This window comes from Haemorhous mexicanus, chromosome 19 (genome assembly GCF_027477595.1).
Source record: "Haemorhous mexicanus isolate bHaeMex1 chromosome 19, bHaeMex1.pri, whole genome shotgun sequence".
NCBI lineage: Eukaryota > Metazoa > Chordata > Aves > Passeriformes > Fringillidae > Haemorhous > Haemorhous mexicanus.
In genome coordinates, this window is record NC_082359.1 from 3972774 (window position 1) to 4084703 (window position 111930).

Below are 111930 nucleotides of genomic sequence, written 5' to 3' on the forward strand. Positions count from 1 at the left end.
TATTGTGCCTACTATGATGTATATGATGAAATGCTGACTGTTCAATGTTCCTTTATTTCTTTTACTGTGCACAAACAATACTTATTTAAAGCTCATTGTTGCAGTCCTATGATGCATGATCCGAATTGTAACAAAACTAAATTAATCCAGAAACTGGTGGAGTAAAAAAAAAATTAATTATTTATTGAGGTTCTGATTCCCAAGAACCCTACACAAATCCATGTCAGCTTGACCCCCACATGCTGTGCTGAAATTCAGGGGGTTGGGGAGGGCAGGGAGCTCTTGTTATTCCTGTACTGGTTTACTCCAGGGTCCCCAAAAGTGACTGTAACAAAAGTGTCTGCATCTACCTTTAAAAAAATGTGCTCTCCTAGCAACAGCCAAGAATAAACATAACAGCACAGACTGTGAGCTGTGGGTGGGGAATGTAAATGAGCTAATAAATCCAACTCTTGATCCAGCTTTTGCCTTTGGAGGGATTTGATTCATCCCATTGGAACACAGTGATTAATTCATTCACCTGTCAAGCAGAAAATGACCTAGCAAAAAAACCCACAGTAACACCCCAAAACCCACCCCCCAGCAAAAACCAAAACACCCAGCTTGCCTCTTCTTCATCCTGATGGAGAGAAAGGGCTTTGGGGGGCTGAGGGTGGCAGTGGCTTACCTGAGGAAGTTTGTGGCTCCTGGGACTGTCACTGAGGCCCCAGGTGCCAGGCACCAGCTCCCCTCCATCACTGCTGCTCGAGGCTGGGGAGGCCTGGGGGCAGCTGGGCTTGGTCACCCGTGGGCAGGGAAGGGTGGAGCAGAGGGAAGGTCCCTCCTGCAGGCCCTCACACAACCTGGGGCCTCACCCTGGGCTCCTCCCCAGCCCTCAAAACGTTTTGGGGCTGCAAAAGCTGATGGTGCAGTGGCAGCTGCAGTCCCTGTACTGATCTGACACAGGGCCAGGGGCTACAAACCAAAAATAAAAATCCTCAAGCTTTCTACACAACAATTGTTCTTGGCCTGGGGTTCCAGCACCCCTGATGCACTGCTGAAGAACGTGGAGTGCTCTGCAGCACTGACCACACACCCCACAGCCTTGGCATTCCCTGGACACTGCAGGGACACAGACTGTCACAGACTGTCCCCTCACACAGCTGGCCCTGCGTGAGCCTTGGACCCCAGAGTCATCCTGGTGAGGACAAAGACTTGGGGAAAAAGGTCTGCTTGAAGTGGCTGCTGGAACAAAGAGAAGCTGACAGGAGGCTTAAGGCCCGTCCCAAGCTTTCCAGCTCTGTTGCTGGAGCTTTTAAATAACTGGACTCTTGTTCTTCCTCTAAACTTTACATCACAAATAAGCATGAACACCTCGGTCTTGTTCACTGAGTGCAAGAGGAGAAAGTGTTTCAATCTGCACCATTTAATGAAAAGCTTGTACAACCCACCAAGGCATAAAACTGCAATCAGGAAATCACATGTAATAACAAAATAACTCACTGAGGCGAAATTACCACAGGTGGGAACAGCAGTAACAAGACAAATCACCCACATCTCTTGAAAATGTTTTATTTGTTTCTAAAGAGGTTGAAAACAAGCAATTCTGTAGTTCAGAATACTAAATACTATCCATAGCACAGAATGAAGAAAGAGTTTTCAGAGAAAACCATTGCACTAGACCCAGATCTACTCAGCTACTGAAGATACTGCAACAAGGCCGGTGAACAGACCCCAGGATGGCAAGGCACCTCCCACTGTGGCTCACCCCATGCTGGCTGCTGCAGCTCTGTCCCCACCCAGAGTCCTCACAGACTTGTGCAAAGTGCTTTCCCCCACAGTGGGAGGGGCTGCTTATCATTGGCACGGTCACGGTGCCCCAGGCACCAAAACAAGCACACTGGCAGCAGGTTTGCATTAATGTTGCATTTGTTTTGGGATAAAACAGGCTGTCAGCACCAAGGACAGGCAGCCTGGCATTACTAGAATCACTGAGAAAACAGAAACAGAATAAAAAGTTGCCCAGCTCCAGCCCTGGGCACAGAGGGTGCTGTATCCAGCACTCTGCTGACACTGAGGGGTGAGTTTGGCCACTTGTCACAGGAGACTGACAGTCACCCTAAGGCTGTTACTGAGGAACTCATCCCTAAACTGAATCCATCCATCTCCTTCCTCTCCCAGCTTAAGGAAGTCCTCATCAGTGACAGCAAGAGAAAACAGTTTTCCAAAAGCAGATTGCTGAAAGACACAATTATGATTTACAGAAAAATCCAGCCATTAAAAACGGTTGTCTTTACCAGAAATTCCACAGGGGAAAAGATGTATTTCAGTTCTCATGAAGAGAAAAAACTACAGAGCTATTCACAGTAGAAACAGTGCACCCCACTCTACCGTAAAATAATAATGAGTTTGTAGTGATTATTATGTTGCTGATTTTGCCCAGGAAAGGCTGCTACAAAATAATCATCAACATTCACACTTACTTCAGCCAGGCAAGTTTGGAACTTGCTACTGAAAGAGTGTTTGACGAGCAATGGAAGCAGTAATGAGCTTGCTTTTGCTGAGTGTTATGCTCAAATCAAATTCCCCACAAATCCTGAACTTTCCAGACTTTGGGCTGGCAGACTCCCAGTCTGCCTTGCTGCTAAAGCTCTTGGATCTGTTGCTGCCCTGACATTATTCAGCCTAATTAAACTGGTGGTTTTTTAACTCAGCTGACAAGGGGCACTGACACCTTTGCCACCTGTCTGGTTGCTGGGAAGCTGCCATTTCCAAGAACTTCCACGGCGGGGCTAACAAAATAAGGCAAATACAGGAGAACCTGGAAGTCTCAGGAAAAATATGAAATCAGAGTTTGTTTGCTACAGCACAGAGCAGAAGTACATTTGGTTAAGTGAAGCATTTTTTTCTGAGACTGCACTGGCCCAGAACAATTGGTCACAAATGACTGCGACGCTCATATTGGCTTGTACAGCAAAGTGGTCACGTATTTCTTCTTGTAACGGTGTGTAGCACTGAGCACCATCACTCCATCCTACAGGGGAGGGAAAACAAGTGAGCACGTGCCATGGCCAGACACCCCGGCTGCCCCTGGGCACGACATGCCCTGGCCTCTCACCTTGATGGAAAGTGCATACAGGTGGTTCAGCATGACGTGGTTGGGCTCAGGGAGCAGAGCGGGGTCGCACTGCAGAGAAAAGGGACAGTGTGACAGCAACAGAAGCCACAGTTCACTCCTCACAGCTGAGGGGTGACAAACAGCATCTGTGACCAGCCACACCCCCATACATCACTGCTGCTCCTGCTGAGTCCATCACAAACAGAGTCACCACTTCAGAACAAGCCCAGGTCCCTCCGGCTAAAACCCTCTGCATCCTCCCCAGGACCATGAATCAGGCTGTGATTATCCCTTATGTGCTTCTGGGGTCTTAACAGTTAACAAGATTAAGCTTTTGGGAGGAAAACAACATTCTAGTTTTCCATTTTAAACACAGTCAACTAGAAAAATAGATTTACTTCAGATGAATCCATCTAGACATACATAATAAGGAACTCACCAGCACAACAACTCATCCTAAGGTTTTCCCTAAGCTGTCCCTTGCCCACATTCAGATTTTTCCCCATCTGTTCCCACCCTCAAGGGCATTATTTAGCAAACCAAAGTGATGCACTCACAGAAATGCCTGTGTCCTTGTTCAGGATGACCTGCAACAGGTGTGGGGGGAGAATGGGTGGGGATTTAAAGCGCTCCTCTGCCTTGCAGACATAGGGCTCCTGGTGGTACGGTCCTGGGGGCGAACTGGACAGCTCTGCCAGAGAGATGGTAAATATTTCATCCTGAATACTTTGTAAGAACATCTGCTCTTTATAGGTACATGCAGCCTAAAGGAATCAATGGCACTAAAGTACAACTGCAGCAGCTGGTGCAATGCCAGAGGATCAGTCACTGCCCAAGAGGGGATTTAAGGTGCCCAAAGTCTGACTTGGAGGAGCTGTGAGGTTCTGGGCAGCAGAGTTCTGAGGGCACAACTGCACTTCAGAACTTCTCTGTCACCTCTGCCCAGCACTTCTCCTGCTAACACTCCACAGTGCAGGCTGCCCTACAAGGGCAAGAACATGGGATGCACCTGTGAAAGGCAACTGCTCCCCCCTGCAGACTGGGCTGTGGGAAGAGCCCTTCCAAGTCTGATCAAGAAAAGGAAACACTGCTACAGCCTGTGGGGGAAGGCATCTGCTAGCATCTCCTCCTGGCCTGCCCCACAATCACATAACACTTTCTCCAAAAAGGCTTTGTCCAGGGCAAAGTCACACAGAGCAAAACACACCCAAACACACCTCCTGCCTCAGGCTCAGAGGTCTGCTGAAGGAGGGTGGAAGGTGCTGCTTCAGTCATGGCTCCATCCCTACAGAGCTCAGCAACCAACAGGGCAAGGCTGACCTAAGACACTGCTCAAGCTAACCCCACCTCTCTCCTCTTACACTGGAACATGAAACTTAAGGCAAGAATTCCTTTTTTGCATTATTCTTTGGCAGATAATTTACACTACACTGTGAGGATGGTCCTGAGCATGTGTTATGACTGAGATGCAAATAATTTCTCCCTGCTAAAGTGCAACTCCTGGCTCCTCAGCCACCTCCTTAGCAGAGGAAGACTGAATGAGGAGCAGTGCAGGCTGTCAACGATGGTTTGATGTGGTAAAGCAGAGACTGATCCACCAGTGACTGCACTAAACCCAGCCACTGCACACAGCAGGGGCAAACAAAGTTATTGAGCACCCAGGACTTCCTCCTCATCAGAGCTGCGTTGCTTTGTCACAGGCTTCCTCCTCTGTGCATTCCCCTTTCTTCCTCTGGGCATCTGTGATTCCTGCACACATCACAGGGCCTGACACAAGTGGGGATTAATCTCTGCTGGAGCTTTAACTCAGATAAAAAGGGAAAATGAAGTTTTGAACAGCTCTAAAAAGTGTGACATAAAGTTACCAGTGAGCTCATACCAGACATGTCTGAACATTTTTGGGAGTCCACCATCAAAGCATCGAACACTTCAAAGTCAGTTTTCTTCACCTGGATGATGTTGTTGACAGTACCCAGCTGGCTGGTTACTACTGGCTGGTAAAAGACAAGACAGAAAAACCAGAATAAAAAAAGCCTGTGGGACTAACAGGTTCTCAGAACTGCACAATCAGCATTACCAAGAATGAGGTACAATTACATTTGAAATGACAAAACCAGAAGTGAGAAGAGCTCAGTGAGTGTTAGGTTAAGAGAAAGTGCAGGACTTTAAGGGCTGGGAGGGGAAAATGTCAGCTGAACCTGCCAAGCCCACAGGGCTCCAGACAAGGCAGGGGTCATTCTGGGCTGGAGTTACCTGTGACACCAGCTCTGGACACTGCGTCCTTGAGCACGTGGGGAACTGCTGGGCAGGCTGGGGTTAAAGCTCATTTTATAGCAGAGGAGGAAAAACAGGCCTGGAAGGTTTTGGGACAATTACCGGACTGTGAAAAGATCTAGAGCAGCAATAGCAACATGCTGGCACAGAGAGCCAGGAAGGCACAGGCAGCTCTGGGTTGCCAGCAGTGCTGCAATGCTCTAAAAGGCAGTTTGGCACTGGACAAGAAAAGCTTGGCATCATTTATAAACCAATGGCCAAGAGATCCTGTCCCTCACTGCATCTCCTGCCCTCTGAGCTCAGGCTGATGCTGCCACCCAGGCCAGCAGGCATCAGAAACTCTCTCTCTCCAGCCTGAACAGCCCCCTTCTCCTCTTCAGATGCCTCAATCAATAAAGAGTGACTCAAAGCAAACATTACCTCTGCAGGATCGTGTGTCCACTGCCCATCCACGAGGAACTTGTACTGGTGCTCTCCTTCTGGCAGGTCCAGGATTGCCACAAAGTTATTGTGACTGGAATTAAAGACAAACAATCAGCCCTGCAGAACTCTGAAAAGTGCCTTGGTTTCTAAGCTGTGACACACACACACTGTGACACAGAGCACAAGCCTCCTCAACGTGCGAAACCTTAAACAGGCAGGGAATCTCTGATGCAATCCAAAGGTAAGGAATCAAATTGTGATTAATGCTCAGGATAATTTCCTCGGTGACAGTGAGTGCCCCCACACTCCTGACATCTCATAACTGGCACTAAGCTTTTGTAAAGTCACTCTGACATCTTCATGTTACTTGTTAGCACAGGAGACCTCATTTATCTGCTGATGGAACAAGATCAGCTTTCTCATATTTCCTTGCCTTTCAGAATTTGCCATCATAAATTGCATTTCCCAAATGCCCATGAAATAAATGAACAATGAGCAGATAAAAGCAGCAACTCGATACTTCTGGGTTACTTTGGGTCTGAAGAGCTGCTGCTTGGCAATTTCCAAACTCCTTGGGCTGTGAACTCCCTGATTCCTCAGAAGGCTTTAGCAGCATCTCAAAAAAGCTGAGAAACAGTTGATGCTGCTCCAACGGGCCTCTGGGCCCTGCGAGCTGGGCAAAAGCCACTGACATGGCAAGGATGTGTCAGAGAGACCCTGTGCTGGAACCAGCTCCCCTTTCCACTGCCCAGGCCTGCTGCAGGCACAGACTCAGAGCAGGGACTGTTTGGGGTTATCTGTGTGCTGTGCCCAGTGAACTGACACACAGCTCACCTTCCACCCTGTGCCATCCAAGAATGGAGAAGCCACACTGTCATCAAGGCCGTGAGGAGAGAGGCAGGACAGTGGTAAATCAAGCCCAATCCCATCTCTGAGCTGACCACCTCCCTCATGGCACTGAGCACTGCCAGTCCATGGGGACACACTGCAGCAGCACTTCCTTACCTCCTTGTCAGAGGAATTTTACCCCAGTTGTTGAAGGACCCTGACAAATAAACCTCTTTCCCTCCTCCAGTCCAGCGGAAGACTGTTGGCCGAGCTTGAGTGGGAGTTTTGTCATTCACCTCCAGGTCCTGCTGCCAAGCTAGAAATTCTTCTTTCTCCAATGGAGCCTACAAGCACAATGTCTCAATCAAAAAAGGTTCTTTCCTGGCAGACTCAGACTAGCTGTACTGAACACTTTTTTTGCCCTCAGGCACCATTCTCTAAGTCTCCTACAAGCAGGTTTTGTCAGATGCAGAACACAAAATGCATTTCTAGATACTGTTCACAAGTTCATTTGCACAAATTCTGCAAAGGTGTTAAAGCCTTCCAAATCTGCAGGAAGAGTGGAAGGCAAAACAATGCTCCTCCCTCCAGCCCCAATTATACCTGCTTAAACACCAATTCACTCTCTCCTTGGCATGGGAAGGAAGGGGGATGGACAGCTTTGTGTAAACTCAATGACAAAATCCTTGCAGGTTGCAAACAGCCTCAGAGCATTCCAAGCAAGCAATGCTGGGAGAACAAACCAGCAATACCTTCATTTCCTCTGGATGGAACAGGTCTGCATCTTCAGGACTGTCCATGAGGATTTTGGGTCTGTCCCCCTCCTTGGTACTGATGGCTCCCCCTGAGCAGTCCCCTCGGGTGGCTTTGTGCCCATGGCGCTCCAGCCCCGCTCGCTCGCTGCTCGTGTTCCCCATTTCTGTGGGTCTAAAAGAGCAGGGAAAGCCAGATTGGCTCATGTACTCCTACAGCTGGAACATCAGCAGGCAGGAAAGGACACTCATCAGTAGCCTTGGGCTGTGCTTTTGAGTTGAAGAGCCTCAGCAACGTGATTAACCCGTTGTAAAGCGACACCACACTCTGAAGAAAGGCACTGAGTGACAGTTTTTAGCCACTTGTGATGATGTGCTACAGTTCTATACACGAGCACCTCTACCAGAGCCAGCCAGGCAGGGAGCTGACCAAGCAGGTCCCTGGCACACAGCACAGAGCTGTTGTGTGCCCCCCAGGCCAAGGGCTCGATCTTTGCCTCCTGCCCGCCGTGCACACAGCGCTGCACCTCGCCAGCTGCAACACCAGGGGAACCTTCTGTCGGAAGGCTCCAAAAGCAGCCTGCCTGAAATGTGCCCGCACTAGAATAAGTTCTCTCACCCTGCTGAGGATGCTGAGAGCAGCTGAAGGGGCTCTAAACAAAGAACCACAGAATGTCCCGTGCTGGAGGGCCCCACAGGGACCACCCGGGCCAGCTCCTGGCCCTGCGCAGACACCCAACGCTCCCACCCAGTGCCTGAGAGCGGTGTCCCAACGCTCCTGGAACTCTGGCAGCCTCGGGGCTGTGACCGCTCCCTGGGAACAGCTCAGTCCCGCTGGCGCTCCCTCTGTCCCCGCTGTCCTCCGGGGGCGGCAGCGCCTGCAGAGACCCAGCCCCGGGCACGCACCGGGACCTCCGCGGGGCACGGGGGGCACAGCCCGGCCTGGCAGCCCCGGGACCGCGACCCCGGGAGCCGCCCCTGCCCTGCCCTGCCCCGCCGGGCCCGCACCCACCGCCCGCCGCGCTCCCGCCGCCGCCGCCGCGCTTCCGCTTCCGCCGGGCCGGGCCCGCGCCCGCCGGGGGGAACCGAGCCCGGCTCGGCCGTTCCGGGCTGCCCCGCGCTCCATGGCGAGCTCCACGGCGGGTTCCATGGCGGGCTCCACGGCGGGCTCCCCCCGCGCCTCCTCAGCACCCACTGCTGCCGGACACGGCTCCGTGCCCGCCCCGGGAGCCGCCGTGCCCCGGGCAGCGCCTGAGGGCGGTGTTGGAGCCACGGGCAATGGCGCGTCCCTGAGCGCGGTCAGAGCGTGCTGGAGCCGTCAGCTCTGGCCTCTGGAGGGGCACAGATGGAAGGCCAAGTCCTTAAATGATAAATGTTTCCCAGCTGAAATTACACTGATACATTTCTCAAAGCATTCCCACTCACACTATCTTGTTTACCCTTGGCTCTCCCCCACCTGTTGCTGGTTTTTTACTCCTCTTTCCTCACAGCCCCGGAGCTGAGGCCTGCAGGTGTGTCACCGTTCTCTTTACAAAGAGAACGGTGCACTCTTTTTTGTCATTACTAATAGAAGCAACCTGCACAGAGACAGAAGGATTCCTACCAAATGGAAGCATCCACACACTGTAACACTGTGGGAAGAGCCGTGCCGGGATGGCTGTGCCGTGCAGCGCTGCCTGCCGCTGTCTGTGGGGAAGAGCCGCTCCCTGTTTGCCCCTGGGGGCCGAACCCCCTGCCCGGGACAGCTGCCAAGGCTGCCAGGGCAGAGTGTGCCGGCAGCTCCTCCCAGCCCTGCACACAGACCCTGCTAGAAAATGCAGCTGCTGTTCTTTTGGCATTTCACACATCTTAGTGCTCCTAAAAGCCCTGTCTCCAACCCTGCTTGTTTTGTTCTCCCCACTTTTCTTGGCCAGCACTCTTTGCAGTACAGGGTACCGTGTCTTGCCCATCACTTGCCCATCCAGGACCACTGTGATGATCTGCACAACAGCCACATGGACCCACTACAGGCTATGGTACCTTCATCTGGGGCCTGGCTTTTGCAATGTTTTTTGTTCTAGGAACCACAGAGTGGTAACAAACTGCAGGGTAAGGACTGCTAGCAGATCACGAGGCTAAGGACTGTTAGCAGATCACGAGGCTGTGGTAAGCAGTCCATGGTGGGTAAAAGCATTCATTTTAAAGTCTGGTGTTAAAAGGTGATGGTTCCTCCTTCTATGGTGATGAACCATCCTTGGTGTGCTCCATGCCAAACCTCTGGGAGCTGCTGGTCTGTGGACAGGACAGAGGCCATGGAGAAGGCATCTCAGCCTCACTGTTGCTGCCCTCTCCTCCCTGTTTTCCCTGTGTCTGCTCCCCTTTCAGGCCTGGTTCTTGTCTCCCCTGGCCCTGACAGGTGGGTGTAGCACACTCCTGGAGCAATCAGCTGTAACTCGCTTTGTCAGGTGCTGCTCCCTGAGAGGGCTGGATGACATCACACCACGAACACCTAAATCATCCCCCACCTCCTCACACACGTCTGTGTGCACGGTCCTTGCGTTCACTGGAGTGTTGTTTTCTCCCCTCAGCCTGAGTGGGAGCCCCATTCCCTCACAGCTGTTGGTGCAGGAGATGTGGGAAGTGAGGGATTAGCTAAAGACAAGCCACAGGGCCTGGCAGAGCTCAGCCTCCCACTGATTCTCTGGAACTCTGGAGTTTTGCTCCTCCCTTTAACAGCATCTGTGACTTTTTGCCTTCTTTTATGCTCTGCAGCCTGAAGGGCATAAAAACTCCCCCTCTTCCACCCCATCTGAACCAGCCTCCACATTCCAAAGGAAGACTACAAAATACCTTTTCTACCTCTGCCCCTGTTGGGGAAAAAGGACCAGGGGAAAACACAAGTAACTAATTCTGAATAAGAAATTCCCTTAAAAAAAAAAAATCACTTTCAGACTGTTCACAGCCCATAAAACAAGATAAAAGTAATTGATGAAATGCTTCATCTGGTGTCATGGCTGTGCCACACCACCTCCTAGGACAATGTGAGGTTTTAAAAGCAGAGGCTTGTAAAAGACCTGCAGGACATGAAGAACTGTGTGGTCTCTGTTAGTTGCCATGTCAGTAGCCAAAAGCAAAGCTCAGCTCCTTTTTCCTTCCCTCACACCTACCTTTTTTAGTAAACATGAGCTAGACCTGGCCTGACTATTAAATCTTCTTAGTCAGAAGTTAATTTTAAGGCAGTTCGGTTCTTGGCTCTTAAAATGATGAGACTCAGCAGAGTTAGTCAAAGTTCTGGGAATCATTACAGAGCACTTTGGGTGCTGTACAGGCTGAGGGGTCAAGTGAAGTGACATCTTTGCTACTGAGTCACTCTAACCCCTTGGAGATATCACTTACAGTCCCTCTCTATCAGCTGACTCACTTGAAGAGAGAGTAAGGGCCAAACAGAACAGGTCTGAGGTCAGGATAGTCCTGTGTTAGGGGAATGCATGTCTTGGATTAGATGGGTTGAAGAGGAACCTTACAAGCTTTTCAGGCACAAAAGTCAGGGATGACACTCACCAAACACCATGCTCTAGGCCAGAATCTCTCATTTTCACTATTTGGATTATATCTCTTGTTATTTGATTAAAATCAAAAGGCAATTAAGCCCCCACTGAATACTGGCTGAAGAGTGAACATGAGGCTGCCACGGCTCACCATGACCACGCAGCCTGCTTTGGGCTGGATACTTCCCTTCCAGTGGAGTTTCCCCTTCTCTTACCTCAGAGTAGGTGTCAAAAAGAAATGCCTTCAGCCTCAGGCTGTGCAGTTCAGAGTCCTGAAGAATCCATTGAGATCTGGCAAAATTCTTTTCCCTTGACATGATGCAAGCTTATTTAGCCAAAGAGAAGTCATTGCAAGTGGTGTGGAAGCTGACTCAGCCCTACAGCGAGAGATGACAAACCCAGAGGAGCCATCCTCAGTCGTGAGCTGGGAGATCAGATTCACACATGCCATAAATCACATTATAAAGGACACATGAGCAAGTGCTTCTTGCAGCTTGAGTGCTGTCGAGAGTGAGCTGTGTGGGAGCAGAACAGAACTTACCCCAGACTTCAAGACAGAGTTAATTTCTTACCATGCCTTGGGATCCCAAATTTGTTGCTCCATCTTTGCAGTGGCTGATGGATGTTTCCAGGCCCCCTTGTGGGTTTAGCCCCCTTTGCCAGGCTGGCAGGGAGTGCAGCAGAGGAGGTTGGGCAGCCTCCTCAGAGGCTCAGTCCCATCTCTGGGACACGTGTCCTGCTGTGTGTGCAGAACGTGCCATTGTGCTTGGGAAACGGAAAGTTGGGAGTGCACTGAAGAAATCCCTCACACACCACTGCATCCCTTCTCTGCTCCAACACTGCACACCTGCTAATTCAAAATGAGGTTGGAGGATTTTAAGAGGAAACCAACATTTAGGTAGTTTTTGAGCATGAAGGTGCTGCCTGTGGAGGCTGAGGGCTGTCTCAGAAAGGTGGAGGTCAGGCAGAAGCCCTGCAGAGCCCTGGGGGCTCCAGCCTTGCCTGGAGCTATCTCCTACAAAGCCAGGGTAGGTTCTACAGCTGGTCAAGGTTTGGTGCACTCCACCTTCCACAAAGGCTCCTGAACAGCTTACCAGGATGTTTCTAGCCAGCTTGGCCCCCATCAGTCCAGTGACTTTCCTTGTATTTAGATCTTACTTGCCTCTGGGAATTCAGCCCTTCAACTCTTCTTGCATGTGTGCACACACAAACACACAAAGTAAAAACGAATGGGGGAGATGACTCCATCTTCCCCCTTCTGAGGCAATCAGAAATAAATAACTGGCAGACCAAGTTAGGGTGCAGGGGAGGAAATGAGCCTAGAGAGAGGTGTTTGCCCACTGTTTCAGCAGAGGCACCTGAACAGATGCTGAGAGTGAGGGACACTGTGGCAGCAACCAGATACAACCTATTTCCAGGTTGAGAGGCAGAACACACTGTGAGCACATATCCAAAGACAGAGGTCCAAAAGTTACAACTTCTGGAGTCTCACCACTCATGGATCCTGGCTGCAACCATATAAATTGAAGAGCCAGTTCTGGTCTTCAGGGGAAAGCTGTAAACCCCTGGGTGTGCCTGCAGGGAGGCACCCCAAGAATTTAATTTCATATTATCCCCGAGATTTGTTTTTTTTTTTTTGGTGCAATCTGATGAAACTTACACCACGTTTTGAGTGTCTGGCTGACCCCCTTCAAACAGCAGCAAAGAACCCCCACTTATATTTAGAAGCCTCTTCTAGGATTACATATCAAGATACATGCACTGGGCTGTTTTGCAGAATGCAGCTGCCTTGTAAGAAGCCAAAGGTGCCAACATGATCCAGGAGCTGAGGCCAGCAATTTCAAGTTGCCATCTGTCTCTGCCTGTAATATGTGCAGGAAAGAAAAGGGAGCTGGACTTGAGGCATAAGTTGGTGCCTTCAGTGTGTGAGGACACTGTGTCCAAAAAAATGGAAGCCTGAAGCAGCTTTGCAGAACAAAGACTCTGTTCCTGAACCCAGGACACAGATGTTGAGTTGAAATACATCTTACTGCTTCCCACCTCCCTCTGTATCATCAAATAACATCATTCAGCACATATATCATATAACAGGGGTGTTTTCCTACCAAAAAAGGTAGCTCCAATGCAGAATAATGGACCACATCCAAATCTAGATGTGTGACAATGAAGAACAGGTAATTTCCAGAGCTGTCAGAGATAATGGAATTTGTATACATGCCCCTCTAAATAGGGAGCAGGCACAAATTCCCCAGTCAGACACCTGCATTCTGCTTTCCACACCCACTGCTGGCACTAGGGCCTTGCTGATTTGGGCACTAAAATGTCATTTATGCTCCCTGTGTTTGCTGCCTGCTCTGGGATGTCTCTCTCACACATCAGAACAATGTGGTTGTACAAGGACCATACCTCTTTCCAGCACAAGCTGCACTTCCCAAACATGGTTGAAAATTTATGTAAACATAAATAAATGAAGAGAACCAATACCAATACATTAGTAAAGCAAAAATAAGATTACCTATGACACAGAAGCACTAAGGACATTAGAGGAATTGCTGCATTCTCTCCTGTCTGTCACATTAAGTGGTTTAATATAAAGCCTTTATTTTTATACCAATCAATAGCACTGTAAGGTACCAACATTTATCTTCAGAAGCACTGAAGGTACAATGGCTCAATTCTCAATTATATTAAGAGTGAGACTTCAAAGATATTTATGAGGAACAAGATGCAAGTTAGATTTCCAGTATGGTTTTCAAAAGCTTCTGAACAAGTCGGGTGTCTAGCTCCTATTGATCTCAACCTTTGTCAGGCAGTTAAAAAAATACTTCAAGTTGCCTCTCCCTATTCTCTGGTGCCCACATAACTTTGGAAACCTCCTTTTGCTGTGATTCACTTCATTCTGAAACTGTCCAAGGGGTTAGAAAAAGGGATATTACTCTTTCCAGTAGAAGAGGTAACAAAACTTAGGAAAGACACTTCCCACATACCAGAATAGACATGAATTAAAAGTAATTTTATTCCACTTGTCAATGACATTTCTATCATATCTGATAATAAGGCAAGCTACTAAAAGTCCCACAAGACATATCAGACCATTAAAATAGTATTCAAAAACCAAAGAGGAGTTCACAGAACAGCCAATTCTTGGGATCATCAAAATCAGTGGCAAGATTCCCATGTGGACAAATCTGATCAGTGTAAATGGTTAATAAATCAGCTGACTTCACCAGCGTTTGTGAAGTTTAATACTGCAGTAATTAAGAAGAGAGGTAATGCTTCACTGACTTCAATGAAAAACAGAATTTGGCAGGAAGGAAAGCGAAAAAGCACATTGAAAATATAATATCAAGGCACAAAAAAATACATGCTACTTCCAGGCATATGCTTTAACAAGTAAAGGTTTCTGGGAGGATTTTTTTGTTGTTTTTAATGGGCTGTTGAACTCCTGACAGATGATTCTGCTCTCACCTGCACCTGCAGAACTCCCTGGATTTCTGGGCAGTCGCTCCAGGTTGATGTTGGTGCAGGGAGAGGGAGTGGAAGTTGGCACAGCTCGCTTGAAGGTGTGGTAATAGAGCAGAGCAGCAACTGCTGAGGGTGCAGCCACCTCTGAATGCTCACCAGAGCTCACTCCTTTTAATATGGAACATTTGTATGACAAAACAATTGTATTCTGTGAATCAGCTAATAAAAACAGCTGTCCCATGCTAGATTTTCACAAGGTATCAAGAAAGTGCAGTAATTTAGAGGCCATCAGTTCTGGAACCTGAGGCTGCTCGCTGAGTAGTGTCTAAGGATCAGGAAGTGTGTCTGTAACTAGGCAGAGGTGCAGAAGTCTGTCCATCTCTAACTGCAGTGACACACAGACCAGTCATTGAGATGAGAGGATGAGCTAAACAAAACCCACATGAACAAAGCAGAATACAATGAAACTATGTGCCTTGCTAGAAGCACAACAACAAAGGGATGAAGGACATCTGTTTAAAAAGAAGATCTTTCGTCAGATAAAAAAAATAGGAACTTTTTACATATGTGAGGTTTAAAGAGGAAAATATGATCAGTGCAAATTTAATGCAGGACAGGAGCTAAGTCAAAGGAGTGCAACAATGAAAGACAACAAAACAAAAATAAATCATTAAGAAAAACATGGATGTTATGGAAGAAGAGTCTCTCTTAATAATCAAGTGATTGAAATCGGTCCCAGGTGTTTAAAAATCCAAGGTAAAGTTCTAAAAGCTGAGGATGACAAAAGAAAGCAGCTGCTGAGTCAGAGTGCGCCCACGGCATTATAAAATCACAGAGCAGGATAAAATCACAAACCCTTGGGTACAGTTGTGTCATGTTGAGACTATTTTAAAGTAATGAGAAAATCCTTAATGGCCTGATCCAAAATCTGCCAGAAGTAACAGGAGTTTTCCTACTAGCTTCAGTGGGCTGTGTGCATCAGATCTTACACTGTGCACCATAAACAGTCTGGATATGTTGGCTTTGTCTGGCTGGGGAACATCACAGATCCAGCATACATTCCATGGAAAACAGAAAGAAAAGGGATTTTTTTTAGGGCAAGATCTCATTATACATTCGGGTAAAAGAGAAAATGCTGCTTTATACTGAGATGTCTTATAAATAAATAATTTTGAAAACCTGGTCACGCCATGCTGATTAACTAACTGGGCTATCAGTTCATTCACCAGCAACATGCCTCTGCTGTAGACTTGTAGGGTCAGAGCTAACAGCCTGGAATGGTTTCCACCTCTTCTTTTTCCCTCTCCAGAGGTTTACATGTTGATATCATCCAAGGGCAGTCCTGGTCTTCAGATAGCATGCTGCAAGGACAGAAATATGTGTGTTTAAAGGAGGAGAAGACAGAGTTTGCCCTGTGAGTTTAAATTATTAATTCTACAGATCTAATGGATACATTATGCCACATTAGTGGTACTTGTTCTCTTAACAAACATCCCTCTAGACTAGCAGCTCAATACAGTTCTGAGTCAAAGAGCTGAGTTTCTAATGGCATTGGTCATCTGTCAATCCGAACTGAATTTTTAAACTGGGTTACCTGAATCAATGCAAATCAGGGCCTTTCATTCCAGGAAATGGGCTCTTACTTGACAAAGATTCATGAGGTCAACAGCATCTCTGCTTCCTTGGAGAGGTACATAAAGCAGTCAGACAAGAACAACCCTCCAGCAGTGGAGAACTTGGTAAATCCCACAGTAACACACAGCGTGCTTTAAAAGTACTGGGAAACCTGTCCTGTGCATCTGCATTAGGAGAGGAAGGTTCTGAGGAGTTCCCTCAAATTATTGTGTAGGGGAAAGCTCTCAGATAATACCCATTATTCCCTGACACATCCCTGGATTCCGGGTTCTGCTGCAGCCTGAGGGATCTCCTCCATGAGGCAGATACATTCTAGCAGCTCCTCAAGGAGGGATTTGGGACCCAAGGCACTGCCCAGTAAATATATCCTGCAGACAGCATTAGTGACTTGCTGACTGGCTCTTGGATGCTACTCATGGGTAGAATCCATTGTGAGAACATCTCCTCTGTGCACAGATGAAACAGCTCTTTCTGCACCAGGATCTTTCATGTGGTTTGCTAAGAACTCAGGCTGATGTAACCACATTGTCTGTGCACCTGCACACTGTGCCACTGCTCAGCCTCCCAGCTGAGGGAATACTTTGAGACAGGTAGAGGACTTTAGGCTCCTATGTTTTCACAAATCCAGTGAAACAAGGTAAGGATCAAGAAAATAATCAGTATGTACCCTTACAATAGAAAAGCAGCAGTATGAGCTCCCTGGCTGGGTGGACACCAAGAATTAAAGAACAGGAAGGCCCTTACTCCAGGCTTGGAGCTCTGTCCCTTACTGGCAGGCCAGTCCCTGCAGCACAAGATCCTGACTTGTTTATTTTTATGGTAATGTGTAGAGGACGGGATGGCCAGTGTAAAGATCTGGAGGCTGGCTGAGTAATCCCTGTCCTCGTGCTGGTCTTCAGCTTGTTCTGTCTCTAAAAGACAGGCAGTCACTGAGTGGAATGTCTGCAAAGGCTTCTGAGAGCTTCAGGAACAGGACAGCAGAGACATTAAAAATAATCTTGCACTCCTTTTCCTCCTGAAGGATTGTTTCTAAGTCGGTGAGAAAACTGTATGTGTAACTGTGTACATCTGTCCCTGGTGCACAGTCTAAACACTTACTCCTTTTCCTTCTACCTGGAATTCCCAATGCTGCATTACTGCACACGTGCTCGATTTAAAACCCTTCTGATTCTGAGCAGTGCACGCTGGTGTTTCCCTCACTGCCTGGCTGGCTTGTGTTACTTGGAAGCCATGCTGACAGGTGGCATTTCTGTGGCTTCCCTGGGGCGAAGTTCTAAATCAAGTGAGATTAAGGAAGGGGTCAGAAGTTCAGGCTCCTCTACGAAAGCATTAAAATATCATAATGGTTTGCATAGAATTCCAAAATCACAGCATTTTGGCTTCCTTCCTCAGAGCAAAACTGTTGCTGTCTCAGTCTACTGAAGTTTTTACTTCTCTCTAACACCTCTCACTCATCCTCCACATTTCTGCTTGGCTCACTCCTACTTGTCCAGACTGCAGAAGTCCACAAGAGAGGAGCATAGAAGACGTGGGCTGTATGTGAAATGCCTTGTGGCTCAGCTGGGTGGCCAAACTCATGTGAGCTCTAGTTCAGCCCTGAGCAGCACTGCAAAGTGTCACTCAGACACTAGAGGTGGTCTACAAGTGTGTGCTCTGAGGAGCTGACTATTGTTCTGAACTACTCACATGACAGCATGAAGTAGAATATGACATGTTTAGATCCAGTTAAGAAGAGGGTTTGGGATACCTAGGATTCCTTCACTTAATAAGGAGTATCCAGCTCAGGCTTTTGTTTCCCTAAACCCCGCCAGCAGAACTCAAATGTAATCCAAGGTTGTCTCGTGTCAGCAAAACCCAAAACAAAACAGAACTTGGAATCTGCTTCAAAAATGTTGAGGCTGCTCTGAATTGTCAATGACTTGAGAGCCCTCACTGACTGACAAAATCACCACCTTTGGCTGATCACCAAAATGCCTGGAGGTGGGAAGGCTGACTCCAGGCCCGTGCAAGTCTGGGGAAAGGTTTCTGAGAGGAACATGATGAGAACAGAGGCACTGGGTGGGAGCAAGCTGGGTATGGCACACACAGGCTGTGGCACACAGCCCTGCCCTGCTCCAGGTCACGGTGGTGTCCCCTCAGGGAAGGCAAATACATTTCTCACTGCAGTTCTTGATGGACAACATGCCTGAGGCACACATGCAGGGCAGACTGTGGTGACACAAATACCAGCTAAAGTTACATCTGAGCAAGGCCTGGAAATGTAGCTCAGCACTTGGGACTGGCAAGGCAGGGGCACAGGGGAAGCTGACAGGGGAGGCTAAAAGCAAATGGGGAAGAGTAAGAATAAATCTGGCCCAGTGTGGAATGAGGCACAGCCCTGATCTCACACACACCACAGCTCTGCACTCAGAGGATGAGGGACACACCACTTCACACTGATCAGGACACACAAGTTTTATTGCTGGGCTGTCAGCTCCAGTGATGCAAGTGATGGCTTCCCCTTGCCTACATTTAGGGGCATGGCTGCAGATCATAGATGGTTCCCAAGTGTTGGGTGGGCCCTGTTCCAGGATATGAATATGTCTCACTACATATCTTAATATATGTTAGCTAAAGATAACATGCCAGTGTTTGAGACAAATGAGGCTCTCCAAGGCAGCAGGAGAAGCCCCAGGCTGACTTAGCTCCGAGTAAATCTTCAAAAGGAGGAGTCAAGGTTGATTCTTCCCTGCAGACATAGGTGTTGGCTGCTGTTATTCCTGTGCTGCTGTTGCTCTGTGACTGAACAAAGCAAGGAAGGCACATGAGGACACTTGGAATTAGGGGTTTGCTGAAAAGTGAAAGGGTCTTCCTCTTCCCAAGTCTGCCACTATTATTGGGGGTACATTTGGGAGTATTATTGGTGGTATAAAATCATTGTTTGCTCAAAGCAGGAATTTCCTGCTCTTCCTCTCTCTGCAACTTCTACCATTTCTACCCTCAACACACCTGACTCGATATTTTTCTCTTGGCTTAGGCATGTGGAGTTTTTTGAAGGAGGCTTCAGAGCCAGCTGGCCCTGACTCAAGTTCCTGTACCTATAAGAAAAGTTGTGTAACAATTGATAGAGATTCCTCCCTGCCAACCTGACTTGGATGTCTCACTTTTGTTGCTTCTCAGAGGCTTCATGTTGTGGAAGAGAACTTCAGTTCTCAGTACACTTTGCATCTTTGATACTGGCAGCAGTATCTCCCCAGTGTAATTTGCAGTGAGATTTGTTATCCCTTGAAGACCAAAAGAAGTCACAAGGAATGTCAGCAGGGAGAACTGGGTACTGTGGTATCTGATTAATTTCAAGTGGATAAAGTACAGGAATCAATCTTGGAAGGTTGAAGCTTTTCATACATACTGCTAAAGTCTAACTTCCAAGAAAAATGCATGTGTAGGTCATGGAAACATTAAATCTATGCTTAATGGGGATCAAATAAATCTGCCATATTATTGTATAAAGGCTATTTTGTGCTACCTTACTAATTCTGAAACATATATTAAAGTTAGCATAGAATTAATTTACAATCACTTCAGCAAAGTGGCTGTCAGTAAATAATCATGAGAAAGGCACAAATGGCTGTGAGGTCACTGAATGGAGTGTGCAAAGCCATTCACAGCAGTGGAACATCAGACCAAGACAATTTAGTATAAAGGAAAAGTATCCAAGAGTGAGGCAACAGAGGTAAGCATGAAGAGTGGAAAGACCAGCTGGTGCTTCTGTTCACTCCTTTCCACATCAAAAGACTGTTGTTGCCATCAAATCCTTTTCTAGAAGCAAAGGCTCTTTGGAGGGTGACAAGTGAGAGGGAGAAGGGGAGCAGTGAAGAGGCTGGAAGGGCACAGAGAAGAGTGAATCCAGTAAACCCTGACTCCTCCCAAAAGTCATGGTACCATTTGGCCAAGAAAGCTCTGTGGAAACTATGTACAGAAATTAATATCCCAGCAGTGTACTGAGGGTTCCCAAGCACCTGGCTGCTTCCACCCAACAGAGTTTTCTCTTAAAAAAAAAAACCCAGAACCAAATTCAAATTAAAAAGTCCTCAAAGGAAAAACAAAGTTGTATTTTCCTGGTTTACTGTTGCCTGGTCACTGTGAGTGCTTCAGGTCAGTGCTGTCTGCCACTCCTCACACTGCCCTTCCCTCCCCTTCTTTGAAAAAATAACTGAGCTGCTCTTCTTGCCTGAGAAATGATGAGTAAGGTGGTGGAATTTACTGCTGCTGTCAATAACAAAACTTGGCACCCCCAGCCTGAAGGTCCCTGGGTTTAAATCTGCCAGCGCTGAATGAGCTGAACACAAGCTGAACCAAGACTCTTGCTTGCAAAATGCACAGAAAATTAATGAATGCACAGAACACTGAAAGTCTGCAGCACCATCTAATAATATCCCACCGAGCTGCACCCCCTGTCCAGTAACTTCCCTGCAGCTCAATATGCTCTACTTCAGTTTTTGTATGAAAATGCTGTACACATTTAACCAGTTACTCCATTCCACTCCCCAGAGGTGTCTTCATTTCAGTGGTAAATGGGGTGTTCTCTGTTTATAGCTTATGCATAAGTTTGTACAGTGCACTGAAATGCCCTCCAACCAAACCAGCCAATAATAAATTCATTTAAATTGGTTATTTTAATGGGAAGTGCACAGTACTGTGGAGAAAAGAACATATTGCTGCACAACCTTAAAAAGATTATCAATACCCTCAATTGCTTTTGTTCTCTTTTCCAGTAATCCAGCTGGGTAACCCCAGAGATTCATTTGTTGAGCTTTGTTTCTATTATTGCAGGTGTGGGAGGGCAATAACATAGCATGGAGAGTGAAGGGCCTTACCCCACAGAGACACAAGTCACAATGACATTTTTGGTCACTTTTGATATAGTTCTGGTCATCTGTTTTACTGTCAAACAGTAGAGGAGTAACTGACTGTTGTCTCCTCCTTGCAGAGTTAAAAGATCTGTTGGCCAGACCTTGAGACTGAAAATAAGCACCTGGGAGACTCTGTTACCTGAAATTTAAAGATCTCAGGTCACTTGGTATGAAAGATGGTGGAGCTGAGGAGAAGAAAAACCAAAAAGCAACTGACCAAAACTGGAAAAACTTATTGGAGCTGCAAGAGTTTCTAGAAAACCACCTGCTGCTGAGGCAGAGTCACTTGTGTTTAACCACAGACAACAGAATTTTCTAACGCGTAAAATATGATAAAATCCTTTTGGAAAGCGTACATGCATCCCTAGATAGATAAAGAGAGGTGGTTGTGGCAGCCCTTAGTGCCTTGCTCTGGAGGCCTGCAGGGAGGGCTGTGAGGGCCCTTGCTCACCGTTGTGAAGTGAACCACGCAGTAGATGCCGATGATGATGAGGCCGATGATGATGGAGGCCACGGCCACCCAGAGCGCGTTGCGACCCAGCCGCTTGGAGCCTTCTATGTCCCCTTGGTTGTAACTGTTCAGAGCCTGCAGAGAGCAAACAGGGAATCACAGCTCTGCCTTTCAAACACAAACCTGTTGGCAAAGCAGCATGGCAGCTCTGAACCAACAGAACAAATCAATGTCCGCTGCCAAGCTAAGCAGGGAGTCCAATTTTCTGTTCCACTCATTTTCTGTTGGAATGTTGGGGGACACAAGACAGATCATGGACTTTGGACCTGCTTAACATAAGAGATTTGATAACAGGATGCCTTGGCAAAAGCAAACGGAACTTTGAAAATTAGACCTGGATTGCAAAAAGATTATATTAAATGGGTTTACCAGAAAAAGAAAATCCCATTAAACTCTGCAAGCAAGAGATGTTGTTAAATGCATAACTTTGTGTCTGTGATTTTAACCTAATCATTGCAGGACCCATTGCCAGTCTCCCTGAAATAGTATAGAAGCGTTTGTATCCCACAATAAAATTGGATTCTGATCACTGAGTCAGTCTCCCCATCTCTCTCCATCACTGACAATTTTCAGTACCTTTCATTGAAGTTACAGCTCTTTTTTTGTTTGTTTGTTTGTTTGTTTTTGTTCAGTGGTGAGGCTTTGTTTATATGATACACACCTGTCACCGTCATATTTTCTGAAAAATCCCTTTGCCCAGGATTCTTCTCCTGGGAAGCTGAGAAGCCTCAGAGAAAAAAGAAAACAATATGATCTCACTTGCTTCTCCTGTGTTTTGCTGCTTTGGAATGCGGTTTGGAGACTGTTTATCCAACATGTGAATTGTTTTAACTTAATGGCCAATCTCAGCCAGCTCTGTCAAGGCTCTGGAGAGAGTCACAAGTTTTTCATTAGTATCTTCTAGCCTCTAAGTATCCTCTATTCTTTAGTATAGTTTAGTAGAGTATTCTATAAAAATAATATAATATAATATAATATAATATAATATAATATAATATAATATAATAATAAATTAGCCTTCTAAGAACATGGAGGCAGATTCATCTTTCCTCCCTAAAAATACCACACACACCAGCATAAAAGCTGTCAAACCACCATCAACCCACTCGCATAAACCAGTGGCTTTTATCTTTGGAAATAGTTTTGTAGTATATGGGAATTATTAATTGGCCACTTCACTAGTAGTGAGATAAATTCTTATGCTTTACAAGACTATAAGCATAAAAAAGAGCATAAATAGGCTGCATTTTAAGAGAAAGTCTCAGCAAGACTTTAAAAAGCTTACTAATTACCTATTTTCCCAATACTTTACTTTTCCAAACAAAGTTTGAAGAATTAATAGGTAGTTTGCTAGTGGTGGGAAAAATACAAACCAAAGAAATATAGGTCACCTGTACAAAACATCTTAGTGCCATCCTCATGGGCTAGAAGTTGTGTTCCTTTGCATTTCTGGAAGACACTTATAATTATTATCTTCTCCATCTTGAGGTGTGCATCAGATATCCCCATGAGTTTCTCCCTACCCACCCATGACTTAGCAGATGCTTTACATTCATTACATGCTCAGATTGCAATGTGTGATAGGACCACTCTGACCCTCAAGGCTTTTGTGAGACAGACTGTAGGATTTTCTGAATTAATTTTTGGTTGAACCAAGCTATTTTAAAGGAAAAGATTCAGTGAACCACACAAAGTACTGTAGTACATGAGTCTAAACACAGTCTGTAGAATTTTTTTCCCAAGGATGAGATGCTATCAAAGCATTAAAAAGGGCATTATTCCTCAGAATTCTTTTGTAAAATCATGAGAGTTTGAGTTCATAAGCCATAACACTGAGTCCAGATTTCTAGATCAGATTTCACTATTGAACTCAGCATACTTCCTCAGGGAATCAGATTGGTCACAACATGGTTTTTAGTATCTTGTATATATTTCAGGAGATATCAGAGAAATGGGAAGAGTAGGGGGAGAGATATGGGGACCTGATCAAATTAACTGCTCTCTGGACTAGAGACTTCAGATTGTCTCTAGAAAATGACTGTGTGAAGTATCACCAAATGCTATAATGAAAGTGCTTCGGCTATAAATCACTTTTTGCATCAAACAGAACAACAGAGTGAAGAGCTGGGACTGTGGAGGGCAGGAAAGGGATGAAGTTCAGAGCACACTGCTGTAGAGCCATTTCTCCAAAGCAGGAAAGCAATGAGGGGCATGATGTGTGTGCCGTGTCAATTAGTGAGCACACACAGCTAATGGGCTGGGTGCACTCATGGTGTCAGCACTGCAGGAGCATCAGCCCAGCCCAGACAGTCCCAAAGCAGCACAGCCTGCATTCCTAGAACTGCATCTCAAGGATAAGTGCAGGTACTTATTCTCTGGAGTCTACGAAAGGCTGAGATGTTGATGCACTCATGTCCTTAAAGAGAGAACTGATACATTTCTTCCCTTCCTGGAAGCCCACATGCCTAAACATTTCTCTGGTTTGTGTCCCCAAAGAATATCACTAAAACCTCTGCTCTGCTGTCAGATTTCATTGAGGTTGGAAAGCACATAATGGGGGAAGAGGGCAGAGATGGAAATGAGAGATGGACACGAGCACACGGTCAAACAGGACAGTGCCAGGCCTGATCCTGCTACAAAGGAGCTGGCACAGTCCTCTCACCTAAGCCACTCCACTGTCCCCAGCAGGCCTGGCTTCAGAAGAGCTTTCTCAAAGTACATTTGGAAAGGTCTTTAAAGGATTATGAGGAGAAACACAGCTCAGCTTGGCCTTGAGCAGACTGACCTCCTCCTGTGTCTGCCAATAAGCACCAATGCCACTGTGGCTGCAGGGAGAAACACAGAGAAGCACCACAGACACCCTGGCCCTGGACTTCCTGCTTCCCTCTTATCAAAGGACTCCCCTTGCATGGCATCTGCAGAGGGGTTCTGCAGACACCATCCACTCAGTTTCCCAGGCTTGTGGTCTCAAAAGTGAGACAGAGTTGTAAGCAAGACCTGACAGCATCAGCTTGCAGTTCTGGGCCATTTTACTAATGTATTTAGGAAGTCTGGAAAATGTCCATGTGATTTCTGCAGGTACTGCATAAATAATTCACCATGCAAACTTAAATAAATAATGGCATTTTAATATAAATCCACGATGAAGAGGAGGAAAACAACATTAATGATAAAGAATAGGATTTGGGAGAGTCCGGAAGGAGACCAAAGTTTCTCTATGAAGAGGTTTAAATTAAATGAAATAACTTAGAAAGCATTCAATAAAAAAATAAGAGGTTTGAGGGAGTGGTTGGGGTCTGATGCAAAGCTTTCTGAAATTCATTACTTCCATCTGCTTCAAAGGGCTCCTGGTCAAGCTTCCAGTTTTCAACATTAGAGATAACATCAACTGTTAAAACTTTAACTGTTACATCTGTTTATTTCCAAGGGCTGGGCAATACATTGAGAACACAGCATCTGTATGAGGCATTTGGTCTGTCCAACTTTTAAAACAAATTTCAGCCCTTTTCAGCCTAACACCATATGATTTCTCAGGTTTCTGCTACCTCACTGGCTATGAAGTCATAATGTAAATTAAAGCCACAGTTCTGCAGCTGTTTATTTACTTGAGTAATCTCAGTGACTTCACCAGGTTCACACACATCTATTTATAAAACATTCTCAGTTCAACAATAAAGTGACTTGACCTCATGTGAACAGAAATGTGAACAGAAATGCACTGAATTAGCTATAAAATATTAATCCCTTTTTAGGTATATTTTCTGTTCCACACTCCCAGAGCACTGATCATGGCAAAACCATGAAGGAACACTGAGTTACTTCAGAAATTTTCCTCTACATTTCTTACAGATCTGGGCAGACCAGACTGAGGTCCTCTGATCAGCATTTTCTAGGCTCTATAAGCCAGGCTGGGTGAACCTCAATTGGCTGTGCCTGGAAAGGAGACACTCTCTAGTTCAGACCTGAGGAAGAAGCAGACCTGCTGACTCAGGGTGACTCCTCACTGTAGGAACAGCTCACAGGGAAGCACAAAGGAGAGGGGGGACTTGGGGAGCAATTCAGAACAGGCAGTTGCTGAGCAGGACCCGTGAAAGGGGAGTTGACTCTGCAGGGTGCTGCTGAGGAAAAACAAAAACCTACCAGTTTGCAAAGGCAAGGGCCTGGCAAAAATGCCTTAACAGCAGCTGCTAAGCCCTGTTGGTAAATATTCCTGAATATTAAATATGCTGTTTAATATTCCTGAAGTGAGTACAGACTGTCCCATATGGTGTTAGATATCCAGGTACCTACAAGCTCCCTAACAAGGGATGTATAAATAATAAACTCTGCAAGTAAACTTTCTAAATACAGAAACATTGGTCACTCTGCTGGTCACTGAGCTGGGCACAGCCAACACACTGCACATGGCTCGTTAGGATCCCAGTTAGAAGAGGTGGCTCCCTGAGAAAGCAAGGTCCATCCTTTCCTGTCCCCAAGGCTTCCACCACCCTCTGATTTGTTGTCTCTGCTTAGGGAAACCCATATAAAGAGAAGGCATCTGAATCCAACAGCAACAAATGCAGACAAAGAACTTGTTACTATCAGAGGCAGATGAGCCAAGATTGTCACAGCTTGACCACATATGTTGTTTGAAGCATGGAAATGATTAAACAAAAATGTGTCAACAGCAAGAGGGAGTTTGGAGCAAAAATCAGTGAGAAATATCTTTGGAGAGACTGTTTGGAGGTTGTTACAAATGTAAGGCCCTATGGAATTACAGAACTAGTCTGACATAGAGATCTTTGAAATGAAGACAGCTGAAGGGGGGTACTGAGAAAGGCCAACAAAACGTGTTCAATTGTCAGACCTCAGAGCTGGCATTGAAAATATCCAATTCATTTCCCAGAGTTATTCTACAGCCTCCCTCTAGCTCTGATCCCATGAGCCAGACATAGCCAGTCCACCCCAGCCAGGTCTCAGGCACAGCTCACTGAGAGCTCTTTGGGTTCACCACTGCAGAGAAGGACCAAAGAGCTCAGTGACACAGTGCCCACCCCCAGCCCCACACCAGAGAAATCTCCTATGCCACAGAAGCCTCCTGCCCCCAAACTCTTGCCTGTGGTTACACCTGCATGGGCAAGAAGAGGGCAGAGCTGAGGGGGTGTCCCTGGGGCTGTCTGAGCCAACTGATGGCACAGCAATGTGACACAGCTGCTCACAGTGACCCAGCTGCTGGAAGCAACAAGGAGCAGAACTGATGGCATCTGTCTGGGGCTGCAGAAGGGTATTGAGAGCAGTGATCCTACAGCCAGGAGTCCTGGGGAAAACAGAACTCCATTTGCCAAAAATGCCAAGCAGTTCTCACCCTGCAAGTGGCCAGTGGCTCGTTGGAGCTCCTGTAATGCCAATATGGCAACACAGTGATGCCAATAATGCCCTTTCTACCAGCTCTCCTCTGACCCCTGCCATGAGAAACAGACAGGTAAGGAACAAGGAAAGTTATTATTGCAATAAGGAGAACTTGCAAAAGGTTTATTCTAAAAATAAAGTAAAGGAGGTAAGATCTGTAACGGTGAGGTTTGAGCCTCCAAAGGTGAGAAAGGAGTGAGGAAACCAGTGCTGGAGTTGTAAATGGGGCAGCAAAAGAGACAGAAGAGACTGAAGACAAATCTGTCACTTATTTTGGGGGTGTGTTAGAGCCCAGACTCTACTTTTAGAGTGAAAACATTGTCTGAATTTAGAACAGTTAAGGAGGACATGACACAGGTACACAGGGCGCTGAACCATGCCCCCTCTAGAAGCCAGCAGGACTTTTCCTTTTAGGTCCATTTTATGAAGTGGAAATTTGTAGATAATCCACTTGTGAGGGTCTTTAAATCTGACCCAAGGTCTCAGGTGAGCTCTGCAGACTGTAAAGTTGTCTTCTGTAAGAAAAGAAAATAATCCACTCTTGTATCTCAGTGTTAACCCTTAGCAACTCCAGCTGAGAAAGGGAGGGAGGGTGCAGATCCCAGCAGAAGTGGAAATAAAACCAGCACAGGCTAAAGTGCAGAACCTGCAGCTGAGGATAATGCAGCAGTTACAGGTTGCAGCTTGGAAAGGCAGGGGGGTTAGGCTGTGGAAAAGAAGTTGGACATGCTATTTTTATAGAAAAGGAGAGCTTTTAGGTAGGATGTGTTGAAACAGAAGCTATTCCCAGACAGGGGAGGTCATTGGTCTGGTTTTTGTTTCCCCCTGTAAGGGAGTGGGCAGCTGAGACCTGCACAGGCTGTTCAGCATTCAGGAAGTGCTCTTCCCACCCTGGTTCCTTCACATCCCCTGGTAACAGTTACTGATGCCTGACTCCAGAAGCCTGCATGAACTTCAACCAGGCTGTGGGTGGAGATTTCTCCATATGGGGTGCAAAAATCTTTAGAGGCCAAATTATGTCCTTGACAGTTAACTTCTGTACAGCCCCAGCACCTTGATGAAAGCAGTGTCACAGGGAACAGACGCTCCCAGCCCCAGATCATCAGCTCTCATTACTTTATATAGCACCCTCAGTGTCCATGGACAGAAAGGATGCTGAGTACCAGCAGAACCAAACCTTCCCAAAATAAGGAATAAAGCATATTGTATAGTTAAGGTAACAACAAAGAAAATAAACACAGAGGGAACAAAATTAAAAAAAAAAAAAAAAAAAAGAAGAAGAAGAAGCAGACAACTAATACCAAGATTTAAACAATGGCTTTGGAATAGTAGTTTTCAAACTTCAGCAATGTGATTTCTCATCAATCTTTACTCATCACACTTTACCAAAGTGTGTTTTGGGATATTTTAGACATAGTTAGATATTCTTATACTTAATTGCAAAAAGAAATAACTACATTTTTACTTACCTTCTCAGCTTGGCTGTCAGAGAAAAGGATGAAAATACACAACATGTTTTAAACCTTTTTCAGCTCCTAAACAACAGAAATACATTGCAGTGTTACTGATAACACTGGTCATGTATATGACTAAAAAACTCTGGATCTGACTCTGCAACTTTTAACTCAGAGAAGGAGATTCTGTTCCAACAATCCTTTGGAAGTTAAGGGGATTGCTGGGTTATTAAGGACAATGTGTATTAATTTCGGGTTGTAGGAGTAAGGCTGTTTCTCTCAGTGTGTTTGATACTCAATTTACATGGGCAATTGCCAACAACCTGCAATCATTATCATCAGCTTTATTATTCTAACAAATAGAATCAAAGAGCCTGTTTACTGGAAAAAAGGCACTCCTATTATATTTGATTAACTAAAGCAGAAACCAAACCTGATTTCTGTTCTCCAGCTGACACTTTCATACAGATACTCTGTCCAGTTCAGCGTGCGCCTTAGTTGATGTAACAAACCCCATTAACTGGAATAAACCTGCCACCTGACAGCAAAAACTTGTTGGAAACTGCCTTTCACTCCACGTTTTCCATCGCTGCTGGGATAGCTCGGTGGTCCCCCTGCCCGCGCCTGCTGATGCTCCCAGGCTCGCTGCCTCACGCGGTGTCCGCAGGCACCCGGGACGAGCGGTTCCAAGGCGGCTGGATGCCCCTTTCCCTGCCGGGGCCGGCGGCGGCCGCTCGGAGCCCAAGCCGGAGGTGCTACTCACCATGACGGCGAACACGAAGGCGACGATGTTGACGGGATAGGCGGGACAGAAGCAGGCGAGGATGCTGAGGAGCAGGTAGCTCTTGGGCCGCGGCTGCGGCGGCCCGTCGGGCAGCTCATCCTCGATGTTGGTCTCGGGGCTGTTCTCCAGAGCCCGCTTGATGTCGGCGCCGGCGGGGAGCGCGGACATGGGGCTGCGGTGCGGCGGGCGGGCGGCGCGGAAAGCCCAGCGCTCCGGGCAGGCGGGACCGAGCGGCGCCGAGCCAAGGGAGCCGCCCCGGGACGGGGCCGGGCGGGGCGGGGGAGCTGCCGCGGGTCTCAGCGCGGGGCTGCGATCACGGGGAGCGATGGGAAGAACAGCGAGCCCGACGCCGCCCGCAGAGGTTCCCAGCGCCCCGTCCCCGCGGGGTCCCCGCGCTGCTCCCGCCCGGCCCCGGGAGCGCCCCCGGCGCTGCCGCAGCGCGGCCGGGGCGCAAAACCTGCGGCTGGTCCGGCCTTTAGGGAACTTCTTCTGTGCCTGCAGTTAAAGGACTTGAGCCGAGTTTGCACAAGCCCCGGGAGAACTGCGCTGCGTTCTGAAACTCGCGTTTCCAAGTGTCCCAGCCGCTTCAGCAAGCGGGGTAAAGCCCGCAATGCCATTTCCTCGCACCTGGACTGAAATTGCCATCTCCTAACCCCAGCCTCTTGCTGAACTTAGCAAAAACATTGAAGAGCAGCAGAAACTAACGAACTTAAAGCATTATGGTGAATTTTTTAGCAAATTATTCAGTTCTTACTGAATATGACATCTGTAAGGTGAAACTCACTGTGGGAGTGAGGGAAAGGTAGCAAGGAAATCAATATTATCTCTAGAACCTAACTGGGGTTTTAGAGATAATATTTTCCCCAAAATCTTATATGGGGGGAAAAAACCTAAACAAACACAAGTAAAGATCTATTTCCATAATGGTTTTCAGGTTGGTGAGGAATGACATGGCAGCCTACACTGAGAAAAGAACAGGCTGTGTCTTCTATGTGGTCCTAGAAAAACCTTCACATCTGTGTCAGCAAAATAGACTTTTGGTCAGATGAAGGCTGAAGTCGAGATTTCGCTCTCACTGGCTCGTCCTGAGAGCATTTCATTAATTAAAGTTTAAAAAAATAGTAAGGTGTGCTTACAGCTTTATGAATGAGAGACTTTTATCCCCGGGAGTTTTGCAATCGACTTGAATGGAGCCACCGTTTCCCTGTTCTGGATGTTATCCTACAAGATGTGACACAGTAAAGACTTTTATAAGGAATAAAGGTGCAGTGTTTTCACTTTCATAGACATTAATCATCTCTCAGCTGCAAGTCTGGATTATAACACAGAGTGAGAATCTGCTGCTCTATCAAAATGTCAAAAGAAAAGATGGTACATCTTTAGGAAAGAGTAAGAAAGACCAGCTCCCATCTGCTTGCCAATGCAGCCATTAATGTTCAGGCACAAGCTCTGTGCAGCTGTAAAATCTCTGATCTGTTTGTTCTCAGGGGACTTTAAACACAATCACCAGACAAGTGCAGGAGAAACAATTCACATCACACTACACAATTACTGTTGGGGCTGATTTCAGTAGGGATGGAGTCCATATCCTCTGCCAGGGGTCTTCAGCATCTTCCAGGGCCCCTTTAATCCACGAGCACACTTTCAGGACCCATTGTAATGGCTTAGAGCGATTTGAGTTTGAGTTTGCTTGCTGGTGGTTGAAACAAAGTTAAATAAGAATTTGTTATCTCATGACTGTGAAAATCCAGCTGCTTAGGGCAGTTTGAGCCATCCAAGATGGACATAAACAAGGACAGCAAAAAGCTGTGGCAAAACAGCTCTGAGGAGAAGGCAAAGTTGTGTGCAGAGATCAGCCAGAGAAACGTGACCCTGGGCTGTGAGGAAAGGATGTAGATTCTTCCTGTTTAACATCAGACATTGAGTTTTAGTGCTTTTCCAGGGAACCTCCAAGAGAGTGATCCAGAAACTGGCAGAGTCACCAGTGACATGAACAACTTCTGTTAAATCTTCCTCTGAGGACAATGAAGTGCAGGTAGAATTTCGGCTCTGTCAAGCTGGACCGTGTGAATCCCTTCCCAGGTCTCTCAAAGACACAGATCTCACAGTAGAACCTGGTGTTTCTGGTGTGTTTCTAGAAACCGTAAAGTTTAATTGTTCAAACGAGGCTGCTAACAGATGCTAATGGATTGCAGAGAAAGCAGGAGATAGGAAGTGGTGAGATGTTCAGGGCCAATTTGTGCTAATGAGAGCTCATTAAGAGGTTCTTGAGATAAAGGTTCTGTCAGGAGGCAGTTAGTGTGGCTGAATTTAGCGGTTTGTGCAGAAGATGGGTTAAAATCCAAGAACTATGTCCTGTTAGGACGAGACTGATTAAATTTTAAACGGCACTGACTTGTAGCCACTTACCGAGGTGAGGAAAAGGGAAAGGAGGTCTTCAGCCAACATTTTGGGTTTGCAGGCTGCAGAGAGGGAGGGCAGTTCCAGCCCCGAGAGCCTCGGAGAGGCTGTAACCTCGAGGGGAGAACCGCTGCGCTGGGACGGCTCGGCAGAAAGCTGTGAAAGTGATTTAAGAACGTGACCTGAGAGTTTTAAGATATAGTTCCATGAACAATCATAAAAATAGCCTTCCAAGGGAATGAGTCAGAGTACCCAATATTGCTGCTTACAGCCTTGCACTTCATGCTGAAACTTGAAAGAGAAACTGATCACTCTGCACAGAGCAGCAATTTTTCCAGGGATATGAGTAAGGCAAGATCATGGATAAATTGCTTATCAAGATGAGCAAAGCAGATGGGCCAGACACATGACAGTTGCAAAATGCTTTTTTTTTGGAATGATCTCCTGATTTCAGATGCTATGGCTTGCCAGCAGGTTTCCTTGCACAGTGGAATATGGTCTCTCCACATTTTGCTGTATTCCTGGCTGGTAGGACCCTTCTCAAAGGCATGTTCACAGCTCAGAGTAGCCCTGCAAAGAAGTTCCACTGTCTGCACACAAGTCCACATAAAGACCAAAAATGGCAGTTTAAAGCCCAGAGGTTCTTTGGGGCTAACATGTATGTCCAGACATGAAACTGTAACAGCCAAAGGGCACATCAGGCTCCAAGCTAAGTTCTACTTACCTGAAAAAAAAGTACTTTCATCTTCCAACATTTAGCCATGCTTTGTCTTTCCTGAGAGGACACAGAACCTCCCTACCTTCAAAGGGAAGAAAGAAAATATAAACTGGAAATGAAGTAATTCTGTGCCTGAATTTCTCATACTTCATCCATTGCACAGTTATTTAAGGTTCTTATATACTTCATCACAATACCTCATGATAATAAAACCCATCCCTGTTCTGGAGGAAAGCCCATGGGGTTTGAATTATGCATACACAGCAGGGCTGTTTCTCCTGTCACATAGCTCAATATAACTTCCCCTTACCCAAAAGGGGGATCACCTGGAGATGGGACACAAGAGGTTGGATGCAGGCCTCCCATATTCCAAAAAGTAGTATTTTGGCTTGGTTTAATAAGTCCTTCTACAGAAATATTCTGCAGGGGAGCAGGGGAAAACCAACCCACCCTTCTCTTTTCAAAGACAATTCTGTATCTGGCCATTCTGGTCTCACCAAGCATGTGGGAACCTCCCTTCTCTGCTGGCTGCCCATCCTCAGGACTGCCAGGCCCCTCAGCAGCACTTCCCAAACTCAGGGGCTGTGGCTATGAAGAGGCACAGCCAGAGCTGCAATATTGGTTCTTGGTGCTGTGAAGCTGGAAGGAAATCTGTGCCACTCCTGCAGCCACTGGAGAGAAATGGCTCCCTGTCTGTTTCCAGTGTCTCCAGCTTTTCCTCTTTGCAGGTCTCCTGCTAAATCAGTTCTTTCCTTGGCACATTTTGGTGTCCAAATCTGCTTTGCACTGATAGGTCTTTGCTTGGAAGCCTCTATTTATAGTGAGCTAAGGTGAACTGTCTTTTTAACTTCTGCCTTCAGAAAACATTCCATCCCACCTTCCTTTTATTCCCCTGAGGTATTAAACACAAATACCTTCACAATTTGGTTTGTTAAAGCTTTGTTTACTGACAGGCTTTGGAAAATAGCCATTTTGCTTTTGGTTTTAGGTGTTTTAGTATCTTTTAGCTGCTCATCAGGTGATGATATTGTTGTAAAGTGAAGCTTGTAGATAGAAGCAATTTGTTCAGACATGTTGAGAGCACTAAGCTGAGGCATGAGGAGAAATGAAAAGGGAAAGGTTTGGGAGGCTGCTTAAACTACTTCTCATTTGGTAATTCCAAATGAATATATGAATCAAATTACTTATCAGTAACAGCTCCTTGTTCCTGCTTTTGAAGTGGACAGAGTTTAATATGTGGCATATTAGACAGTGGAAACTGTAATGACTGGAAGGATGCACATTCCCTTCCTAAAGATTACAGATCAGGACTGGTTTTGCTGTTGTATTTCTGTTACTGACTCAGCAGTGCCTGTGGGGCTCTACTCTGTACACTGATGCTCTAACAGGTATTATGAGAGAAATGCTTTTCTTAGTTTCAACCAAACTTTGCCATTTTACCCTTGCAGCTGCAGATTCCCATTTTTCATTGTGGGCCACAGCTGAGGGCTGTGGCTTTGGAAACACCAAAGATTTGTGATGAGCTGTTAACTATGCTAAATTATTCATGGCAAATAAATATGTGACCAGTGAAATGTTCAGATAAAAATGAAAGTTACCATCACAATCTGAGATTGCTTTTTCATTCAGTGGAATGCTATCACAATTTGAAGTCAATAAAAAGTTGACTGTGAGAACTCAAACACATGTGAAGATGTCTTTGGGTGTTTTCCATGACCTGTCCTTTTCCATGCTGTCTCCTGGCTTCTGATGTGTCTGATGAAGTCAGATATCAACATTAGAGGATCTGTTCCAGCAGCTCAGACAGTGCTGGGCATCTGCTCAGTGCTGTGGGTGACCTGTGCTGTGCTGGGAGGAGCCCTGGTTTCCTCTCAGTGCTCCACTTCCCTGCAAACCAGTTCATGTTCTTGAAAGTTTTTCTCCTTGTGACTGCCAAGACAGTCTGTTGTAGTACTGAAAGGGCAGGAGTTTATCTTACCTCACTTGAATGCTCTGAAAACAGAGCATCAAAGCTCAGCTCAGTCAATTTCCTTCAGAATCCACGTGGAGAGTTACTAAAAGGGAGTTTAATAGCAGATACCTTCTCATTTATATGATTTTTTTAAACTGCACACCTAATTTTTCAGATTTCCTGCTATGATGATTCCTTTCAGATGTGACTGTGCAAATCAGTGCTGTGAATTCAGCCTTTTGGAAATATTACTGACCATTAAATGTCTATGAGTTCATGAAAACCATTTATAACAAACTTACTAGTTTAAGAATTTGAACAATTTTGCCAACTAGAGTGGTATTTCTATCATTAAAGAAACTACAAACTGATTTGTAGAGGCAAATATTGGAACATTCCTCTTTTGAATGTTTTTCACAAATTCAAGTTTTTATGGAAATATTTTGGGATTGTTTAATATTATTTCATATTCCATTAATAAAGGTATTTGACACAGACAATTAATTCAATTAGTTCCCACTCCACAGTCAGCCTGGAATCTTTTCATGGACATCTCTGGGTCAGCTCCAGCTTCACTCAACACAAGCAACAGGAAAACACAGGCAGGGCTGTGCACAGTTATGTTACAAGCAGGATAAGTCTTGAACAAAAGGCTAAATACACCCATTAGGGAATGTTTGGATCTGGACTCACATCTGAACTTGTGGGAGGAGCTGAATACTAATTGTTCTATAAATATTTAATATACCTAGCACTTTCCCATTGTGGAGCATCCCAAAGGAGGCATCTTTCCTTCTCTCACACATAAACACCCCTACTCTTCTTTCATTAAGGGATCCCAAATACAGTAATTAGAGCAGTCATCAAATTTGCATCTGGCTGATCAGTGTCACTCCAGCTCTATTCCAATGTAATTTCAGTGGCCTCGGGTGCACTGGTGAACATGGCCCAGGGCTCAGGTAATTATTGTGTCAGAGATCATTAAATGAGGAAAAAGCAAGTGAGACACTTTGTGGGATAGGAACCCACCAGGAAATAACCTGCTTGTAAACATAACAGGACCTTGTTGTTTTTCCCAATTTATACATTACATTTATCACAATTTTAAAAAGCTCAAATGCATGAATTTAATGTGTGATACCTCTGATTCCAAGACAATGCATGAATTTAAGGTGTGATACCTCTGATACCAAGACAAGCCATGGTACAGACACCAGCACATCAGATTGATAAATAATATCCCAAAATATTCTGGTTTGGGACAGAATTGCCATGCTGTGCTGCATGACTGTCAAAAATCCAGGTGCAGTTGTCACAGGGCAAAAGCTCCTTGGAGGGCTACTTGTAGGATTTCTGTGAGGGTGAGGGGCTTTTGCTCCCCTTTAGATACAGAAACTGCAATTACAGAGGAAGATGAACAGCTCCTTGCCTGTGACTGAGGAGTCTGACTGCCCACTGCTCATCCCCACAGAGCTTCCATGCTAAATGGTTGTCTTGTTTAATAATTTCAGTATTTTCCTTTGACACTTCACTTGTGAGAAAATCTGGTAACTCTCTCGTGCAATTTGTAGAGGGCTTCCAAAAAACCTGCACAACTTTCAGCCCTTGCTCATGCCCTGGATTCTTTTTAGAAGCCTGCAGTAATCAAGTCTGTTTTTTTACAGGAGCAAAAGCTTTGTTTTCTGCCATTTTTCTCTCAGCCACTTAGATTTTGTGTGTCACAGTTCTTCCTCTTTTCCTACAAGAAATGGGAACAGCTGGACATTGTTTTAATGCAAAGTTTTCATTACAAAATATATGTATTTCCCTTAGCTTCAACCTGCCCTCCTCTGTAAGCATGGTTTGAAGGGCCACAAGTAAGGAAGAGCAGCCTTTGAAAAGCAAGGATTGGCTGGAATATTCTGAGAAATGTCCCAATGAATTCTCTGTGTTCAATATTTTGATGACTGTTACAGTAACCTGGTCCTAGAAATAAATTAAATGCTGGAGTGGTCAACCAAGACAAGCTCTTTTAAAAATCTGCTACAATTTATGGCACAATGACAAATCTATCATGCAATGGTTGGGTATAATTTACAATGTAATGTACTAAAATACAGCCACCCTAATAACAAGCCATATAATTTACATGGGAAGGAAACAACCATTTGCCGGGGGGGAAAAAAAAATAAAGATGTCAACAAAGAGAAAAGGATTTCTTTTCAGCCTTCCCCTACTTCAGGTCTAATCTTGCCCCTGTGAAGTGCACTGCAGAAATCTGGATTAACAATGGAAAATCAGAATCTTGAAAATGGGCATTGTTAATCAGGACTGACACCACTAAAAATAATGTTGTAGTGTGGGACTGATGCAGCCATCAGCCCAAAGCCTGCAGGAGGTTTGTGTAGTTGGAGCATTCCAGCTCCCTGGGGAGGCACATTCTGAGGGGAAAGTTTCAAGGTTGCTGTACTTTGTGTAAAAGTGACTTTTCCCCTTCTGGTGGAATACACCCTTTATTTCCCTTTTGGACTACAGAATAATCAAGGATCTGACTACATCAGGTAGATCAAAATGCATCTACAGCCCCTTTTTGATGTTCAGGTGATTAAGAAGAGCACAAAACCAGGGCAATTTCAGAGTATTTCAGACCCTGGTACCTCCTCCCAGCTTCTCATGATCAGTTGTTTTTGATTCAAAATCAAGAAAATTTAGATTGGGGCACCTAAGAATTCTTCCCAGCTGCATTTGGTCCCATCTTTGTCTGTCTTTGATCATTTTCTTGTTGTAGTGGGTCAGTTTTCCTACTGGGAAATGTGTTCTGTGTGTAGGATTGTGCCCACACAGACCCAGTTCCCAGATCAAACTGCTTGTTACAAAATCAGCCATGGCACTGGTGATAATAATCTATTCTGATTTTCTAGTCATCAACTCTCATCAGGGTAAACAAGAATCTTTGCACTGACCTTAACAGGAGCTGGAGCTGATCCCAGATATCCTGGAGTTTGTAAGCCTGAGCTTTCATCTTCTGCAGTGATACAACAGTGATATTTATTGAAACTTAGCAGAAAGAATTGTTGTTATTAGAATGCCAGGCTAAATATAATTCCATCTTTTTAATGTGCTGGTGTGGTACCATTAATTTACGAGACAGCAGAACAGAGGGGTGATATATAAATCTGAAATTCTGATTAGGAAGATGCACCCCAGTTTGTGAATACCCCTCCAGTGACATTTCTTTCCAATAAAACAGCCTGTCTCCAAGACAGAGATGTTTCTTTTATAATCCCTGTTTATAAGATGCTGCTTTTTATGTCCAGTAAAAAACACAGAGGGACTATTGTTGATAAAATTGGATGGCTGGCTTCTTTTCTGCCATGGTGAAATCTTTCCTAGGAAAAGAGAGCAGAGATGACAATTTCAGAACCCTTGTGAAGCAGAAGGGAAAGGTGAGTGGTGAAAGAAGCATTATTTACTCTTTCAGTTGATGAGGTTTCCTGTAGCACTTGCCAGCCCAAACCCCAGGAAATTCTCATGCAACCAGAGCTTTCTGCCCAGTGACACCCAGGCAAATCTTATTTCAGTGTCACAGGTGGAACATGAGGAGGCAGGGGTTTGGGTGACATTGGGAGTGGACAGCAGGAAACAGCTCATTGTCTGAATGTCCTCCAAGCAAGTGACCAATCCAAGTTTTCATGGCTTGTTTTGGCTAGTGGAATTTGTTAGTGACTGCTCCATCAGCTGAAATTGTAGAGGGTCAGAACAGGATGGGATAGAACTCTGATCTGAGCAGCTCCACCACACACTCTGGTGACCTTTAGCAAGCTGCTTGGATTCTTGGTGCATCTCCAGGTGTTAAATGGGTTACTTTGAACCTCCTTTGCAAGGGGCTGCTGAAATTGAGAGTCTAAGACAGTGAGATTGTTCATGGAAGTATTTGGGAGAATCCAAGATATCTGCAGGGAAAAGCCCTCCAAAGTTTAAAAAGCTCAGATCCTCTTTTATCTGGGGATGGCCTTCTCAGTGTTTTGTTTCAGTCCTTTAAATTGGCAGATGAAGACTTCAGTAGAGCTGAGGCTCTTGCCTGAGGAAATTAGGCTTTTCAGGAAGCAGGAAAAGGAAAGCTGTTTTTTCGCTCCAGAGGAGCTCTTTGCCACCTCAGAGTGAAAGAAGCAGAATTTTTTTCATTATGATGATGCTGGAGAAGCAAAAAAGACAATCTGCTTTCTTTTTAGAGAGAAACATGGTGGCAATAGGAGAGAGAAGAGCCATCATCAAACAAAACCATACACAAGAGACAAAACCTTTAGAGACTCCTAACATTGACACTGGCATCCTGCTCTGGGAGCTCACAGAGCTGCTCAGACATTAGCTAATTACATTTGGCACAATCCTCTCATCTTACATGCAGGCAGACACATTAGGTTGCCTCCTTAGCTGGTATAAAGTTTGGATTTTGGCAGTGTGGCTCGTGCCTTCTAGCTGAGGACAAGCCCCTTTGTTTCCATTATTTTTTTATATGTGATATATAAATAAATTTCATTTATTAATGAAATTTCACAAGCACTGCCTGCAGTTCCATACAGTGAGAAGGACTGAGATGAAGGTTCCACCCTCTGTAACCACAGTTTAACCTAGAGCTTCCAAGCTGCTAAATTAAGATTTCTTTTTGTTGGCCACAGGGTAACACAAACAGCCCTGTCAATGAAACTTGACCCAGATCATGGTGAAACAATCCCAGAAGAACAGCAGAACTGGGGGCTCTCAAAACCTCTTGAGGACTGCAAGGAAGTTTAAAGAAATAGAAACAAATGCTGGAATTGAGGTTTCAGGGATCAGGAGACCTGGTCATGCTTATCTGCCAGAATCACTGCAATTGATTTCTCTGAGCACCAGATCAGGCCCACAGAGTTTGTGGAGGGAAGTTTTTCAGTGGATTTTGAGATGGAGGAAAAGAAAAGCATGGACAGGGGAAAATATGATTTCTTTACCTGTACAAGTGCTAATTTATCACTGCCACATATAGAAAGAGAAAAGCAGGAGCTCTACAGAACTTTAAGAACTTACTTATCTTTAATGTCTGTAGGTCAAAGAAATCTGTGCTCTTGGTTCTTTTCCCTGAGAAACAATTACCTCTTGATAATGAGGAGGGACAAAATAAGGCCATTAATCAGTAAAATATTACACATCAGTGGTCACTGTGCTCACCTGGCCTTGTTTCCCCTTATTGTGGCTGAAGGACAAACAGCTTTTCTTCCCAGAGTGCCCTCAGGAAGCTTTGACAGGCAGGGAAGCAGTTCATTAAAATAATCAGCTAAGAAAATCACTAGGTCACCAATTCCATCATCCAGCAACTGTGACCCATTAGGAAATACACACTTGAGCCCAGACAGGTTCATAAATATCACATGTTTATCACTGTCTAGTTCAGGGGTGTCATTCTACTGTCTTTCCTTGCAAAGTGATGGCAAACATATGCTGAGGTAATCAGGGGAAAATGTAAAATGTACCTTCAGCTGGAAACCTGGGAGATGCATCTAATGATGCTTGGTGTTTCAATACTGAGGTTAGTAAAGCAAGAATTAATCCATAATCAGGAAATAACTCCAGAATAAACTCAATGCCAACTGTCCCCCCACCCTACATGAATAACAAACTTAAAATAATTAATGCAGAAAAAAAAGCCTTAAATCTTACAACTACCTCGAGTTTGTATAAAGCAGAGCAGAACTGAAGAGCAGATAGAGTCAATGCTGTTTAGAGATGGAAATCAGGATATCTGTAGTGAGTAGATGCTTCCTATACTGTAGGTATTGTAACAGGAACATTATAAAACATCAAGACAATACAGAGAGTCTGATCTGGACGTGTTGGGTGCTAAAAGTTTGCCTTTGTAAGGCAGGATAACACTTGGTATGTGTAAAATGCAGAATAAACTGCTGCCGGTGAGAGAATTCTCTTGGTCCTGCAGTCAGGGGAACAACTGTGATGTGAGCACCAAACACGAGGTGGCATCGTTGCCATTTTGGTCAGAGTGTCTGGGTACACCGCACAGAGGTAACGCTGTCAGTGTGCTCTCCTCCCTTCCTCCTGTCCTTCCTCGCCGGCCAATAACTTCCAGAACAAGAGTCGAGCCCAACTTAAGATCTTGAGAAGGAGCTGGGGTTTTTTTCAGTGTTGCTGAAGCAAAAGGTGTCTGGAGTATTTCCAGGGTCTGTGAGAATTTACAAAACATGAATAGCTCAAGGACTGGGAGCAACCCCCCTCCTCACAGCTCAAGTTAATGTTTCTCCTCGAGTGTCCTAACAGTTTGTGACAGATGTCACTTACACTGAGGTGGTAAATAAATCAACAATGACATAATAATCAAATGATACTGATTAATAAGCCAATGGTTGTCATAACATCTTTCCCCTGAAGAGTTCAAAATGTACTGTAAAAAATGAAACTTCATTTAATAAGATCCTAAATGATTTAATCTGGAAACTTTTCAGTTACCAAGGATTTCACCCACAGGTGCCTGCTCTCCCCATCCTCATCCCACAGGGAATCAAGAACTGGGCTCCTCTCACCTCCACAGCTGCAGGAGATCTGGAGAACACACCTGCAGAGCAGCCAGAACCTTTAAAAAGGCGTCTGGGTGAAATTTCAAATCAGGATTCTTCCATATTTTTCCCACTTTCCTGTACATATTGGCCACCCTTCACACACTCTGGGAGTCAGGCAAGCAATGCAGGAAACCTTTAGCAGAAAGAGCAGCAATAAAAGAGAAGCTTTGGGGAACAAATGCATGTCTGATTAATAACTCAGAGTTTGCCTGGCATTTCTGCCACTTCACAGCCTGCATAAGTTCCACAGAAAAAATGGCTCTTTGGGGAATGCAGCACTCAGTGTAATTCTGAATGAATCATAGAATGTTTTGGGTTGGAAGGCACCTTTAAAGAGAATAATGCCAAAGAGCTTTACTTTATTGGACTTGAGCACCAATTCCCTTTGCTGAGCATTGAAATCAGGGCTTCTTCATTGTTCATCAAATTCTGGATGACAAACTTGGGTATGAAAGGAAATAATAAAATCCCAACAAATGCTTTCATTTTACTACAGATTTGTCCTCTTCATTTTTCTCTATTTATTTTGTTTGGCCTCTATGGATTTTCCAGGGCAATCAGTGCCTGTTCTGCCACACTTTCTGATTGTCTTTATTATCCCTTTTCCCTGTGCTATCATCATTCTCCTCTCTCCGTGTGCTGAGATAAATCTCACTGATGTAAGGGCTCTGCAACACTCAGCCTTTTCCATTTCCCTCTGAATGCAGAGATACAGGAGGAGAATTACAGCTTACAATAAAAATAAAACTCTTGTGAAAAGACTGCCATTTTTAAATGTTCTGTCTAAATTCTGCAGTGCTGCTTTGACAGTCCTGAAGACTGATCTAAACCTTTCTAGTCTGTGAATGACTGGGCTGTGGCTTCCATTGCACAGGCAGAGGATTTGGCAGTACATCATGAGGAAGAGCTGCCTCCCACCAGTTTAGCATACATGGTACTGGGATAGGAGGAAAGGGGTGAGAAATTTCCTCATTAAAGCAGGAGAAAAGGAAACTCATGGTTCTCAACTTCAGCAGGGCCAGTTCTACACTCAGTAGTGTCCTGCTGGTGTGGACGTACAGTCCAATCCTTATTATCCCTGGCTGGATTATCCAGGTAACTGGAATCATGTCACACACAGCCCTTTTATAGCCCCTCCACGCACTATTTTGAGAAGGGAAGTTCTGCTCTGTGCATTCTTACACTACACTGCTCATATTTGTTTGTTTTTCTCACTTCATGAGAGAGCCAAGACAAGCAGCACGCAGCAGTCAAGTGTTCCTCTGTGATTCAGCTTCCTTGGCAGGCAGAGCATGGAAAAACCAGCCCCATTGTAAACGAGACAAGTGCCTGGGGAAAGCAACGCCTCTGTCATGGCTTTGTGTCTCCACGAGAGGGGTGACCAGCCTTGTCGGAGCAGGAACAGAGATTTCAGTCCTCACAGGCAGCCCTTGGCAGGGCAGGGCTGGCACAGGGAGCTGAACACATCTGTTCTGTGCTGGCAAAGTCAAAGCTACCCAGGGGTTCTGTGCCTCCTTATCAGTTTTGTCCATCTTCATCAGGTTCTCTTTCAGTTCTCATGCCCAGCTGTCTTAAGCTTTCCATCTCACTTCCAAAATACTTCAATTGTTTCAGAGCCTGTTATTCCTGACAATATCACCCTTCCTGCCTGCTGCAAAAAACCAAACCAGCCCAGCCATCCAAAAACAATCTGTGTTTTAAACATGCTCATACTTCTGCAGAGTTAACTGGGAAGACACTAAGGAAGGCAGAAAACAATGGATGTGAAGAATATATTCTATGTTCTGCCTGTGGGCATTACTACCAGCTTTTGCAGTATCCTTATACATCCCTATTTTACAAATATATTCAAAGTGTTTACATTTTATATCAACTTTAAGCTGTAGGTAAGAAAATCTTCAGAGTCAAACTGTAGACTGTGTGTGGGCTGAATTTATTATTCAGTTTTTGTGTGAAAAGGATTACAATGTCCAGAGTAAATATAACCACTGTATATGCCCAGAAGAGTCATTCAAAATAACCCCAAAACACTGCTGTAAATAGTTAACCTGTAATGTATTTTTGCACACAGGCATAGAACTGTCCATTATCATTCCAGTATTTTTATTTTAATGTCAAATCACATAACTTCATCTTTAAAAGGCCTGGAAACAAAATCTGGTCAAAAGGAAGCTGAATTGTATTACAAAAGTTAAAAAAACAATCTCTTCCTACCTCTCAAGGCTCACTGGGGTGTCATGTAAGGATCAGGCTGCTCCTTCATGATTTTCTGCCTCATATTGGCAATGAGATGGATTTGCTTTTAATGGAAGAGCTTCCAGGGCAGCTAAAGCAAGAAACTGACATCCTGTGGTAACCATTTTGTGGCAAGCACCAGTGTTGCTCAGAACATACAGCAAGACCTCTTATTCTCACTAAAAATTGAAATTTAATATAATGTACAGGCAGGGTTTTTAAACTCAAATGTATGAAATAATTCGATGTATTAAAAAAATGGTAAATGACATTAAATTTGGATTGTTATCATCTTTCACTCCAGCCACATCCTGGCAGGGAAGTGCCCTCACATTGCATTAGGATGTACCAAAAGTGCTGCAAGGTTTCTGTGGCCTGTGCTGCTCTCGTGTCAGAAAATGCTCCCTGACATTTGCATGCCAAGTGCTTTGCATGGAGAGGGCTGAGTTTGTAGAGCACATGATGTGCTTCAGAACCAGTTCTGCGTCCTCACCCTGCCTTCTGGGCCTCTGCTCCCTTGGTGCTACACTCTCATAGTCCTTAATGAATGGCAAGTTCACCCTGTAGTTCTTCTGGCAGCAAAGCCTAGGACATAACCACCTTTAAAATAATGCACACTGTGCCTTCTCCAGGATGTGAGACATTCTACAGGTGCTGATAAAACCCTCTTAATACTGCACACTTGATGTGGCTATCCAGGTATAAAACTTATTTCTCCTGACCTCAAAGGGAAAAAAAAATCCTTCAGCAAAGTCTGTTTGTAAGAATGGTTTGTCATGTTGATCTTATAGCTGTGGAAACCACCACAAAGCTGAGTGATGAGGGAACACACCTCATGTTAGCTGGAAATGTTATAGAGAGAATACAGAAAAAAGCACTGGTGGAAATAGAAACAATTCCTCAGGAATAAGATAGAACATTGCTTTTTCTACAGGATTTCTTCCATTTGCAAAGGCAAGATTTATGGAGTATTTTCCAGAAAGTACATACTGCTTGCACAGCAGCAAAATGGTTATTCCACCACTCATGCAAAAAAAAAAAAAAAAAAAAGAGCACCTATTATCTGAATTTACTGAGTGCTGAATTAGGTTGTTTGGGAGGGAAAAAAGAATAAAAAGAAAGAAATAAAAAGGCATAAACTCTGTTCTGATGAGTTACTTTCCTTTGTCACTCAGAAACCCATCAGGTAACATACCTGCAATCCAACCTTCTTAACCACCTTTTTGTTTATGGACACCTTTTGACACCTCTTCATGTTTTACCTGTAAGGATGACAAAAACTATTCTGTAAAATCTTGCCAACTTAGTAGTGATTGCTCTCTCCCTTCCAGAGAGGATGCCACTTATGCTGCCCTGAATGAGACCTCCTAAAGAAACCTGCTACTCAGTATTCCTGAAAATTAAAGTTCCTTCAAAGAAAAGCAGATTTTTAGAGAGGTTTTGAGATAGGTACCCAAATACAAATGTACCCAATTCATTAATCACTATTGAAAAGATAAGCTTTGTTCTTTCAGTTGTGAAAAACCCCAGCCATTAAGTAGAAGACACTAAGTATTTTTTACATTAGATACTTACAAAAATAGTGCATTAGAAAACAAGGTAGATTTGAACAAACTATGAAGAAAGTCTTGTTTTCAGTGCCATGCTGTGCTAGTGGCATAACTGTCAAGCCTGGTGAATTCCTAAACCTCCTGTATCACTTTGCCATTCTTCTTTTAAATGTCATGTGGAATTTAATGCATTTAACACCATCAGGTATCTAATTACATCTCTGTGTCTCCTTATCAGCATCCACCACCACTCCAGACACCCTCAAGCAGCCCTTCACTGGCTGCAGTTTCCAGACTCCCCCTCTTTGAGCAGATCTCTCTCCAAAAATACCCTTCACTGTTTCTGCCTCCCACTGTAAGGTGAATGCTGTTCTTCTCCATCCCTGGAACACTTGCAAAGTCAATTTAACTCACTGGTTTTCTACAAATTAACGTCTTTGTTGTCCTTCCCATTGCTGTTTCATTCCTGCTTTGATGCCAATCCCCTGGAGAGACAGACACACCCATTTTCTCTGTCTTATTCCCTCCAATCACTCATGCAGTAAAACACCTGTCAGGCTCCTTGGCAGAAATCCCAGCGTTAGCTGTCAAATCCTAAATCATCCTCCGAGGTGCTCGGTGTGTCCCACATGGTAATAAGTGACATTTCCCTGAGCACACAACACCTTGAAGTTGTAATCCCCAAACTCAAAAGGTCTTTTTCCTCTCTTTTTGGGAAGCACTGCATACAGAAGAGGAATGGTAGCTGTGTGAAATAGCAGCCCAAGCTATTTCTGACATGGTAAAAGTCAGAACTTTGCTTGGAAGAGCCCGGTCCCTTCATTCATCTCCACCTGGAGAAACTGAAGACAAATATTCAAGCTTGTCTGTATTAATAATAATATTTTTGAAATATTAACTTCCATAGCTGTGAGCTAGTCAGACATTAATTAGAAAAGAGAAAAAAGCAAAGAAGGATTCAGTAATTCCACCTGACTTTGATTTCTATGCCTTAGTTAATCATCTGTGAAATAGGGTACTATATTTACTTGTTCTGCAGAGATCTAACAGTGATAAATCAGTTGAAGAGGCATTGTTCAACCTCAAAGAAAAGCCCCAAATTCAGGAATAAGTTTTATAAGGAAGATCCTTTGCACAAATACTTATATCCTCTTTTAAAAAATACATTTTTTACGGAGAAGTCAAAGCTAAACTGCTGTCTGGAAAGCTTTGGGGAAAAAATATCCAGTTAGTGTTTAATCTCTCATACAAGTCCCAGTTTTCCTCTGCATTGTGAAGCAAATGTGTGTCATCTGAACTAGTCTGCACACACACATTGCTCATTACACAGGAGCCATGAAAAATTAGGCTTGCATTTTGTACATGTGGATCACATACTCCCTGTCTGTGGAAAATGAGATTTTTAATTTTTCTTAAAATGGGGTGAAGAAAGCAAGCTTAGAACTCCAATCTGCTCTGTAAAACCTTTTACTGATTGGGTGGGGGCTGAGTGATAAATGATACTTCCTCAGCAGTGACCTGTTGCTCTACCACAGCTGCCACCACTGCAGCTTCAACATTTACCTCTGTCAGCATGATGTAACATTTTAACCTTTGCACTAATGCAGCTCCTCACTCAGCCACCAAGCACTGAAAAATCCAATTTGTATAAGCAAAGGTACCACAGGACAAAAGGCTTTGTATTGAGTCATGAATTCTTAAAAGAAATCTTTCTGTCAGAGTCACGCTCAGCTGTATCTACAGATTATCTGCCTGCTACAGAATCTCTTTCCCAGCTTTGAAATATAAATATGTGCCCATGTGGGTTAGGGTTGTGTGTGCTCTCAAAATTATGTCTGTATGAGCTACATGAAGATCTGTGAATTTGGGGTGTGAGGCTACAAGGCAGCTGTACTTGTAATCCATTAATTGTTTTGCCTTCTATTCTGTTAAATTGTGTTTGCACTTGAATATACTTCCAGCAATATATTGTAGCAATGAGTTCCTAAATTTAATCATGCTTGAAAACACTTCCCATTGCTTTAAATTTTCTGCCAGATAATTTAATTTGGTGTGCAATAAATCTGGTGTCAGGGGAACTTGTGAATAACCACCTAATCACTTTTTTTCCATGCACTCCATGACATTAGAGAGATCTGTCACAACCTTGTCTCCAGCCATTTCTCTCCTGCCCTGAAGAGTCTCAGTCTGTTTAACTGGTTCTCATGTGGAAGTCATTTCAGATCTGTACCACATCTCACCATTTTTTTTTCAATCAAACTTTTCTGCTTTTTAAACCAGCCTGGGTGAAAGGGAAGGAGATGAACTGATAAAGCACTCAAAAATATTTATATTTTTACCATAAATACTTTCTTTTTAGCCTCCTCTTCATTCTTAGGGTTCTTCTTGCCTTTTTGACAGCTCCTGAACAGTCCCAGAACTCTCCCCAAATGGCTCCAAGAGCTCCTTCCTGAGTGGTAGAGTGTAGCAGAGCACGCTGTCAGCCTAATAATGATAATATAAATATCAATTAAAAAGCAATTAGTAGCACTAAATGGTAAACGTGCCTTTCTGGTCCAGTTTGACTTGGAAGGAAACAAAAAGATTTAAGATTACCTAGTTTTGTACTGAACTGCATTGAGAGCCAACAGATAAAGACTCTGTCAGGTCTCTCAAGTGGTCAGAGGCAAAAGGAAGTTTGCAACCAGGAGCTGCAGAACTGGAAAACCTGGGGAAAATCCAGGGCTCTGTGCATTTATACCCTGCTGCCAGCCTTGACCTGGGAGTCTTGCTGACAAACTCTGCTTTATCCCAGTCTATTGGTTGGTCCCCATATGCAAAGGGCTCAAAAAGCCATTCACCACACACACCAGGAGTGCTTCTGTCCTCCAATTTATCAGGCTAATTCTACATAATTCTACTCTTATGCCTCTGTTATACACAGACACATTTTGTCTTGGCTGAGAACACAGACAGAAAACACAACAGCTTTGGAGAGTTTTACCCTGCAAGTCAGAGCATAAACTGTTCACTGTTCTTACCAACCACTCATGAATAATTTAAATACACGTTATGTCAACATTATTGTATTGACTAAAAAATGTTGAAAATCTAAATTACTATTTACTTTTGGCAGTCTAAAAGTTCAGAAGCAAGAGATCTTTTACAAAATACCCATCACTGTCATACATAATTGATAGAATAAAATCAGCTACTAAATATCACTTAATAGCTGGCTTTGTTCTGTAATGATAATGTATATGGAATTCCTGTTGAGTTCAGTGGGATAACCCTTCAAGGGAAGGCTGTGGGAATATACATACATCTATTACTAAATGCATTTAATTTGCATATTTATTAGCCAAAAGAGAAAAAGGGAAGAAAACACAGATTTGGCTGGGATCTCAGTATTTTCTCCTGGTTGTGCAAGCTGCAATGAGAGAGGAGGATGCTGTGCTGCAGGTCTGACTGTACCACTCCCTGCTGACTGCACAGGGACAAAGCCAACCCAGGATTTGTTTATGGTGCATGGCACCAAATTAATAGCATTCCACTGAACTGGTTATTATTTCTTGAAATAAGAGAAACAACAACATACAAAGGACAAAAGATCCCCAGCACCTCACTCCTTCCCCTTGGATTCCAGCAGGTCAGCATGGAATGGGTTAAACTGTTGGATTTGAGAGCCAAAGCTTCTAAAAGCCAGTGTGTGGCACAGAGCTGTTGGAAAAGGTGTTCAGTGGAAAGAGGAGAAACCAACATGTTACATTCTAGTCAGGGAAAAAGCCCAGCTGGCACCATGTGGGCTCAAACAGACACATCCAATTATTTCTGTAGCAGGAGCTTTTAATTGTCCCAGTGGGTTCTAGGCACCTCTCAAGGTTTTTCTAGTATTGATACATAACTCTGTGTCCTCAAAGAATATTCTGGATGTGAAATTTCCAATGGGCTTATCTTGATGACGTGCCCAGTGCTTTCAAACTTAGGAGAATTCTGACATTTATCCCATTATGTTGTGGATTCTTGGGGGTTTGGATTCTACAGGAGCTTCTAAGTTTTGCATGTAGGAAAAAACTGCGCAAATTTAAAACGTTGAGCTCATCCTTTTCCAAACCAAGATTATCTTTGGCATTCAGCTTGTTCCATGTAAATATATAAAGACACATTTGCTGAGTAATTGGGTTAATGAACTTAGAAAAGACCAGATTGTGTGTTAGTGACTAATCCAAAGTACAGAGAAACAAACATGGTACAAGCACTGCCTTCTCTCTCTCTCTTTCCTAGGCCCACTTTTACCTTGGCTGATTGAATTTTAATTTTCACAGGCTTTCCTTAAAATGAGCCCAATCCTGAGAGCTACACCACATAAAACATCTTATGAGTTTAGAACTTGCTGAGAGAATGGCAGCAAGGCAAATGACATGTGATTGTGCTTCTGCACATGTGCACACACAAAGTGCTCTTCAGGATTCAATCATTTAATGTTAAAATTTGACAGCTGCTGTCAGTAAAGACAGTCTGTATGACCACCAAGTCCTGAAATTCTCAGAATACAATTTCAGCAGCTGAGCAGCAGCTCTGGGTGTACCTGTGATGAGTCTGTGTCACTGTGGATTTCACTCGTGTCCTACCATGGCGAGCAGGACACGAATCTTCCTTTACACTTAACTCCAGGGTGGTTTGGAATCCAGACACTGGCATAAACAGTAATAAACCACTGTAAGGTCATTTTTTTTTCTTCTTTCCTGACTTTCTCATGTGGTTGTCTCCTGTGGGAAAGAAGAAAGACTGAAGTTTAAAAAGCAGTATGTGAAATGAAGGCAGAGCCAATAAAACTGTGTATTGTTTTCCTTCCTCCCCTTAGCTTTTCAAAGAATACTTAGATGCATTTCTAAATTGTTAATGACTGCACTTATTAGCATTTATTAACATTGAGAGTTGGATAGTTCTGTGCTTATCAGGATATATAATTTTCATTCATTTCTAATATGCTTACAGTACTTTATAAATTATAATACAGTATTATTTGTATCCACAAATTTATACTACTGCTTATTATTTGCAATTAAGCATTTATGTGAAATCAGATTTGGAGGCAGAGGAAATAATGTGACTGATTTGTTTGAGAACAGATGCTGACACACTGCTGGCATTCCATTCTTGTTTTCACTTGTTTTCTGTTGGAATCATGCCACTGGAGGTGGTAGGATTATATACCTGAGGCCAGAGTTAAAGATGTGCTTCAAATTCTGTTCAGTTTTTCCTGGGTTACCATATTGTCAGCACAGAAATAGTAAACATTAAGTTGAAAAGATTCACCCCAGCGAGAAGAGTTTTGGCCAACGTAGTGTAACAGAAAGCTGAGCTTTTTACAGGCTGTGGGGGCTGCTCATTCACTGCATGAGTCTCTGACCTGTTTTCTCCTTCCATCACTCTGTCTCTCAGGCATACTTTGTTCCTTTCCCACCTTTTCTAACTGTTCAATTAGGGGCCATTTAGAATGCTGGATACTCAGTGTCACTCTAGTAAATATGATACTTTTCTGCTGAGAATTACTCAGCCTGTCTGTACTACTTGATTGGTTTTTTTGATCTGGTTTTTTTTGTACTCTCAGGAGAGATTTTATTCCTTATTTTTTATTAATGGCTACATATTGTTGTCTCAGTTCATGACTAGAGCATAATGGCATCTCTGATGACTGTGGAGAGTGAGTTTTCCAAGTTGAGGGTCAGTTCATGAGAGGAAGGTGGTACTTGGGAGTGACAAAAGCCACAACAAAGTGATGAGAAAAGACTGCTGGAGATGGATGAGCTTTTGAGGCACCAAAGCTCCAAAGGTCTCTAATCTCCAGAAGAGTCCCCCCGTCCTGCCGAGCAAGGATTTAATCATCACCCAGAGCGGGCTGGCAGGTGGAGGACAACTCCAGTGTTACAATGGGCATTACAGGTGCAGTGGGAGCCAAAAGACTGAAGACAACTCAGTGATCAAATGGAGAGCAAAGCTGAAGAAGGTTGTAAGTAATAGGTATGGAGTCATGAAGAAACACAGCTACTTCTGCTGAGTATAATTCTATTTTATTCTTAGTGCTGTGGGGTCCCACACTGGGGAAACAAAAGCATAGCACAAGCTTACCAGGTTTTTCTTCATTTCTGAGGTAGCTATGAAACCTCTCCAGAGTTCACTCACCTTCCTCCTGCCTTCTAAAGGTCCTCTTTTTAAAACCACTTCAAGCACTTTTCCCCCCACGCTTGCCAAGTTTACAGCTGCTCACTTTAAGCATTATCCCTTTCAAGTCCATCCAGGGGAACTGCCTCAATAGCAAGGAATGACAGAAACTAGAAACTGTTGCTTTTGAAAATCACTGCCCTCAGATCACCCAAAGGCCTTTGAGCTGACTTACATGTTTATTAGTTCCTTTGACTCCCCCACATCAGAGGAATATTTGGGTGGCTGGAACTCAGTTCTTTCTCACGTGCCCCAAGCCTGCTGGGCTGCTTTCTGTGTGCTCTTCTTCCTCAGTGATTCCTGACCAAGTATGTGGAAGTATTCTCCCCCTTGCTTCACAGAACTGAGGTGGTGCCTGCCAAAATTCATCACAACTTGGGCAGTGTTCTGATCTCACACTGTTAAATTGATTGATTTCTCTGTTGCCCACCAACTTAATTTTTAAAGGTGATTTCACATTCTGCTATATTCAAGAGTTCAACATTAGTATCTCCCTCTGCACTACGATAACAAAGGACAACAATGCCCCAGATGAACTGGGAGAACTTTCCCTTATCTCTTTCAGCATCACACAGGAGAACTATTGGATGTCTTGAGCTTGGCATCACTTTGTCCAGTCCTTGGTTCAAATCCACCCTGTCTAATTCTAATTTCTAGCAGTACTGGCCTCACTGTGTGGGCTCAGCTGTCACTGCCCTGCAGCTGCCTGCTCACTGCTGAATTCCACATGCTCTTGGAAGGCTGCACTGTTGAGGAAAAGGGAAGGTGCCAGGGCAGCCTGTCAGTGAGCTGGAGGGAACAGGCAGGGTATTCCTGCTGGAGAAGAAAATAAAGAAATGACCATGCTGTGCTGCCTGTGGGATAGCAACACAGATTAAAAAAATAATAGAAGTAGAACAAGCAAAGATGATGGCAGTGGAAGGGATTTGGCACACAGGTACTCAGCAGCCTCAGAGTAAAATAGTAGTAAGGATGTAGCAGCAGATCCAAGTCCAAGGAGCACCTTACCCCACGCTGCAGGACACATCCCTGCCAGTGAATGTGCTGCTGACTTTTGACTCAGGTGTCATCAAAATGTATTGATTCTTTTAAACACAATCCAGGCTTGAAAGCTGGGCCTCATTGGTTTTACTGACAAGTAATAACTCTCTTTTCTTACCAGAGGAGTTAAAGCACCCATGGCCACAAGGTGCTCATCACTCTTGGGCACAGGAGACGATGATGGTCTGTTGCTGATGGTCCTGTGCAGGGCCAGGAGTTGGACTCTGATCCCTGTGGGTCCCTTCCAACTCAGCACATTCTGTGATTCTGGAATTTCAGGCACTGAACTCCCCAGTTCTCAAAGAAAGCAGTTTACTCCCTCCTTTCTTCTCAACTATAGCAAAAGAAATAAAAAGCAGAACATTTAACAGCAATGGAGCATACAAAAGAGCTGTAATAACCATCTGGATTAAATACACCAAAATACCTACTCATAATTTCATTTTTTGGGGTATTTATGAATGATCCTAAAGGTTCATGTGCTGTTTAAAAAACCCCAGTAAAATAAACTCAAAATTAAAATACAGAGATAACCAATGCACTCTTCTACACTGTAGATTTACCACATATTGCTGGAATATGACATCAAATATTTCTCCATTTAAATTCGGGCATCACAATACCCTGTTTATACAATAACTTAATAAATTTAGCTGGGCTGCCTATTTGACAAGTAGGTGAGAATCCTTCATTAAAATGCAAATGTAATCAAGGTGAGATTTGGAATACATTTATTAAAGTAATTGAGCTCCAGTCAACTGTAGTCACAACACAGATTTTCAAGTGCCGTTCAGACAAAAGGATATGTCTAATTCTTCCACATTAATATCTTTATCAGCATGAACATTAAAAGAGTTTCTGAGCAGTAATAATGTACTGTGGAATAATTCCAGTTTTCTCTGCAGGAATATATTATTACAGATAAGGGTCAAAGACATGCACAAAGGAGTGACCCAGCAGTGTACTGCACCTACAGAAAATTGGTTGCAAGTGTATTTTCAGAGCCTGGTGTAACTATGCACTTCCTAAATTACTCTGTAAATCCTTTAGAGACTCAAGGTCATCAGTTAATTGACCATTAAAGTGTTGGGGAATTGAACTTTTACTGCTAAGATTTGGGATTCTTGGTGCCTTTGATTAAGAAATTACTCATAAAAATAAAAGGAAATATTGATTTGTCTTAGTTGTCATTTAAGTCCTAGTAAAATATTAGGAAGCTGTGATAGCAATGTGATAGCAATGTCAGAAACTTTTTCACCAGGGTAAGGACAAGCTAGATATTTACCTTTTTTTTTTTTTTTAACATAGTTTCTACTTGTTTAAGTACCCTGAGTCATCTTCAGTGCCTTCAAAGGAATTACAGGTTGTATTTTTTGCAGAAGATCAAATTTTATAGTTGATAATGTCAGATCTACAGTGTGCAAAAACAAACTCAGGGGAGAGATGTTTATTAAAGGACTGATGTGATGCCAACCGCTTGGCTCCAGCCTGAACAGATTAGCCTGGAAAATGGGAAGAAAATTGCAAAGCCCTTAGCTGCTCCACTGTTTGATGTAATCCTGATGTCACCAGGTGCTTCAGCCTCTCACTCTTCCTGCTCATCTCCCTCTGCCCCATTCCCTGAGGCTGGAGTTGCAGACAATTTATACCAGCTTGATTCTCTCTCTAAGACTGAAGATTCCTGGTGAACAAATATTTTAAGCAGTAAATAAAGTAATTAGGTAGCTATCAAGCAATATATAGATAGGTATTTCTCTGATCATGGAAATTTTTAGCCACCATTTCATAAAATGGCTTATTCAATTTTCTTTCTTTACTGGAATCAGCCTTTATATCAACAAAGCTAATGACAGAACATCTGCTCCAGACACTGTTAGAAAGAATCCAGCCTTTTCCAGAGGCTCACAGCCAATTGTAAATATAAATGAAACCTGTGTGTCACTGCTCTGAAAGCCACTGGGAGCACAGGCTAAGGCCATTTCCTTTATTTTCATAAAAGCATTTCAGTGTGCATCTGCAGCAATTCCCTGCCTGAGCCATAAAAGCTCCTCTTTGGGCACCAGGCCAGGCCCTGCTGAGGGGGTTGGGAGGTACCTGCTGGGCACTGCCTGACTTGCTGCAGGACTGGCAAACTGGAGAGGAGCTAAGGCTTCCCAGGTGAAAAACAAGCGCAATTTAATTCACACTGCAACTTCAACCATTGCCAGTAAGTATTTTCTGTGGCAGAAAATGTAGTACAACAATCCATTTTGTTATAAACCAGAAAGGGCAGGAGGCAACAACTTTGAAAGTACAGCAAATGCAGCTGAACTGTTTCCTGGGCAGACTAAAACTGTATTAAAACCCACTACAAATCTTCTAAATGAGCACTTTGCATCATTTGCAGCTGTGCCAGCATGAGCTGTGATCCCATCACAAATCTCAAATGAGGACAGTGAGCATCTGGACCCTGAAGATTTCAAAGCAATATCCAGTGAAGGAAGCAGGGAGAGCAGGAAGCTGACTTCATTTGGCTTAAACTTGAAATCTACCCCCTTTTTTGGGGGCACCATGGTACTGGAGGGTCTGGGGTTTTTTTGGAACACATAATAAAACGGAAGTTCTGACAAGCTGAAGGATTCTGGATGTTTTGGCAATTCTCTGCAGGAGCACAAGTGTTAACACTGCATTAATCAGATTTCAATTGGTTACACACCACTGCCCTCACTGCTGTTTCACTTTTAATAGGACACTTCTTTTTTTTAAATCCTTTCAGTCCCCAAAATATATGTTGAATGTATCTGCTTTAGAACACATCAGACTCCAGTGGAGCTGTTGCTGCATTCTAATGGCCAAAACAATTCTTCCATGTCCCTTAACTTTCTGACAAGGTGCTGTAACAGCTAAATAGCAAATAATTATGAAACTGCAGGAATTGCCAAGGTAAAAGAAAATCCATATGTACACAGTGCTTTTCTTATTTACAGAGCACGCACAGAACAATGGGAGAGCAAACCCTGCATTTCTTGTAAACTGTCAACAGTGATAGTGATTTACACCAGTTCCATTCTCTTATCAGCAGATACTGGAGCTGCTGACCATTTCACTCAGTACTGCAGGGCCTTACATTCAGCACTGTAATTTATATCCATGCCAGTATGCCCCAAATTTATTTATATTAGGACTGTTCTATCACCTTTCCTGAGCAGTGTAAGGCAGTCTCATTTGTAAAGGAAAATTAGGGCATTGCTCACTTTAAAATTATTCAGTGAGTTATTACAGGGCACACACATTATCCTGAAATTTATTTCTGAAATTACCAAAAGCTCTGAAGTTGAATTTACGTGGCAGTGAGCCTGAGCCAGCAAGTCCTGCTACTGTGCTCTGCATTTGGGTCATGCTCTAAAGCTCAGCGTGTGGACAGAAAAAGCTTGCAACTACTCACAGTTCAAATGTAGATACTAAGGCAAATTAATTTAAAATTCTGGTTTGGTAGTGTTCACAGCCAAGTAAGAGATGCCCACACAAGGAATCAGGAACACATTGGTGACTGCTCCCATTCAATGCCTGAAGAATTACACACTAAGAACCAAATGGGTAAACATTCATCCACCCACTTTAATTCAGTGAAGACCAGATGATAATGACATTAAAAATCTATTAAATGCAGGTACCAACCCCAAGAAACTCAGACATCTGTGATCATTTACCAGGCTGAACCACTGATGATTCTGCCAAGGAACTCAAGTAGCAGCACATCAACATCTGTGTGGAGCAGTTGAAGACAGACAAACAATCTGGAATACCCACATTGTTTCAGATGTTGATTCCCATTTTACTCTCCTGCACATAAGTACAATATTCTGTACTCAAGTGTCTGTTTAAAAAACAAAACCAGGATTTGCATAATGGGAAAGATGCACATTATCCATGGAAATCTGACTGGGAAATAAGTCAAGAAACAAGTTCAAATAAGACATGAGCAAATTTGTGGTACAGTCACAGAAGGTTGTGTGGCAGGAAATAAAGATCCTTGATAGTCAAAACACCACCCACACTGTGACAGGAGATGTCACAGGTAGATGCATTCACGTAGTGCTGCATATTTAAAGTGTCTCAGAGTGGTTTTCAATTACCCATAAAGATGTTAAAACACAGATGCTGCTTCCATTGTGAAATGAGACAGAACCTCTCACTGGTAAACGAGGAGGTTCTCTAACACTGAGAAGCCCAAACACAGTTGGCTTCTAGGAGTTACAAAAACCCCGTCTCAGGAGGAGTACCTAAACAAAGGTGAGTGGGTGAAGTACTTCCAGAGCAGCACCAAAAAGTCAGTTTTGTATTGATGAAGGGCAGAAAAATAGACCTGTGAGGTTTCAGAGCTTTGCTTTAAATTTTTCTCCAAAAAGCTGTGAGTAAGCTATCACCAAAACTTCAAAAGAAAAAAATCACATGGAGAATTCTGGGTTTCCCCTTTTCTAGATGTAATAATGTGCAATACTGACTTTATGTTCATATTACCAATAAAAACTCACTGCTTGTTAAGTGGAATTTCAGTGAGGACCCTGATCCTCCACCAGGAAATAATGCTGCTTCAAGACTTTCATGTGAAAATAGAAAACAATTCTCATGACTTAATGTCTTGCTTTACTACATTAAGGTATTTACAGAGCAATGACATTTTACTGCTAAATAATGGAAACCTCATTTTACATGTCAGCATTGTTCTAGCATCCAGTGACAATGTGTCATTGGGGTACCAGAAATGTGGAATTACACTGTTGTGTTTAGATAAGTAGTGAAATCTAATAAGGATGAGCTATTTCCACTCAAGAAATCTCAAACATAAACAAGTATTTTTGCCTAAAAGGAAAGGAATTGAGACTCAAAGGAACAGCCTCTGGAAAGGCAGAAATGCTGATAGGAATAGCAGTCTTTCCCAGTGATTGATGATAGAGATAATGGTTCATACATCCATACACTTAAATGGCTGTCTTTCCCCATGACTGCTGTCTAATTAATGTGAGCCATCATTCATGTAAAAGAAAAATTTTGCTTCTGGAGAAAAAAAAAAAAAATGCTGCAAACTGCTAGCAGTGACAGTGCTAGAAACATGCCAATTAGAGTGATTTCTGCCAAGCAGCAAAAGGGCACAAAACACTGGTTTCCAAGCAACTGACATTATAAAGTATTAAATACACTGGAAACTAAAATTGGCAGATAAACACTTCACCTTCTCAGCACTGCCTTGCTCTCCCTTTTGCTTTCCTGCCTGCTCCTATAGACTCCACTGTACCTTCCAGTAAATATATGCACTAAGGGATGCCAGCTTATCACACTCCTAAACATTAAACATCCTCTGTCTGCATATATTAGAGTAGCACTGGGACAGATTCACAGGTAAGGACAGACAAGGTCGTAACTAGAACTCCAAAAATAACACATTAAAGCCTGCCAGTACAGGCTGCCATTTCAATCCCATTGAAATGGTTTTGGACTAAAAGGAGATCCACAGCCACTATCAGGAAAAGAAATAGGAGAAACTGCTCTTCAGGTTACAGTCAGTCTGTTGTTCCAGGCAGAAAGGATGGATTAGGAGAGGCTGGGCTTTCTGCATGCAGAGTGACTTTTAGAGATCTGCCTTCAGGAAACTTAAACCATTGTAAAGAGCAATCCAGTTCCTAAATTAAACCAGAAAAAGCAGCCGGTTGAACACTGTTGAACTTCCAGCAGTTTGACATTTCACTTTATCTAACCAGCACAGCCCAGGGAAACAGGAGCACAGGAGGCATTTCCCTGACTCTGGCTAATTCCATGCAGAGGTTCCTTGTGCCCTTTGCAGGGCTTGACTGGCTCATGGAATAGCACAGACACTTCCCCTTTGGGCTTGCAGCTCAAAGGGGTCAATTCTTAGACACTGAGGATGACCACTTGTCATTTTTACATGGCACCTGTGCTTAGATGACTGTCCTTGCAAAGTTTCCAGTTTCTCTCATTTTTCATACCTCCTTTATACACACACAAAAAAGGTGTTTTCAGCCAGTCTTGTTTGAAGCAATATGCTTCATTTTAAATACTATTTTTTGTGAACAGGAGTATGTCCAATACACTTGCATGGTCTCAGTGGGCTGAGTTGGTCTCAGAAGTGGTTTAGGGCAACCTGCTTTTATTTATGGATTAACCACTACAAGTTTCCAATAGTTTTGCAGTCTCTCTTGCTGTGTAGCAGTTCTTAATGCTTTTGCAATTTGTTAATTACAAAGACTTCTACTTTCTTGGTTCTCATACAGTACATCCTCATGCAAGCAGGGATTACTTAACATTATTTCTGGATCCTTTTACAGGTGTCACTGGAACAAAGCAATAAGACAGTATCTCCCTCAGAGCTCAATGGCATTTTGAAGGGGCTGTGCTGTTTGAGTTTACTCAGTTCTAGTAAAAATAGCAATAGAAATGAAAACATAATTCTTAGCTCAAAGCCACAGATATTTGAATGCTCAAGGACAAAGGTGGTGTCTTTCCTGCCACACTGTATTCAACCCACTGAATCCAACACTGGGAAGTACTAAGTAAATTCCTTCCCATGTTTCCATGCTCTGTGGGGGTAGAAGGATATCCAAGAGGGAACAGGGGTCTCCTGGAGTGACTGTGCCCATCATCAGGGAACACTTCATACCTGGGAATAGTGACTGATAGTTTTGAAAGATGAGTAGTTTGCATCCTGTCTCATCATCCTCTTTTATATCATCATGAGGACTCAAGAAAATGTAAGAGAATATTACTGACAGGAGGTATGAGGTCATAATTATAAGGTTTATCTTTAGTTTAATTATGTTTTTAATGTGCAAGGCAGAATATTAAAGCTGTGTGAATGCAGCTAAGTCTGTTCCGGTAATGACTCCTCAAACATTTCTGAGATAATTTTAAAATTCCTGCTACTCTGCTATGTCACTGTGATCATTAAAAAAACTTCCTCACACTTCGTTCCATTATAGTCTTTTATACAAACAAGCTGCAAGATCACAGACTCTACTTCCTGTGAATATGTATCAATTAACATCCAATTAAGACAACTGCTGGGTGTCCTTTTCAATCAGGAGGAAAAGCAGCAAAACCCAAATCCACAAAGGTCATTTGTATTCACTGACTCTCTGTAGTAAGTATTAGCATGCTGCTCTGCTAGCCTGACTGCTTTAATTGAGATTAAAAGTTGCTGCCCTGGAGAAGAAAACTCCAGTTTTCTTCTTTATTTCTTGCACTTTCCATTCTCCTTTTTTAATGTCTGAAATTATTACAGGAAGCATTGCTGACATGGCCTTTGATCCAAACCAGCAGCATAGTCATTCTTATTTGAAATTATCTTCTCCTGCAACTTCCTATTTCAATATTTGGTTAAAACGTCTGTGGGGTTTGATTTCTTTGCCATTTTTACTGTTTCATTTTCTCTAGATTTAGCCAAAGTAACAAACCCTTAAGATGAATGGCTAACATGATTTCATTGTGAAAATGTTTCCACCCAGGCCTGTGAACTTAGTTTTGAATGCAGCTGAGAGTTCAGTTTGTGGGACTAGAAGAAGATGGCCAAGGGATGTTTAACAGGTAGGAGGTTTCTTACTCGCCAGCCCTTCAAACTCTGCTTGGGATGTTAAAATTAAATTGGGCTCTTTACATCTTCTGCATCAGGAATAAAAGGGATTCTGCAACCCAAATTTTATAGCCAAGAACAGTTTCACAAAAAACATGATCTTCTGTGGGTTGGAGGACAGGTCTGGTCAGGACTGAACAGACAATTCTGCTGATAATGTACATAAAGGACCACAATCCTTTAAATACGTCCTAAAATATAACATCAAAACACATTAAGATCAAATCTATTCACATCATTAAAAAAGATACATTTAACATAATTTTGCAGATTGCATTACCATTAAAAATTCAGTGGAAGGCAAGTCTGCATTTATCATAATGTGGCCCAGGAAACAAATGTCCTCAGTAAAACCAGGCTAAAACAGTCCAGCTGTTAGAGAGAACAACTGCACTCCCCCAGAGTAATGGGCTGCAGCTCACAAAAATTCTTTCCCTGGAGATTCTAATTTAGTAGGTCAACTTTGAAATTAGAAATAAAATCAGAGAAGCAGAGGCAGCACTGAAGTCTAGAAGATTCAGTAAGGTGAGTTGGGTATTTACTTCCCCAAGACGCCCAAAGTTTCAATTGCAGCTGTAAAAGTGACAATTAATCTCACATCCCCAATTTGACTTCCATAATTTAGCCCTGAGAGTAATAATATTTATCTACCTAATACCTATCAGTGCTGCAGAGGTGAACAGGACAATGCCTGCACATACTTGAGTATTAGGCATTATAAGATTTATCAGATTAGCATTCATAAAAGCTTAAGAGAGTAGCAATAAGATTTAAAAAAGAGAAATAGTTCAATTAAAATAGTAAGAACAAATATTACCTATGTGTAAAAATCCTGTAACTTGCATTGAAATGAGTGGCCCATCTTGCTTCATCTAAATGCCTACAAATCAATGAGTTACTACTTAAGCTGAGCAGGTCTTTTTATACCAATTAAATGAGGGGAATTTGCATCCTATAGAACACTTGCAGCTATTTCTATTCCTACTAATTTGAAAATAAAGAATGCAAAGCAACCAAAAGCAAGCGCCAAGCACCTGCAACTCGTAGATCAAGAAGTAAAGTGATCTTTGGCAGGTTATCATCAAAAGAACTTTAACTTGTCCTCAAGGAGACAATCCCTCTGAGACTTAGCAGAGAATAATGACTGAAGGCAAACATAACTAACAGTGCATTTATGGCAAAACCAAGTCATGCTTTACTAAAATGGCTTATCCAGCCTTCAAAATACATAGGATTTATTATTTTGTTTACAGTTTATTACTATTTTCAGTTAGGTTTATCAAGGGAAAATCCACTAAAACTGATTCAGTTGACTAAGTGAATAATAAAAATAATTGGGGGCAGAGAAGGATAAAAAGGGAAGTATGTGAAATCTAATGTTACCACAAGTAAACAATATGAAATTTAGAAATTGCTCTCACACAAAAATTTGAGAACATTTAAACCACTTATATTGCACTTTATTGTGAAATGTTTAGCTCTGGTTTCTCTACAGCAGTGCATGCAAAGAAACTGGTTTAACTTCCTTAACTTCTATGCAGTTAATCTCAAACAATGCAAGAGCTTAATTTTTCTCCAACTTATGCTGCTACAATATCCCACGTTGTCTCGACTGCCACATTTGCTTAGATTTAACCTAATTATTAAGCCTTTATATAGATGTCTGTCTTATTGCTGCTTGCTTTAATTCAACTTTTTTTTCCCCTAGTGAATGCTCTTCAAAGACCTAAAGTCTCAGAAGCTTGTAAACACTCATGTAATTTGTACCCTGCTGGGGCTGGCAGGGGTAATTTGTCAGTTTTATTTGCAGCAGGCTGTAACTAAACCCTGCCAGATGTAAATCATCTTTTTGTACTCTTTGCTGTTCAATTGCAAATGAATCTCTTTCCTTAGACTAACACTCCCATCAACGAAATCAGAAGTTTCCAGAAAATTTTAGAAAACCCTGGAGTCATCTACTCCTAGGCTTATTATGCAGTTTAGCAAGTGTTTAAGGTAATTCTGAGAAAAGAGAGAGAGTGGTCTCTGTAGGCAGGTTTGGAGTGCAAGCAGAACTCGTGAGTGCCACAGAACAGCAGAATGGAGCCTCAGGGCTGTCAGCTTAAGCACCAACTGCAGTGGCAAAGGTGACACCTGGGTGACAACACACTTGTACATATTAAGAGTACCAGTGCCTAAATGGGAGTTTAATCTGCCAAAGCCTCTCTCCACAGACCCCCTGCATGTGGGTGCTTTGTTTTGTTTGCTTGGTTTCTTATGTTTATTTATTTATTGAAATGAGACCATAAGAAATGTCCTGGACCGGAAGTTTCTTGTGTCTAGTGGCAACAGAAGATGGTTTCAAGGGAAAGAATGTACAGCCCTGTACAGCCCTGGCTGACTCAAGTTTCTGTGTGCTTTGGGTTCCTTCCCTTGACTCAGATCCATTCCCAGTTCTCTGAAGGGGAAGAGCATCTTCCCTGGTTCCTGTGGATCAGACTAAAAGTCACTAAACTGAAAATAAACATTACAGCATTAATTAAGGACAGCTCAGCACAGAGAAGGTATGTGCAGGCTCAGGGTTCCAAATATTTTCTGAGCTGGTCATCACCTGTGACAGCATTGTGTCATCTCACCAGCATGGAAACAAGTCTGAGTTCACGTTTGACAGAGACCTTGCAGGAAGTTGAGCAACCATGACCTTCATTAAAATACCAGGCAGGGAGAAGAGCTTGTTCAATGCCCTGGACTTAAGGAATGGCTGCTCTGAGTGCTCAGGGATTAACAATCTACAAAAGTTACACATAATTTTCAAAACCAAGTGGTGCAAACAGATTTTTCAACTGAGATGCAAACTAGAGCAAAACTGTCTCCACCACTCTGGTGTAGAAAAACTTTGTATGCCAGGAAATGCACAAATAGATTCACATAGGAAGTACCTGTGCAAAATGCATGTATGCTTTATAAATTGTTATGCTTAAATGCTTAAGAAATGTAACTTTTCTCTTGGGAGTCTATTATATAGACTACTGTGTCTGACATAAAAAGAATATCCAATTTCCAAACCTGGGAATAGAAAATTACTTACTTGTAGCTGCTTTTCCCTGAAGGTATACTCTGTCATAAACCTCTATTCTGGGTCTGTGCTTTCACCCCCAAGGAAGGCACAGACCCATAAAAAGCCCTCAAGTCAGACAGAAGCACAATTTTGGAACTCCCTCAACCATAATTTTCTTCAAGTGGAAAAAAAAGACACATTCCTGCCTATTAAAAAAAAATTATATAGGTAGATTAATAAAATAAGACTTCAGATCACTCAGCTGTGTCTGGAGTTCAGGCTAAAAAGACCATGACAATAGTAATTCCTTCCTGCACTAGTTTTAGATCAAAGAGCTCATTCACTGATTCCAAGCAATCCAAAGCTCCAGGCCCCCAGAATTTGCATCCAGGTACTCAAGGTAGAGCAAATGCACAAAAAAGGGGCCCAGCAGACTCAGAGCTGTGGCTGGAATGCTTGCTCTGATGTGCAGCTTTTGCACAACAGAGCAAAGCCTGAGAACATTCAGGCACTTAAAAAAAAAAAAAAAAAAAAAAAAAGGAGGAGAACACTTTGCTTTTCAGAATCTTGACTTAAGAAGGCATAAAACTTTAAAAGTTCGTGTTCCTATCTGAGATTTCAGCAGAACAAAAGTTCAAAATGTAAGGAGCAGTGAGCTGGGCACCCAGCCTTCAATTGCTGGAAATGCCAATCAGAGATTACTGCACACATTCAGCATGGAGAGTCTCTTACACCGAATCGTAAGGAAAATAAAAATTAAGTATTTGTCATTACATAATTTTAATAATCACAATTTGACTTTTTTTTTCCCCTCCAGGAATCAAAGTTATTTATTGTAACAATTTGTAATAAAAAGGAGCTTTAGAATATTAAATCTTACTCTGTGGAAATAGGCTTTCCAAAGCAGACTGGATTTTAGAAGTGACTTACTAGACAAAACACTTTAAAAAAATTATTTCCAGCATAAAAACATACATGTTTGTAACTTAATTCCTGTACACTCAAGAATACAACTGATCTACCCATAAATAATGCTAAAAGACAAATAATTATTTCCTCTGATAAGCCCTTCTAACTTTCACAGTACTTTTGAAGGTAGAAAGGTGCCAGATGGATGGAACAGACTTTGCAGGTGGAACATCTTCAGAGAAGTTGCTTCAGAAGCAAATTGGTTTTAAAAACTGAAGTTTTCATATTTTGAGTAATATTCAACTTGTATCAGGGGACACGGCTTTTGAGAGTTCAGTCAAAAATCCAATAAATTCTAAGTATTTGAACACCCTTTGATCTTTTTTCTCCTTTTCAGTTACCGTTTCCTTAAGGCTGTCTTCCCTGGCATGTCCATAATCTGGAACAGCACCTCCTCAGCCCCATCCCACAGCACAAAATGCAACAACAGCCCCAAAATCCATGAACTCGTGACAGCTTTCTCATCACCTCTGCTCCAGGACCAGCATGGAACAGAGTGACATTCACAGGACTGCTTATTTTGTTGTGGGTTTTTTGTGGTTTTTTTAAAACTACACACCTTGTATTTAAAGAAAATATTAGAGGAAACCCGACTCGGATACTCAGGAACAGGGAATTTTCAGTCTGCTCTATTAATGACACCTACTTGATTTTGGTTTTCTCCCCCCATTTTTCTCTTTTGTTTTCCAGAAGCAGCTAAGTGTCGCCAGCAGCCAGGTGCCATTAGTTCTCCCTGATGACACAATTAATACAAATTAAGAGTCTGTCAGGCTCGCTCCCCACTGAGGGGCAGCAGGGCGGGCGGCAACGGAGCCCTCAGGTTTCAATGGCGGGAAAGCAGGGGCGCCGTGACCACAGGCACGGGCTGGAGACGTTTAACCGCAGTTATTTAAAGTGTTTAACGCCACGGAGATCGAAAATTTGTTCTCTCAGAGGCAATATTTCCTTTTCTCCTGCCTCTGGCCAGCGAGATCTGCCAGGCCCTGGGGAAGGGGGAAGAGCTGCGAGCGCCCCGGCCTCCCTCAGGGAGGGTCTCTCGCTCCTTGCCCGCCCCTCAGGCCCTGAGGGGGTGATTCCATCGCCTTCCTCTCGGGAAACAGAAGGGAAAAACTTCTTTTCCTCAATAATGTCTGTCATTACAGCGGTATGAATGGGAAAGGTGCAATCCAAGCTTAAAACGGGACGTAATTATAGAACAGTAGAACTCTCTCTTTTTAATTTGCCGCGCAGTGATAAAGCCAGAGAACACTGCTGGAGCGTCTCGTTTGTTAAACTCAACAATACATTATTGTGACAATCTGAACAGTCTTTGCAGCTTGGGTGTTGGTGGAAGTTTTTTTTTTTTAGCGTTTTCAACTTAAGAAGACTTTCATTATAGCTCATCTAATTTCCTTCAAGCCTGTTGCAGTGATCATTTCCTGACGTTAAAAAAAAAAAAAAAAGCATTGTACAGCTCCATATGTGAGAAGAAATAAATTTTTTAAAAAAAAAATATAAAGTAATACAGGAGACATCATCAAAAAGTGAGATTCTAGATAAGGAGATGACCCGAAAGTTTTCTGTGGGAATGCTGACGGTGATGTCGGAGAGCTGCCGCAGGGGGCGGGAGGCGGCCCGGCTGCGGCGCGGCTGCAGCAGGCGGAGCTCCGCGCCCTCCCACGGCCCGGACTCCGCTCCCGGGGACCTGCGGGCACCAGAGCGCACGGGAACCCCCGGCACTCCTGCTCCCTGCCTCAGACAGCTCCTCCCGTCATCTCCTCACCTCTAGAAAGAAAATTGCAGGCTCCTGAAGCGTTTTTGGATCAAAAAAAAAGAGATTTCTTTCAGTCAAACCCCTATTCTGTAGACTCTAGATTTCATCCTAACAACTCCCAAATGTTTCCACTTTCTCTTTTAGATAATTCTGGGGGTTAAAAATTGCTCAATTCTGACAAATTCATCCTTTTGTTAACATTATCCCCGTGTCACACACCTGTCATCTTTGCAGATGTCATTCTGTAAGGCTTGAGATTTTTCCAGTTTTTTTGTTTGTTTGTTTAAGCTGGTGAAAGAACCTCTTTCCTCTGAATTAATGATGTTTTTTTCATTCTGGGTAACTCATTAAGTTTATATGTCGTGTCAAAACTAGCAGATTGACACACCTATTGCACTCTTCTTCCTGACAATATATCACTCAACCAGGAGTATTATGATAACATTTGCAAACTGAATGTGTTTTGTTGAAAATAAATCAGCACAGCCTCATCAAGAGACAACATTTAGTCACCCAAATGCAAGATTGACCTCAAAAACTGTGTTTTTTGATTTTATGAAAATGTTTAGGCAGCTTTTGTAAAGCACCACATACAGAGATGGCTGCTGCAGTTCTGCAGGCAGGATTCTAAATGTTGAATTTTAAAGACAGTGTTCTAGCCAAGCACTCAGGATTTTTTTTCCCCCTATTTCCTCTCTTATTGCTGCTGCTCAATACTGACCCATCCTGCCCTCTCACTAGAAAGTGGGAACACAGAACAGACATCAGGACCAAAAGAGAATTTTCAATTAAACACAAGAGGCTCCAAGACAAAGGACATGACAAGGAATAGACTGCAGAAAATTTAGATTTTTTTTTCAGAGCAACACTATTTTAGTGCTTAGGAAAAAAGGGAAAAAGCCACAACTAAATCTGCACAAAGACAAGACACCTGATTTGTTAAGGCTGTGCTGTGCCATATCAATAATGCAAAGCACTTTGCAGTTGAGGATCTCAGTTGCCAAGGGGAGCACTTGGTAAGATCTGCTGCAGCAGCTCCCACGCTGCTGTTCTGGTCAGAATGGTGCCAGCACCCACAGAAAGGGGCCCCATCCCCCTGTTTTTCCATGGCAGTTTTAATGAGCAAAGCAGTTCCAGTCCTGTTGGGTGTCCCTCTGCACTCCAATGAACATGTCACTGTCAGTGGAGACACATCAGCCAAATGGAAGGAGACAGCTCAGAAGTCAGACAAAGGTTGCCTACTAGTGAGAGCATGAGGACGAAACTCAGAATAAATAGATTCAATTTCATCTCTGTCAGGAATTTCCTCTGACACCCTAAATAAAACATTTAGCACCTTTTCCCAGCTAGCAGAAGCCTTTTCTTGACTGTGATGAATTCCACAGCTCGTCGTGCCTCCACTTCCTCTGCCTGGAATGGGAATTGAAACACTCTCTTCCATCCACAAAGGATTCAGATATTATGGATATAAAAAAAAAGCATTCAGATATTATGGATATCATGGAAAGCACCTGTACAGAAAAAACTTTGTTTTCTTAATAAAACCATCTTGAATAGCTTGGTATTGTTTATTCCATCCCTTTGCTTCCATTTCTCATACTCCTGTGAGAAATCTTTTTATTTTCTTGTCTCCAAGGATTATTTACTAGTTCTGGCAAGGTTGGTAAGTTTTGTAAAATAACTGCATCAAATTAATCACAGTTGCAATATTATTGCTATCAGTGCATTTACCCTACAGTAGCTTTGAACCCTTTAAGCAACTACATAATTTGTTCTGCCATCTTTATAGTCTTTGTAAACTCTTTTCATTCAGATGATTTAAAAATTTTAAAATGTGTCCTTGGAAGTCAATACAAATGAGGAGAGGAAAAAAAGTGTCCCCTTAGTTATGGCATCTCTCTATACCACCTATCTTTGTCTTCTGTTTCTGTCCTTTTTGTGGTCTTTGGACACTGTGCCTGTAATTAGATAGTTGCAACCCTCCCAAAGCCCTTTATACACGTTTTTGGTTGCTTACTGGCAATGACAACGTTGCTCAGCATTAGCTAATGTTTTCTAGATATTTTGTCCCCAGTTAAGTCAAAATTACAAATGTTCTTGCCAAATCTCCCAGAATACCAAATGTCCCAAAGCCATTTTCAATTGCCAAAAATCCATTCTACTAGAAATTAATGCAATCACTGTTAAACAGAAAAGAAGAAAACCTCATCTGCACCATAATACTGCTCACTTCCCCCTTACTATTAGAGTTCAAAATAGATTACAAAAGTGCTGAAAAGAACCCTTCAGGCACAAAGGACGCTCAGAAAGCAGAAACATCCATAAACATCTTTTTTAAAAATTTGGTTTCTTACTTCTGCTAGTCTAACACAGGATTTCTTATTGCAATGTTATGCTAAAAACATGAGAGTTCATGAACCAAGGCAGGAGTACCTAATAAAATTATCAGATCGATATCTGCTGCAGCACAGACTCTCTATTCAATCCAAAAGCAGCAAACAGAAAAAGAACATGTTATTCTGTTTTATTTCAGAGTGAGAGCAAAGTTAATTTGAAAAAGAATTGGGGGAAGACACAGCTGGAGAGCAGAGTTTCCAGCCTCAGGAAATTCAAGGAAATGTAATTGAGAACAAATTATCTCTTTAATTACTTTTGACCGAATCAATAAGAAGTATGGAATAAAGAGCATGATGGCTGCCACCTGGTAGAGGACTAAGAACACCAAAGTTGAAAAGTAACACAAAACTAAAACACAGCTGTGGTAAGGACAATCAGAGCACTTCTTTTACCAAATTAAAAAGGAAAAAAAAAAAAAAGAAAAAAGGGAAAGAAGAGTGTGAAGGGTATTAGCTCAATAAGCAAACAGTGTGTGCAGAATTTAATGGTTGTTTTTGGCCACTTCTCACTGTTCTCAGCTGTGAAGACTGTTAACACTTCACTATTTTGTCCATTCCCAAAATATCCCATCATGACTCAGGGATCAGAAAGAAGAATCCCCAAGACCTCTCGTTTCCTCCTGAATCTCCACTACTTCTCCCATGCTGGCTTATTTATCAAACACCAATGTAGGAATTCTTTACTGTTTGAGTTCAAGGCAAGCACTTATTCTTGTCAGTGTGTTAATAAACCAGAGCAAGATCTTACCTCTCCCTTGGCTTGGTTCCCAGGTCTGAGCAGGAATACTCACACCTAGAGGTCATGTGTGTGTAGCTAAGCAGGGCTGGATGGGACAGAGCCCTCTGGCAAGGCAGAGATGGAGGGGCTGCAGGGGCTGCACTGGCATCCAGCAGCAGTGAAGACTCCCAGCCTATCTTTAATAATTAATTAATAATACATGGTCCCCATTCCCACAGTAGTTCAGCACCTTTAAGACATTAATCCTCACAGCAGCAGAAGTGTGGCATTTTCCTCTGACTCACTGAACAATGAGGGTGGAACAGGACAAGTGCCTTGTCCTGGCTATTCCAAGCAGGGCAGTGAACCCAAAACCTCCATCTCGGCATGGAAGCCCCAGATCCCCTCACACAGCCTGGCTGAATGTTCCAGCATTTGTCACTGTCACTGAGGAAGGTGTGGGGAGGCAAATTGCTGAACCTCCTCCTCTCTCCTCAACCATGCTTTAGTTTAACATTCCACAACTGTTCTTCATGTGGCTGCTGGGCACTGGGGTTAAAGCAGATTTCAGATGTGCTGTCGACACCTTGCCCTCTGCCTTTTTCTCTTTCTTATCACAACTCCTTGGGGACCTTAAGATCTTCAGTGTTTCAAACAGTTTCTTTAAAAGTCTTGGCACCTATATGTGAGTAGGAAAATGTGTTCATTTTATGGGCTGAGTAAATGAAATTTCACTCTGATGTGACCTTTGCTTGGATTTCTTTTTCTTGAAGGGAAGCAGAGTGGTCATTTTCCATCTCCAGAATCCTACATCTACATTCACAGCACACATGCTGGGATGGCTGGCTCAGCTGATCTGTTCACCAGCTCCTCACGAGGTGTCTGACAGTGATCATCTGCTTTATCCTCTTCACAGTATAGCTGCAGATGAAACTCTAGCAGAAACTAAATCTTACAGCACCATAAGCTGGCCTGTAACTGAGCACCAGCTTTTACAGGTCCTTCACACAAGGATCAAACCTGCAAATGGACCATCTTTGTTGTCCAAAACCATAGTCACAGTAGCCAGAATTTTAAAATAATTGAAAATTTGATATTACAAGACAATTTTTCCCCCTAGGAGTTTTTGCATAGGTCTTACTAAAGTGCAGACATGCCTGAAACATTATTAATTTTTCAGTGAAACAGAGCTGACTTCTACTACAAGTACCATCCTTGGCCCAGAAAAAAAACCCCTCAGAAAGATGAACTACTTCCTATTTCACTGTCAGACATATAATGGGGAAAAAAAAACCCCAAGTGCCAACACAATGCAGACAATGCAGTGAGACTTGCTATGTAGCCTGAGGTGAAAGGAAGGAGCTTTGGAGTCCTTTTTCCTGTAAGCTGCTGTATCCCACTTAGCGAGTAAATGGATTTCTGGCCAAAGCCATTGTCATCACTGAGCCCATTCCCACAGAAAAGCATTCCCTGAGAGGTCTTGGGAGCAACCATGAACACCCCACTGGTTTTGTCCATAAATAGAAAAACTCATTCTGCAAACAGAAATGAACATTTTTCAGAAGAACTAAAAATCATTTTAACCCCCAACAACAAAGAAAAACATATTAAAAAGATACAATGACAGGCTTCCTGGAATAACTGTCTCAAACAACAGCTGGCCAAGTATGACAGATTCACAGAGAAGAAAGAGCTGGCTGTGCTTTGTAACAGACATCATTTCAAACCCAGATCTCAGAACTCCCTTGATCCAAAGAAAAGTTCTTTCAGTTGGCTTAGGGGCAGAAAAGCTATTGGTAGAATGAACAACTAATTATGGTTACATTCACCCCTGGAAGGAAATGGGGGTGCAAAACCAGCCCTGGAAGCAGAACACACATCCCTTTAAAAGGATGCAGTTTTCTCATCACATCTAGAGAGACAATATCCTAATACACAAATTACAGATTCTCTCCTTGAAGAGCACAGGCAGATGAATCAATCTCTCAGCAGATTGGCAAATACAAAATTTGTTTGGTGTTACTCTGCATGCAATGCTATACCTAAGGTCAGACTGCAAGCCTCCATAAGGAGGAGTTAGACAACAGGAATAAACTTCCATAGGATCATTATGGAATTTATCAAATTATGTTTTGTCTATCAAAACTTCAACTTCTACATTTATTTTTCATACTGTCTAATCTTTTTGAGATTCTAAACCTATTTCAAAAACGCAGATGATTGAGTTTGTATAATGAGAAATTTAATGACCTGTAAAGTGAGTGCATCTGCCAGCCCTAAAAAAGTCATCTTTTCACCACGTGCACTTCCCAATATGGGTCTGATGGTTCCACTGTTACTTTTCCAGGCATCCACTCCTGTTGCCTCCTTAAAACAAACGTACATTTTGGGAGGTAAGTTGAAGACTAAGAATATTAAAATGCTTAAATATTTCTTACAATATTTTTCCAATAACACTTTGTAGAGAAATATTCACATTCTCTAAGTAAACTGAAAATAGAGAGTTTGCAAACAAAAAGATAAGCAAATTCTGAGCCACTGTTTAGTTTCACTCCAGCGTATTTTTGTCAAAGGGTCAAGTTCTGTGCTGGAATAAAAATCCTGATTGAATATGTATTTTGACAGGGATGAATATGATCCATATTGCAACAGCAGAATGAGTGTGTATCCAAAGGCTGGCTGGCACCAGCTCCATCCACAGTAAACATGAAACAGATGAACATGTCAAGAAAAAGATCTTAGTGGCTATGTTTTATGCAAGATTACAGAGCATCCTTTAATCCTGATACAAACTCCAAATCACCCTTTACAGCTATGCATACAGAATGTGCTTAAAATGCAACACACAGAACACAATTTAAATGTAACATACAGAACTCTAAAGGACCTCTCTTTATTATGTATTTGTAATTTACATTAAAACTAGCATTCAGGCACACACATCCAGGCTGGACGTTGGTTTATATTTGTTAACATTCTGGCCTAGATTTGTTTGGTTTACTGCAAACAAAGCCCTACCTGTGACTTTAAACAAATATTAGTATTTAGGTTGTACCCTACACTCCTCACAAAGTGACACTCAGTCCAAACTGCTAAAGGTCTGATAGGAAATAAGGGAATAAGCCCCAGTCAAGCTTGCCTTTCTGAAGGACAGCTATTTTGAGCAGCAGTTTGTGATGGCCCTGCCAGCTGCACACACAGGCTGCCTTGCATCTGTGGCCCATTCTCTGTGAGCATTGCCTTTGTTTTGATTTCCTAGTTTGTGTCCCATTAGTTTTAAGGCTGGATGTCACAGCGCCGTTAAATCACTGGTTTTGAGCAGCGGTGTCTCCCAGCTGACCTCAGAGCAAAGGCACAAAGATTTGATTTCTCTTCACTTTCACTGACAAGCCAGAGGTGCTGAGAGCCTCCAGCTCACACAGCAAACATGCTCTGACTCACCACACACCAACCCAGATCTCACACAGATAATCAAAACGAACATTAATTTACGAGAACAGCTCAAAGTGGAAATACCTGAAGGGAAAAAATTACATACACAATATTTCACTGAGAGCAGCTTCTCAAAAGGGAAGGATTTGAACATTACTGATGAGCTCATGGAAACAGCAGAGTGACTGTTTGGAAAAGGTTTTTAGGGGGTTGGTTTGGGGGGTTTTTTAAAATGTTTTTATCTGCTTTCCCTAAGAGGTGAAGCAAGCTCTCTATCAGCAAGAGTGATTTCTGACTGTCAGACAACAAAGCTAAACGAATTTTGTGCTTCTGAGCTTTTAGAAAAAGTCAGAAAAAAAAAAAAAAAATAAAACGAGAGCTTTCATCTGATGAACCTGGACAGGAATCACTAGGATCCTGCCAAGGTTTAATTTCTCATTTTTTATGGATTAACATCATTGTTTATGTAGTTCAGGCTGTTGCATAGTGACACAGGCTCTAAACAGGGTGACAAGAAACAAACCCAACCAAACAAATAACAATTCCAAGATGCAGCAATGCCTCTGATGGGTGTTTAGAATGAGCTTATTTTACAGAAATCCACCCATGAGCTTCCCCAGCACTGGCAGCAGTTGTGGAGCAGAGCTTGGGGAGGGGATGAGGAGCCTCCAGTGATGTACAGCTGCCTGCACAGAGGAGTCAGCTCCCTGAACTGTGATGAGCAATTTGTCTCACAGCTTTGATCCACTGTCACTTTAGCTGACACTGACTCCAGGAATTAATTTCTAACTTTTCAGGGTAACCTAGTAAAAAAATAATAAATTGAAGCAGCGCATGGTAGATATCTGTAGATAACCTATCACCTGCTGCAGGTGTTGACAGCAAAGTTAAATAGCTCCTGTTACAGCACAAAAGCTCTCAATTTCTTGAGCACATAAACACATAACCCTCCCCAAGGCAAAGTATCAACAAAGGACAAAATTTTTTAGCCATATGCTATAAGTTAATACTGTGTTGGTCCTATGTGTGTGAGAGGCTTCCTGAGTGGAAGAACAGATCCTTTATTTCAACTCTCTGCTCACTGGAAAAGGACATCAGTTCCATCACAATGGAATCGGACTAGAATATGTTTGGGATTTAATTACAAGACAGTTGCTGTAGAGCTTTAATTATCTTGCTAATGTGATAAGTGCACTGCATGAAAGCCATAAATATTTCTCACTCTGGCTGAACTGATCAACACCAAATCGAGCAGCAAATAGTGGCTTTGGAAGTCATTTAGGAAGGGAATATAAACCCTCTTTAAATTCAGCCCTACTGTTATGCTGTCATTATGCTGCAGATGGATCACAAACCCTCGATTTCAGCATGTTTTGGGCAAAAATATTTGTCGTTAGCAAACTGGCACTGAGCTGGGGCTTCAGGTTGTCATGCTTGGCCATCATGAACCAAAGGCAGTCACACCATTCTTCACCAGCCCGTGAACCTGCCGAGGTCGTGGCACCTGCACAAGGTACTGATCCTAAAAGCTCTCAGTGAGCAACCTCTAGTCCTTTCCTGGTTCCTGTTCCCTTGTATCCAGGCAGGAGGTGACAGGAGAGGAAGACTGCTGGCCCACAAATACACAAGTTGAATTTGTCCACAATTCAACCAACAATAACTGGTACAAGTCTTATTCTGACAGTGTCAGACAGGACAGGTTTGACTTCCTGCCATTAACTCCCCCAGCATAAAGCTAAAAGTTTGTTCTTTAGTTTTATGTCCTAGTTGTGAGATAACTTCATTTATTCTGATATGAAATAGCTCCCCAAAAAGCAGGGTAAACAAGGAGCAATGAGGACCAATTGTTACCTAATAAAGCTGTAAGTCTTCCTCTATTTGAACTGGGAACTATCAGGTTCAAGGGGTACAAGCACTGAGAGCAGAAGTCAAAACCAGTGGATTCCTGAAGCTCTGGGAAGGAAATGTTGACAAACACTGGGACTAAATGATGTCACCTGGACAGATGAGGATCCTCAGCATGGCAGACAAATGAGGCTCTCTGATCACTGTTGTACCTGCAGGGGAGAAATGAACCACCAAGGCCAAAACTGTTGAAGTAAATACACTCCAGACTGAAGGACTGCAGTCCAAGGGCTGCTCTAACAGATGAAGAATGATATGATTTCACCCTCCCAGCAGCACCACAGGCCTTAGCTCAAGGCCAAAGGCACAGCAGAGAGCACACAGTGACCAGCATTGGCTTCAGTGGGTTCTGGATCCTGCTGCAACCTGACTTTAATTGCAGAAGAGAAAATATTACAAATAACCCTAACAGCCTTGCAATCTCCTTATTTCAAACACATGGGTTGTTATCTGCAGCCTGATGTAACACAGCTAGAATGTGCCTTTTGTGAGTAAGGAAACTTAGGGGAAAGTCAGAGTCATTCTTCAAAAGGGGAGATTTGTAATGGATGCAGTGTAGGAATGAGCCAGTATGAATTTACATATGTCAATATCAGCTTTATGAAGCATCTTTTAACCCTTAAATGAAATTGAGTAGGTGTTAATGAAGTGAAATGCTCACAGACCAAAATCTAGCAGTGTTTCTCTTGGAAAACTGTGCCTTACTCCATGATTACTGCTCTGAGGTTGATAGGCACATAAAATATCTCGGTCCTCCACGCCAAGAAGGATTGTGGAATCTGTCCTTTCTGCCCATTAGATTAGCAGAGAGGATGCCTAAACCTTTTAGCAGCAAGTCATTGAGGAATTAAAGTTAAAACCTTCCTCTTAATACAGTGGAAAAAACAGGTCCAGGCTACAGTACTTGGAACAACGTCACAGCCCAGATTTCACAGCCAACACAAAGCAGCTCCTTCAAAACAGATGGAATGCACAGCAATGTTAAACCCCCACTCCCCATACCCTGCTTTTGAGCTCCTAATGTACAGAGTAAGATACAGCTGCCTAATTAACTTGACTATTGCCCCCTGAAAATACTTTCTATCTTAGCTCTCCTTCTGTGCAAACAGCATAATGTTAATTTAATGGAAAGGTCACATTATACTACAAGGAAGGGAGTGACATTCCATTGTGTCCCTCTCTCCCTGCTCACAATCCTCCCCCTGCTGCTGCTGTGCATGCAAGGCATTTCCTATAAACATTTCATGAATAATGAGAAACCATCTATCCAGGGAAAGTGCTGCCTTCCACCACTTGCTGTTGTGCATCACTCTGCAGTCTCAAGGAAACCAAAACACCACCCACTTGATTGTACACAAATGGTTTTTCCTCTGCAAGTCAAACTCAAGAGTTAATTATTATGCTTTCCCTGTCATTCCTGAATGCCTTCATTCACTTTGCCCACACAAGGCAATATTCCAATCAAGGAACAGGTTTCAAAGTTCTTGCATGTGGAGAAAGTTACCCTGAAACTCATTTTCTTTATGAGGGGAATGATTCCTTGTCTGCCATGCAGTGTTTGGGGGGAATTAGCAAGGTGTCCTGGCTGAACTTCAACTTGCTTCAGCTCCTGTCTGCTCACTGAATCTCACCTCTCCTTTTCAGCTGGATCCATCATTCTTCATCGTTTTCTACCCTGCTCTCTCAGGTAGCTTTGCTCTGCTCTGTTGGCCACAGTTAACCAGGGATGGCTGATGTGACCTCTACATCCAGCCTGCAAGGTCCTTTTGGCATCATCTGGGGCAAAACTGATCTATGAATATATGATTCTTCCTGGAAACTATCACAAACCAGCCTCTCTCTACAAATCTAGTCCTGCATTTCTCTATCAGTTCTGATTGTTTTTCTTGGAATATAAAAGTCTCCACACTGATCATGTTCCCCTGCCCCTAATTAAACAATTATCATTTCCTGTTAGTGTCACAGAGCAGTTTCTAAGTTCCGTGTATGCAAAAGAGCTCAGCTTTCCCTCCTGAAACATTTTCTTAACATTTCAGCTATGCACACATTCATTCCAGACATAATTCCACTGAACATGACACTAGAGAAATCCACCAGTGTCTAGTAAGATCAGCATTAACATTCCTTTGTGCTGAGTGACACAAAGGAACCAGAAGCTCATCCATAAATTACCAAGTGTTAACCTTGCTGTCCAGTACAAGCTCTAAACTGAGCCTACCCAGAAATAGGAACTACCAATTATTTCTTACATTGAACTTCTGGTCAAATATGAAAGGGGTTTTTTCCCCATTCTCACCCAAAAATAGCCATTCCATGCAGTGTTTACAGTTACCAAAAGTAATTTTTAGCTGCCCCACTGCAGCTGGGGGAGCAGCAGATTCTCCAAATACAGGAAATAGTTTATTGCCTTCATTATCTGAACTACAGAGTATTTGTATGCTCCATTTCAGAGAAAAAGGCACTAAACCTGTTAGAAATGCAGTATTTTGAATATTCACTGCTCAGTGTAACCTTTGCAGTGCACTTCCCTGCTGCCCCAGGCAGGATATTGCAGCTGAATTCCCAAAGCCAGGTGAGCTCTGAGGACAGCTCAGCTTTAATCACAGCAGTTAATGCACCATGACTGGACCAGCAGGCTGACATTTGGCAAGTTTACTGAAACCTTCATAACAATGCATTATTACATTTGATATGCCTCCCTTAATTCATTATGGAAGCAGCCTTTAGGAACAGAAATTGAACTTTTGGAATTGATTAGACTGTTTTGAGCTTTAATAGCACAGATATTGTGCGGTCCTTCCTGGGTAGCTGCTGTTTCACAGACATGTCAACCTAATTTGGTGATCATAAACCCTTTATTTTTATAGAACATAACATTTTCACCTCGTTAGGCTCAGGTCAGGAGTACCACCTTGCATTTTATATTCATGTTAGACAGTAAAACTAACACTTAACCAAATAAAAAAGGCCCATTCTTAAAACCACAGCTCCATAAGCATGAGCCCCATCTCGAGTCTGATTTTTATCTTCATTTTTGTTTCACACTCTAAAAGACAAAGCAAAACACTTGCAGGAAAAGCCAAGAGCTCAGGATCACAAAGCTATTTGCTATAATACCAGTTTTTCCCTTTCCATATGCAATTACCAAAAGATAATTCACTTCTCTAAGTCATTTTGTGTGCAAGTACAAGAAAGTCAATGACTGTCAGTCTCACAAGGCCATGAAGAAAAAGATTTCAACAAAACTCTCAGTACATGAGTGCTTAAATGTTATGGTTAACAGTAATAGAACCAACTACTTCAGCACTGAAGGACTGCTGCTCTTCTAAAACAGTCAAGAATTTCTAATCCAGGCTGACTACAGTGGCAGAGGAGACCACAGTTCAGAATAAAAGATAAAATTCAGAAATTCTGCACCACCAGCTTCACTATGCCTGCTAAGTAATCTCAGATACTTGGCTGTCAGTGTTGTTATTCTCTTGTTAGAATTACTGCAGTATGATGTCATATTTCCCCATTTTGTCCATGCACATGTGCAAATAAGAATTTTAGTTCCTCAGATATGGTGTCACTGACACTTTCCAACTTTTTATTAAAGCTTTTTGAAAATTAAGCCCAAGTTAGAAGAAATACATTTATGGTTCAGGTTATCAAATGAGCCTAATTACTAAAACCAACATTAGCCTGTGTACAGTCTAACAGCCTAATGTGTTATTTGCTGAAAGAGACAGAAAGCTCTCTGCCATTGAATCTTAAACATGTATCCAAGTTTGATGACATATATCTAAAATTGAACTTTTCTTCTTGCATCAGTTGCTCTCTTCCACTTCTATGACCACCTCACTTCACAGCTTCTGTTTACCCTTCATTCCACTCCTCCTTTTACCAACTCTCACAAACCAAACTGCTGCAGAGGGAACTGCTGTTCCCTCAGCTAAACACACAACCATTTCTTTTATTGCACAGCCCCATTAGCCACATCTGCTTGGTCACCACTTCCTCACACACCCTCACACCTCATGCAGTCAGGTTACTAACATTCAATTACAGAAATACAACAGCACTTCATGGTTACACTGCAAATATCTAGTGGGTCAATGCCTCCTTGGATGGGGGAGAAGGAAGTCATGTAGGAGAGGGAGCCCAGGCCATTAGGCTGTTTATTTAAAAAAACCCAAACCCTCCTAGTTCATCTTCTGCAACAAGAAACACATCTTTGGCTATTTCAAAAAAGGAAAAGTAATTTAGTGTTACCCTTGCTCATACAGTTAAAGGCAACAGGAGACAGTTAAAAATAACACTTGAGCAACTCATTCTGTTTGCTGGAAACACATTCCCCATCAAACATGTCCAGCCAGGGTTGCACTGGCTTGCTGAGAGCTGGAAGTGCACATCAGTTCTCATCGTGAGAAGTGGAGCAGAGACATCACCTCAAATGGAGATGGGGTGTGAATCCCATCCTGCCTGTGGTTACCAGCTGGCACACAAGTCATGGATGGAGCTTGTAGGAAAAGCCATTGGTGCAGCACCCACAGCTCATTTTGCCCACAAACACTGAGCAGAACAGCTGCTTCCCTCTCCCTTCACTCCAGAAAGGAAAAAAACCAAACAGTTCACAACTTGTTAACACCAAAAGGAAAAAAAACAAACCCAAAGAAGCAAACCCCAAACAATAAGAAAAACCACAACATCTTTTGCCCCTTCTCAAAGCAAAACCAAACAAAACAGAAAAAGGAAACTAGAGAAGGTTGGGCAAAGAAAAGCTATCTGCAAAATCCACCTATGGTAATGAGGGACAAGAAATCTCCATGGAAACCTAAGTCAGGCATACCTGTGTCCCCTCTGCAGGCAGAGCTTTCAGAGGGAGGCACCACACACCGTGACAAAGTCTTCCTGACATTCCAGGTCCCTCAGAGGCACCAACACATGCACCCTTTCACTGCTGTACAAGCAGTGAGAGTCTTTCCTTCACAGTGACACCCCCAACTCTGAATTTGCAACCATACACAGTGCCAGTGTGCTCACAGCTGTTTTTTTTCTTTACATACTCCAAACTCACCATCACTAACAGGTTTAGGCAACAGCAAGGTGAGAAACTGCAGACAATTGACAAAGGGCAGTTTTCCAAATACTGACTTTTCTTGCACTCAGGAAATTTATTTTGTTCATGCTCTGCAAGATTGTGCAAGCCATGACACAATCGTGGGCTAAAATCAAACCTGTTTTGCAGATGCTTTTCATTTTCACACTGGTCCATGTGGAGGGCACATGCAGCAGTCAGAGCTTCAAAGAAAAAATAAAACAACCCACACAATTATGCTCAAGTTTTCTTTCTTCGTTCCCAGTTCTTCATCAGAAATGCACAAGGACAAACAAGATAAGCTTGGATGGCTGGGGAAGCAGAAAGCATGACTCTCGCTGCTACAATCTCTTCTGTACACTCCCTGTTTTGTCTTGTTCCCTTCATTGTGTCCAAAAGACTAGCCCATACTAACAGTGGAATTCTTGAGCTGACAGGTTGTCACATGAGGAGCCTGGCAAAAGAGTACAGCAGGAATAAAAAAAACCCAAACCAAACAGCCTTCAATAAAATATAAATTAACCCCTGCAAACAAAGCACATCTCAAAATTGTCACGTCCATGCTGCCAAAATGCATTTTTTTAATTGCTGAAAAGATACTTAAGTGTCACCAATGAAGACTTTGAGGCTGCCTCTAGCAAGGAGTGGAAAGATGTGGAAACTGTGCCCAGTTTTACCAGTCAGGAAGCTACCAAAATACCCCAAAGAACTACTTGAAACTGAACATCTCACCATAATTGTATCTACTTCATACAGCTAACACAGAAAAATACTCTAGAAAGTATTTTGTGCCTTTTCTCTTCCAAGAATAGTTGAGTAGTTTATGGAAAGAAATACTGGGTTATCCTTTCTCAGAAGCATTTTGCTGAAATTTCATGTTCTCTAAACTGGAAGTTTCAGGGTATGTCTGAAGCTGGGGTGGTTTTTATTCTTTTTTTAAATTACTTAGGCATTTACCAGATACAGGGAGGACACCTGTGCTGATCAGTGACCACATACTGGTTCTCAGTTCAGAAAGGGTTAGGAATGTCACCACACCAGTGTAGTCTGGCCAGACCAGTTTCTCCATTTTGGAGAACATAGGAAGCCCATCCACCACCAATATTTTCCTGCTGCTCCCAGAGCAATAAGAAATTATGACTAACCTTCACATAAGAGAGATGGCAGGGGAAAAAAAGGTCTTTGCATTAAAAGTTCTGCCTTGAAATACATGTTTTTAGTCCTCTAGAAAGCAAGGTTTTAAATTGGAAACACTGACAGATCTCTAACTGCAGCAATAACAAATAACATCAGTGTAATTTCTCTTGAAAGAAATTGCTCTGCTTTCTCATCCAGTTTCCAGCTTAAAACCTTTCATTGCTGAGGCTGTTGTCAATCTTATCTAGTGACCCATTTACCCAAAGCACAGAATTACAGAACACAATATTATGACAAGTACACAGCTGGCTTTGACATTAATAACACTCAAGATTTTGTGGACTCGGATTGTTTTCAGTGCTTGGTCAGAAAGGCCACCTTCCTTCCAATGCAAAAAGTCAACAATCCACCTCAGAGGTTTTGCAAATGAATTTGTCATGGCAATTAAGGGGAAGAATTTATCTAGCCACGATAAAAGGTGACTGACAACACCGTGCACCGCTACATTACGGAATAAGAGAGAGACCTTTAACACATTGTTCTGAACACTTAGGAAATCAAAAATACAGTCTGGAGAGCTACATTCTGTGACTTTCAATGAATCAGTGGTGTCTGCAATGCACACCCGACCTCTGAGGTAGAGGGGAGCAAACCTCAGCCTGAGCCAAGTAACTTCCAGTCATCTGTAGCAGGGGTTGAAGGGCTCTGTCTCACGTGGACTGACATCAGCTGATTTTAACCCAACACAGAACCAGGCAGCCCTGCAGGGAGTCCTCTCTCCAACAAGGTCTGGAGAATACAAGAACCCAAAATCCTCTTGGAAGATGTCTGGAGTATTCTGGTTAAAAACCATGGTCTGCCCCACTCCCCAGGATTCTCCTGGAGAGCAGAGTGGCAGGGAGCAGATGGAGAAGAGCCACCACATGGGCAATCTAAAGCCACAAGGGTCACGAAATCCACATCACTGTGAAAAAGGGCCACTCCATTCTGCCTGGATACTGCTGCACAGGGTGGCTAAAAGAGGTCTCCTTGTTGTGGGGTTGGAGGATTTTTATTTTTTTGTGGGTTTTGGGAAAGGCTTTGTTGTTTGGTTGGTTTTACAAACACAACTCCTACACACCCTGAGCTTCCCCTGTCCTTCACTGGTACTGCCAGTGGGTTGGACAGGGTTTATTTTGTTTCAGTGTGTTGCAGTGTGTTGCAATTCTTCCACTGTGCTGGCCCAGCTTGGTGTTTTCCCTGCAAGAGCCACCACATTCCCAAGAGGCTACAAACCAACAGCTTCCAGTGAGAATATTCAAATATCAGTTCTGTGTTTCCTGGCACCACATTTACTTAACAAAAATACAAAAAGCATCCATGAACATACAGCTTGTCTGAACATATTTGTTGCCATCAAGCATATGAAAAAATGTCCTAAACATGCAATTATTCCATATAATGCCCTATGGCCATATTATTTTGTGAAACCATCCACAGTCCCTCAAGTGTTTTTAGCTCTTAAAATCTATTTTTTAAATAATACCAGTTTAGAAAGCAGCATTTGCCAGCAGATATTAACATACTCAAGCCCTGTTGAATTCACATTTTATCATCATCTTGTTGTTTACAAATTTTCCTGTCATTCATCATTGCAAATCATCAGCTGCACTTGTGGCTGAAGAAAACACTAACTCAGAAGGCAGAGATGAGTGCAAATGCATTAATCAGAGATCATGATTTTTCTACCAGGAATGTTATGCTCTCAGACACCTATAATTAGGCATATCCAGTACCTATAATCTTCTCAGATATTCCAAATACAATGGGGACTGCTCAGTGTGGGTAGGAATAGAGTGAATTAACAACATAAAGCAAAAATACAGGTGAAGCAAAGTATATTTAGACTTGGGCTATAAAACCACATTTCTGTTCTAGAATTAAAAAAAAAAAAAACAACAAAAAACTACAAACAAATATTTCTGCAGAGAACACTGACAGCCGAAATAGTGAGACCTGATGTGTGAGCAGCACGAAGTCCCTGGGCCTTCCCTAGATTGGGGGGATAGAAGAAAGCAGAGGACAGATCAGATTGCCTTTTTTTTTTTCCCCAACTCAATAATCTTTTAGTAAAAGGGAAAAGAATCATCAGTCAGATTTCCAGCACTTTCAGCCATGCTCTGCACAAAAAGGAACAGCAGGCAAGACCATTCATCTCTGATTGCTTCATGAAGCTCAAGCAGCAGCCACAACTACACATTTAGTGATCTACATAGTTTATTTTCTGTTTTAATTGTGTACTTTTAATTTGGTCAAGTTAAACAACCAAGTTCCAACTGGGTTTCAGAGCACCCTTAAGGATCAAACCCTAACATCATTTTTCAATACTAAAACAACAATCATTACCTTGAATTAACCAGTATTATCAGGATTGTCACAATTTTAAAGGGCATATTTCCAGTTAAAAATTCTTGAAAACAACTTCTAATATTCAGCAGAAAAGATGTTCTGGAATTTAAGGGGCAAGAACACTGGCAACACTTGCTGGATGAGCACAGGCAGGCAGATGCTGCTTCAGGTGGAATATAAAAATGAACTGAATGGAGAATTTGTCTGGAGCTGGACCTGATTGCACAGGGGGCTGCAGAGACTCCATTCTGCTTTTCCATGAAAAATTGCTCTGTACAAACCAGCCCAGGCACCTCAGAGTGATGCCTCAGGTTTGGCTTTTCTATTTTTCATGTTCTGTGCTGCTTTAGTGTGTGGGTCTGAGCTTCATATTATGGGATGGTGTGCTCTGTGCACAGAGCAGGGAGACAAAACAATTCCTTCTCTATCTTGGGACCAAGGACAAATGATCCAAATCTCAGGCCCAAGAGCACAAACAGTGACAGAATGAAAAGAGAAAAACAAGCAGGATGGGACTTCATAACCTAAAGCTGTAACTGGACAATTACTCCAATATGCAAATGGAGCAGAACTTATACAAGTGAGAGACCCCGTGAGCGGTCATGCATTTTGGGACCATTCTGGGTTCACCTTGGGTTCACCTGGCTGGGCTCTTGTGCTGCCCAAGGTGGATCCATTGAGGCCTTCAATAAATCCCTACTTTATTCTTTAACTCTGTCCAGCCTTCTCAAGGCATCAGGAGAGCTTTAGCTCTCCCTACAGGAGCCAAGAGCACAAAGGAAAAGAGAAGAAGCAGCAGAACATTGCAAGGCAGTGACACAGATCAGTGACACTGCTCTTGTCCCTGTGGTTTGGGAGTCAAACTTGACTTGGAAGTGACTTGAGACTCACAAAGTCAGTGACTATTGCAGGACTGAGGAGACCAGGAGATAATCAGTTTGTTGGTTGTGTGGGTTTCATCAGAGAGAGTCCTGGCTTACCCTCAACATCCAAACACAGAGGTGAAGTAAAATGTAAAACAGTTAATGCACCATCTCTGAAGCCATCCCTACTTTTCTAAGCTGCATTGCAAAACCTTCACTTTTTATACCATTCTTCTGCTCACCCTTTGAGCTGTTTACCCATCCCTCACCTGCCAGCATTTGTTTTTCCTGCTTCTCAATCCATTTTTACCCTCAAACCCTCACTGCAATTCTTTCCCTTCCATTTTCAAGACTTGCTACCTTTCCCTGAATATTTTCCCTTAAGTGCATCCTCATCTCACATTTTCCTTTTCACTCAGCCTGCTACTGTCCCTGCTCCGTTTTAAGTGCTCTCATTAAGAGCTTCAAAGATCAGTTTCAAAAAGCCACAATGTACCCATCAAAACAGTCCTGCTTTACTCACAAACACTCTGTGCCACCATCAGATATTGTAGCCTGTGATACATTTCCTGTGATTATCCACAGGAAGGCATGGAAGATTGTTCCAAGCATTTATTTTAACAGAAATAATGATTTCTTTTCCCTGGAAACAAGAGCTTACTTCAAAGAAAAGTCTCACCTGCTTTAAAGAGGAACCAGGAAAACTTGGATCCCTGTGAAGAATCTCTCCCAGCTCCTGGTAAGGCTTCTCAAGTGGCTGAAGCACCTCTGAATGAATTATTTTTCCCCTCCTAATGATCATTTTCCCAGAACTTGCTGCCTTGGAAGTTTGCTGCTCCAGGCCAAGACCTTTCCTTCCTCCTGAGCAGAGCCAAGCAAACCCTAAATGGGCACAAAATCCCAAGGATTCAGCACTTTAGTGGCTGCTGGCACCATTATTCTGCTGTTCCCAGGTGGCTCTGGGACCACAGGTGCCTCGAGTTTGCTGTTCCCACCTGCATTTGCTATCTCAGGTCCCTTGAGTCTACAATTTTGAAATGCATCTGGTACTGGCATTGTTCCAGAACAGGAGCCTTGGTGTTTTTAATTCCCTAAGTTATTAAAGCCAGTTGTTCCTCAGTTATGAAAACACACACAGCTGCCCAAACTCTGAAGCAAGAGTTTTTAATTTTCTAAAGGGTAGCCCAGCAGAAGGATCTGCAGCTAATGAACACTACACGAGGTCTCATTCCCCTCAGCAGCCCTTCAAAAATAGAAACAAATCCTAAGGGGCCAGGACACCTTACACCTAACCAGCCTCCTGGGGACCCCCCAGAACTCCTCCTTTGTATTTATATGTCAAATAAAACATATTTATATCTATTTCTAGCTGCAGCACCACCTCCCCTGCCTGCAGCCTTCATGCCAAGGGTCTCCCACCACCCGAATTCCAGGGACTGGGATGAAGTTTCCTCATGGCCAAGGGGGCCATGCACGAGCACAAATGGTCACAGATTTGCCAAGGGTCTTTTGATGTTTGATAATTATATATTTTCAAGCCTAATCAACAGATAGGAGCTAATAACCAAGCTCATGCATTAGAAAAAATAACCAAATTACCAGTTGGTGGAATTGCCTTGTTAAGTCTAGGGCTTGAAACATGTTTCAGTGATCAGGGGGGGAGATCAGCAAAGCTTGGAGAAAATGGATGCCCACTGATAGCGGACACAAAGAATGCAGAATTCATGGGTCATCTGGCAGAACTCCCAAGATGAGGAATAAACCAATAAACCCAACTCAGCAGCTGTGCTGGAACCAGCTCTGACATCTCCCTGTGGCCCACAGGGCAGAGCTGCAAGGGGGCTCCTCTTGCCAAACCCACACGGGGGACACCAGGAGGCAGCTGCTGGTTTCTCCAAGCATGAAGGTCACCTCTGGAGAAAGATTTTCTCACCTTTCCTTCAGCTGAGGGCCAAGCTGGGGTGTCCCCTGCCTCAAGCTGAGGCACACCAGAGCTGTGGCCAAGGGACATGGCCATAAATGGGTTTTGCCTTTAGATCAAGAGAACTTCATCACTCCACAGCACTGATGGAGAGCCCAGCAGTTAAAGCACTGGGAAGAGAAGACCTGAATGTCATTATAACAGGGCAATATTAATCAGTGTTTCAATAATTAAATATAATCCTTGGCTACTCTCCCATGTGGCAGCTTGGGGTACAGGACAGGGCAACCCCAGCCTCCCCAACCCCCTGGTGCTGCTCAGCCCTTGAGAAAATGCATCAAACCTCACTCCTCCCACACATGTTTTCAGTGAAAGCCTTTTAAATCCCACTCAAACCTTGTCAAACAGGCTGTAACTGGTGCAAATGAAAACTCAAGATGAATTTAATACTGCACCTATTCAGCCCTAAAATACAGGGCCGATCAGCAGCAATAGCACATTATTTGAGGTATATGATTTCCAGCAGATTGGGTTTTTAGCCTGTCAAGATCACTCCAACCATCTGAATCCCGTGAGTTCTCTAAAGGGACAAGGTATCTGAAAGCATCTCCTCCTTCCTCCCTCCCTGGCTTTCCTCTCAGCTCTGAAAAAAACACCCTTGCTATCATTTCCCTGCATTTTAATCTGTCCAACTCTTCTTTGCTATTATAACTTTTGATTTAGAAGGATGTGACCAGACAGGAGAAGCAGGGAGCCACAGTGGGGCTGTGGGGCTCCAGAGGCTGCAGGAGAAAGCAGGGGGCATTTGCAACTGGGCAGGTTCCCCTCACCTCATTTTCTTCCCTGGCTTTATATTTTCTACAGGCTGATTTTTATCCTCAAACCTCATGCATTGCTCTGCTTTTCTTTTCAGGAAAAAATCCTCAGGCATGTGGTGGTCAAGGCCAGAGGTGCTCACCCCCCGACCTGCTAAACTGAGGAGCTGGAAATGCAATTTCTGCTACTTTTCTCATTGGAAGCAGTTTAATCATAGATGTTTCCAGCTGAAAGGGAATATTCTGACACCCAGTGTTTGAGACAGCCACAACTTGGTAACAAGGAGCCTCTGAGCACCTGCTGGTGTTGGACATGGGCATACAGGAATGACTTCTACTGAAATAGTGGAGAAAGATCCAGTTTCAATGAATTCCCTGATACAAATGATGACATCTCATCTGGAACTGGGATTTCAGCTTGAACAACCTTTGTCTGCAGCAGGATGGAACCTGCTGGGGCTCTGGCTCCTGGAGAGGGGGAAGCCAGCTGAGACAATCACCCCTGCACCCTCTGGAGCTGTGAGTCCAGCAGGAGCTGCAGAGGAGCAGGTGGGCACACAGGAGCCATCCCACAGCCCTGCCCTGCAGGCATCAACGCTGTCACCTTCTGGAACTGTGCCCAGGACTCACTCTGCTTCCCTGGCAGGTCTGTTTTAATGGCTCTGAAACAACCAAAGTGCCATTTGGCTTGGGATGTTCAGGAGCCTGGAAGGGCCCCGGGGGATGGAGGGATGTGCCCTCCTGAGGCTGGACACTCCCTGTCCCTCCTGCTCTCCCTTCTGCAGTTTGTCCCCTGTCCCAGTGGTGCCTGCACCCCAAGGGCAGCCTGCAAGCCCTGGGGGCAAGGCTCTTGCACAGATCACTATGTCTGTCTCCAGGCTCTTTGCAATTCATTTCTCCCACAATTTTTCCATGGGGAGCCCACCTTGTAAATTCCTTCCTGGCAAGGAATTCCCTCTGGAGCTCAAAGAGGAGCACATGCCTGTGCCTGCCTCCTTAGTGCCACAGACACAGAAATGAGCTCCCTCCAAGACACAGGGGGATGCATTATTCAGAAACAAACAAAAAATATCCCCAAAGATGGATTGATAGGTTTATTGTTTTGGAGACACTTCCCCTGTTTTCTTCCCACAGCCCACAACAGCTCACAGAGCTGGGTGGGATCTCCCAGCTCTTCCCTTCCTCCTCAGCTCCATTTCTCCTCCACCCTGTTCATCTCTAGTCCCATTTTCAAGCAATACTCCAATAACAACAGGTCTGCATTTGTTTCTTTTTTCCTTCTGTGTCATTTCTCCATCCAGCTTACAATTTTGGTGGCAATTTAACAGCCTTTACAAATTACATTCCTATCTTTTTCACTGTTATTGTTAGAGGAGAAAGTCCCATTTTTCACTGTGATCTTTCAGGTTTCTGCTGTCACTGTATTTAAGAACTCTTTTTTTTTTTTTTTTTTTTTTTTTTTTTTTTTTTTTTTTTTTTTGTCCTTAGCTTTTATTTTCTTATCCCTGAAGGGCAGTCTTGGAAATTCAAAGCTGTTCCCTGCCTATCAGTGGATCTGATATTCTCTTTTGGCAGTTGCACAGTGACTGTCTCTCTTCCTTCCAACCTTCCACCTCAAAGACACCTTTTCTCAATAAATTACCCTTTGTCTCTCGGAGCAATGGTTCCATTTGTGACACTTTGGATGTGTAATAGTTGCATCCCAGTGGATACCTCCAGCACTGTCAACTAACAGGCCAATACAAACCCACTGGTGCAGAAAATAGAGATTTATGTATTTTGGGCTTTATTTCCTCCCTGGTAGTCAAGCTGTACTCTGCATTTTCAAAGTTTCAGTTTAAAGGTGTGGTTGCTCCTTGCCAAAAAAAAAACAAAACCTCTCCTGGATTGGAGGGGTGGCTGAATTCATGGCAGAATTCCCTTTTTTTGCAACATGACATCCCTTGGGATCCCTGGAAAATGCCTTGGAGCAGCCAAACCCACCCAGCCGTGCCTCCCCACACTGGTGCAGGGCTTCACGGATTGTTTATGCTACAGAGGAAACATTGATTTTTGCAAACATTTCCTAACAATAACAACAGGGATCGATTTGTGATGCTGTTGCTCATGGTTTTGCTAATGGAGGAGAAATGTGTGGAGCAGCAGCTTTGAGGTGTCCCTGGGCTCCCTGTGGGAAAGGAGGGCTCCAGGGGGGACACACTCACAGCCAGCAGCGCTGGAGGAGGGATGCAGCAGATAAATCTTGAGAAATTTGGATGCTCACACCCTGCTCCCATCAGATAACAACAGAGATATTCAAGCTCACAGCTGGCAGCAACACCATCCTCCCTGGCTCGTGCAAGCTGCCCAAAAGCAACAGATTGAACACTTTTATAGAAGTTGTCAAGATCCAGCCCTTGGCTTTAGCAGCCTGGGACTTTCTTCTCGCAGCCCTGCACCTTCTGTCTCCTTTCCAAACACCAGACAAGCCAAACATTATTTTCCAATCCCAGCATCTGGCACAGAGCTCTGGGCAAGGCTCTCAGCCTGTCGCGGGTGAGATAAATGAGCCTGTTTCAGGGGCCGACTTCATAAAAGTATATGAAAAGTAGTTAACAAAAGGGCACTTCACAAAGAGGGGAATGCAAATGCAACCTCCTAGATAACTAATTAACTGAAGGAGGCAGACAAAGGGGAAGCAGCTTCCCATCTGTGGAAAGAGATGTCATTTTGTGGAGGCTTTAATTAGTTCTGCCCCGTCCCGCAGCCATTCAGTTGTGGCGCTCGCAGGCTGCTCCTGCTCTGCAGCTCCCTGGGCTCTCCAGGTACACAGGGGGAGAGCAAAGCTGGGGAAAAAGCTGCTTCACCTTGCTAAAGTCCCCATGAGGGATGTGTTTTCAGCAGGGGCCCAAGCAGCAAACAAAGCTGGGGTTGTTTTTTGGAGGTGGTCTGTGCAGCCATCAGAGGTGGCCACAAGGAGATCATGGAATCACAGAACAACTCAGGCTGGAAAAGACCTCAAACAGCATCGAGTCCAACAATTAATGCAGCACTGCCAGGTCCACCACTAAGCCCAGCTCTTCCATGGAGAGGGGTTTCTTTCAGGGGGCTGTGGATGCCCCATCCCTGGAAGTGTCCCAAGGTTGGTTTGGACAGAGCTTGAAGCAACCTGGTCTAGTCCTGCCCAAGGTGTCCCTGCCCATGGAACTCGATAACCTCTATATTCCCTCCCAGCCCAAACCATTGTCTGATTCCCACCCCCCCCAAAGCTTTCCAGCCACTTTTGGGCACGAGCATTAGGTTTTGCTACCCCCCAAGCTTTGGGCTGTACCCCTGCTTTGGACTTGGGCACAGCTCACACAGAGGTGCTCTTCAGGGAATGTGGCACCTGGAGGGAGCACTCTGGGGTCCATCCCCACTGTGCCACTGCCTCTTTCAAGTTGTTCTCTTGCTTTTCTTTTGCTCCTCTTCCTGGGAGGGTCCCTTTGCACCCCGAAGGCTGCAGGAGCTCAGCAGGGTTAAGGCTGAGCAGGGCGTACCATGGGAATTAGTCACCACCAGGACCTCAGTCAAGTGTTTTATTTAATGCCCTTTTCCAAAGACATTTGTACTTTAAAAAACCTGAAGAATTATGAGCTCCCTGCTAACAGACATGACTCAGAGCAGTGGTGGGCACACGCCACTTAAGTGAGAAGTGTCTTCTGCAGTGTGGGTGAGGAGGAGAGAGGGGCTGCTGACAAAGTGGGTTTTGCAGGGAAAAACACCCAAATGGCTTCAGTTTGTGCTGCCAACAGCTTTGCTACAGCAGCAGTGGCTCAGACACTGATGGGGAGAGCCCACCAGTGCAACTGCTCCCAGGGGCTTGGCCAAGGTCTGATGTGCCCTGGTCCCACCCACCAGAGCAGCTCTGGCATTCAGTGCATGGAGCAAATCCATGCCCAAAACACAGAGCAGGACACTGCCCTGCTACCAAAGGCCACCCTGTCCCTCACAGTGCTGTCCTACCTCTGTGAATGCCAGGAACTCACTCAGCAAGAAGTTAATGGTACACTGCCAATCCCCTGGATCTGGCATTGGACACCACGTGCATTTCCCAGGCATTACCTGTGACCTGCCTGGTGCACAGGCTTGTGCAAGGAGCACCAGGAGCACAGATACGTGGGGGATGCCCAAGTCCCTGTGCCAACCATGGCAGGAGACCGTGGGGACATCGTAGGAGCTGGGAAATTTACAGGAAAAAAATGATAATTGAGTCATCCCTTCTCAAGGCATCATTTCCCACCTGCAACCAGCACTGGCATCACTGGAAATTACCAGGCTGGGCATTGTCAGCAGCCAGGAGATGCTGTGCAGAGTGAGGGGGACCAGAAATGAAGTTTATAGGGATACAGCCTTGAACTCTCTCCAGGCTGACTTCTAGTGCATTACTGGAATGGCAGGGATCGGCTGCCAAGCGGAGGCATTTGGAAATCCTCCCAGCTCTTTCCCAAAGTGGATGAGGAGGAGGAGTTGCCTGAGCTGAGCTGGGTTCCTCCAACCCCTGCGAGGCCCCCAAGGGACTGGCTGGGAGAGGGGACCTGTGGGACCCGGATGCTTGGGACAGGAACAGTGACTTTGCACAAGGCTGTGCCTCGGTGACTTGTGACACTGCAGCAGCTGGCAGAGGCTCTCTGGAGCTGGCTGCTCCGGGGTATTATTAGACCTGATGGTTTTATTTCTGCTCCAGCCAAAGTTCAGCTGGTGCAGTTTGAGCTCTGATGGGCACTGGATGTATCCTGTCCCTCCAGAAACACTTGGTGCTGACAGTCACCATGTCTGTCCCCCACGGGCCACCACCCAGCCATGCAGCTTCCTACAGTGGGGGATTTCCTAATCCTTTTGTTATCACTAAAAAATAAGGAAAGCAATGACCATAAATGATACTAAGCCAGGGCACATGGGGCACAGCTCTGCCCGATGATATAACCCTCCTTACTTACATTGCCTAGGGAAATTTCCTCCCCACTTTGCAGAGCTTGAGCTCTCAGAAAGCCCTTTGCTACTCTTCTGTCAGGGAGGCTGGGGGGGGAATGAAATAAGAGCCTAGAGATCATCTGTACAAGCTGCAGCACATCCCTGTACTCCTCTGGGGTCAAGCACCACCTCCCCCTGAGACTGGCCCAGCCTGGGCTTGCAGAAGAGGGAAGCAGGGAAAAAGCAGGGCCAGGAACTGGCAAAGGAAAGCAGCTGGGCAAAGTGGGCATTACTAGGAGTCCAGAGAGACAGGGATCCCTCTGTGCCATCCCAAAATCTCCTGGGATGGGGGGCATTTATCCGAGCCACTGAGCACAGAGCCCGCTCCTCGGAGCTGCTTCAAACTTCCCCCAGAGCAGTGCTGAGCCTGGGCTCAGCTTGTGAGGAGACAGAAACAGAGAGGGACAGCCATGGAGAGCTCTTCCATTAACACCCCTCCTGCCAGGCCCAGGGAGGCTGGGCTGTTGTCAGATCATGTTGTCACCATGACTTTGCTGTTTCTGAACCTTGAAGAGATTCTTCCCAAAAGAGGAACCGCCCCCTCACCCGCTTCCCTTTCAATCCCCAGCTATTTTTATTTCACTCCTTGAGATAAAGCTACATGTGTGGGGGAGGTATTTACACACACATGAGAAAGTATTGATGCACATAAAAATAACCTGATGATTTGAGAAAGACATTTCACTTCCACAGCGCTCTCTATTCCCCGTTCCATTATAAACAGAAAACGCTGGAGTTATTGAGGCTTGTGGGAGGTTCAGTATTACTCTCAGTGTGGATGCAGAGAACATTCTGCTCATGCACAGGGGCTGCAGCTGGGGGAAACAGGCACTGGGTATGTGCTCAAGAGGAAAAAAAAAAGTGAGATTTTTATGTTCTTAGGAAGTTTATGGCTCGCTGTGAAGCAGATACAGCAGAGATGAATTCCTACAGAAACCCTCCCATATCCTTATTTCATTCATGACACATTTCCAGATGTGTAAGTGCCTGTCTTCACAATGCTTTCATGTTTGAAATACCTTTTTTAAGGGAACAAGAGAGGAGAAAGGTAAGCACCCCGTGCCTCCAGCTACAAGGTGATGCTGCCTGCTCTCAGCTGTGCCCAGGTGTGGGGGCAATGAAGCATCTGCCCATCCCACGGGGTGTGCAGGGGGAGAAGCAGGGTGTGAGCCCCTGGGCTGCTCATCCCATGGGATGCATTTAGCATCCACTGATCCCAAATTTGGGATCCATTGGGCAAGGCCACCCTCTGAGCAGCACATGGATTGAGGAGGAGCGAGCTCCTGCAGTGAGGCAGGCAGGCCCAGCCTGGCTCAGGGAAGCATCTCTGCCAAAACAAGTCACTCCTGAGCCCTGGGGCCATGCTCTCGGTGTCCCTACAAGCCACAGCACGCCAGGACACGGCTGCATTGGGGCTGCAGCAGCCAGGGAGCAGAGCTGAGCAGTACAGAACGTGCCTGTGCTCGGGCTGGCTGCTGCCAGCCTTGTTGTGGCTCTCTTTTGAACAAGCTGCCACACGCAGCATTCTCGGGGACAAGAGACAGCCTTGCTACATTAACAGCGCTCCATCACATGGTATCACTATTATTATCTGGGTTTGTGGGTATAATGGATAACACAGCAGCCCTCCCTCTCCAAAATAACCTGGTGTTGGGAGCAATTTGGAGCGAAGATTGGGATATTTGCTGAGCATCCCTTGCTGTGCTAAAGGAGGCAGCGCTGCGTCTGCACACCCTCGGCTGCGGGACGGCTCTCTCCAAATCACTCCGGAACTGCAGGCAGAGATAACAGCAAAAGGCAGAGCCTGCCCGGCCAAGGTTGCTTAAAAATACCCAGTCCCAGCCCCCGTGGTTTCTGCAGCTCTGCTGGGGGTCGGGAAGCCCACGCTGGTGATGAGCAGGTGCTCCTTGCAGGCTCAGCCTTTCAAAAAAGCTGCTGGGATCTTGCCCGGGGTCTCTTCTCCCAAAATCTAAGCCAGATCCCAGTTGGGAAGCGCTCTGAAAAACCACAACCACATGCCCTGGCAGTGACCTCCATTTGGTGCTAAGCACAAAGCCACCTCACCCCCCACGGGGAGCACCACCCTGCCTGCTGCTGGACCCATCTGCTGGGATGAATCCCGCAACGCTGGAAAGAAGTTTAAAAGGAGTGTGTAAAAATAGCTAGTCCTGAGATGGGCTGGAGGCAAAACTGCCCCAGGGGGACCAGCCCGGATAGGGCTGGAAGCAGCAACTCCTGACCCAGCCGGGGGTGCAGGTGCTGCCCATCACCGAGGCTTCCCACGCCGCTGGTGCCCTCCAGCACAAGCAGGGATGGACAGGGAAGAGGCTTCCCGGGAATGCCAGCACCCTCCCCGGCAGGAGCACAACCAAGGCTGGAACATTCGCTGCCCTTGCTCACGGTGTCCCCTGAGCCCATCCCCGGGAAGTGGGACCCGTCCGAGGGGACGAACCTGCCCGCACAGGTTTCCAGGGCTGTGACTCACCCAGCCCAAGTAAACAGCCAGGTAAACAGGCTCGTTTTACTTTCAAAACAAAACCAAGGAGCCGCGAAGCCCAGTTCCTCCTCCTTGAGTGAGCACGGTGTGTAATCCTTGGCATTTGTCCTCCGGGTGCTCCCGCGAGGTGCCAGCGCTTCAGAGCCTGGCAGCCGCTAGAGACAAAGTGACATATTTAGCTCAGGAGCGAAAATGCTGCTCGCCTGCGAATGCCGAGGAGCAGGAAGACAAAAAGCACCTGCGAGGGAAATGCCTGCTGCTGGGGAGGCTCTGAAACCTCACCTGGAAGAGGCACGGAGAGCCTGTCCCTAAGGCAGAGCAGCTCTGGGCATGGCTGGAATTAGGGGGATTTACAGCCAGATGCTCCAGTCGTGCATGTGAGGGTCTCTGCGTCCTGCAGGAGGCGGCTTTCCAAGGAGAAATACAGCTCCAGACATTGCACTCCCACTGCAGCCCCCGGGGCTGAGCCCTGGCAGCTGAGGGTTGCTTATGGCTCCTTTGTTGGAAATGGCTTTGGGCAGCCCCTCCAGAAATTCCTGTCCCAAAAGGCACCTTCCCAGGGAGCCCTGACCTGACCCTGCTGGGTTTGGGATCTCTGGGTGTTCAATGCCCTCAGATGAAGCCATTTCCCAAGCCACATGCTGTAAGGATCTCACTGTTTGATGGCTCCTCTTATGGCATTTCAGTAGCAGGTGGTGGAAGTGGGGGGGAGGAAAAACCTATAAAATGTTTAACATCCCTTTAGCTTCCATTTATCTGAAGAGAATTCAAACAGCACAATTTCCTCCCGCCATCTGGGTTCCACTTTAAAAGATGTTTTCTCATATCATTGCAATTTCAGAAAATCTTGTTGTACATCTATGGAAATGCAAGATGCTTCCCCTAAATTGTGCATCAGCGTGAAGCTTTTTAAACCTCAACAGCAGCTATGATATATTTTGACAGCTCCCAGACAGCTCCTGAGAGAATTTCCCTGTTCCAACACTACCCATGCAGGGGGGCCCAGCTTTGGGAGCTGCAGTCCCACAAGGCATAGCTCTCTGCTTGGTTTTCTACCAATTTCTGCTTGGGTTTGTCTTGTTTTGCTTCAGCACTGGGAAGAAGTTTCCCTTGCCTGAACACTTGGAGCTGCAGGCGGTGGCACACGTGTTCATCATGTGTATTACCCACTCATGCACCCCAAAATAGCTTAGAAACACACTACCTGCTCCAAAACCTTAGAGACATCTCAAAGGTCCTGATAAACATCCTGCAAGTGGGGAGTCTGGAGGAGGAGGAAGATTCCAGTGATGTCCCTGCTGCTCTCAGCCTTTCCTAGACACCCCAAACAACTGCAGGGAGAGCTGCTCTGAGCAGACAGCCCCAAAAATCCAGTTCCACAGGAGAGGGAAGGCATTTTCTTCAGCACCCCACTCCCAGCCCTTAGCCAGGTGGGAAAGACACCCCAGAACCCAGCTCTTAGCCTTGGCTTTGCTGAGCTCCCTGAGCCTCAGCCCTAGCAGCCACCTGGGAAAGCATCCAAACTCAAACACTGATTCCCAGCCAGAGGAAGTGCCCCAAGAATGGGTTAACACAGCTGAGCACAGGCCAGGGGTGTTGGGTGTCAGTCACCTTAGAGCTTAATAATCCCATGAACACAGCAGAGTGCCTCTGGAGCAGCCAGGTCATCCAGGGGATGTCCTGTGCCTGGCAGAGCTGGGACAGGGGTGGGCTGCATGGGGAGAGCCACGGGGCTCAGAGCTGGGGCTGAAACCAGAACAGGGGGTCCAAGGAGCCCCCACCATGGAGCTGCCACAGCACTGCTCACCCCAACACATCCCCACTGCTGCCTGTGTCCCACAGCCCCAGCTCAGCAGGGACAGCCCCAGGATGGAGGAGGCACTCCCTCCCACTGGGACACACAGGGAAGGGACAGACAGGCATTTGAACAGCAGAGATTTTGGTCTAAGGCCAGGAGGTTTGCTTATTTTTGAGGATATCAGTGATTTTTCCCACATGGCTCCTGCATGGCAAAGAAGGGTCCCATAAGAAAAGCCAGAGCTGACGCTGAGCCAAACCCCTGCCACAGACAAGCAAAGTCTTTGTCATCAAAAACCCCCAGATTTTGGAGGGGTCTGGTAGCTCACCTAGGGCATGGACAGGACTAGGGTTTGGTAAACCCAGGACCAGGTCTAAACCTGGCAAATCAAACCTGGATCTAAACCATGATCCTGTCTAATCTCAGGGCAAGAAGCTCTCAGTTTCCCCAACACCACCTTGAAACCAGGATGCATCTTTCAGGTTTGCCCCATGCCATCAAAAACCAGCTCTGGGGACTCAGGTATCCCCCTGGTTCTATGGTGCTCTTCCCAAATCTGCCTCCAGCAGGATGGAGCCCCTTGCAGCTTGCTGGGAGGAGTTGGAATGCTGAGCACGCCTTCCCAACGCTCCCCCTGATTTTCAGAAATTGCATTAAATCAGTATTGCTGCAAATTGCCCTCTTTTTTTGGCTCCAGCTTGATGTAAAAAGGAAAACAAATGGAGTTTTAAAATGCAGCTAATCAAGGAGTTAAAGAGAGGTTAATCCTAATGGATTAATCAACTTGCAGGAGGATGGGAAGGAGGCTTGGGTGAGAAGGAGCAGAGAAGCAGCCAAGTCTGCCAGAGGTGATGGAAAGGTTCAGGGGAGTGTGGAGACAGTGGTGATATTCCTTCTTCCACTTGGCTGCATCCAGCATGGGGACCACAGAGGAAGAATGTGTCCTGGACTTGGGGATATCTTCCCTGAGAAAACAGAGCCCTCCATGGATCTGTCATCATCCCCTGAGGAGAAGGGTGAGGAGTGTTTGCCAGCACCACCCTCAGCTACAGAAACCAAGAGGTGACAAAACCCAGGACGTGGGGAGGCCCTGCCTGGTGCAGAACTCTGGATGGGATTGAGAAAGGGACTTTGAGCAGAGCAAAGCCATCCCAAGGCTTTCAACCACTGCCTGCACCCACCAGGGCTGCCCTCACCCCCCTGCAGGGTCCAGCTACCAAATCCAACCTTCCTCCTCCCAGCACAGCCAGGCATCCTCCACGGGACAAAGCCTCTTTCTTGGCAGCTAATTGGGCTTAGGCATAAGAAGGGCTTGAACATCATTAGTGGCAGCAAGCAAGGAGGTTTAAAGCAGGTTATTAATGAAATACACGCTGTATACAGCGGCGTAATCGCCCCCCAAAAATATTAGATCCATTAAGTATCATTATCTAGGCCTGGAGCTAATCATTTAAGCTTAATGAAACCAATACATTTCTGCAGCACTGGCAGCAGTGCTGATCCCTCAGAGGGAGGTGGCAGCCAGGGAAGGCTCAAGCAGTGCTGTCCCTGCAGCTTCACTGCCCTGCTGGCTCTGGGCTCTATGTTGCCCAGAGCTGAGCCCCCTTCCAGGTGCTCTCAGAAGTGATTCACCCTCTTCAGCATCAACCTTTTGCTTGGGCAGCTTGAAGATCTTCTGCTCAATGACCACAGAATGGTTTGGAAGGGAAAGAACCTTGAAGACCTTCTGATTCCATGGGCAGGAACACCTTCCACCAGGCTGCTGAGAGCCCCATCCAGCCCGACCCTGGCAGGGCACTCATCCCACACCTCCCTCCTCTCCTTGTTTTGAGCAGTTTTCTCTTTGGAGGCCGGAGCAGAAATGATTTGGAGCCAAGGCGGCGGCGATGATCTCACTGCTAATTATGCAGAGAAGTCATTTTGCTGTGGCTGTGGTGATGAAGTGATATGAGAGCAGCAGAACCCCACAGCCACTCTGTGCTTTGCAAATTGAACAGAAATAAACCCCAAAGTGAGCAAACCCAACACCCCGGCCTCTGTGAGCCGCTGTGGGTGCTGTGCTGCCCCCAAACCCACTGCAATTAGGGACAGGCAGCTCAGGCTGGGGCTCACTTCAAAATGCCATCAGTTCCACTTTCCTCCTTGTCCACGGGTGCTTTCCACCCTGGGCCAGCAGTGGGATCATTGCTGCAGCAGGACTCACCATCATTTCAAAGGGGAGCTGGGGATTAGCAGCATCCTTATTAAAACCACTCACTCACACCTCATTTTACCTTCCCACTGGAGATGATTTAGCTTGATTTATTCTAATTAGTTGTAATTTATTGTTTTAATGAGCTCTTCTGCAGGCTTTTTGTGCTTCATAACCACCCTCCTTGGCTGCTACAATGCATTTCAAGGAGGTCTTTTAATAAGGAAAGGTTTCCAAGGCTGCCTCGGATAGGGAGGTTTTTGTTGGAGTATGAAAGAATCAAAATTAAGTCAGAATTTTCCTCTCCTCCAGCATGGGTTTGCTGGGGAGCATCTGGCTGGGAGCAGGAGGCTGCTCTTCAGCACTTCACCCAAATGGCAAAGAGTCTCCTTAATTATCAGCAGCATTTGCAACTGGGTTTGAAGATTGACTAAAGAAAACAAATAGGAGAAAACTCTCCTTCACCTGCCTGCAGCTCCTGAGCAGGGAATTTGGGCCTGGAAGGTGCTGCTGCCCAGAGGCAGCTGCAATTCCATGGATAGGTCAGGGATGCTCAACACCAAGGTCACCCACACTGCTCACCCAGGAGGGTCTGTGCTGCTGGGGGGGTCCAGGACACGATGCCTTAGCATCAGCATTGCTTTACCCACAGAGGTCTCTCCTCCCCTTCCCTCTGCTGGGATGGGGGAAGCTGCAGGAACTTCTTGATCTGCTCCCAGGGGTGGCTGGGCCATTTCATGGCTTTCCAGCCTTTAATGTGGAAGGAAGAGGAAGGCCATCTGGTCAGGTGGGTTATTTCTGTGACACTGGGTTCTTCCATTAGAAAGAAAATTAAGTTTTTGCTTCTCTGTCCCCACGGACATCACGTGGCCAAGTTCCTTTTGGAGACATCCAAAATAAAGCAGATGAGATTTGCTTTGCAAGTAGAGAGAAAAACTTCATGAAAGTAAAACCTCCAAAGGAGGAAAAACTCCCAAAGAGAAACATGAAAACCCCCAAATGGCTTCAGCTACAGCAGAGAAACACCTGGGTGGTTACAGGATACTTTCTCAGGGAAAAGGGACTGGCTTGAACTGAAGCAGCTGAGATTTGTGTGAGAAATGGTGAGAAACCCTTGGGGAGCCAGGGATGCTCCAGAGGGCCCTGGGAAGGAAAAACTCCTGGAAGTGTTACAGCAAATCCCCTGTGCAAACGCAGATGGAGGAGCAGGAGCAGGAACAGCTGCCAAGAGAGAGCCTGGAGAGCTGCACGTGGCCTGGGGGGCCAGGGGAGATCTGCAGCCCCAGGGACTGAGGAGGAGGATGCTGGAGGAAGTCAGGCTGGGCTCCTGCACGTGCAGAGGCTCCCAGAGGGGCTGGAAAGCACAAACAACCCCATGAAACAACAAAGGAGTCTCTCTGGGCACCCCAGGACCCCACAGGGAGCAATGAGAGACATCAAGGGCATCCCAGCCAGGGTGTCCCAGTCCATGGGCACCATGGGTTAGTGAGGGTCCGTCCCCAGAGCAGGATGGACACAGCTCTGGGAGCTGCTGTGCTGGCCACAGCTCTGCCCAGCCACCTCCTGCTCCTGTCACAGGGGCTGGGCAGCTGGAAAATCAGATGAACCCCGTTCTTCTAGGAGAAGGGACTGGGTCCCTGGAGGTGCCTGGTGGATCTGGACAGCTCTGGAGCTTCTTGTGGATTATTTACCCAGCTCCACATGCTGCCAACCAAAATAAATCAATTCAGCTTTTGCTTCCATTTTAGGAAAATAAATCCTCTGGGACAGGCTGGGAGCTGGTGCCCTGCTGGGAGCCACGTGCTCCCCATCCCAGCCCTGGTGGGATGGAAGCAGGACTTGGACCCCCCTGGGCCCACTGCCCCATGTCCCTGCCTTGCAGGGGGCAGGTGGTGCTCCACAGCTTCCTTGGCAGCTTGGGACAGACAGCAGGACACAGGCAGGAGGTTTACTGAGCCTCCTGGCACCCAGCTGCCTGCAGAGCTCTCCCACGGCTTGGGTGACCTTATCCTTATCTCCTCACGTCCTTCAGCCCCTCACAGTTGCAGCAGCAGGGCCTCCAAGGGCAGTTTCCCATGGTGGAGCCCCTTATCTCGTGGTGCTGAGCCCTCCCCACCAGCCCACTCCAGCCCTGTGTTGGCAGCACTGGGAATCACCCACTTGTGCTGCAGGAGGGATCACCAAAAATTTAACCTAAACCAAAACAAAGCTGCATGGACCACCCACATTTCCCTCCAGCTGCCCAGGAGAGCTTTGCTGGCACTCCTCAGAGGGAACCTTGCAAGCTGATGGTCCTGAGATGCATCAGAACTGCTGGATTTCCTCCTGAGCCCCAACCCCAGAATTCCTCTCCTGGAACAGGCACTCTCCTTTCTCCTGCCCCACCAGGGCCAGTTACAAATTGCCCAGCATTCAACTACTTAATCCCACCAGCTCTTCCCGATGTGGTTGTGTATCTGATCAGAACTGGCTTCTTAGAAAGAAAATAAAATCTTCCAAGCAGCTGCTCCTGTCTCCTCCCCACCCAGGATGCTGTGCTGGCAGCAGCATGTGGAAGGCCAGATTAGGGTGGTTCCTCTATCTCCTTCAGCAGTGAAAATCATTTGGTCTTTGATGATGTGGATGTTGGTGAGTCTAATGCTGCTCCAGGAGAAAGCAGGGAGCACTGTCCTCCTGGAAGGAGTGGGACAGGGCTGGCAGAGAGGTGCTGCCGTGGCTGGGCTGCCCCGTGCAGTGTGAATTGCTGACAATCACAGCCCTGCCCTTTCTCCTTGGAGTGAGAGAGATCCCAAAATGCAGAGCCAGGATCTCAGCCCCTCCTGGGCTCCCTCAGGCAGCCCCAGGGTCAGATCCACCCAGAGGATGCCCTCAGCCAGAGCCTGCACCATCCCTTAGATCTGTACTAAGCCATGAGCCACGATGTGTTCTGACACACCTGATGTGGAACTGCTCCAAACCCATGGGATGTCACTGCAGAGCGACCTGCACTGCTCTGTGCTCTGGGGCTGGAGGCTCCAAACCAACACCTCACACACGAGGGAGGGTGAGCAAACTGCTCCCAGTGCCCAGCAGCCCCAGCTCTGCTCCCCCTGGAGCCCCAGAAATGCACAGATCCCACTCCCTCTCCTCAGACACGGAGGGAGAGGCTGGTGCAGAAGTGCCCCAGCGTTTCCAAACCAATTTTTGCATTTGCAGAAACACCACCAGGGATTGCTTGTTTAAAACCTCCTTTGCAGGGATAATCAGATCATACTTGAAAAGAGCCTCGGGATCTCCAGTTACAATTATTTCATTAGGATGTGATACTCCAGACCATCCAAGAGCTTGGGAAGCTGCTGTCTGCACAGGCCCAAGCACGCTGCCCATGGAAGAGGTCCTTAGTGCTAATTGCCAGTGCCAACCCCAGCCATTAGGAAATTATTGCTAATGCAGCTGACAACAGCTTTTATAAGACTCTATTAAGGAATTCATCAGAAAGCAAAACCAAATAAAGCAAAAAGCTATTAAAGAAAAACAAAACTCACCCCCAAACTGCAGGATCAGCAGGAACAAGAGCAGGAGCTGTTGTGTGAGTGCAGCAGCCCCAGAGCTAAGCCTGGAGCTCCCTTTGTCCCAGCACTGGTGTTGCATCAGCCTGGGGCCCTCCCCAAATACCCTGGGATGGGAGAGTGGCTCAGCTGTGGCTCATTCCCCCCTGGCAGCTCCCCATGGAGTCACAGCTGGTCCCCTGCACCTGCAGCCCTGCTCAGGGAACCATCCTGTGCCAGACAGGGGTGCAGGGCCAGGATATGGGTGCAGGGACATCCAGCCAGGGTGCTGGGCCTGAGCGTGTCCCCAGGAACCCCTGGGGTCCTTCTGTGAAAAGGGAAAAAATTGAGGTTGGGCCTGGGGATAGTTTTTCTAAAGTCTGATAAAAATAACTCTCTGAAGGGGTGAGGAAGAGGAAGGACAATTTGTGCTGGGGAGGTGTCACCCACAGGGCCTGACGGCTCCAAGTGGCACAAGGACACAGGGCTGGAGCTGTGACTCATGACTTTTTGGCGTTCCATGCCGGTGTGGGTATCACATTTCGGGGATTATATTTTATTCATAAAAATTGCTGTGCTCACAGCCCTGCCTGGCAGAGCCAGAGAGGCTGAGCTTGGGGCTGGCTGTGCTCTGCACCATCCAGGGGGGGTCCCAGCTCTGGAGCAGCTGCTGGAAGTGAAATATAACCTGCACAGCTGGGTGAGAGTGCCCAGGTTCCCCTGCACGACCTGGACCTGGTGGCACACAGTGCGGGGCCAGGGCTGGCAGCACGTGGTGGGTGTTGTTGGTAACCACCTCCCAAAGAGCCAGAGTGAACATGTGAGGCTGTATTTTTAACTCTGAGCTCCTGGTGACATGGAAAACTGGGTGCCTGGCCCAGGTGCTGCACAGATTGATGGAAAATTTCCTCCCTCAGCAGCTGGGCTTTGCTAAGCCCAGGCTCTGCAGTGGGTTTGCAAATGGGGCTTTGCCCCCAGGAATGGTTTCAAGGCTGTGCCCAGAGCCCAGCAGACACCATGTGCCATTCCAGGGAAGTGCTTCCCTGTGGAGCTGCAGGTGGGGAGCTGGCATGGTGGGATGGAGGTGGGGATGGGGCAAACCCAACCTTCCCATCTCACAGCCTGGTTTAGCATCCCCAGGCAGGAGGAACATTTTCAACCCACTGAGGGGCTGAGGCCAGGATGAGCCCATGGTCCTTGCCAGGCCTGATGCCTCCCCAGCACAGCGTGAGCTGGAACTTGGAATTCCCCCATCAGTGCAGGCATGCCACACATCTCTCTCGTCCTTGCCTTCACGGGGATGACCTGTGCCAAGCTGGGAGGTGGCACACGGTGACATTCCCCTTGTCCCCACCACCCTCCCGCAGCCCTACGCCCGCCCCACCGGCTCAGCCGAGACAAGCAGAGGCTAAGAACATCAACTGGGTTTTATTCCTCAGGTCTGACAAGTAAAAGCACAAATTCTCTTTGGAAATAAGGAAAAAAAAAACCAACACCAAAACCCCAAACCAACGTTCAAAGCACGCAGACCGTTTCTCAGGATGGAGGCCACGCCGCCAGACGCGTGTCCTTCGCAGAGATGTAGTTTAAAAAAAAAAAAAACAAACAACTCATGGAGGAGGAAAGACACAGAGCTACAGGTTTCCATGTCAATTTTAAAGAAAAAAAACAGGCCCCTTTTTTTGCTATCGTTATAAATATCCCATCCGAGCGACTCGGAACAAACAATACCCATAAGGAGGAGCATCCTTTCTGCTTGGCCCCGTGGGCACAAAATCTCTACCGGCACCTCAGGGCGCTAGGAGCCCTCAGGGGCGGTGGCCTGGCACCCGGTGTGTGCCCCGGCTCTCAGCTGGGGTGGCGGGTGCTGCCATCCCTGCGAGCGGCACCCGTCACCCTTGCCCGAGGCTGTCAGGACGCCGCGCCGCAGGGACCGGGGAGCGGGGGAAGGGGACAAGGGACGGGGGTGCCGGGGGTGGCTGCTCAGGTGCAGGTGGCCTCCTGGCTCTCGACGGGGATCTCGCTGCCGCTGCTGCCCTCGCCGTACTGCTGGTAGGGGGGGATCTGGGGCGCCTCGATGATCAGCAGCCCCTCCGGGGACAAGGAGGCGAACACCGTGATGGGATCCACCTCGTAGGGCAGCCTGCAGGGGGGCAGGAAAGACGCCGTGGGTTAGGATGCTGCATCCCGGGCGGATCCCCACCCTTGGACCCCCAGCGGGCGGGGACCCAGCGGTGCCGAGGCAGCAGCCCCGGCGCCCCGGCAAAGCCCCTGTTATTACTGGAGCGCCTGGGAATGTGCGGGGGATATTTCGAGCGGGCTCCTGGCCGGCCTGGGCCCCGCGGGAGCTCTGTTTAATCTCCGCGGCAGATGTGTTTGACGGGATGTCAGCGCCGCTTGTGCCGCGCGGGGCAGGAGTAAATCCCGGCCGGCGCAGCCCGCGTCAGCCGCCAGCCTTGCCCGTAAAAGGAGCCCGAGCGCCCAGCAGCAGCGAGCGGGGCTCGCCCCAGCGTTCCCGTGGGAGTTCGGGATGCACAGGGCTCCTCCAGGGTGGAAAAGCAAAGCCGAGCTGCTGCCAGCCGAGGAAACCCTTCCCATGCCCTGGGCTTTGATGCTTTTCCCTGTTAACCGTGCGAGCCCCGCGGGTGGGACCTGCCCCCCACATGGGTCGGGGCTCGCCTTTGCGGTTGTTGTTGCCAAAGCGAGCCGCGGGTGAGTCACCGCGATAGCGATCTCTCTGACATCATGGAGATGCGGGGATATGCCGGGATGCGCTCCGGGGCCGGCGGTGGAGCCCGCCCGCCGTGCCCCGCTGCTCCCCGGGGACGCCTCCTCCCCGCTCCCCTCCTGTCCCCGGCCCCGGACGCAGCCCCGGGCATGGAGAAGACTGACAGAGCGCCTCAAAAAAGGCCTCGTCCTCCTTCCCTTCCCTTGGGAAATCACTCCGTGGCCCGGCCCCGCCCGGCCAGGCAGGTGCTGCAGAAGGGCAGATTTTGGGGTGGAAACAGTCCCTGCGTGTGTGAGCTGGGGCACGGGGACTGGCAGAGCTCGGCCGGGCCGACCGGTACCTACTGGATTTTCTTGGTGAAGTTCTTGGAGACGATCCCTCCTTCCACCTGCTGCTCCTCGTGTTTGCCTGCAGGGAAGGCCAACATCCCACATCAGCACCTTACCAGGAGATTATTTTTTCCCCAACAAACAACAACAACTAAACCCAACAGGAGTTCTCCGAGCAGCTGTTTCCCTGCCCCAGTACAAATCCTTCCTCTGGGGAGGGCTCAGGAAGCCTCTCCATGTGGGGAAGGAGATGCTAGACACAGCACAGCCACATTTCCAGTGGAAAACTGGGGTCTCACAGGCTGCCAAGAGCTGGGGCTTAAGAAAATAAACAAATAATGAAACCATTGTAGTGGCAGCATCCCCCTTGGCCTCACTCCCAAGGATGGGCTCCTTTCCACTCCTCTGTCAGGCTGGGCGTCCCTGTTCATGGAGCATCAGCCAGAGGCTGCCTGGACCCCCCTGACCTGTGGCTTTCCCCCCGTGCTGCAGTGAGCTCCAAACAAACACTCAGAGCTGTGTCAAGTGGCAGCCCCCTGGTGATCCCAGCCCGGAGGACCCAGAGACAATGGGGAATGTCAATGTCAGCCTGATGGGACACTGAGGGCAGTCGTGGGCACCCCACAAGTGCTGGACCCCACACCCACTGTTCCCGACATTAATTGACTTTTCAGAGACGTGTTTCTGGACGACTCAGCCGGGCTGGGCTGGGGGCTGTGAGCAGCTGCTCCTTTCCTCCCAGCCTCTCCCTCGGCCCCTTTAAAGGGAATCTCCCTCCGAGTCGACCTCACCCTGGCTATAATTAACCGAGCAGCGCTGGGGCCCCTCTTGGCTGCTGGCTCAGGGTGCTGCCAGCCAGGGCAGAAAGCAGGGAGATTTACCCCAAAGGACACGTGTCCTTTCTCATTTTGGCAGCAAACCACCATGGCTTGTGAGCCAGATCCCCCCCGTGAACCCAAACTGCCTCTGGAGATGCCCCAAAGCCCTGCTGCAGCCCTCCCCTGCTCCCAAGCAGGGGGTTCTGCTGCCGCCTTAAAACAAAGGCGATTTTGGCATTTTGCAGCAATTCCTTGAGCTGGCAGTGCCACCTCCCCGGTGCCTTGGCTCTCACCTGACACCTCGACGTAGCCATCCTTGGTTTTGACCGTCAGCTCCTCGGGTTTGAAGCTGTGCACGTTGACACACACCTTCCAGGGCTCGCGGGGGAAGGGCGCGGGGCTGCGGCTCTCGGGGTACCCCCCGAAGTGGGTGCCGTAGGCGGGGGCCATGGGGGCCGTGCGGCCGAGGCCGGCGCGCAGGGGGCCCGGCCAGGTGGTGGTGAGCCGGGGCCGAGCCCAGTCGGGCCAGTCCGCCGTCAGATCCCCGGGGAAGGGCGACAAGCCGAAGTCATCGTCCAGCAGGCGCGAGGTCAGGCCGGGCTCCCGGAAAGGGTCGCGGAGGCTGCGCCTGCCGGGATAATGGCAGGAGAAGGGCATCTGGCTATCGGCCATGGCTTCTTTCGGAGGGCTCTGAGCGTGTCCCCGGGGCTCTCAGACGGAGCCTCAGCCTCTGTGTGGCTGCTCCTGGCTGCAAACTTCCCCCGGGAGCCGGTCCCGGAGGAGACGCATCCACCCCGGGTGGGACGCGGGTGCGCGGGGACGGTCCCTCCTTCCCGGCACCAGGTGAAGGATGAGGAGAAAATCAATTCGGGCTGAATCACCGGGAGCTGGAGGAGCGCAGGAAGGACGGAGGGAGCTCTCTGGCCGCGAGAAAACGCTTCCTGTCTGGCTGTGATCCCAGGACTGGGGAGAGGAAAATAAAACTTCTTGTCAGGAGAGAAAAAAAAAAAAAAAACCCAAATATCCTGAGATTAAAAAGCTTCTCTCTCACTTCTCACTCTCCAGCACTTTATGTGCAACTTTCCCTGCTGCTCCTGGATGAGAGCTGCAATAAATGCCTGAGCCTGGAGCCCAGAAACTTCTCTAACCTTCCAGCCGTTGGGCGAGTACTATTTATATGGATTTCGGAGGAGGGGGGTGTGTGTTTTGCAAGTCCTGCCCTGTCAGCCGAGTATTTTGGAGAGGATGAAACAGCCGAGGAGAATTTGGGCAGTGGCAGCTGACCTCTCCTGCTGGCCCGAAGATCCCGGCTGCCACGGAGCCACGGCGCTTCGGCAGCTGCCCCAGCCCCTGCCGCCCCCTCCTGCTGCTCTGCCCGCCCAAAATAGCCCCCAAGCTCACTCAGGGCCGGCTGCTTTCACCCCGCTGTCACCTGTTAAAAATACCGCGGAGGGGCTGAGCAAGCTGCTCCCCTCACTGTAAAGCCACGTGTCCCCACGGCACCGCTGTGCCGGGAAATGGGTCACTGCTGGCACCCCCGGCAGTGGGACCCCGCGGGTGGCTGTGTGGGGAGTGTTTGGGACGGGGGCACAGGCTGAGCCTCTCCAGCACTGCTTCTCTGGCCATCTTCACCAGCAGGGCACGGAGAAGCATCCCCGAACTGCAGGAAGGAGACGGACCCCGGGCAGCAGCAGGGCGCTCACGGCGCTGCTCAGCACCTGCCTGCCTGCCTGCCTGCCTGCCTCCTCCTCCTCCTCCTCCTCCTCCTGGCCCCGCCGCATGCCCCGGCCCTGCCGCAATCGCGGTGCGGGCAGGGCGAGGCGTTAATCACAGCCGCGGCCGGGCCGGTAATTACAGGGCAGCGGCGGGAGCGGGCTGCGAGCTGTGGGAAGGGGCGCGGCAGCAGCACTGGAGGGGGAGCTCCCAGCCAGCATCCACCGGGAGACACGGCCCCGAGCCCGGCCACAGGCGGGGGAACGGCTGGCAGGGACGGGGTCCCCATGGAGGCCATCCGGGCACGGCTCCGGTGGGCAGCGGGCCGTGCTGGAGGATGGGATGTGATCAATGAGGGTGACGTTGGCGACGGAGCCACTTCCTCATGCCGCATCCTGGCTCTGCATCATGCTCCCTCTCTCCAGCATCTGCAATTTTTCTAATGGACTCTGTGGAAGTAATTGCAGCAGGAAGGCTTTAATGCAGCACAGGCCGCTCAGGGATGCAGCCGCTGGTCACTCCATGGCATTAATCGTGCTGGGGATGGGGAGCTGCCTCTCCTTGGCTAGGGCAGGGCTGCCCCCCGTGCATGGAGACACCTGGGCATCACAGGGGTCTCCTTGGGGTCCGAAGGGGTGCCTGCAGGAGCCCGAGGAGGTCCCAGGTGCCAGCTGAGTACTCCTGGTGCGGGGAGGCAGCTACTGGTGGAGGGACTGAGCATCCCACTCCATTCCCTTGTTCTGCCCGGCTGCCTCTGCCTGCCTGGGGACTCCTGGTGCCCGTGGGTGACAGTACGGGGACAGTCCTGGGGGTCACTGTGACACACAGCCTGAGCTCAGCTGGGCACATCTCAGCTCGGCTGGGGAGCAGGATCGCCCCAGCCCCCAGCCCTGCCATCCCCTTGGGCAAACAGCAGCGCACGGGGTGAGAGGGACAAGCCCCGAGGTGGTTTCAGGCAGTCCCACGATCCTGCCGCGTTTCCAGGAGCCTCATAACATCCCCCATCCCACATTTCCCACATAGCTCCAGGCCATCCTCCCTCCCCGGCCAGGAATTCATTCTGTCGCCTTGTTCATCCCCATTAGTCACACGTCCCCTCCTCCCGCCTGCTCTCACCCTCTCTGGGCCATCCCAATTTAGCTCCTGTTGTCATTCCAATCCTCCTGGCTGCCTCCCACTGCCCAGCCACCCCACGACATCAGCTCTGGGAAGCACGAAGTGCCCTTGCAGCCCCCCTTCTCCTCCGAGTGACCTGGGGATGCTGCCTCGTGTCCCCACGATCCACCTGTGCCACGCCCAGACCTTTCCTGGGTGCCCATTTGAGCCCTGTTGAGGAGCACAGGGACATGGCCCAGTGCTGCTGCTCCCCTGGGGGACTTCAGGGTGCTGGAGAGTCCCCACTGCCCCCAGCTCCTGCCCAGAAGGTGACAATGACAGGACCCTGTGGCATGGGAACTCTGTGCAGGGCTTGGAGCAAGGGCTGTGCAGGAAGGGAAGGGCACAGCCCTGAGGAGAGCACCGGTGAGCCCAGTGTGACCTCCAGGGACAGATGGACGCATTTCTAGCTCGGACTCCCAGTGCCTGAACAGGGTGGGGGGGATCCAGAGGGCCTGGCAGAGGGCAGCAGGAGCCTGGCCCAGCAGGGAAAGGAGAGCTGCCAGAAATACTAGCCCACAACTTTTTTTTTTTGCTTCAGCCAGTGCCCTGAGGAGCCAGGCCTCAGCAGCTGGGAGTGGAGGCACATGTCCTTCCCTGCAGAGCAGCTGAAACAACCCGAAATATCCCACCGCACGCACTTGTATGCAAAAGGAACATGATGCAAAGGAAATACTGTCCAAACCTTTATTGGAACCTTTTTCTAACCAGGCTAACAACTCAAACACCCAGGAAGACTAAAGGATACAGAACACATGTGGATGGAGAGCAAGGGGAGCTTTACAGTGAACTCAAACAAAGAGATGTGCCGGTGTCCTTGGGGGTGGAATCAACCAACAGGCAGAGAACAGAGACACCATTTCCCCCGTGGCTTTTCTCACGTCTGGGCTTTTGTTCTACAGCTTCTGTTCATTCCCTGGGTTTCAAAGGTGGAGAGCTGCCCTGGGCTGGTGAGGGTGTTGTTCTCTAGGCAATAGCCCAAAAGCTGGGGTCCTTAACCATGACACTGTTGCGTTGGAGACATTCCCAATCATGTGCAAACTGCCAGGTAGCAGCAAAGTGATGAGAATTATTTATTCTCTGGTGAAGAGGTAATAAACCCCACTGGACACTAAAGGGCAAAGCCTTCCCTTGGCACCTGAACCTGCCCCTTTCTCAAACCAATACCCCAAAGCTGAGGCTGAGCACCCAGCAGCTCTGGGCCAGCTCTGTGGGAACAGCCCAGCACTGGCTGACACTGGAGCTGTGTCCCCACTGCAGCAGCACAGGCAGCTCTGCCCCAGGAGCACAAACACCTCCCCGGGTGAGCAGAGCAGTGGCTGCAGCCTTGGTGGAGCGGTGCTGGGGCAGGGTGGGATTTTTAGCACATCTCCTGCTCTTCTCAAAGCTGGGGGAGGATGCCTGCAGCAAGCTCTGCTCGTGTTGGACAAAGCAGGGGAGGCCTCTCAGCCCTGCTAGCTACTGAGCTCACACCAGGGAAAAGCTACTGGCACAAAGCCTGGGGAAGGGGGCAAAGCAGGACACAGCACAAGGGTCTCAGGATGGGGCAGGGTGGACATCCTTGCTTCCTGGTGGAGACCACAGCCAGTCACTTCCATCCTATTCCCTTCCCCATCACTGATGCAAAGGGTGACAAGTGTCCCCAACCTCCAGAGGGAAGAGAGGACGAGCAGTACAGAGAACTCCAGGGATTTTTGGTGATGGCAGACCTATGTCATGTGGCAGAGGAAGAGCAGCAGGGTTATTCCTCCACTAGAGCTGGTCAGTCACCCCTGAATTCCCCACTCCTTTCCAGGGGGATGTCATTTGTCATCAGAAGCTGCTTCAAGGAAATGGAGAGTTTTCCCTGCCTTGCCCATCTCCATCACAAAGAGGTTCCTCTCTAAATACTGGTGGTGAGGTCCAAATGAGCCAAATCTGCCTTCCTATCTCCAACATATCTGGCAACACCTCAAAGGCTCCTGCCTTCGTGGACCCAACAGCATAAACCAAATAGCTTTTTTTAAAGTAATGCTCAATAAATAGAAGAAATAAATATTAAATAGAGGCCAAGTCCTCTCAGCCTGTTCAATATATGTACAATGCATAGCAAAATAACAGTGATTGGCTGTTGCAGACAAGTTTGGTACAAATTCAGTCCCCAAAACAACAGAAACATTGAGAAAATTGCAGTTAACATAAAGCAAAGCTCAGCCAAGTGCTGCAACCAATGAAGAAAGAACAGAACAGTGCTTTGAAACATCCCTTATCTTTGCTTCCCAGCAAACCTGCAGAAATGGTGTTGGATTTTCTGGAGCAGGGGGTTGGGACAGGTGGGACAAGCCTCCCTTGAGGGGACAAACCCAGAGCCAGGGCAGGTCCAGTGAATGGGGAGAGTTGATGGCTCCAGGGTCAAGGGACATTTGGGAGTGAGTGCTGTGACAGGGGCTCTGCCAGGGAAAGGCAGCAGAGGTGCTTGTGGGATGATTCAAAATCATCTGGGAAAGAGCCTTTGAATGTGAGACAGGGCTCCCAAAAACCAGCCCAGATATTATCCTGATGTTGTGGCCAGCCCTGAACACCCCTTGTGTGTCTGACCACAGCAGCAATTCACCAACACCAAAATGACCAAGCTGCCTTTCCTCCAGGTGACCCTGCTCTTTGCAGACAGCACCTGCAGCAATCTGAGATGTTGGATGCAGAGCAAAAATCCATATAAGCAGTGAATGAGAGAAACACCTTAAAAAAATTTTAAAAAGCACTGGCAAAAGGCACAGAGACAGAAAAACTCACAGCTTCACACAAACCCACAGAAACCCCGTCTGTCCACTAACAGGAAGGGTGTACTAAAGCTTGTACTAAAAATATTAAATAAGTTTAAAAATAAATAACACCGAGGGAAACTCACATGTATATGCACATGTGCACATACACACATACACACGCAGCCTTGATCAGATCCGTCACCAGTGGCTGGATTTTGCAAGGACCTTCCGCAGGGATCGCTTTCTCACAGTCTCATCTCTTTTGTTTTCCCATGGGTGGGTCAGCGCGCAGGGATAAACACGGCAGGGGAGTCCTGGCGACGGCATCCTCCCAGGGAAAGCGGCGGTGGCTGCGCGGAGCAGGCGGGTTTCGGGCGGAGCGCAGGCGGCGGAGCCAAGGCAAACAGCGCGGGGCCAGCTGGCACCCGGCCGGCGCCCGCGCAGGCGACACTCCGCTGGTGGCACCGCCAGCACCCCGGCCCGGCCGGCCAGCAGACCCTCGCCGTCACCTCCGACACGTCCTAGACCCGTTTCTGTGGTCACACCCATCGCATTCCTGCACAAATCTAATGAGAAACCCGAGATTCCAACGTGAAAACGCGCAGCTCTGCCCTGCGTCCCTTCGTCCGTCCCGTGAGAGCGCACAGGGACACGGTGGCAGCAGGAGTGACTGTCACTCCTCCGGCCACCTCACTGAGAGGGGCCACAGCTGTAAACCTTTACACGAGACCGGCGGCATGGATACATTTGAACAAACAAACAGATCCAAAAATAACTTACCGTTAGAAAAAAAAAAAAAAATAGGATAAATAAATACTGGTCCATTCTGACATACAATTAAAAATAGAATAATAATAATATTAAATAAATAAATAAATAAATAATTTTGAGAGGTTTACTCCATTGCAAGTCTGCTTGGGAAACCCCAGGAGCATTTAGCTGCCACGGACTGTGCAGGCAGAGGCAGTCCTTGATGGAGGGATCAGCTGGACAAGTGCAGGAGCTGCCCCACACAACCCTTGGGATCATCTCCTGACCCACACGGGGTGGATGCTGCCAACCCTGGTGTGGTGCTTCCATCATCTGTCCCCAGCCACGAGGATTGCAGTCAGTGTGAGTTTGGTATTTACACCAGTTGCACAAAGCCCCTCTTCTTTCCTTTCCTGGTTTTGGATCTTCGGGCTCACTGCTTCCTTGCCGCAGCTCCGTGTGTGTGTTACGGGGTGCCAAGGGGCAGGAGGCTGCTCCTGGAACACTGGTAGAGCTGGGGAGGTCTGGGTTCCTGTCACTGCCTTTGGATCTTCCCAGGGAGCAGAAGGATGGGGCATTTCAGCATCGAACTGGGAGAGACTCTTTGGGGAAGAAGCATGAGGTTTTCAGCCCTTTTGAGAGGGAGTTTGCTGCAGAAGGTGGCCAAGGGGCTGCTGCTGGGGCCAGCACAGGAGGGAAGGCAGTGGCATCCTGTCTTTGATCCCTGGAGCATTTGCTCAGCCCTACCAGGAGCACTTCTCTCTGTATCCTAGAAAGGGTCTTTCCAGAGATGAACCCATCCCCACTAAGCCACCAACCACACCAGTGCCCAGGTCTCTGCCTCAACCCCCTCATCCTCACATTAACTGCAGCAAGCAAGGTGAGGGATGAGGGTCTGGGAAAAGGGGGAGCTTTGGCCATTGAAGGCACAGGACAA

General features: G+C 45.9%; 3 protein-coding genes and 2 long non-coding RNA genes across 7 annotated transcripts; all 5 read right to left on the reverse strand.

Moving 5' to 3' along the window:
- Positions 1-1535: 1535 nt before the first annotated feature.
- On the reverse strand, positions 1536-8997 carry PRKAB1 (protein kinase AMP-activated non-catalytic subunit beta 1). 3 transcript variants are annotated; one of them, XM_059863336.1, is made up of 8 exons: positions 8978-8997; positions 7375-7549; positions 6800-6966; positions 5792-5885; positions 4977-5091; positions 3655-3788; positions 3098-3166; positions 1536-3013 (listed from the first exon to the last, which is right to left on the reverse strand). In XM_059863336.1, the coding sequence occupies exons 2-8, from the start codon at positions 7537-7539 to the stop codon at positions 2936-2938; spliced, it is 822 nt and encodes a 273-aa protein (XP_059719319.1). In that variant the 5' UTR covers positions 7540-7549; positions 8978-8997; the 3' UTR covers positions 1536-2935. The 3 variants fall into 3 exon arrangements, with proteins under 3 accessions (XP_059719319.1, XP_059719317.1, XP_059719316.1); XM_059863334.1 differs by lacking the exon at positions 8978-8997 and adding an exon at positions 8387-8510; XM_059863333.1 differs by lacking the exon at positions 8978-8997 and adding an exon at positions 7994-8370.
- A 4896-nt stretch (positions 8998-13893) lies between these two features.
- On the reverse strand, positions 13894-29274 carry TMEM233 (transmembrane protein 233). Its single transcript, XM_059863714.1, has 3 exons — positions 29010-29274; positions 21345-21479; positions 13894-15727 (listed from the first exon to the last, which is right to left on the reverse strand). Exons 1-3 carry the CDS (start codon positions 29196-29198, stop codon positions 15716-15718), a joined length of 336 nt encoding a protein of 111 aa, XP_059719697.1. The 5' UTR covers positions 29199-29274; the 3' UTR covers positions 13894-15715.
- Positions 29275-30482: 1208 nt separating this feature from the next.
- Positions 30483-32239, reverse strand: LOC132336191 (uncharacterized). Its single transcript, XR_009488815.1, has 2 exons — positions 32155-32239; positions 30483-31586 (listed from the first exon to the last, which is right to left on the reverse strand). It is a non-coding gene; the product is annotated as an uncharacterized LOC132336191 (long non-coding RNA).
- An 11899-nt stretch (positions 32240-44138) lies between these two features.
- LOC132336209 (uncharacterized) lies at positions 44139-100858 on the reverse strand. The gene is made up of 5 exons (XR_009488821.1): positions 100754-100858; positions 51832-52047; positions 49036-49216; positions 46808-46952; positions 44139-44180 (listed from the first exon to the last, which is right to left on the reverse strand). It is a non-coding gene; the product is annotated as an uncharacterized LOC132336209 (long non-coding RNA).
- Positions 100859-102165: 1307 nt separating this feature from the next.
- HSPB8 (heat shock protein family B (small) member 8) lies at positions 102166-105825 on the reverse strand. The gene is made up of 4 exons (XM_059863463.1): positions 105683-105825; positions 104925-105594; positions 103829-103892; positions 102166-102899 (listed from the first exon to the last, which is right to left on the reverse strand). Exons 2-4 carry the CDS (start codon positions 105301-105303, stop codon positions 102740-102742), a joined length of 603 nt encoding a protein of 200 aa, XP_059719446.1. The 5' UTR covers positions 105304-105594; positions 105683-105825; the 3' UTR covers positions 102166-102739.
- Positions 105826-111930: the final 6105 nt, after the last annotated feature.

Bases quoted from the DNA above. Each gene is read 5' to 3' on its own strand.
- PRKAB1 (XM_059863336.1), bottom strand. From the start codon at position 7,539: ATGGGGAACACGAGCAGCGAGCGAGCGGGGCTGGAGCGCCATGGGCAC. The intron at 3,167-3,654 runs GTGAGTGCATCA...TTTTCTCTGCAG, and splicing joins ACAAGGACACAGGCATTTCT to TGCGACCCCGCTCTGCTCCC. The intron at 3,014-3,097 runs GTGAGAGGCCAG...CCTCCCCTGTAG, and splicing joins TGTATGCACTTTCCATCAAG to GATGGAGTGATGGTGCTCAG.
- TMEM233 (XM_059863714.1), bottom strand. From the start codon at position 29,198: ATGTCCGCGCTCCCCGCCGGCGCCGACATCAAGCGGGCTCTGGAGAAC. The intron at 21,480-29,009 runs GTGAGTAGCACC...TGCTCTCTGCAG, and splicing joins CCTTCGTGTTCGCCGTCATG to GCTCTGAACAGTTACAACCA.
- HSPB8 (XM_059863463.1), bottom strand. From the start codon at position 105,303: ATGGCCGATAGCCAGATGCCCTTCTCCTGCCATTATCCCGGCAGGCGC. The intron at 103,893-104,924 runs GTGAGAGCCAAG...CCTTCCCTGCAG, and splicing joins TGGCTACGTCGAGGTGTCAG to GCAAACACGAGGAGCAGCAG. The intron at 102,900-103,828 runs GTAGGTACCGGT...GCCCCCCTGCAG, and splicing joins AACTTCACCAAGAAAATCCA to GCTGCCCTACGAGGTGGATC.